Below are 110,717 nucleotides of genomic sequence, written 5' to 3'. Positions count from 1 at the left end.
GCACGGCCTCCGTTGCCCATTCAGACCGCCCGCTAGCTTCGTTTGAACGCAAATAATATTTTTGTAATATTTGTTTATGCAGTGGATGCAAGTGACACAAATTCATACATCTTATTTATCCCGCATTTCAAATTAATAAGATGTAAACTCTAATATCTTTAATATTCTTTTGTAACGGTGACAGCCTGTTACAACAAAATCATCAAATATCTTATGAAGCTATGCCTTAATAAGACACAAAATCATTTAATGGACCTATTTAAACGATTAAATTCGACCTAAGTAATTTTTTTTAACTCTAATTTTTTTTTGTGTCATTTAGAATATTATGACATAGTATCAGATTGCAGTGGACGTAATTGACACAAACTATGTTTTCACACTAAAAACACTATCCTAAATGCAACACAGTTACATGTTTTCTCTCGAATATTTTTTTCTCCAAGATAATTCAAAATAAAAAATAATTACCACAAAATAACAAATTACTAGAAAAGCAAATTATATATATGACACAAAACAAAATGTAAGATTTACATCTTAACAAAGTATTCATAAGCGAAAACAGAATTGACTTTAATATTTTTATAACCTAGGGGTCAAAATATAGCCAGCGGTACAGGTCTATTTATTCATTTCTATCACCCAATGTTACTTACTTCACTCGAGTGTAGTGAACTTCGTAAACGCGCCGTCTGTCCGATCGCGCTGACACCGCAGTCTGCGCGCGCACGCGTTTTGTGTTTGACGTGTTGGTTGTCAAAAGTTCAAAACGCTCGCGACACCGATTTCGTAACGTTCTGTGCTAGTGAATTTCAATATTTACCATTGTTATTTAATTAAAACAAACTTGTAATGGATACGAACGATCGAAAAGTAAATTCGCGTACGCATTCGATCACAATGAATCGTGATTCCAAGTTTATTTTGCGAAAAATCATAATGGATTTCGCGATTCTGTTTTGCGGTAAGTTTTTGCTTTATTATTCTTTTTTTTATTAAGTCAGCATTATTAAGGTTAAACTGGAATAATTAAGGTATTGTGTGAAACATCAATACATGATTAATTTGCAATATTGTATTGCATTTATTATTTTATGTGCCCTTGTATTTGCAATTAAACACTTCACGTTCATCTTTCACATTGAATTTTCATTTTATATTATCGGTAAAGTTTATAAACTCAATATTTCATTTTACAATGTATATATTGCAAGCATATCAGAGTAACATATTTGTCATTAATATAATATCACAATACAACTGTCATTAAATTGAAATAAATGTCTATTAATAAATTGATTCCGTTATCAGACTACTAAATAACTTTGTGCTACAGTGCAGTTGTACTATAAATAACTAGTGGAGTTAAAAACCACAAGGAAACAAACTAAAACCTTCTAAATAAAAAAAATTGTTTAGTTTTTTTTTTAGGCAGTCATATGCCTTAGTAAACATTAGTTTAGTTACAAACACTCAGTTATCACATTAGTGTACATTTGTGCACACATTGCACACAGCACAGAGGGGCTTCTGTTACAGTGCAGCGTGATGACCCTGTCCACTGCTTTCTGAGAAACTTATCCCATTGCCATCACATACTTGTTAATCATTGCTATAAATAAGTAGTTTTGGTATCAACCAAATCTTTCTTGCAGGTGACTATATTTTATTTTATTTTATATTTACTGCACAAAAGAAAAACTAATCATACAAAAGGCGGACTTAATGCCAGAAAGCATACACTCTCTACTTTTATTTTATCCTATGTGTTTTTTGTTTACCTATTATAACTATAGAGAAATTAGTAAGATTAGAGTGCTTATTAATAATAAGGTATAAGCTTGTTTAAAACTTGATAAATAAATTATCAAGCTCAAATCTTATTTTTTTTTTAAATGAGTTATTTTGAATGACTCCAAGCTTACATTTTTCTCTATCATTATTAACAGAGTATTTAGATACTAGAGGTTTTAAAATACTTTTTTATGGCCCAGAATTAAAGTAACTTTAATTTTTATAATAATGTCTTTGGTTACTGCGATACTTACTCATGAAATAAATCTATGAAAACGGATTATATCGCATATTTTTATTTTTATCTTAAACTGATTTCTTTGATTTATGTCTGCCCTGCTATCCAGGTTGTCAGTAACATCCAGGCTGACATGAACTGGACTCATAAGTGATACCTATCAGTATTTAGACCTGAGTTTGAGGGTGCAAAAACACCGGGCAAGTGCGAGTCGGACTTACCCACCGAGGGTTCCATACAAATTTAATTTTTAGTATTTGTTGTTATAGCAGCAACAGAAATACATCATCTGTGAAAATTTCAAACGTCTAGCTATCACGGTTCAAGAGATACAGCCTGGTGACAGACAGACGGACAGCGGAGTCTTAGTAATAGGGTCCCGTTTTTACCCCCATCCGTCCCGTTGGGTATGTAACCCTAAAAAGCCCTAGTAATATAATTATTATTATATATTTTATTTTGTATTTATAAAACATTGTGTGATGTTTTCTTTTATTAATTGATTAATTTGGTCTGGATTAAATTGGTTAAATTCTGCTATAAATAGATATTTGTTATTGGTATGCATAAAAAATATTTTAAGCTAAAGAGTTTTTGGGGATACTTGCCCAGGTTGGAGACTTGAACCATTTTATAAAAATTACTAATTCAAAACTTTATTTAATGCTACTAGTCTTCTATTTGATGCTAGGGTGGCATCTCCTGCCACATATTTATCATCATATACACTTTGGCATCATATCAGTATCACATTTGCATTTTTTGTATTAATCAAAGCAGGGGTCATTCACATTGTGAAAATATTTAAAATCACTAATATTACCATATCCACCCACTGCTGAGTAAAGCCTTTATATTCTAACATCACGTCACATTTCCCTTTGGTATTTAAAAGTAGATTGTAGGTAGGTTAGGTACTGAAGTTACAAACTGAAATATGTCATTCATTTCAAATCAGGTGATTCCGGGATAGGTAGCAAGAGAGACTGGGATAGCCAAGCAGCATACAAGTACCGTAAAGCGGGGTGGCTTTGAAATGTAGGGGCGACTTTGAAATTTCAGTTTTAAGCCATAATATATTTTTTTGCAAGATTTTTTACAGTAGGCGACCATCAATATATATTAATCCAACTAGGTACACGAACAGTTTCATTAAGTAATGGTAATTTTGTAGCCATTTTAAAACTATCAAAGTAACCCGAAATTTTCCTAAAGCCACCCCGTTTTACCGTATGTACTTATGTAAAAGAAAGGTGTAAAATCCTATAGATAACCACCCATGATCCCTCAAAGAAAACATTACACAATACGAAACTATAAATTCACGTTATCTGTAAAAAGCGTACAATGCGGTCCTTTATCTGTACTCTGTACAATGTTTGCGTAGGCGTGTGGCGCCTAGGATTTTAAAGAAAAAAACTGGTTTTATGCAGTAATAGAGTCACAAATCAAATATACGCCTGGAGGCAATAAAAAGATAAAGCATGGGTACATGGTACATGATAATCGAGCGTAATAATCATGATCAATGAAAATGGGTACAGTTCATATATAACTTCCCGCGCATGAGAGAATAACTTGCACTTAGATATTTAACCGATTTTTAGTCACATGCATATGTCCCACGTCCCACTTAATCCATGTAATCCTAAAATTTGTAGTATTAATGTAACTAAACCGCAATTTTTTGTATTATTAATAAATTACTTGATGTAGGCCTAACTACCTATTCAGTGGGATTTTTCTGTCACAAATATGTCAGAACGTTGTCGGAAGACATGTCATGTTCTTGACGCCCGAATAAGAAAATACTTTACGTTGCCTAAAGCCAAAAACCTGACCGATTTAATCCTTTCATTCACAAAATGGGTATGTGGTTGTTACGCGCTCCCTTTATGTCAATTATGAAAAATGTTTTCTTAGCCTGTTTTAGTGTCCAACTGCTGAGCAAGGTTTTTCCGGACAGTTACTGAGAAAAGTGTCTAAGTCATCCCACCATCTCCATCTGAGCCTGCAACGTCCATACTTATCGAGACTTAGTCGGACTCACCCACCGAGGGTCCCGTACTTTTTAGTATTTGTTGTTATAGCGGCAACAGAAATACATCATCTGTGAAAATTTCAACTGTCTAACTATCATGGTTCATGAGATACAGCCTGGTGACAGACAGACGGACAGACAGACAGACAGACGGACAGACGAACAGTGGAGTCTTAGTAATAGGGTCCCGTGTTTACCCTTTGGGTACGGAACCCTAAAAATCGAAACGTCAATTTGAATCATAATTTTTGATAACCTCAAACCCCGACCCACGCTGTCCTATAAACTCCCGCGCAGGATACGCGCGCAGAGTGGCAGGTAATTGCGCCGCTGTCAAAACATCCGACCTGTCAGATTACCCGTATCCGCTAAGGAGACCTTTCGCAGCCGATCTTTTTGAGAGGGACTGAAATATTTTATTTTTAAGGCCTTATTAAATATGTACGGTAAAAAAGCTCCTTAGAGCTCGTGATTCTTCTCTTGAAAATTACACTAGGCGGTATTAAGGAGCATTTTCTCTTCATATGTCACAGTACACAAAACTCCAAGACCGTGTAGCTTTCATGGTATTAGCTAGTATAGTCTGCATCTACTGAAATGACTTTTTCGCCTATGACTCCACTTAGTGTTTTATTACCTACTGTACTATTGATCTAATTTCCTAGATATTTGACAAGAACGTCATGTATATAGATAAATACAAATTTTTAGTTCAAATGTGAGAATGACCGGTCTGGGATTAAATAACGGCAGGATATTAATATTATGATTATGTTAATGTTATTATTGCCCACTAACTATTATAACTAATTCGTTTTTCGAAACATCATTATTAGCAATTAAAATCATTCGTTCTATTCTATCATTAGTCATTAACTCATTACGCTATATTTAATGATGAACTCTACAGGTATTTAATTAATTATCGTATTTTATTTAAATGTAAAATAGAGTTTTGAATGGTTGCCACATATATCATACTTATTTTCGCACCAATTAAATTGGTAAATGTTCACTCCTCTGTGCCTTTGGTGGACCGTCTGAATTTAACACTTAAGACAGTGTCCGATTGGGGCGACGCTAACCTGGTCAAATTCAACGCAACCAACACGCAGGCGTGTCTGTTCTCTGCGAAACGGAGTCCTTTCGGCCTGACTCCGACTTTCCGGGATGTATCCGTACCGATATCCAACCATCTTCAGCTACTTGGCACGAGTATCTCGTCTAACCTGAGCTTTGGGGCGTATATTGAATCTCTGGCCAAATCTGCAGCTAGACGATTGGGCGTCCTCTCTAAGGTCAAGCGGTACTTCACACCGGGGCAGCTTCTTCAGCTTTACGTAGCTCAAGTCCGGTCGTGTATGGAGTACTGCAGCCACCTTTGGGATGGATCCGCCAAATATCAGTTAGCCGCCTTAGATTCCATGGACAAACGCGCTAGGAAGCTTATTGGAGATGCGGGATTAGTAGAGGCTAGACTGCAGCCTTGAACACCGTAGAAAGGTATCTTGTTTATCGGTGTTCCACAGGATACATTTCGGGGAGTGTGCGATGGGATTACATAATTTAATCCCCCCATCTCCATTCTGCCACCGTGGGACTAGACGCGGACTTGCGTTTTACCCTTACGTCGTTACTCTGCCACTGATTCGTACTAAGCGCTATGCATCCAGCTTTATCATGCGAACGGCTAAGGAGTGGAATTCACTTCCTGCAAATATATTCCCAGTCCACTATAACTTGGATCTTTTTAAATCGAGAGTGAATAGACATCTTTTAGGTAAGCATGATCCATCCTAGACTGCATCGGCACTTACCATCAGGTGAGATTGCGGTCAAATGCTTGCCTTTTTGTAATAAAAAAAAAAAAACTCTTTTGCCAATTGGCCATAGAGCCATAAAGCTCATGTCGGCGTAGATTAAAGAATAATTACCGCCATTCCCACATGACTTAGCTTTGATAATATTTGTATGGACTATCACACATCCTGTATTCCATAGTTTTTTTCGATCATTCAAAATAAGACTTTACTATTAAGGTAACAAAGACTGAGATGTTATCTCATATCACCTTAACGCGAGATTAAAGAAGGAATAACACATTACATACATTTTACTAAATAAAGAAAATATACCACTTTCAAGAGTAGGCACATTTAAAGATAAATATAGTTGGTCAAACCAAACTGTCAGTAAATAAGAACAAAAAAAAACTATACTCATCCTTTGATTTTGGGTGCTAGTTGTAGTGTAAGACAAAGATAGTATGATTCTCTCTGTCTACTCGTATGTTTGAAATGAGACAATCCTTTGACAAACTATATGTTGCAGAACGAAGTGCTCAAAAATATATGTCCCTCATTTTTCTGCTATTTTATTGCCGGTGACTATACCTTTGAGGTCAACAGAATTGATATAAAGTTAGGATAAGGTCAGTTCTGTAATATTTTGCAGATATGTACTTCACATACAATCTCTAAAAATAAACAGACTAACATCCTTAATATTAGCATAGAATAAGTAATAGTATTATCCACAGAAATAAATATACCATAGAAGTCGCAAATGCATCTACTTCGCGTGTCCGAACCCCGACCAAACGTCGAGGTTGACCGTCGCTCTTTGCAGTCCACGCGCGTCAGTTGTTGCAGTCGGACGTCCGTGAAAACTTAAAAAATGCTTCGTTGCATGATAATTAACCGCAACAGCCCAAAAATTGCGAGTACCCAAAGGCAAGAACATATTTCCTATCACAGATAACAAATTTTAAAATTATATTATGCGTAAATTTTATATGAAAAAGTCGGCACGCTTCATTTCAATACAAATCGTGGTATTTGCGTCATCTAGCGTATATATTAAATCTGTGGTATTATCATATATTCGTAAGCGTCCTAGATAACATTCGTCAGCGGAAAAGGATGGTCGCAATACTAAAATACTACGATAAAAGGCTTAGAATAGCTGTGCCTCTGGCACAATGTCATAACCTCATTAGCTCATTACTATATTCCTACTACTGTTGCTGCTTATTACAATCATCTAGTAAAGTACACAGTACATTACTATAAAGATCCGGAAATAAGGAACTGCTGGCCGAGTACGACATTACGTCCGAGCGCAGCGAGGTCGTTTAGTTACAAGAATGGTAATTCCTATTGCAGCTCCGATAAGTACAGTGTTTCTTAAAAAATATACGGAAAACCAATAGAGGTAAAATCTATTACTAAACTGACTTGTAATAAAGTGCTTGAAATACTCTAATATCTAGTCAAATGACTAAAAAGTGTTTTTAAAATCAAGTGATTGGACACACAGAGATAGCGCTAATTGCACACTTAAGGTTGAAAGTGACCACAATCTGATGATTCTAATGAGTGGCATTTGTTAATGTTTTATTTAATGGCTCGATCGATAGTGAGATAACATACTTTATACTCGTATTGTAATAAAGACTGAAAAATTCCAATTAAGGAATTACTTAGGTAGTATATTGTGCATAAAGGTTACACCTGATTAAGACTGCAGGAAAATTGCTGTTGCAAAGTTGCAGTAGCGGAACATGGGTCATGTTACTGTCAATCTCCTTGATGAAACGTGTGACGGATTGAACATTCTAATCGTACAGCAATGCGGCAATGACAGCAACTCAGTTTATCAAGAAATTTTACATTGACATTGCTCGATCCCACTGCAGCTGCAATAGCATTTGTGCGTTTGTCCAAAAATTTCCTGCCTCAAACAGCAAAACTGTGGAATGGACTGTTGCCCGCGGTGTTTCTGGATCGATACGACCGTCGAATCAAACCTTCAAGAAAGGGGCGTACCTACTGCCATCTTACGCTGCGTCTTACGTAAGCGAACAACTCGCAAACGCGAAGCGGCAGCGGCGCAGCGCGGCGCGGCGGGCCCACGGTGTTCGCGTTCGCAACGAGATCGCCCACGTAGGACACTTCTATAGGTATAAAAGGATTGATTCACCCCGCGCCGCATCGCTTCGCAATCGCGTGTTGTTCGCCTACGTAGTACGCTGTGTTAAATGCCACGACAACGCACTTTCAACCCCTCTGGTGATGTGTCCATGGACGACGGTAGTCGCATACATCAGGCGAGGCGATACGTCTTCGTCCGAATGTAACGTTTACGGGAGATATTTAACCACTTTAGAGAAAATCAAAATAATACCTTTCTTTTTACTATTGCTGGCTATAGGAACAAACTGCAGTTAAGATTGCAAGCTGCATTCAGGTCAAAAACAATAGCTTATAATAATATTATTGCTACTGTTTCAATTCTTTCCGTGCCTATAAATCTTGATCGATTGAAACAATAAAAGACCATACGATCGATAAGAAAGTCGTGAACCAATTTATAAGCTATTAAGTAGGCCGCTGTCAGATATATCGAAGCGGCTAAGGTGCTCGAAAATATCTGAACATGCACTCTAACGCTTTGACAATAGAGGCGTGTTCAGAAATTTGTGAGCACTTTAGCTGCTTCGATATGTCTGATCGCCATCAGATATAGCCGCCGATATACTATATGGTTACAGGTAAACTCGAGCCCAACCCATGTTCCCGCATAGTTCCCGCACTTTTGCGCATTTTTTTGTATATTCTTAAGATATTAAATAATTGATGATCAAGTATGTACGAACAACCTAGGTATGAAGACTGCAGGGCCTTATTGCTCTTTAATATTCTCAGCTCTCGTATGACGGTCTAATTGGGAGCCAGACAGACGACCCTAAAGTCATATTCGCCTACATTCCTCACACAGGATGGCATCATTTAGGCCCGGTAGAGCCCAATTGAGCGCAATCTGGCTGAAATGCAACTGCACTAAAGTGAACGTAATAACAGCTATATTTAGTTACGGCGGGCCGTCCATAAAACTCGATTTCTACCCGCTTGCCTATTTTATTGGGATAATTTAGCACGCTATTCTAAAGGTTTTGACAAAGAAGTCAGCCCAAAGAGGCCCACTGACTCTCAGTCCGCCGGACGATATCGCCCTGTCAGTTGTTCGGAACTGTCAAATCTTTGTTCTAACTGACAGGCCGATATCACCCGGCGGACTGATGATAGTTAAGGGGCCCATTGACTATCAGTTCGCCGGACGATATCGGCCTGTCAGTTAGAACAAAAAATTGACAGTTCCGAACAATGGACAGGCCGATATCGTCCGGCGGACTGATAGTCAGTGGGCCCCTTTAGTGGGCCTCTTAAGATGCTTCGCCTCATCTACTCTATAGCTACAGATATTTTTGATGTTCTGCCCTAATAGCTATATGCAATGCAGTGTATGCTTAGTAAGTATGTAGTGCTTTTCTTGATGCTATTGTAGCACTAATATTCATATAATATTCAAAGTACATATAATATATTCTTTTAATATTCTTACAACAGAAAAATACGTTTGACTTCACATCTCTTTATAATCATATTAATTAATGTACAGTCGCCAATGTCGCCATCAGATATATCGGAGCGGCTGAGGTGCTCAAAAATATCTGAAAACGCACTCTAACGCCTTGACAATATATAGGCGTGTTCAGATATTTGTGAGCACTTTGGCCGTTCCGATATAATTATCTGATGTGGCGACTGTAATAACGAGTCTCACACCACACATCTGCTAGAAGTGTAGATACAAACAAGGTTCTGAAATAATATATCAATTAAGTTTTGTTTACATCGACTTCATTAGTGGAAGTTGCAATTAGGAAGCATACATTTTATCGCTATAATTAAATACATGTCATGTTGTCATCACTGTTAGTTTTTATTTAATGTCACTTTAGGAAACTTCATTATTATTCGTTAGACTATATTTTGGATATAATTGCTACATTTTAACTAAATACCAGGGACCGGACAATCCTTTCCGCGATAAAACCCTTTCAATGGGCGACACTTAAACACGGCTAACACATTGAAAGACTTTCCCTTTTGAACTGCAAGCCCATTCATACCCCTACCTTTGACTAACCCTTACCGAAAAGCTAACCAAAAATAAGGCTAGCCCTTAATAAGGGTTACCCTTATCTTTAAGCGCTTTTTATAAAGGTTTCCCTTTGCGTGAAAGAGACAGGATTAGTATATATCTACGGTAGTGTATGAAAAGGAAAGAAAATACGTGCCTAGTCAAAGAACGCCGCCGTCGCCGCCGATGATCGCTCGGATTCGAAGTAATGTGTGCTTTATGAACAAGTTAGACGACTTAAATTAGCACGCTTATATGCTAAAAGGGAAGCCCTTTATAAGGCTAACCCTTATAAGCAATATGCAAGGTGTTGGTGAGCGGATGATAAGGGTTTTGTAAGGGTATTTGGGCTACCGATTACTCAAATGTGGTAGCTTTATATAAGGGTTTTTAAAAGCAAAACAAAGGGTTTCGTCTGGCAAAGGGTATGGTGAGTTAAGCCTTATGCAATACCCTTATAAAACCCCGATAAGGGATAGCGGGCCGGTCCCTGCTAAATACTACTTTATCGTTGTTCTGTTTAAATCAGTAAAAATGTTTTTTGTTTGTTTTTAGGGTTCCGTACATCAAAAGGAAAAAACGGAACCCTTATAGGATATATCACTCGTGCGAGTCGTGCGTCTGTCTGTCTGTCCGTCTGTCACAGCCTATTTTCTCCAAAACTACCGTACCAATTAAATTGAAATTTGGTGTACATATGTAAGTTTGTGACCCAAAGACGGACATGTAACGTAAACAAATGAATTTTAAACATGGGGGCCACTTGGCGCGCGTCAGTTAACGTCTTTGCCGGTAAAAAAAAATATCAATTTTCCTTCGTAATTCAAGTTACCTACCGATCCGATGGTCCAAACAATCAAAAGCCTTCATAAAAGCACTGTCAAACCTGGCGGTGCAGATACTGTCAGTACGATGGTTGTAATTAATGACAGGGCCGGCCCGCGCCCTGACACGCCCACGCCTCTGCAGGGCTTATGAGAAATAAGGGTATAGATAAAAGTATCGGTATCAAGGCAGTTCATTGTTTATATTGTATCAGCTTTTTTTTATTTACGATGGACTTAAGCCTAGTTCGGAGTGTTCGGACTACGTTAGAAATTTAGTCGAGTGGCGATTATTTGTGACTGCAATGCCTAAAGGGTATACTCTATGCTGCACAAATACTCGCCACTCCACTAAATTACTAACGCAGTCCGAACTAGGCTTTAGTGTCAGTTGTATCATCCGCACTTGACAGACTGATCAACGTCAACCGGCGCGTCACGGCGGTTTACTATAAAACTTGCCATACCATAAAATTTAGCGAACTCTAACGATGACAAACAATTTGGTGCAAGCGACCCTTAAACATGAATCATCAGTAAGATGATTGCATGCCGCGTGTACAGACGTGCCGTTCACACATAGAAAGAAACGCAAGTGATTTTTGATGTATAGCGTGTCCGCCCTGTGCTATTATTTCCATTCCTCCTTATTTATATTCCTTACGAAAATTGCCTGCATAGCTAATAACTATTTATTCAAGGTACTTTAATTTACAATCTAAAGTATTGGTTGATGCAACCCTTCCTTAAGCTAGCCTATCGATACAAACCGCAAAGGAACGTCATAATCTGTCATATCAGTCAATTAACACATCTATCGGATACGCAACGCACTTAATCCTAATCACACCGGTTATCATCGACGTACGCGCATACTCATTATGTAATAATGAGTCATTAACGCCACCAATCCAATGTCAATGTCATGCGCCCACGCGTTGATGTTTTGTTTTGGTTTAATGTATATCAAACTCATGCTTACCAAGTACTTACGGGCCAATTCGAACAATGATCTGGATATCAACTAGATATATCCACTAGATATGAAACAGAAACGATAACGAGATATTTTACGAAAGTCATGTCAAATTTGACATTTCCGCGATTCCGAATGTCCTCGTACGATATTACTTAGACATCCAATGGTAATTAAATGGATATCCCAAAACGTCACAATAATTGTAGCGTGAAATGACAATTGGTTCCTCGAATCGAACTGCAAAAGATAACTAGTTGAGAACTAAACTATAAGTGCTATAACGTATCTATTAGATCTCGTATTGTTTTCGTATAGTAATTATCACGTTGTTCGAATTGACTGGCAAGTCAAACGCTGTGAAACGGAAAAAAATTAACTTTTTACCATTTCCTTTTCTAGGTTTACGTAAAAAACCGATGGAATCATGTTAATTTTTTTATTTTAAATCATATAAGTAGGTAGTTAGGTACCTATTTTTCATACTTAATACATAAAAACGTAATGGTCAAAAATAAAGGTCTGCAAACATATAAATGACAATTCCTTTTTAATTGTGGGCCTTAAATGAAAACACACGGAAAGAACATGTCTAGTCACTTGTTTCGGAAAATGAGATTTTCATTACAAAATGTAAAGCTCTTAATGAACTATTAGTTAAATCTTTTGCTACCACTGTATAATATATGTAACACAAGCTTTTTTTTAGTTAAAAAAGGCCTGGTCACGGAATTACCATACATTTTGACATGGTACCAAAATTTTAAAACCGCGATTACTCAAAATGTTACTTAAGTGACTAGACACGTTCTTTCCTTGTACCCTTCAAATGTTCTCAAACCTTTTAGCTGGTTGGTCTTGGCATAGAGTAACTTATACTAGAGCGGTACTGTCATAGTAAATTTTGTAACCCCAGTAAATTCACTGCCATCTGTCGACACACTTTAAAACTAAAAATAAATATTTATAAAAATACCATAAAATGTATTTAAATATGGATAAATGATTTTTTTTATTTGCATTAATTATTTTTATGATTTTGACCCATGTTCTTTCACTGATATGCGTTAAAATTATAAATAACAAACGAAACCGTCAACGCCCTCTATACGAGTGTAGGCCAAAACTAGTGGCGACCTCTGACCGAGAATCAAATTTTCGTGATTTTCGAGGCACGTTTTTTCCTTAGACTGTATCCATCTATTACGGAGTTATATCTATCTTTGGTCTTGGTATACCGCTTGACTTACAGTTTGACACGCGAAATCATTTTAACTATTTGGTCATATAACTCATAAATTATAAAAGCTTGGAGATCTCAAAAGATCAACCTCATCAATGATAAGAAAGTGTGTCAATTCTTCCAGTGTGTTGCCTCAAGCTTTAAATTATGGCCATGTTTAACTGACTTGTACTGTAACTTGATCGTTTACTATTGTGGGTTATTTTAATTGGTTTCCCTACATTATTGTTTATCCACGGTCCCCGTCGTTACTTACACCGATGGTAATGTTTATAGCCATAGAAAAATACCGTTTGAATTCAATATGTTACGAGTTTCTAGCTATTAATGACGGTTTTATTAAAATTCTTCTATGATGCGTGCGTTTTTATAGTTATTGTTGTATTGGTTTCAAAAAGTTTGTCATGTTTTTTCCATGATTGAAATCATGCTGGTTTAATTATTTGCCCCTCTACAGCTAAACTTATTTATTGTTTTTCCTTTTAAAAAATTTACAAGCAAGACTGGAAGAGTGCTGCAACCGCTACGGACGACATCTTGATGATTTAATTTTTAAAACGTAAAATTTATTTCTTTATCCTAAATTCTAATTGTAATTTTTATTTAAAAACATAAAAAAATATTATTTATTAAAAAAAAGTTAAATGCATTTTTCATTGGCCCAGCCTGTATATGGTTTTTTATAATGTTTTTTATTTATTTATTTATTTATAAGGCATATAAAATTTATTGTTTCTAGAATATGTTATTTATAAGCTAGCTAGTAAGTACATCTCATGTTCATCAGTATCTCCACTTGCTAGTAACAGAGTAACAACTACCTACAATGTATGAAGCGAAATCTAAGGAAAGATTTACGATAGTTTTTTATAGGAGTGTGAATGGAAATGTCGAATTAAAGCTCTTGGGCGAAGTTGTGGTATTTACGACTTGGGATCGATGGGTTTGGGTAGCTCGGAGAAAGATGGCTCAGTGAAATACACAGACTTAAAGCTTAAGTTTAACATATGTTTTCAACAAACGTAGTTACGCTCTCATTTTAAATCGACTAGCTACATTGCTCTGAAACTTTGTACTTACAATAAGATAAGGTATATCTAAGTCTTTAATTAGTTTATGTAGGTTCAGATACCATAGTAAAAAAATACAGCGAATTTAAGTTTTTCATACAAAACTTGTTTTTGCTCTATTTAGTTGTTTTATAAACTGGAGCTATATAAACTAATTACATATGTTATTGCATACGCAAAGTTTCGTTACTATATCCAACACGTAGTTTTAAAATGAGATGATCCGTTTGTATGGGAAGGTGAAATTCGGCCGAGCTTGCCGTTTAACTTATGTTTTCATCCTGTAATAGTTAATATGAATCAAACCTGAGTTTTCGATTCCCCTCTATTTCGAATAAAAACTTACACGATTCAACAAAATATAATCCGTATCTCCCATATTTACCCTAAGGGTGTCTCCTAAGAATAGCAATAAATAGATAAATTTCGAAAGTAGATTATTCACAACGTTTTCATTAAGTTCCTCTCAAGAAAGCAAATGGCCTATTACTCTTGGTTTTAAATATGATGTTGCACGCGAATCGTACAAAAAGCAACTTAACTGACCAACTTTAGACTTTATTACGTTGCTTTAAGGGTTACGAATGCTCAGTTAATATTGTCAACGATGGTACACGCCAAACGTGAAGAAATATTGTCTCGCTACTTAACATTTTATGACTAAATAGTGCTTAATACAGGTTTAGCCAACCTCAACAACTCATCATCATCATCATATCAGCCTTCTATCGCCCACTGCTGAGCATAGGCCTCTCTTCGAGTATTTCTTCTTTCAACAACTCAATGTATCACATTCTATTATCACATGAATTGGGTAGGGCGGGGCTAGAAGGTCCGCGGGTAAAACGGTCCAACATGCCTTACTCCGAAATAAAAGAACCGGCTAAGTGCGAGTCGGTCTCGCGCACCGAGGGTTCCGTACATTACATAATTTTAACAATGTATTTTTTATGTGAAACGGGAGTGAAAGGCAAATTGTGGTTTACGATTTATGACGCATTAAAAAGAACTACTTACTAGATCTCGTTCAAACCAATTTTCGGTGGAAGTTTGCATGGTAATGTACATCATATATTTTTTTCAGTTTTATCATTCTCTTATTTTAGAAGTTACAGGGGGGGGGACACATTTTACCACTTTGGAAGTGTCTCTCGCGCAAACTATTCAGTTTAGAAAAAAATGATATTATAAACCTCAGTATCATTTTTGAAGACCTATCTATAGATACCCCGCACGTATGGATTTGATGGAAAAAAAATTGAGTTTCAGTTCCAACTATGGGGACCCCCAAAATTTATTGTTTTTATTTTCTATTTTTGTGTGAAAATCTTAATGCGGTTCACAGAATACATCTACTTACCAAGTTTTAACAGTATAGTTCTTATAGTTTCAGAGAAAAATGGCTGTTACATACGGATGGACAGACAGACAGACATGACGAATCTATAAGGGTTCCGTTTTTTGCCATTTGGCTACGGAACCCTAAAAACCGCATTTGAAATGGCCATTTAATAAACAAAATAACACGGTGCATCCGTAATTCAACTCCAAGCCAATAAATAAGCGATTGCATTTCATTTCGATTCCTGCTCTTAAATGACGCAAAAAAACTCAGATCAAGACAAATGTGAGTAAAGGAATTAGCGGGCAAGAGTAATCAAGAAGGCGGTTTTCCGTTCAGAAATATGTATACAATTTTTCACCTTATTTCATCGCAATAAAGTTGACTTTTGTGTACTTGTTTGTGACTGTTCACGCTTGATTAATCGTTCGCTTTTAATAAAGCAATTAGTCGGCATTCACACTGGCCCTCGGCTTTTTACAAATGAACGTATTATTTATTGTGAATTGTGGGAATAAAAGCTATAATTCTTGCGAAGTCTTTAACTCTTGCCGTTCCCTGAGCCAGAAGGCGAAAAATCTCCTTATATGATCATATTTTTCTAAGAGACGTTGATATTCGTAGACGTGGAAAAAATATATGCAGTTCTTGATTATTTTATCTTTAATTTATAAGCTTCCGATACACGAATTATGACACTTCGCTCGATACAATTAATTACCAAAGTAACCTCTAACTAGGACTTTTAATCCAACTTTACTCGGTTATTTATTATGTGACACTATAAACAACAAAAGAAGAAAAAACAATCTTAACTTAAATAGTAATTTGTTCGCTTTCGAATTTTGATATTGTAAGGCAACGTTTTTAAAATAAATAAAAATCGACAAAATTCGATCAAAATTGACACTTGGCGCGCATGGTCTTTCCCCTTCTTTCTTGCGAAATGTGACAGTGACAGTGATAGCGGAAAACCGATGGAACGGCCTTAACGCCACGCCTCTCGTAATGGTTGTTATGGAATTTTAACAAGTGTAGATAATTTATCCCGTCAAAGTATTAAAGCAGGTAGGTATTCTAAAAGATGAAAAAACCCTTATTCCTTATAAGCAGCATGTTTATTGACAATACGTTCACGGCAGCTTGTATTGATTGACAAATTGAGACATTTTTAGGAGACGTTTCCTGTAACAGTTCTCATGTCAGCAAGGAATCCAAAAACCTCCAAGCCTTCTAAACCAGCAATTTGCTGCCTTTCTGGGCGCGGTAAAAAAAAGTTTAAGGTTTTTACTATTTTTCTTGTGTAACACCCATCAACCGTTTTTCTAATAACAATGAAAAACTGCAATATGGGATACAAAATTGGGAAAAAGAATGGGAAATACCCTTAAAAAGTTGCTTTTTACTATTTACCTACATAATGCATGCTAAGTTGTATGCTTTCTTTCGGTTGGGACTATACTTTAATTTAAGCCTACGAGTCAGACCATACAGTGATTGACAATACTGTATTTATTGATTGGCAAATTGAGCACTTTAGACTTTTTTAGGAAACGTCTCCGAGGCTCTTAAATAATACTCAACATGTCACTAAGGAATCCAACAACCTCTGCCAGCAATTTGCTACCTTTTCCGGGTAAAGTAAAAAGAAGTTTGAGCTTGCCTCATGCAATAAAAACTGTCAGATAACTGTCCGAGAAAGCCGATATATCTGATAAAGGTGTCACGTGTGAGCGATTTGCGTAAGATTTCTCTATAATGACTTTAATGAGAGAAATGACCGTAACCACTCTTTGGATTTAAGATCTGATTTGAGCTTATCGGACCATATATCGTATCTGCCTCATTATTTTAAACTTTTTATTGGCGCTGATTAGTGTTTTATCAAGTCTAAGGGGCCCACTGACTATCAGTCCGCCGGACGATATCGGCCTGTCCGTTGTTCGGAACTGTCAAATTATTGTTCTAACTGACAGGCTGATATCGTCCGGCGGACTACTAGTGAGTGGACCCCTTAAGTCCGATTGCATGTTAAGACAGCATCAGTAACGCCAATTACCTTCATTTACTATTTGCTATATTCCACCTCTACAATCAGAATCTAAAATGTATCTTTGCAATTCTTCGTGCGATCAGAGGAAAAATTGTTTCAAAAGTTTTTTACAGTTTTTCTGACTACCAACAATGCGAACTTTATATTGCTGAGTTACCATTGCCAGGTGACTGATTTACACTAAGTTTTACACACAAACCATAAAGAAACCTGGTTGACACATTATTGCTTAAACAGCATCCATCTGTAAAGGAATAAAACATTCTTGGTAGAAAGTTAACGACATTGCAAGTTATAGACATGTACATATTTGAAATTTTGATGACTTTCGTGCTGTAGAAACTTCACTATCCCAATTTGGTCGTTTAAGATAGAGTAAGGACAAGAGAAAGCCACAAATTCTTTCCCCTCTTATACGGCACATCAATACTTACTCTAAACCCTCTTGAGCCAAGACAAATCCTATTACGGCGAGATTTAAACGTCACAATAAAACTATTTACATTAGACTGCCGACGTGCTCATATTGTCATTATAATTTATGGTAAAGCGACGTGGGCAGTTTTGTTAGGCTCATTTGCTTTACAATTGCACAGAACAGAACGGCACAGAAAGAACACCACAGGGCTATAACCGCGAAACAATCGTTCGTCTCTATCGCTCGAATATGCAGATAACAAAATTTTCTATTTCGCGGATAGGTCATTCTCATTTCATTTTATTTATTTCGTTGTAAAGTCATGTACATAGTAAATCAAGCTGTTATTCAATAAAATAGAAGTCAGACCATGACACCTTGTAAGGGCAAACAACATTAACTTAAAAACTAAATTATACAAGTCTTCCCATTTATAAATAACAATTAATAATATATTACAAAAAAAAATGTTATAAACTATCGTCATTAAGAAAATGCTTAACCGAATAATAACATTTATCTATTAATTAATTTTCTAATTTGTTTTTAAAGACTGCGTTGCCAGTTTCTAGCTTAATATAATTGGGAATTTTATTTGTGATGGTGTCCGGCATTACAAGGGTACCAGTGCTTAAACGTGTTATCTTTAACTAGCTTTTGCCCGCGACTTCGTCTGCGTGGAATTAGTAATTTGGGTAGCTTATTTTTTATGCAATCTGTTTTTTATCGATTTCCCATACAAACTTTCACCCCCCTTTTCACCCTAAAGGATGATTTCTGGGATAAAAACTACCCTATGTCCTTCCCCGGGACTCAAACTATCTCTATACCAAATTTCAACTAAATCGGTTCAGCGGTTTAAGCGTGAAGAGGTAACAGACAGACAGACAGTCAGAAACACTTTCGTATCTATAATATAAGTATGGATATGGATTAGTTGTTATACTATGGAGTGAATTTAACGTAACCGTGTGATAACGGCGTGTATGCTGTCGCCAGTTGAAGTTCCAATAACTTAAGTATTAAATTGTTACAGGATTATCTGATAATTACTACCCCCAGTACAGAAAATGTACCTGCCCTGTATGAATGAAACAACTTTGGCATATGTTTGGCTAGGTATTCCACCGATAAACAGCTCCCAGATGCCCGCCTTATTACTATGTATAAGGATGGTATACCTATAGCTAATTTCTAGAAAGGTTTCGTTGCTCTTAAGAATCCCTAACCGTTTTCCGTTTAGAATTTATTTGCTTTTGAGTACAAAGTGAACAGTTTTCGACACTGTAATCTATGACCACCTTTATACTCTGCTGTCGCTGAAGTGTTACTAAAGACCGTTTTTGTTTGAAGTCACGTCATGTTGGCGCTTTTCTCATTCGCTGCTTGGCAACACTCAAATTATATAAATTAAATAGTTATATTTAGTTCACGTGCGAGCTATTTTTTTACACCTATTGCTATTTGCAAAATATGCATGCCACAGTTTCTTGCTAATTTATTATTCATTTATTAATGTTTTAAAGGTTTTTTTTTTTATGTTTGGTACTCCATAACTCCGTCATTTCTGGACCGATTTTGAGAATTCTTTTTTTGATTGTAAGTATATACATACAGATTGGTCCCGTTTTTGTCAAAAAGCAGTTCTGATGATGGGATCCATGAGGAATCGAGAGAACTCCTCAAATGTTAAAGGCATACATATAGTGATTTTAGTATTTTCATCAACAAATCAAGCACTTACATTTAAAAAAGTGACATTTGATGAAGTGGAACTGCTGATGATGATCAGAACGGAACTCTTCAATGACGCATAGTTCACGTTTGGCGATTTGTCCTCTTCTTTATGTTTGTTAAGCAACTTAAGTTTTTAATACATATTTTTGTCAAGCTCGAGTTCTGATGATGAGACCCACGAGGAACCGAGGGAACTCCACAAATGTGATAGGCATACATAAAGTGATTTTTGTATTTTCATCAACAAATCCAGCATTTACTTTTAAAAAAGTGACATTTGATGAAGTGGAACTGCTGATGATGATCAGAATGGAACTCTTCAATGACACATAGTTCACGTTTAGCGATTTGTTCTCTTCCTTATGGACCCAGACCCAAACTTGGACCCGGACTCGGACCCGGACCCGGGTCTGGACATGGACCCCAACTTGGACCCGGACCCGGACCGAACTCTGACCCAAACTTGGACCCGGACAGCCGGACACGGACCCGGACTCGGATCCGGACCCGGAAATGCTACTAGAAAAGTGGGTTAGGTGGGTTGGTGGGTTTTTTGAACTGCGATTCTCACAGAACAGAACTGCTATCAGAAAAGTAGGTTAGGTTAGAACTGCGACCCTTACAAAAACGAAATGCTACTAGAAAAGTGGGTGGTTTTCTACATAATTAGGCAAAAGATGCTGTCTTTTTCATTTCATTGTCTGGAATCTAAGAGTGCACCATCAACAATAAGTGAACTTTCAGCGGCATCCCCCATTGCAGTCGGTTTTTTTTTCTTAAAAATTATGTTACCTTTATTTACCGACGTTTGAAAATGTGATGTCTACCCCAAACTTTAAATGCACTTTTCGTCGGGTAGTCACACAAATCTCTGTTTTGACATTTTGCTGGGACGTCAGGGACCGCGTTAACCAGTGAAACCTGTGTCGAAACGTCGGTAAATAAAGGTAACAAAATAAACTCGCGATAGACCCGATTGTAAATGTGATTTAATATGTGTTCAAAACACGAAAGTTTTAAATTTTAAATTTCCTCATTTTGAATAATGCTTACAAATGTTTTTGGTCAAACACGCTTGTCATGGTCATAAAAGTCAAAACTACAATAAATGTACATTAAGTACAAGTAATGTACAGTCAGAAGCTGAAGTATTTACACGGAAAAGTAAGTAAGTAAAAAAAGAAGAAAAGAGAAGATGAAGAATATTTACTTACTTAAGTTCTTTCTATGGTTCTACTATTGCAGGGCAGGATCCTTCAACTTTGCCTCAGCGTAGTGCCTTCTAGGAGTTCTAGGTGCCTTTTTTATGTAAATCTTTGAACTGAACTGTTTTATCAAAAGGATAATCTACAAACGTTGACGGTTCGGTTAGTGTATGGCAATGGCAACTCATACAAAACTGTCAAACTTCATACAATCAGATCTGAACGCACGTTACTTATGTAGAATCAAACTTCAAACTGTTTCGATTTAACTCCGTTTTATTGTTTATACTAATTAAATTAATGTATCTTGTTAACAATCACAAATCGTATTCCCTCCAGAAACATATCTGACAGTTCTCCATAATAAAAACTAAGAATAGTCATAAACACAACAACCAGAGATTATAAAGCCGGGTGCATGCTACATGGTATAAGGCCACATACAGGATATCCACTACAATCACTACTATGATGCTTACACTTACGACCACTGATGGTTCGAAAATTCTCGGCCCTCATAAGATACGGTTATTATGTATGTCACTTTATTTGTACCGAAATTGAATTTGTACAGTCAGCTACAAAATTGTAGAAGTGTCCTACTGTAGATGAAGGGTACACGAAAAGAACATTAGTCACTTTAGTAACATTTTGAGTAATCGAGGTTTTAAAATTTGGAACCATGTCAAAATGTATGGTAATTCCGTGACCAGGTATTTTTTAACTAAAAAAAAAATTGTGTTACATATATTATACAGTGGTAGCAAAAGATATAACTAATAGTTTATTAAGAGTTCTACATTTTGAAATGAAAATCTCATTTTCCGAAAAAAGTGACTTGTTCTTTCCGTGTAACCCTTCAGATACACCGACAAACGCTTAATTATGCAGCTGGCCGACCGTGGAAAGCGACTAATCGACAATTCACTGAGTAAAAAATGTTCTTGTCGATTAAAAAATATAAATGTATTAATCGTCGGTCGCCGAATGTAGAATTTTTTTCTAAGACACTTGCCCGCGAACAATAAACTCGTAAATTGCTGTCACTTTTTGCTGATCGTCGTCAATTGGACAGCTACTTAAATATGCAAAACGATGCTACGATATCAAATACAGCTGTCAGTGTCACGTGTTACATGTCGTCTCGTAAGTTATCAAATAGATACAAGTAGTTTTTAGACGATATAAGATGTAGGTTATACTGAATCACTTTTTATGATCCAACCTAGTACTCACGTCATGGAAAACTCCAAGTTTATAGCCTGACGCCGACGTTGATAATCATACCTGTATGTCCAGATGGTCCAGTCAGCATCAAACAGATATTGACGGCCAAAGTGACCAAATTGTATGTACCACACCTTTGTTAGCATAGAAATAAAATAATATTTAAATATAAACTGTAAATATTTTCGTGTACCTACAATAAAATTTTGAAGTTTTTAAAGTTTGAAATAAGGATGTATCCCGATATATTTGGCTTTACTGGCTTATTCCCGTTGCTAGGGAGGTTTTGGGATTATACTGAGCAACTTTTACTACCCGACCAACTACGAAATCGCTAAAAAAACTTGAATGTTTCATGCATTTTGGCTGGTCCATTTTCTATGGGAGTGTAAAATTTTTTTCGCGATTTCGTGGTTGAAGTTGCTCAGTATAATCCCAAAACCTCCCTGGCAACGGGAATGCACTTATTTTTCAGCCACCCTGTATATTTAGCGGACTGTACGCATGTTGATCTTGTACCCTAAAACATTGTGGGTTCAGATTTCATCCCGTCGGGTCAATGCGCCGAGTGCCGACCACGTTAGACATGCCAGTATAGCACGCCGTGTGTAGAGTTACCAAGTAATTAATGTAACTTACAATACGCGTATCTTTTACATTGTTGTTGTTTTATATCTTTCTGAGACTGTATAATTAGATACTCTGTATATACGGCAGAATGCTTTCGTGTATTTCGGCTCTTTATTTATACACCTACGAGTAAAAATGAATATCGGTCACATTTGTTGACTTTACATTGCTTTTATTCGAACTCATAGTATCTTCCGCAGTTAAACATGGCCTATGAACCTTCTGTATATAGTATAAGGTCCTGTCTGTAGCTACATGCATATATTCAAGCACATTCAATAGGGGGTCACTTTTGTTTTGAGTGTATTTAGAAAATTTTATTGAAAAAACAAAAGGGGTATTGTACTCGTAGGAAAATGTCTATATATACGCGATAACACTTTAGGCGCTTAGGCCTGTTATCGCCTCAATGAATCTTCCTAACTTACAGTTACATTACATACCTATTTCAACAATAATTACCGTCCATACCTATGACTTTTTATTGAATAATCATTATAGTAACGGAATCCGCGCTTTAGATGTGCAATTAGGGATTATTCACCGTAAAATTCCCGTGTCCGGGATGTTAAGGCCGTTCCATCGGTTTGCCGCTGTCTTTGTCACATTTCGCAAGAAAGAACGGGAAAGAACATACGCGCCAAGTGTCAATTTTGATCGAATTTTGTCGGTTTTTATTTATTTTAAAAACGTTACCTTACAATATCGAAATTCGAAAGCTATGAAATTACTATTTAAGTTAAGATTGTTTTTCCTTCTTTTTTGTTTATAGTATCACATAATAAATAACCGAGTAAAGTAGGATTAAAAGTCCGAGTTAGAGGTTACTTTGGGAATTAATTGTATCGAGCGAAGTGTCATAATTCGTGTATCGGAAGCTATGTTGTTAAAGATAATATAGTCAAGAATTACATATATTTTTTCCACGTCTACGAATATCAACGCCTCTTAGAAAAACATGATCATATAAGGAGATTTTTCGCCATCTGGCTCAGGGAACCGCCTTAAGTAGATTGATATGTTGGCTTTGATTAAATAATGGCATGACACAAATATAATGGTCTAGGTACTAGGTAATTTCTGAATTACTTCCAATTTAGTTTTCTGACTCGATAATATTCGGGTGACATATCAACAGGAAGGCGCAAGTGGGAATTCACCAGACGCATTCATAAGTAATCGAACGATCTGGTCTATGTTGCAAAGAACTGTTATTTAAAATAAAAAATAAATAAAATAAAATAAATAAATAAAGTTTTATTTCAGGCAAAAAGTACATTCGTACACCCATATCAAGATACAATTTAAAAGTTAAAACGCCAAAAGAAGAAGTACTTAATAATAAAATAAAATAAGCCCGCAGGGCAGCTTGTGGCGAGCTGTTGGGGAGTAACGACCCCACGGACCCGAGTGCTCCCGAGAGTCGGTCAGGGTCTCCGTCTCCGGCGTGTCTTCGTCGGTCGGAGTGGACCCCAAGGGGACCCGCAGGACTCTCAGCTCTGGCTTGCCTTCATTGGCTGTCCAGAGAGGAGTCGCTAGAGCTATATGCTCCAGGGGTGGAAGTGAAAGATGCATAAGACGCGAGTTGGCACAGTGGCTGGTAACAGCCACTGGGTAGAAAGCGGCGCACACCTCTCGACACCCCTGAGCCGCTCACACCGGTGTTGCTCCTGGTCGTCTTCACGACGGCAGTTTCAGGGGCCCATCTAGTCAGCGGCAAGTCACCACCTGCCTCGATAACGTGTGTTAGCATTGTTATGGCAGGTGTCCGGACTTCTTTTCAATAGCCCAGTCTCATTGTCCACCCAAACTTCAATCCATAGACCGGTATACTGTTCACTTTTTCTACAATAGTCCCAATGCCTGTTGCAACCGGTTCATGGGTGTCTATTGTTGCACCTGTGAACGGGTTCCAGCAGGCGTTCTACATGACATTAAAGCTCTCCAAGGGGCCTCTACGTGTTGGATCTATATCCCCACGCAAGCCTATCAAAAGACCGGGATTTATAGGCCCGAGAAATCCGAGGAGATACAAATAAAATAAAATAAAATAAAATAAAATAAAATAAAATAAAATAAAATAAAATAAAATAAAATAAAATAAAATAAAATTTAAGGGCATGGTTAGACGTTTTGGGGAAGTTTGGTCATGTAGTGGACATCTTTAGTAGGGTCCGATCGATGATTTTTATGCCAAAACTTGCCGTAACCGAAACTTCGATCTACTCGTAATACTATCGGCCTGATTCGAACTTTAAGATACATCAAAAATTTGCTAAAGATACTACATATATGGATCGGATACTATATGGATGGTCTTGTACCTACACAGTTTACACAATAAATATTTCTGATTTCTGATATGTCAGTGTCAAAAGTGACGTTTTTGTTTGAAGAAACGTTACTTTTGGCACTAACTAATCAGGCCGTAGTCTAATCAGATACTTACTGTGAAGACTTCTAATATCACATACATACCTACTCGTATTTGTATAAATGAAAGTAGTATTTTTTTCATAGATAGTATTGAATAGGTTCTATGAATTTGTATCATAATAAATAGTTTGTGACATTGAATTCGTTTAGCATAGCATTTGAAAGCAGGAAAATGTTAAGGAAAAAATCAGTCACAAATTTAAATACGGTGGTATCATATCGCATATGTACCGTTTTATCATATTTTATCGATTTTGGCGTATTTTGAGGTGTGTGTTTTATTATGTCTTATTTAATGATTTTTTATACCACGTCGGTGACAAACAAGCATACCCATAAAGTCGGAAATGTTTTGTCAGTACGGTACACAAAACTGAAACTAAGTAACGCGTTTCACCACCCACGGCTTACGCCGTAGTAAGGTAGTAACCCAGTTAGGTTAACAGTGCGTCCATTCATGCAGCAAGTTACGGACAACCACTCGACATTACTCATTCTGTCATAACGCGTGCATTAGTTACAGTTAAAAGCAATTTAGAACAAAGCATTATTGGCATGTGTAGCACCAGCAACAGTGTGGCTGTGCGGTCCCCTAGCCATTGTTTTGAAAATCAACTGTTCTTTTTAGCTCTCATAAGGGCAGAGGCGGTAGAGTACAGAATAAAGGCCTGTGCACACCGGATAGAGAATCATCGCGCTGCACCAGGCCCGTACAGAATCACTGAGGAATCACCTTATCCTACGTCAGCGTTAGACTGAAGATTAATGGAACTTACTTATGCAGTTCCTAAATCTTTAAACGTGACTGATACAAAAAACAACATGTTTTAAATTTGAAGCTTGTGGGTTGGCTAGAAGTACCTTAGAATTATGATGATCGGTGAGTGAATGAGTGTGTCAGTGACAAAAGTAAGAACTTTGACGTGCAATAATTCTTAAACTACAAGTTCAAATTGAATGTTATGGAACATGGTGGGCCCCTTGAAAGTTCACAATGCCGATTTATTGTGTCTTGACTTGAGTAAAAAAATCGACGAAAGATCTGGTTTATGTTCCTAAAATTCTTTAGATCAGATTACCATTAGTTTTTGATACCTACGTTTTCTTTAATTTAATCGTTATGGGAAGAGGAACTCCCCTTTGCAAAAAAGGTTAATTTAGAGCTGATTGGACTTTTTTGCTGGAGCAAATGCAAATATATGTATTGGAATACAAATGCAAATTCGCGCTTGTTCCATATATGCAAAAAAAAACTTTGCAAATGTGTTAAGTTTCCTTAATCGTGTTGTTATATCTATCATAAGTTTACTTTTTAGCAGTGTTCATGATCAATAACGCGCTTGTCATAAAAGTTGATTAAAAAATTTAAAAATGAACCTCTAAAACAACTGGCAATGCGGTACATTTAATCTTTATATATTATGCGTGTAGTTACAACAATCACTACAACAAATAATCGTATTTTTTGCAACCTTTGCCTCCACTGCAAAATTTAATCAGCAGCTATCCAAAAATAAATATTTTTCTTACTTTGTTTTCCTTAACACGCCTCTTCATATAATATTACAGATTATTGTGATTTTATTACCATAATATTCTTTATCAGACGCTTGACGGCATGAGCATGTCACAATAATTAGCGCTAAAATGATTGATCTATCAGTAATTTGTTGAAGTAATACTAGGTCTTTTAATTGGTCAGTTCTTTCTTTCAATAACAATTATAACGATCGCATTACTTATGACTTACTTTTATTTTCCACACTTCTATCACTACCTATATGAAACCGATGTCCTATGGTTTTTAAAATGATCATATACGTCGTCGCCGACTTTTAAGGCAACTAACATTATCTTGTAGTTATTTTGTACTATTGTCCGAAGGACAAATGAAGAAGAAAAAATCTGGATTCTTATCTTTTTCTTTTGACTTACCTACGTTTGCAACAAAATGGCTCACATATTCATTAAGTTGCACAGCCTTTTAATAGATTATTATTATTCCATTGTCTGCGACAATTCCTACATGTATTCTCCATACCAACCCTCCATTAAGCCTCATTGTCACACACCAATTCTATTCATACACTTGACAGTCCACTTCTCAAGCTCTTACTGTCCTGTCAATAGAGTCTTATATACACGCTGGACATGTACTATTTGTATGGAACTAGGTGTTCTCATGAGAACATTAACTTCGCACCAGCACGCAAACACGCATCGCATCAAGTGGCTCACGTAGACATTATGCATTCATATGTACATACATATTTGCATTGTCGTCTCTCGTCTCAACTACACTATTTGTACATGTTTTTAAACAGCTAAGGTTAAAAAAAAATACGGCACGTAACTTTCTCTGTTGAAAGTTGAGCGTAGGTCGTATCATGATAGGTATTTGTGGTCAATTTAGGCTTGATATTTGACACTATGAAGTCATGCATTGTTGCGAGATTTCTAATCCAAACAGATTTTATCAAAGACCTTTTCCCCTTTTTATCAAAGGCCTTTGTCTAATAGATTCTTCATGAATATGCAGTTTTGTAATTTGGCTCCATGCCCTATATAGCAGAGTTAGCAACCCAGAAATTAATTCGGTATTTAGTGCGGTTGGTCTGTCTATTTTAACATTTTGTTTATTTAAATACCTCTACAGCATGGTGACATTCATATTTGGTAGATAATTGGTCAAAAATTCAGATTAATCTTAACATATAGATCAACATTTTATTTGATATAAAAAGGAAAGGTAAATGATTTTATGAAGCCTCAATTTCACTCAATTAGTATTAATGATTGTAGTCAGGAAAAACAGCAAAAACAGGTCAAAGTTATGTCCAGTATTTTTTTTACTGTGCAACGTTGTGAAACATGGAATGTTTTATGGATCTCTCTCCAGAGAAAACACTCGAGAGACAGCTGTAAAAACTACTTTTGCCACGAAATTCTCGGTTAATATTAGCATTGCAAACGACCACCAATAGTTATATAAACAGGTGGTTCATTGTCTTCTGTTGAAGAGACTCCCAATTTTGTTTGATCAGATGTTTTACTGTACTCCGTTGCCATAATTTGATGCATTTTAGGACCCATTAAAGTTTTGTGAAGACTGCGTAACAGTGGAATAACATTAAATTTCTTCATTCGGAAGTAGTAAAACCAGCTAGATCATGTAGTTTAAACCAACTTTATAATAAAATTCATTTCGAGCTATCACGAAAAATATAAAAAGCAAACTAAGGAAATAAGTAAAGTAGAGGAATCGCTTGCGGACCACACAGATAAAAAAGGTCTTGGACAAAGGAATATTATTTGTTTCAAGATATTTTCGAATTTCGATATAAGGGAACTCGAAAATGTCTTCGTCCAAAAAATAAAATGTCTTGTATAGATCTTGGGTCAAGAAATACTTGCTTGTAACAAATAACAAATTATCAAATAAAAAAGGTGAGTTTTGATTCAATATGTATATCTTGACCACTTTTGTCAAATTCTTGTCACAAGACTTTCAATCTTGAATTTCATATTCTTGAACTGTTAGTGAGATTATCTTAGTTCCAGATGTAAGGTACCTCTTAGAGAACGATATATCAGAACCCCTAGTGTAAATTTCTTTCGATAGCATGACGAGCGTTCGCGTTTTCTTTTTTTTGTAAGTATGAGATTTTGAACAGCGCGCCAAGCCGTCCCGCTTTTGGAAACTCAAAATCCCATACAAAATGACCTTAACGCAAACGTCACGTGACGCTATTGAATGAAATTTACACTTAATACATATTTGATACTCGTTTCAAAAAAAATATATATCCTGTGCAGATCTCCGGTAGACAGATTTACTTCTAATTCCAGCTATACATTTTTAGATTTTTACCCAAAAACATCTGTCAGACACATCTGTAAGTTTCTATTAGCTAATAACTCGCAATAACTGATTAAACTAGATTCAGCAGACGTTGTCTTACTTTACCTACATACAAAGTTAACTAAGAACAATTGAACATTAGATATCTCTTGTGACAATACTGGCTGAGACATCAATGACGATGAAAAAGCCGAAATAGCGAGTAATCACGCACACCTTCAATTCCAATCGTCACGTCACAACCGCCATATATGTTTCAACTGTACCAGGCACTCAAATGTATCTCAACATACACTCTAACGTCTTTATAATAAAATCGCCTTCAGATATTTGTGAACACATCATTTGCTCCGATATATCTGATGCTGAACTGTAGCTTCATTCATATAAGTATCTACTTAATTCAGCTTGCCACACAGATGGTCCTTTGCCTTTCGACCGGTCTCTGGCCGGCGGCTCTAAGGTGTTTGACTTTTTCGTACTGACCTTTCGAGGAGTCATTGACCGGTGTACGATTAATAGCCAAAACCATGATGTGGATTTGCGGTTTTTTTTTACGCAGTCACTTGTATTTTTTTATGTAGGAAACTATTTTAGTATTCTCTCAGCTGGAAAATAACGTATATTTTTGTGTTGTGAATGCCAATGGTAGCCATTTAATTTAAAGTTCAATAAGTTTTATTTAATGGATTGTCCCAACTAAATATTTAGTTATAATTATAAGTTCTTTGAAGCGCTGAAATATTGGAAAACATAAATTAGATCGTAAAATTCTATCTATCAGAAGATAATTATGTAACATTCCTCAACTATTTTTAAAGGCTTCAAGCAGTTCACGCCTTTGCAGAAAAATACAACTGAAAATAACTGGAGTTTTTAAGCTACGCTATTAATTGGATCTTACCCTAAAAAGGATCCCAATATTAAATTTCCAAATCAAAAAACGTCTAAACCTTAAAAAACGTCAAACATACCACATTCCTCAAAATTAAGCAAACTGCCTGAGTGTTTGCTACCTCAGATTACGCGGTCGTAATCTGAGATTATCTTACGTAACAGAACAGGTCAACGGCCTAATTTGTTAACACTGTTGACGATGATTCATACTTCATCGTACAGTTCTATGGTTTTGCTTGCACTTTGCTCCGGGCGATGCGACTTTGTAAAAGGTTTGATGCACGGACTTTAATGTTTGAAAATAAGTGCTGTTTTACGTTGGGAGATGTCGGACTTAAAACGGGTGAATGGTTTGGCTTCTTTATACATACTTTACATATGTAGGTAAAAAAAAAACCAAAACTGTTTCATGCACTTTATAAATGTTGGAAACGTAAAAATTGTTATTTTCCATGTCATTGAAAGCAAATAATATTTCTGTCATTAATCATCTATTAACGATCAAATTACTCGTGACTACTTATTGTGATAGTACTAACACAATGTTTTGCTAATTATCTTTTGTTTGTATATACAATATTTGATCATTATAAGTGACTATGCACATTTCAATCACATATATCCATTAATGTATTTCTCCATTAACTTCATTATACGTCACATTATTATCTTGTATGAAATCAGTAACCCATAACAATCTTTAACGCGATTATTTAAACTTTCCTGTTTGAACACTCACTGAAGCGAGTATAACCAATTAACGGCCACGGTGTTTCGTGATAAGTGTGCGCGTGTAATTTAATTATCGGCGAGATTGTTTCTTTTATTGACTGACTATTCGTATACCTTATTGCAATTACATAAGGCCTATCGATGGTCAGTTCAGATTGTGGATTTTATACATACCACAGAAAAAAACCGTTTTGTACCATTTTTCGAGCTAGAGGCTCCATAGCATCAGCTACTGCTTCAGTTTTGATATCCAGTCGGATATCATTGTCAGGAAAAGTTAATCCGGTCAAGCTAGATCTCTTAGCGCCACTTGCACCATCCCACTAACCCGGGGTTAACTGGTTAAACCGTTAAGCCAGTGTCAAATTGTACTGGTAACCATGGTAACTCCAGGTACAACCTGTTAACCCCGGGTTAGTGAATGGTGCAAGTAGCCCTTAGGCACTACAAATATGAGAAGGTACATCAGTGCATTTATGCTTCTTCTGTTATGAATTACCTATTACCTAGTTATTTTCATAAATTTGTTTGACAAAATGTAAGTTGCTATTACAAATACCACACAGAGGCCTGCTTTAAGGTATCTTTCTGCATAAACCGAACGCTCTTATAGTGTCCATCGAGCCCAATCATCAGGTTTGTTTATACAAATTTATTGCGGTAATGGATACCCAGGCTGGTTCAGTACCACTATCGATTTCTAATGGCATTTACTCTAGAGAAAGTGTTATACCTTTCAGTTCTATTATAGTCCTAGACCTAGACTACTTCAATTATACAACAAAATTACACTTACAAAATAAACTTCTATTGTTACAAAATTTGACGTAACATCCTTCCAAGCTACTTTTAAAGTTTTTAAAGTTTGTTGCTCTTTATTTTAATGTAAAAAACCGGACAAGTGCGAGTCGGACTCGCCAACCGAGGGTTCATAAGATACAGCCTGGTGACAGACAGACAGACGGACAGTGAAGTCTTAGTAATAGGGTCCCGTTTTTACCCTTAGGGTATACGGAACCCTAAAAATCATTAACCGCACCCATGCATAAAAAAATACCATCTTATCCCACATTTGTTTGTAAAGGCGGCTGTAACTCGATAATGCCAGTCATAAAACGAATGTTTGTTTGTAAGATCCTAAGATCAATAGCAAAGGGCTCTTCCTATAAATAACTAGGGATATGTAAATGTAGACGTCGCTTGTGAAATTTTTACGGAAGTTTGCTTGGGATGACTTTGAAGCCGTAATTGATGATCTAGTTTCATCTCTAGTTATCAATGATTTTTCTTTAATCAATTTAATTTGATGTATTCAGCTGTCTAGAGTTTGAAAGAGTACTTCCTAGTTTGTCCCATTCTCATCAAGTGAGGATCTGGGGATGTTATTCTGGATGTTGCATTTTTTCTTGGATTTTTTTTTCTTCATATGTTTTGCCGTAGAACTGCTGATTAAGATCATAAAATAATGAAATTTTAAGTACATACATGTGTTAACATCCTATCAATAGGTACATGAACCTTGAAAAAATACCTATTGTATAATTTTCATGAAGTCTTCCAAACTTTAGTCCATTTAAAAAAAATATTATCGTTTTTATCTTAATCTCATCCTGCTATTTAGATAAATATCCCCTTTCAGATCAATTTCCATTAACCACATCATTAAAATTAGAATATACGATCTATTGTGCCAGTTCAAGTTTTTTACTCCTTGCTCCCTTTTTGGTACCTGCTGTTTTTTGTCCATCTCTCTGTTTGTAGAAGAAACAATCCGTGAAACAATAGTTAATTTTGTCTATGGGGTTGCGTACCGTCGGTCCAATTTAAATTCCTTCTTGACGAGTATCGTATGGTTTAATAGCTTCTATAGTTTTTTCAACACCACCACACGTATAGGTTTTTGATTTATTAACTTCTTTTTTAACAAGATCATAATCAGTGTTATAGAACACACTACGGTTTGTTATAGAGATGACTTCATTTTTTACATCATGGTTGTTTTTGTTTGCCGGTCACATGTTATTACGAACTTATCAGTGTATATCATTAAATATTTTGATATCAAATTTGTAGGTGGTCGTTATTTAAGAATATCGTTGCAAAACTACAGAAATGACTTTGAGATAAAGATTCTTCTAGCGTGTTCTTTGTATTTTCCAATAATTTCCAATAATGTTGATAGTATGCCAAGCCATTTTAGAAAAAGAGGCAAATAAAAAAAATCTAGGCGCAAAGGGTAATCGTCCTATAGTAAATTTGAATTTCGCGCCCTTTTCTACTGACAAAGTTGTTTGACCGGCTATAACTTGGCATACTGTACGAATTTTAGCTTTTCCATTACGGCTTTCAGAAATATACCCAAGTCAATTATTTTTATTTTTATAAATACTTATGTACTTTGTTTTTAATTTTTTATTTATTTTTGTTACAGTTGGTTTCCTCATACTGTCATTCTACCTGTGGGGCACCCCGTACAAGCGGGGCTTCTTCTGCGACGACGAGTCCCTCAAACACCCCTACCGGGAGTCCACTGTAACCAACCTCATGCTGTATATTGTTGGCCTATGCCTTCCTGTTGTAACGGTGAGCTATTTTTTTAGTATCTTGTCTCATTTAATTCTCAGTAATTGTCACAATTGCAAACAAAGATATTATAAGTAAGAAAACGAAGAAAGTAAGTTTAGGCACATTTTAATACCAAGTCGTTTATCATCCGAATCAGTGAAGTTCGACTAATAAAAACAAAAAAAACAAATGAACACCTTAGTAGAGTTAAGTATCTACATTAGGCCCAGGGCCCAGAGGTACCTATATTTTTTCATGTTTTTCAAATCGGTGCTATAGGAAACCTTATTCAGTATAACCATTCTAATATATTCTTGACATTCGGGCTCACGACCCCAAAATCAGCCAGTGTAGGTAAATAGATGTTTTATATTAATTAAAATACGGAAATACGATATCCAGCGAGGACATGTCAAATGTATGTTCCACTTTCCCGATGTCGTTGGCCGGCTAAAAGAATGCCAAGGTGTGAATGTCAATGCCAACAGAACATCTGTATTGAAAAAGACAGTATGTGCGCAAGAGTTCCATACAGTTTCGTCCATTTTCCAACCCATTGAACATTTTGATTCCAATCGCTTCCTGAGCAAGGCGAGGGAAGGATTCAGTCGAACTAGCCCTCTCCAAGTACAAGTGTTAATCGGCCCCCAGGGGATCAATCACGATTGTCAATCAATCGATTTGTAACCATTTACAACCCCGATTACATTATTTCCCTGCCGTGCCAATCGACTGTGTGTCAATTGCATGAACAGGGTTGTAAATTATGAAAGACAATTGAATTTCAATAAACAAATACAATACAATTGATAGGCTCGCAGCCGTTTTAGAAATCTTGAAGTCACGTTCTACTGGTTTGGCAGACTCGACTCGCCCTCGGTTCGCGATCATTTGTAAATACACATATACTTGGGGACAACAGAACCATTATCTGTTTGCTTAACCGTTTTTCATTGTACACCTTATCGTGTCCATATTTGCTTTAAAATTCCGTGTACATTAAACGAAGACTTCAATTTTCGGTGATTAAATTTTCGTCGTTTGCAAACATCGCTAAAGGTCCCTGCATACTACTTCCTCGCATTCCTACACATGTATACAGTGGAAAATGCATATTCGTTAGATTCGAAGTAATTAAGTGCGAAGTGTTTGACGGTGGACATAAAGCGACAGCGAACGAAGTCGGTAAAATGTGATTTTTGTGTGTCTAAGTACCTCAAATCAAACGTATGCCACCTGTCAAAGCGATTGGTGCCACAATCGTGAACATCGCAAGTTTGCAATATTAATTTTCTCGTCTACGGGGATGGAAATAAATATATGGAGCAGCGTGTAGTGAGTTCTTGAAGAACAACATACAAGTTTTTCCGTACTCATTCCTGACGTAACACATTTCGTATCGTATACACCTACCTTTACATACTTATAGTTAAAATAGAATAGAATAGTTTTTATTCGGAAACACACAGACAATAGACATACATTAACAGAACATAGTGAAAACACACCTGCCCATAGACGTGGTCGCAAAATGAGAATATTTTATTATTAACACCTGTAGTAATATCGATTACATCTAATGTAATCTGATAACTTAAATCACAGCTCCCGATGATATAAATTAACATAATTAAAGGCCATTTTTATCCATTTAAATCTATTAGCGGCACATTCGTGATCCCAAAGTAGGTAGTATTCGAATCAATTCAATTCGATAGATCGGCTTCGAGATTTGGCCTCTCATAACTTAGTGATGTGTGTTATTCCGAGCAAAGAAAATGTTCCTCTTTTCTTAGATAACTATATTTTATTTTATTTCCAAATATGCAAGTATACAGTTCTAAACCAAAGCACTTACATGTACCTACTACAATAAATCATATTATTAAATTACATTACCTGTATTAAATTCACGCATGTCAAACTATAATTTAAATCATTTCTTAAACTACCAATTGTACTCAGTCATATTATTAAATTACATTTTAAATAATTCAAATTGTAGATTAAACCTTATTCCTAAAATTATCAAGTTTATATGTATAAATCAAACATAATAAAATCATATCTAAATTAATTGCCCACCTATATTGCTCTACATTTGCCAAGACATATATATTTCCAAAAAGGGAATATTTAATAATGATGACAACATTAAAACAAAATCTGCATTTTGAGCTTAATTACTTATAGCCTTGATTTATCAATCACATTTTTCTTACGTTTAGATGTTTTTTTTTGAGGTTTCGATTAGTGTAGGTACCTACTCAATGCTTAAATAATATCTGTGTATTAGATTTCAGAAAAACCTATAGGTAGGTTCAAATTAGACAATCATAAACTTGCTAATATATGTAAAATAATTCCAGTTATATCTATCTTTGCCTAATGTTACCCGAGCATTGATTTCTTTTCACTTATTCTATTTTTTACGTGTCCTGCAGAATCTTCGTCGAGAATATTCCCATCACCTCGGGAATTGTCCCGGGAACAGCCAATCACTACTCTCGACCACGTGCAATGTGTTCCCACGACGTACTTGCTCTTATCGATCCAATGTAAAGTGCATTATTTATTGCAATGCAATCGAGACGTCATGGTCAGAATTACGATTGGCTCCTGGACGTCCGTAAACAGACTGGTACAGGCGCGCTCTTTTATAGATACGTTTACCTGAGATGAGAGTGAAATGAAAAGGTGTTTTCCCGTCTCGTAAGTTATGATTTCACATGGTTATAATTCCATTTACCGTGAACAAATGAAAGAAATATGCCAAAAATATGCACTAAAGACTTAAATTGTCTTCGTTTCTCCATTTCATCATTTTCAACCCTCCTCATCATAATCTTTATGCACCACAGCTTCTTTGATATAACTCTTTTTCTGTCATTATTCTATCTGATATATTCTCAGAAGATAATGCTTAGACGTTCTTTTTCTAAATGACTAAAGACAATACATAAACCGATATGAGTCTATTTTGTTCAACATTGTAATTTGTTCTTGCGTTGTAGTAATTAAATCGTGGAAGAATAAACTAAAATGAACTGGCAATTCGCTCTCTCACTGTTGACTGGTAGAGAATACCATTTAGCATAAATTTTGTAATTTTGTGTGGACCACTGTTTAACTTGCAACTGTAACAATGTCTTGTTGACGGCTTTCATATTAATTAGTAGTTGTCATAAGATTTAAAATGTCATACATAAGATGCTGAAGAGCGTTCGAAGTGAAGTCGAAGAAGTCAAAAAGCGGACTCTATAGACAGCTGAGCATGCATCCGTGATAATAAACAGTAAGTAAGATGCGAAACAAAAATTGCCACAATTTACAAAATGGCCAAGAAATTATATTGTTCGACTGTATATTTGCGATTTGTTGCAGAAATAAATTTTAGATGATATGAAACTAACGCAAGTGAATGATGAGATGACGGGTGACAGAGAGGTATGGAAGAAAAAGACATGCTGCGCCGACCCCAAGTGAATAGGACAAGGGCAAGCGAATGATGATGATGTAGAAATAAATTTTATAAATAAATAAATCTTATAGGACATTCTTACACAAATTGACTAAGCCCCACAGTAAGCTCAAGAAGGCTTGTGTTGTGGGTACTTAGACAACGATATATATAATATACAAATACTTAAATACATAGAAAACACCTACGACTCAGGAACATCTGTGCTTATCACACAAATAAATGCCCTTACCGGGATTCGAACCCAGGACCATCGGTTTCACCGGCAGGGTCACTACCCAGTAGGCCAGACCGGTCGTCAGAAATGCGTCGGTGTACTGAAGTGTACAGCGACTGTCGAGGCCACCAGTACTCGTCTAACTAGATAAGACATGAATAGGTAATTCTTGTTCAATCATAGTAATTACCTGGCCGTAGTGATTACTTTACGTAATTAAAGTCTAGTTTCTAGATAAATGCAAATATAGACCTTCACCTTCGTAAATTGGTTGTAAATTAGGACTGTATGCTATCTGTCTATCGTGTTTATTGTTGTCCTTATCGTGCCTCATATATCTTTTGTCATTTATCACGGGGTAAGATTATTTAGCAAAAACATTTTTCCTTGTGTACAAATGTAACTGTAAACGAGAATGACATTGTACTTATTCGACAAAGGTTACCATTGAAATGCGCATGCCATTTCAGTTTTTTAACATGCTGAGCTGAGATGGGTTAAGACGGAGCTAACGAAAATTTTTAGTTTTTATCTTGATTACATTGCACGCTATAAATAAGAGCAAAATTCCATGAAAAATAATCAGGAAGAAAAATCAGGAATAAACTATGCTTCTATGGACTATGGAGAATCGGTCATCCACTATCGTTTTGAACTCATTAACTTTGTTCTTATTCTGTCCACGTCGCTAGTCGCTACCTGTACCTCTACACGTTCAAAACGGGATCATATCATCATATCATATCATATCGTTTATTTTCATAATAGGATTTTACAATCTCTTTATGACGTCAAACAATTGTATTTACTTAAAAATTAAATATTAAATAACATTATCTATGTTACACTATGCACATACTTATTAACTCCAAGGGTTAACGTCTTCTAAATAGTCTGATATTTTATAATATCCATTTTTGCACAACTTACGTTTAATGACCGATTTAAATTCATTTAATGGCAAACTTTGAATATCCAAAGGAATTTTGTTGTAAAAACGAACACATTGGCCAATGAAAGATTTACTTATCCTCTGAAGTCTAGAACCAGAGTTCCTTTTCATCTGATCTACTACCGATAAACCGGTATCCATTTCACTTTTTATACTTTTATCCAGCTTGTTAACTCGATCATCGATTATACGGAGCCTTAATTGAATTCTTTGATCGATACTTGTAACTTGATCTATAATTATATTTTTACTGTTCAGTAGTTTGCTTTATTCTTTGCTTGAATGGCTTGTTTTGTTTAGAACTGAGGTTTATAAGGAGAAGATTCTCGATTCGGTTTTTTTATCTTCTTTATAGTTCTAGGTTACCTCATCGACCCATAATATTTATAAACTGAATAAACTGCGGACATATGCGATAACGGAAAACTAACGGAAATTGTGTTACACTACCATGCAAAATCAATTTATCGTTAAACAAAGTATTATTGTAATATATGCTGCAAAATATTCCGTACGTATTTATCAGAAATGACTCAACACCGTTGGGTTATCCAAAGAAACATTCGAGTTCTAGGTTACCTCATCGACCCGTATTAAAGTGAATAAACTGCGGACATATCCGATAACGGAAAACTAACGGAAATTGTGTTACATTATCATACAAAATAAATTTATCGTTAAACAAAGTATTATTGTAATATATGCTGCAAAATATTCCGTACGTATTTATCAGAAATGACTCAACACCGTTGGGTTATCCAAAGAAACATTCGAGTTCTAGGTTACCTCATCGACCCGTATTAAAGTGAATAAACTGCGGACATATCCGATAACGGAAAACTAACGGAAATTGTGTTACATTATCATACAAAATAAATTTATCGTTAAACAAAGTATTATTGTAATATATGCTGCAAAATATTCCGTACGTATTTATCAGAAATGACTCAACACCGTTGGGTTATCCAAAGAAACATTCGAGTTCTAGGTTACCTCATCGACCCGTATTAAAGTGAATAAACTGCGGACATATCCGATAACGGAAAACTAACGGAAATTGTGTTACATTATCATTCAAAATAAATTTATCGTTAAACAAAGTATTATTGTAATATATTCTGCAAAATATTCCGTACGTATTTATCAGAAATGACTCAACACCGTTGGGTTATCCAAAGAAACATTCGAGTTCGAGGTTACCTCATCGACCCGTATTAAACTGTGGATATATCCAATAACGGAAAACTAACGGAAATTGTGTTACATTACCATGCAAAATAAATTTATCGTTAAACAAAGTATTATTGTAATATATTCTGCAAAATATTCCGTACGTATTTATCAGAAATGACTCAACACCGTTGGGTTATCCAAAGAAACATTCGAGTTCGAGGTTACCTCATCGACCCGTATTAAACTGTGGATATATCCAATAACGGAAAACTAACGGAAATTGTGTTACATTACCATGCAAAATCAATTTATCGTTAAACAAAGTATTATTGTAATATATTCTGCAAAATATTCCATACGTATTTATCAGAAATGACTCAACACCGTTGGGTTATCCAAAGAAACATTCGAGTTCTAGGTTACCTCATCGACCCGTATTAAACTGTGGATATATCCGATAACGGAAAACTAACGGAAATTGTGTTACATTATCATACAAAATAAATTTATCGTTAAACAAAGTATTATTGTAATATATTCTGCAAAATATTGCGTAAATGCTATCAGATTAATACTATCAGAAATGACTCTCAACACCGTAGGGTTATCCAAAGAAACATTCGAAATGTAAATTTGTCCCAGCTTACAGGTACGAGCTTAAATCTTTATTTAAAACCGCCCAACTATTATCCAAAATCTCCCAACTATGGGCCAAGACTAACTCAAATATCCTAGTTTATTTAAGACTATTATTGGAATGAACCAATCCTAAGATGAAATATTTTCATAAATGAGATAACAAACTAATAAAATCCGAAAACAACGTTGGCATGGATACTTAATTACGTATCGAACTTATGGACCATCATCCTTGTAGCATTGGGTGGCTATCATCATGTACTCAAGTTATTCGGTTGTCGGTGGAGTACGTTCCAGCTTTTCCTGTCTTGCGCCAGTTCTTTGACTTTTTGATACGACACGACCCCTAACTTTCATTTGGTAGTTTACGGTATTTACTTGATTCTATAGTAGCTTTCTGTCTTTTAATTGGCCTATATTACAAAGTACTGACTTAATAGCCTATAATTAATTAGAAACTCAGGTTTAGGAACAAGTGCCGTCATTAGAAGAGCCACAGCCACGCTTTCATGTCACCACGGCCGTTTGTTGCTTTCATCGACGTGATTTCCTTAATTGCTTTACATGCTTGCTTTCTTAATTGGTGTCGTATCTGTTGCCTGCTTCCTACTTACATAGACATTATTTACATTTCGTAAGGTGGTTTGGGGTAACTTCAAAAGCGGTATAGTTTTGAAAATCGCTAATATCTATGTACTAAACTAGAAAAACTTTCCACTATTGCAACAGTATGCAAGATGGCTTGATAAGAGTTGCAGTAGCGTGACTAGCGTGAGTGTTGCCAAAGTATGGAGTGCTTCTAGGATATCAATGAGATCAGCTAAATGTATGGAATTAAAATACAAATAAATGTTGATATTTTACATTTTTAGGAAGAACTACATTATTTAAATATTACATTTTTGTGACATGCAGTGTGTTTTATTTTTATTGTGGATTCAAATAAAACAAAAACATTTAAAAAAAGATGTGTGAACCTGTAGACACATTATCGATTGATTCTATTCTTAGACACGAGTCCCATCACTACTTACTATGGAAACCAGTTGAAATTACCCCGCTTAAATCTATTTTGCAAAAATAAACGCATATAGACCCCTTACGCCATGACTAACGACAGGAGCTCAGGTTTAGCTGTTTTTTATCAATAGTTGTAATTGTCCCTCGGCGGGACAACTATTTTTGCCTTTTTATATAAAATGCTCATTTTAAAGTATACGCTGATCATTTTTGGATGTGCGTCTGAAAAAATAAAACCAAGATAACTAATCTACAGTATGAAGGCAATCAATTGCCAGTGGAAGTATTGTAAATAGTAGTTTTCGGTGGTCAAAGTTGCACTTCATAACTTACTCGTACCAGTCGAAATTGTCCCGCTGCACCTTAACTAGAAATATTAAGAAATTAAGATTAATATTTGTTTTTAACGTTTTGTTAATTTACTTTTACTTGATTAACTTGAGCTGTAGATATGTATAATTAATGTGGTTCTTAAATTACCATTTATCGTTTTTATTGTACTGATAAGAGAATATTTTATGTTCTGGCGGTATGTTTACTTTAATCCGAGTAGGTATTAAGAATTATTTACTTCTAGTTTGCCGACAAAGATTTGATCTACTGTATATAATTTGTGTTTTCATTTCGCATTTAGATAATGTAGCTAATTAGAGTAAATAGCCATAAATGGCATAATACAATTATATTTTTGAACTGAAAAAGATGTCATACACTAAAGAAAGAAGTTCAGATAGTTGAAAGTTAAAAAGTTGTTTCAGTTTTTAATTTATATGTATATGTATAAGTGTGTGACTACTTCAAAAAAAAACAAATTCATAAAATAATTTGATTTGTTCCCTTGTTGGACATTTGGACAATTATATTTACTTATCTCATATTTCTTTCTTCAAGTTGTACCTTTTTAATACTATACCTAATCATAAAACCGCTGCGTCTTACGTAAGCGAACAACTAGCGAACGCCCACGTAGGGCACTTCTATGGGTATCAAAGGATTTATTCACCCCGCGCCGCATCGCTTCGCTTCGCGTTCACGTGTTGTTCGCCTACGTAGTACGCTGCGTTACATTTAATTTATTGGCCAGTACAGCACTATATGTTGTAAAAGAACTGTATAGAGACCACGAAAGCAAAACGTCTTGCAATTTTTTAGATTTTTTTTACCTGTTTATGACTGTAATTCCATTCATTCATCATTCGTTCAAATGTCCTCTCAAAATTGCGATGTAATGTAAATAATTATGCGTGAATAATATATAACCTATAACCTTTGCAATCTCGAATTCCACTTGAAATTAAAGGTACACTTGCCGTGTCCTAATTCGCCTACCCTTGACCTCACTTTCCGGAATAGTTCCAATTTGTGAAAATGCGTACACTCATATCGGAAGCAGCCGTGTCATTGCCGCATTGTTCTATTTATACACGTATGCGGGCGTTCCAATGTTTTACTTTATTTTTAGTCTACTTTAAATTTATCTTTGTGGTTTGCTGTTATTTTTAGGTTGCTTTGAACTTGATCAACATGTATTTGCACTATTAGTTCATTATCTTTTACCTGTACCTTTATGCATTTGAAAATAGTGTTTAAAGTATACAGCCTTGAATTTCACATTTCTTTTTATTTACAGGCGTAACTTATAGTATAGGAGGTGACTGCTAAATCCAAGTAATAGGTAGATACACTACCAATTGTATTTTGTATTAGTGAGTGTAATTTTGTACAGGAGTGTTTAGTTTAGGCCATAAACATTTTTCTATTTTGATCCTGTTCCGTTGTCCGAAGGACAATAGAGGCACGTGAGAGGCACAGTTTATTAAAAGAAATATTTTATCACGCTATTCACGCTCTACTAACTTTCTAACTCAGTAGATGGTCCATTATCATCATTATGAAAATGGCCAAATCTACCACAAAAATGCAGGTGTGGTAAAATAAATACCATTAAATCAGGATTTTAAGTCAGGTTTTCCTCTGGACAACTAACTACGACAACGAGTAACACAAAGTTGATTCACCCGATTACATTCATTACGATTTCGAAAAATTCCTTGCTTACGCAATAAGGATAAATAAACCATAAATTATCCGTTTACGGTAGTCCAGCATCAAAAACCATTCTAAAATTAAAATACTCCACGCTTTACTACTCGGAGTTGTGTGAGCCATTCGTTCACCCCATGTCACTTTGTTTTACTACCGCATCATTAATGGCGTCTCTGTATACTTAATATCTTTTACTGCGCCGTCTGCTGAGTTGATTACTTGTCACTAGACGGCTCATTGGGCGCGATTTCCTAAGTTGAAGTTGGGGCTTGGTCGACATCGCATTGCGATGTAACAGCGAAATCGATTCCGAACAGAGGGCCTATTATACCGCCTCTCTATCGCTCTTCCATATTCGTGCAAAAGAGAGGCAGATAACGAAATTTCGATTTTGGTTTTCGTGGTAGGCCCTCAGAGCTCAAATAATGACCAAAATATTAGGTTATGGGATCGAATAGCTACAATTCTATCAATAATGATTGATAGATTGTTAGCTACATATTTGTTTATATTTATTTTAATGCGCCGCTCAGTTGATATGTTTTAACTACTGCTTGTGTGCCCGAAAATTACTATCTCCAAGAACATATGGGTTCATGGGATGTTGTATTTAAATAAGTATCTGACAATCTGACGTCAAGTTGTATCAGAATAGGACAGCGTGATTCGTCCCTGAATCGCTGTCAAACTTCGGTCTTGTAGGAAGTGCCCTTTCTGTACGGTAGTACTATTATTTATTCTGTGGTTGTATGCGCATAGTAGGTAGAGTTGTGAACGCGTGCCGCCTTCTACGTATATTCAGTTCAGGTATATTATGCTCCATCTTGCAGATGCTAATCTACGGCCGCCTGTCTCGTATCTCTCTTACAGAAATAGCTTTTCTGTACTAAGCTATGGTTATAATACAACCGCCTAATCCTTTCTTGCCATAAGAGAGTCAAGGATACAAGGTGACATTATGCCTATTTATAATATGAATAATTCTTTACTAACTATGTAACTAATCCGATATCCTGTCTCGTTTCTTCCATAAAAGTATAACGATAATACTTATAAATGATGTAAACACTTTGTGCTTTAAGTAATGTCAATGTGAAATAGTAGCCCGATTTGACATTGAATACCTATCTAGAAAAGGGAGTAAATTAATCTAGTTATTGACTTGGCTACATGGTCATTTCTTGGAAACAAAACGTAAGTACATATTTTATGTATATATTTTCTATATCACTGCTACTTTTGTTTTTTGATAAATATTTTAATAAATTCCAGTAATATTTGATTACTAACGAGAGTTTTTTTATTTTATTATTTCATTAGTTTCAACCACGAATTGTGGCCTCAAAACTACATGAATATTTACACTATTTATATAGTTAAACTATATGGAACAATTTTTGCCTTTTTAAGTTTCTACGGTTCTAACGAATCGATTAGAGAAAAGTGTTTGACTAGTTATAATAAAAAAAACACTATTTTCCTCTTGGAAAGAAACTGTCTCTACAAAAACATTACTTACATAAAACGCTCAACTCTTAAGCTTAGTTTTCCGGAACTGTCAACTTTTTGTTCTAACAGACAGGCAGATATCGTCCGGCGGACTGATAATCAATGGGCCCCTTAGAGATGAGCGCAGAATTCTGCAGCGGCATCTTGGACTACGTCGTTCGTTTACTAAAACAATTAGCCTACTTTACTTTAGCCATATCATTCGCTACCTGCAACTCATTAATTATAATCATTGCAGTTTGCATTCTCCTCACATTGCATGATTATGGCACATTTGATCACAATTCAGGGACGTGTTAAAGGTTCGATTGCAATCGCAACAGCGTTACTGTTGCTGCAGCGTTGACGCGGGCGATGTCATCGTCAATTTCTTTGGTATATTGCGTTGCTGTCGCGATTAAAATGTTAAAACTGTCGCTCATTTTATCAAGGAGATAACAGTGACATTGGCATCGCATCTTGTCGCATCTTGTGGCTGCACCCAACATTATAGGCGAGACAAAAACTCACCGTCTCCGCTGGTTCGGCCACGTTTTGAGAATGGAGGAGAATCGCGGCGTTAAAAGGGCATACCTGGGACGCCCGGTGGGGCGGAGGCCGATCGGACGTCCCAGGTATCGCTGGCGCGATGCTGTTGGAGTAGACTTGCGCGATCTCCATGCCGATAACATGAGCGAGACGACTGGCGTGTACTCGTGTCGGAGGCCAAGACTCATTTTGGGTCGCTGCGCCATTATGTAAGTTGGCATCGCCCGCTGCAGCAGCAACGTTGCAAGTAACTGTGTTGCAGTCACGATCCGTCTGTAACCTTAATACATAGTAGTATCCGTGTTGGAAAGAAAGCTTCTTATCAGACCACGGTTGGTGCATCGCAAGATATTTATAGTAAAAACATGGGTCGTATTGCCAGTGTTGTGATCATAGACATATATACGAATAGTAACGTGTAATATTGAATTGTTTAATAAAAAAATATATATTTATTTGTGATATAATTAAAAGATGTAAGATGTGTAGAAATAAGTAACAAAAAATTGTGACCTGTAATACCTTATTACCAATAAATTATGTCTATGTCTATATGAATGGACTTCGGACGGGGCTTGATGGGGTAGCTTAATGCTTACATCTCTTTTGCATTTGAAAATAAGTATTTCGCATCTAGAACTAGGACGAAAATGTATGCTTCAATCCTTATGATTGTGGTTAGGTACATTCATAGTAAAGCTAATACATAGAATACAACTGGAGGACTGAGATCACTTGCAATGTACATGACGGTGTAATGTACAGATCAGATCGGTTACAGATCGTGGATTCCAAATTGGTGTGCATTCCAAAATGTTAACATTTCCAATATTTCGTGCGGCAAGCCGAGCCGCGCGCTTTACTAAGCTGCTGGTTATTTCAGCGGTCGGTCAAGAGCTCGATTCCCTGGAGGTTACAGTATACTTAGTCAGTACAAGCGAATTTTTGACTTTGGAAGTGGACCCCCTTCCAAAGTCAAAAATTCCCTTGCGCTATGGCATGGAGTTCTTCAACAAGCAGGTATTTAAGGTACTCAAAGGTTGGCAACGCATAAGTGGCTCCTCTGATGTTGCTAAAATAAAAACAGGTTTGAGAACGGAGCAATATACAAGCAAAAGTTACAGATCAGCCGCCAGGCCGCCACCGCCACATGTATTCGTGCTCATCAATTTTACTGGTATTCTCACCCAGTGCGGTATATTCAAGCAGAAATACTGAGCCAAAGCGGTCGACTAAGTTACGAATCATCTAAAAACCGGACAAGTGCGAGTCGGACTCGCCCACCGAGGGTTCCGTACTTTTTAGTATTTGTTGTTATAGCAGCAACAGAACTACATCTGTGAAAATTTCAAATGTCTAGCTATCACCGTTCATGAGATATAGGAATCTTAGTAATAGGGTCGGGACCCTATTACTAAGACTCCTCTGTCTGTCACCCTTTGGGTACGGAACCCTAAAAAGTTGTATCAAAACAAAGTTTGTGTTATGGCTCTGTTAAAATGACTTCATCGATAATCCTATAAATCGTATATGTCTGTGGCCGTGAACGAGTTTATGCAACTCTCTTGTTATGATTTGCATAATAATTATTAATCAATACACGCAGTGTTTAATGGCCAGTCATTTGTCTTTTACAGAGATATCATCTATTATTACTTGGGAGTAATTGGTTTGAGTGATAAAGGGCTCTTAACTAATGTTTATGGGTGTTATCACATAATAAATACTTTCTCTGTTTTCTTTTTACGTTATCTGAAAAGTTTAATGGTACTAAATCAAGATAATCCAATGCCAAGACTAAAAATACGTTTGCTGTTCATTATACATTTAACTTCTATATCATAAAAAAGGCTCCATCATCAATTTTAAAGGTTATATTGTTATATCTATTCTATCCAAGCCAGTAGTAAAAAGCACCTATCCAAAATAATGAAAATTGTTGCTATTGAAATTCTGGCAATAGTCTTAAATCTTTTCTGGGAAGGACTCGAATTTCCACAAAAGACTTGTATTAAAATATTCTCAACATAATGACCTAAGTCTAAAAATCTGAATAGTCCTGAATGAATGGAGGTGATCCTCCGAAAGAAGAGGTCTTTACTCATACTCATATTTTATTAATAATATAAATTACAGGTCAGGCTTACATGACTAATATCAAAGATAGATATAACTCCGTAATAGATGGATACAGTCTAAGGAAAAAACGTGCCTCGAAAATCAAGAAAATTTGGTTCTCGATCAGATGGCGCCGCTAGCTTTGGCCTACTCTCGTATAGAGGGCGTTGACAGTTTCGTTTGTTATTTATAATTTTATCAGTGAGAGAACATGGGTCAAAATCATATAAAAATAAAAAATGCTAATAAAAAAATCATGTATCCATATTTAAATACATTTTAACGTATTTTTATAAATCTTCATTTTTAGTTTTAAAGTATGTCGATAGATGGCAGTGAATTTACAGTGGTTACAAAATTTACTATGACAGTACCGCTATCTTATTATATCCTCTTTGCTAATATAAATTAAAGGTAGATAAATATACAAGATTCACATTTGAGAAAAAAAATTGAATTTAATTAACAAGTCAATTATTGCGACATTATGACTACTATTATTATTAAATTATTATTTATTTTATTAAATTATTAATATTATTTATAAATGTTACTATTTTTCGTATTCGTTTTCGTTTATTGCAGTCATGTACAATGAATAAATAAATACATATTACTAACACTAATTGTTAGTTTTACAAGTCTTTTCGTCAGTTTTTCATTCTTATTAATTGTACTTTCATTGGCTCACATAAATCCAACCAGTCGTAAAGCAATATCGAAGAAAGTTTGCTCAAGCAATAAACTGGATGATACACAAAAAATATGACAAACCTGATGAAATTTCTCCAAGATCGGAATCAACGGTTAATACCTGGCTTTGACAAGATAACACCACAGCCCGTCAAAGATTGAATGATATATGGCGTAAACTGTTGGAAGAAGATGATATATTAATAAATTAAACAGTAGTTGGTTCGCAAGTTTATGGTTCCGTGTAAACTATTACAAATGTAGTGTTAACACTTAACACTGTTAACTTTTTATAATATCGTATCGGGAATGAAAGTCGAGTGACGAGAAAGGTATTAATATTGAACGTGGATGTGGAGGGATGTACGAGGGGCGTTCAATAAATTCTCGGTATGTGAATGAAAACAAACAAATACGATAAGTTTAATATTTTTATTTTTCAATATACTCCCCCCCTATGTTGATACACTTAAAAGATCGATCTATTATTTTTTTTAATCCCTCATAAAAATAATTTTTATCTTTGGTGTCAAAATGCTCCTCCACTGCCGCCTTCAACGCTTCATCGTCAGAAAATCGATTTCCACGCAGATCCTTTTTAAGATTGGGGAACAAAAAGAAGTCACTGGGGGCTAAGTCCGGACTATACGGTGGGTGAGTAATAGTTTCAAACCCAGATTCAAGAATAGCCGCCTTGGCAATATGAGCAGTATGCACAGGGGCGTTGTCATGCAGAAGCAGAACACCTTTGGTTAATTTTCCTGGCCTCTTGTCTTTGATTGCACCCCTTAATTGACGTAGAATATTAGCGTAGTACTGTCCTGTGATATTTACACTCTTTTGTTTGTAATCGATCAGTAATATTCCTTCACAATCCCAAAATATTGTGGCCATGACCTTGCCAGCTGAAGGGATGACCTTGAACTTCTTGGGATGAGCTGTACCCTTAACGTGCCACTGCATGGACTCCTGTTTACTTTCTGGGTCATAATAATGAACCCAGGTTTCATCTCCAGTAACTATCTTTTGCAGCACCTCATCAGGATTTTCACCGCACAGGTCAATAAAATCGGAACAACAAGCTACTCGCATATCTTTCTGAACCGGTGTCAGCATTCGCGGAACCCATCTCGCACTTACTTTTGACATATTAAGATGGTAATGGATAATATCATGTATGGTACCAACAGAAAGACCGGTTATTTGAGCTATTGATTTTACCTTCACTCGGCCGTCTTCCAATATAAGTTTTTCCACTTTGATAATATTTTCTTGTGAAGTAGCTACTACAGGCCGGCCTGGTCTAGGATCATCTTCAATACTCTCTCTCCCACGTTTAAATTCACTTGACCACTTTTGAATGGTAGATAAAGAAGGAGCAGACTCACGGTAAACACAATCCATTTCTTCTTTTATAGTTTTTTGATTTTTACCCTGATTGGTCAAGAATTTTATTACGGCTCGATGCTCTAATTTAATTAACATTGTTAAATCGCTCATGGTGCTCACGTTTGTTCGGCAATTGCAGAAAAACGAGAACATATCGGTTTGAATTTTACTTTTTTTTTTTAAAGTCTATGAATGACTCTTAGTGGCCAGTAACAAAAGAAATACTCAAAAAGGTTGTAAGATATCAATATCGAGAATTTATTGAACGCCCCTCGTAAGAGGAATGGCAAACCAAGGAAAAAATAGACGGCCTGATCCTGATTCTGAATGATGATGATCAATAATTGTAAGCACTGGTGTGAAACCAAAATGAAATCGAAATGTTTTAGTTCAGTGAAGAATGCACTCTTCTAGTTTTCGTATCTATCAAAGTACGTTTTTGTAGGATAAATTAGTCTAGGGGCATTTGTAGGTACATGTTTAAATCTACAACTTAGGCAATTTACTTGACCAATTACCTACTTGTGATCCTTCCTTATCGTCTGAATTTTTGTCGACAAACTCATCGCCGATAATATTTAAGTGCGTACGGAACCATCGGTTCACAGGTTTTCCTTACCCACTTTTCCATCGACATCATCGTTTGTTATTTATTAGAGCGATGTATCGATGCATAGCTTTGTATCAATTGCGATCGCAATGGGTGCGGAACGGGCGCCATGACAGTGGACACAGGAATTATAATTTGAGGTGCTTGACATGACAGCCGTCGGTGGACTCAGAAATGATAATATGAAAACTGACGTTGTCATGTCTTCCATGTGTCATGTTTTCCAACACGACATTGATGACAGTCAACATCAAGTTAGACGAATTAAAAATCCTGTCTGATAATGATAACATTGTTTGATGATAACATTAAACGGCTCCTTACTCACCAATCCGTTTGGACTAGACGACAATAATACTTCGTCAACTCAAATGGCATTTATAATTTTAAGAAGTTTAATTCATAGTGACCCCTATTTGCTGTTTTCATTCAATACGTAAAACCTGTTTCTATGACTCCCTTGAAGGGAAATTCTGTGTGTTCCAAAATATGCAGTTATAACTCACGCGTATCAATGTTTACAAACACAATGATTCATGACCGTGTACATATCGCTCAGTATATTTCACCGTTGCTAACCAAATCTTGTTTACTTCTACTATTAGCTTGGTATTAAGTCAACTCAATACATCAATTTTGACCGTTTTATGTAAACGGACGCACTTATAGTTTGTTTTCGTCTTTGACTTCGTTTGCTTATTAGCATTTTGCTTTCTCTTGGTTATCGATTTTTCAGTTTAGTTAAATTACAATTTGCACAAATCCATTCAATAGTAATTACAGAAACTATTTTAAGTGGAGTTTTAGATACAATCAAGGCACTAAAAGGTTTTACTGCGTGTAGTTTACACATTTGCGATAAGTGTAAGTAAAATAAATTGGCTATTTGAAGTGATATGACTCGTATCGAAACGGATACTATTTGCGGAGTTACAAATGCAAAGAAGGCACTTAATTACCGCACACTTATATTCTGCAAGTGTTTATATGATAAATACATTCATGATAGGTAAGTACAAACCTACTGAATTTACCGCTGGAATAAAATTGCTGTTATTAAAAACGAATACTATTATATTATGGAGTTTTACTTTGATCTTACCCTGAATACCTACATATATCTAGTTCACTGGAGTTTATATATCATTCTTCCATCTCTGCTATTCGGAAAGTTCACCTTTCATAGGCTGATAGCCGGGCGGAAAATTGCATTTCCCACCCGAGGGTAGAAAGTATTTTTTTTATTTGTACTTCGAGCAACGGCAAACAGCTATATATATGCCACAAATGGGACCTCACGGCAAAGCCGCCGAAGCCGTGAAGCCGTGAGGTCCCATTTAAAAGGCCCTAATTCACTAGCTTTCCTAGGTGTCATGCTTCAAAACTTGTATCACCGAATTAGGCGTGTCACCAAATAATGCGAGTTTACCCTACTGGCTTCAGGTTTCTGGTTTCGGGTTTTAGGTACATCAACATTTTTACATTGAACATCGGTTGCTCTGCTCTAATTCCCAATTCGGTGTCAATGAAAAAACTAATTCAGATTTGCGAATATTAATATGTGGTGCGCGTGCGACCCGACCCTGGACCGTATCAACAAGGCCACAAACTACAATTCCACAACATTATAATTTACACTGCTTACAACCAGTGATACTGGACTGAACTGTGTCTGCACACAGTTGATAAGAATCTGTGGGTCAAATGGTACCAGTACGAAAAAGTAACAGGAAAATATTTCGCAACTAGGCTTTTGCGGTGTATATTATTTCTTTACAGAGTCGAAAACTAAAGCGAACCAGTATAAAATCGATGTTTATTTACGCATATTTGTTACCAATCTCGAGGTAATTTTACACTGATTCTTCAGAGGACGCGACTCAACCTCGTCCGCGCAAACAAAACCCACGGCCTGTAGTTATCCTCGTTATGACATCGCTTATCTCTAGGGTCAAAGACACTATACGGGATGTTTCTGTGCCACTTTCAGCATTTGTTTTGTGCCATGTGTCCTTACTATGTACTTACACGCGTTCCCTGAGATTTGTTATTTTGCATCGTATTATGTTTGCAATTACTTTAATTCATTTCACATTTATTCATGTAAGTGGCGTATGAGATTAGAATGTCCTTGACATTGCAGTATATGAGACTGGTGAGTCACATAAGAGATACCGAATAAGGCTTGCTAAGTATGCGTAGATGCGTAGGCTATACACATGTGGACATTTCTTCCGACGTTTGGTACACTCAGTATGATGTAATTGATGCATCATGTCATCAACATCATATGATAAATTGATAATACTATAGACATAATTTGATAATCAATACGCATGGATATTATTTTGTACTTAAAACCTTGATAGGAGTCATTGCCATTCATTGTTCAAGCAATGCAATCAATATTAGCACCTTAGGTTTAAACGTATTTCCGAATGATACGAATTATGACGCGCTGCACTGCCTAGTGTTGCAGTATTTTACGGAGACTGAACATTAAATGTAGGTTATTTATAGCTTAAACGTCTCAGCTGTTGTGGGTTACGATTTGATCGCCGTTCTATTGTGGAAACAGTTCCTCATAAAGTCGTAAAACAACATAATTGGCTTTTACGACGCGAATTAAACGGGTATTAAGTAAGCTGATGTAGTAACAGCTGGGGACAAAAGATAGAACAAATAACTACCAATTAAATTAATATAATTACAGCTCTATAGTAATAAAACGAAAGCCAGGAGAATGCGAAAAAGAGAGACACCATCAGCTACGATAAAATACATGTGAATACTCAAGATAATAATGAAGACTATACATTGAAAATAGAAGAAGACAAAAAATGAGTATAACAAACAATTCAAGAGTACATTAACGTTACACATAATGGAGCGACACAGTACATTGGAACTGTTTTTAAAACCCACTTAGATGAGAAACATACGCTGTCGAGACATCGTTAGATTAAGATGTTTATGCAAAAACAATTTTATTGCTCGCATGTTTAACACATGTTAGTTTACAAGACCGAGTGTCGCGTGCTCATTTAACTATGATAAAAATAAAACAACCCAAGTCCGTAGAAAATTTATAGTAATTTTGAATAAATCGCTCATTATATAGTTGATATGTATGTTGACTGAATTCTTTGTCCTCAGATGTGCCTTACGGAATGGATCCACCTCCGAGACCACAAGAGTGGCCGCCCGCGGGAACTCATGGGAAGGGAGATCCCCACATGGGTGTGGGAGGCCTACAGAGTCGTCGGCGTGTTTCTATTCGGCTGCGCCTGCCAGCAGCTAACCACTGACATCGCCAAATACACCATTGGGAGGCTGCGGCCGCACTTCTTCGATGTAAGTACATTACATATATTGTACTATAGAATCATTTGGCGCCGGTGTCCACAACTCCACACAGCTCAATCTTATCATTATCAATAGGACCAAAGGATCCGTATAGCACAAATGTGAAAATGTGAGTTGCAGGCATCCATAGATTTACCGGGTGCATTCTTTATGACAATTATAGTTTCTATACTTCACATTTTGTCTACATCTCGAAGCTTTCAATGCAACATCCTTTTTTCGTTATTTCGGAGTAACTGATGTTTAGCTCGCAAAACTCATCTTTGAATATAATATATTCTATGTTTGTCGTAACCTACAAAACTCTCGATAAATTGAATGATCACGACTGCAGTTTATCAGTTTATCAAGTGAAATAGGTCCGGAAAGATACAAGCAATACAATCCAAAGAAAATATTTAAAAAAATCCCTGATTAATAAGTATCGCAGCATGTAAAAATATAAAGTGATAATTTTGTTGCGAGGTAAATTATTCTCTCAGCGGGAAAGATTTTAATTAAATTGAATTTGAAACACTATTTAATGGCCACGTCAAGTTAATAATTAATTATGTAGTTGGAACAGTAAAATGGCTTTAAAAACCACTTTTATGTAATCTACATATTCATGGGACGATAAAAGAGCTATTTAGTAAATACATGTCATTCTTCAGTAACTATCATAGTTCAAACAATATTTACACATACTTAAATAGAATCAATACAAGTAACTGAAGGCATCGTAAAAAGTAAATTAGATAACATCAACAGTTATGACAAGAACAATAGAATAAATTATCATAAAACAAACCAGGCAAAATCTACAATACCAATTTTATGCAATATGAAGACTGAATGACGTGAAAACATTTGCATTAGCGAAACGTGGCGTCTCTGATAACATTGAACGTGGAAAGACAATACGTGAACATTTCCACGTACAGTCGCCATCGGATATATCGGAGCGGGCAAGGTGTTCACAATATCTGAACACGCACTCTAACGCCCAGGCAATAGAGGCGTGATCAGACATTTGTGAGCACCTTGGCCGCTCCAATATATCTGATGGCGACTGTACACCTTATGATGGAAAATTATTTCATGCTATCTCTATGGCCATCAGTAATGAAGCGTAAATAATTCTGTTGGCAACATTAGATGTTACATAAGCTAATACTTATTTTCTTTGTGAAAAGTGGAGGTATTGCGAAACGTGTGCTATTTGTGCCATTTTCAACCAAAAGGGTGCTTATTGTCGCTTGTCAGTAAGGCGCTATTTCCATATAGCTTCAATTAGAAATCAACCTTATCAACAAGCGACAATGTGGTACCTTTTAGTTGAAAACGTCACATTTAGGCTTGACTAACGTACAAGAAAAACTTGTCGGTTTTACGATTTTTCCTCTTTCATGCTAATACTTACTACTTACTTAATGGCGCAGCGACCCAAAATGAGTCTTGGCCTCCGACACGAGTATACGCCAGTCGTCTCGATCCTGTGCCATCTCCCGCCAGTTATCGGCATGGCAAGCGCTCAAATCTACTCCAACAGCATCGCCCCAGCGATACCTGGGACGTCCGATCGGCCTCCGCCCCACCTGGCGTCCCAAGTACGCCCTTTTAACGCCGCGATCCTCCTCCATTCTCAAAACGTGGCCGAACCAGCGGAGACGGTGAGCTTTTGTCTCGCCTATAATGTTGGGTGCAGCCACAAGATCTTCAATCTCGACGTTTTTCCGGAGTCTAAAAACTGCCATCTTCCCTTCTCACAGGACCCAGGATTTTTCTAAGTATTCTCCTTTCTGCCACCAGGAGCTTGTTTTCTTCTTTAAGTGTTAGCGTCCAAGTCTCGCATCCGTACATGAGTATCGGCCGTATGACCGTCTTATATATACGCAGTTTTGTGTTTTTACTCAGGAGCTTGATGGACACTAACACTTTATGAAGGGCGGCACTACATCGTAAGGCGTTCTGAATCCGGATGTCAATTTCCTCCTCCCGAGTGTTGGTGTCGGTGACAGTGCAGCCTAAGTATCTAAATTTGGCCACCCCTTTATATGTAGTATCTCCAACATGAAGATTTCATGCTAATAAACGTGTCTAATTATGTAGGCAGGCATGTCTCTTTCTCTACAAAGCCTATTTATTAGCTCAAATGATCTGTTTTCTTTTTTCAATATTCTTTTAGCCTTTCTTGTTAACGTAAACGTAAAATAATGTATTCTATCTACTCATTTATATTAAAATAAAATAGTTATGCTTGTTTTATGGTTATTTTATGAGTGCGTTCGCGGTTTGTGCCCGCACGCATCGTCTAACGACTAACTAAATGAAAATATCTTATATTCTTACATGTTTGTAATATGAAGAACATTGAAGTTTCCGATTAGTTTAATTTATAGATAAAGAAATTTATTTGCAAAAATGTAGTGATGAAACTGATGAACATAGAGATATATATCGGTGTCTGAGTACTCATAACACAAGCCTCCTTGGGCTTACCGTGGGTGGTTTTTGCGTTTTAGATGTTTTAAACCTTAGGCAATATGATTTTAATGCAATTTGCTTATTAGGTATATCTATAGGCTTTTTAGACATTCGTTTTAGGCATTTTGCTATAAAGGTGTTTGCTCATAACCGGTTTAAAGTACTTGATTGACCTCCAGCATTAAACATACCTAATTGAATCGACTTGACCTATCTAGATCATTGCGTCATATCTAGAGTCGCCCCCGGACCATGGACCCCGCTAAGTTTTCATATCAAGTGCTACGTCAAGTATGGAGCTTATGACCCAAATGTAATGGTTATCGCTGAGGGCGAACCATACATATCCTTCAGCCTGCGGGGCTTAGTGAAGGTTTCCAGGTTAGCTCAGGGTGTGGAGGATCGGGTCACAGACAACACAAGTTTAATGTAGATACTCTGGGTCTTTTACGCCCTTTATTAGAGATCAAGATTCAAGAATCTTATACCTAATTACGCTACTAGTCTAGATATACTCCTGAAGGGAGCAAGCTACATCGACACGTAGTCGTCATACAACCGGAGTCACGCGATAATCTGGCAGCGAGCGATTTTTTCTGCTCTGTACAGCACAACTGAGGTTTGAACTCATGATTTTTGAACACCACACACATATGAAAGGATATGAGTTTTGAATTGGCAACACAATTTCAGGCATGGAATACCTACTGCTGCCAGTCAAGGATGCGAGTCCGTTAATCCTGCAAAGCGCTATATTTACGCAGTCTATGCTCAGGTCTTAAGTGACGTTTTAGCGTCTGGGTGGCTCGTCTCGGCATCTCTGTTCGATGGCGACGCACGGACTAATATTTTAGACGCGACCGCTGCGATTTCACTTGAATGTTTTTTTTCTTTGACAGTATTTTTCTTGCTTGACTCTTATTCTAGTCTTTATTTCAGGTTTTGATGGCAAGTTTAACAACATTCCGTCATTATTCACTGATCTGCCTTTCTTTATCTTCATCAATGTGACCGAATCATGTAATAAAGTAATCGAGTAGGCACAATACAAGTTCAAAGTCTAACTTGTGAAAGATCTCTTGAGGCCTTCTTGCAGAATAAATTGTAGAATTTTAAATCTTAACATTTAACTAACATTTCATACCAAATATTAGCTATCTATCCGTCATCACTAGCTTACAAGACTTCTCAAAAACTCAAAATCTCGGACAACCTTTGGCTTAATTACTGTACCACAAATCAAGCTTGGATATGTATAGTCATGTATTGACTGTATATTTACATCGTTCACGATCCCAGACAAAATCAAACGTGACGTAAATATCGGCAATACTGTAACTTATCTTACTTTCAGGTCCTGGAACTTTTAATGAAAGACGAAGCTTGAAATGAATAAAATCTATTGGTGATGTACACCAACATTGGCAGATTGCCTGAAAACCAGAGGTATTATACAAATTTATCCCAAGAATATTTGGTTCTTTATAATTAGATAAGATAAATCTTGTCGTTTATAATCAGACTCGTGCGTACAAAATTCTAGGAACGTAGAATTATTTAAATCGAGTTCAGCAACGACAAAGTTCAATAAACTACATACTTAACGATTTTATTTTATAATCACTGCTTTTTCTAACATTCACGGAATAAACTTAAAACAAATCAAAAACAAGATTCTTTATTTCGCTATACATTCAGATTCTGTCTGATCTGTCTTAAATGTATCTGCGACATACATATATGTATATGTTCTTAATTCCCGCCATACATGATACTAATTTTTACGACAAGCACATTTTCCAAACATATCTGGACGTATATCCCTATCTATTATCAGGTAAACCCGTGGAGAATCAATCTTGTCGTTTACAATCGTACGTGCGTACACGCAGTAAAGAGGTGCAGCCGGTATAAATAATGCACGGCGATGCGCTTCGCCGCCCCGCGTCTTGTAATTTGACTTATTGGTCCAACGGCGGTAAACCATATGGTTTAACGTTTTTATTTCCGTCCTAACTAGCCGTAGGTGTTTTATTGTCTTTTAAATGTTGAGCAAGAGAGCGGTTTAATTTAAACACTTCATTCGTTTTTAACTTTTGCTGCTGAGTATCCATTGTCAGTGTCAGTGTCATTGGGTGGTAAACTATATGGTTTACGGGTTTTTGTTCCGTCCTAACATATTTTTTTTACAAAACGCATGCCTTTGCTGATTATTTCGATGCATTCGCGATGTATTTTCCAAAACCGCTAAATGTAGATTAGGCATTTAGAACGGCACTAAACCATATGGTTTAACGTTTTTATTTCGATCCTAAACTTGGAGTCCTGTTAACTCTTCGTTTAATTTTATTGTTAAACATTTTTTTGCAAATTGTAAAGCGAAAGAAGTGTTCAAACTGTTCTTTCGCTTCGCAAATCTTGTTGCTAGGCGGCCGGCAGCACGAAACTACATGGTTCAAGGTTTTTATGTGCTTTATTATTGTTTTTCCTTTTATATTTACCTTTATTTTTCGATCAAGCACTTGTGCAAGACATTATAAGCCACAATTCAATACAAGCCACATGTCTTAACATTTTTATTCCCATTTTAACTAGCCGTAGGTGTTTAAGTGCCATTTTATCCGTTGCGGTGACGCAAATGTTCGCGTGGGTTATTTTTTGCAACAATTAGAAGGTTTTTTGGAGCGTGATGTCAGAAATATTATGTGTATAAAATGAAAACAAAAATAAACTGTAGAGCATGTGTACTCTTTATTCATTAAGAGTCCCATATTACAGTAGGTACCTAAGATCTACCAAAATATCTACTTTATTTAAGCATTCAAAAATATCGTAACATCCACCGTAGTATGCTGGTATTGATAGTTTGTTGATGGTGTCAAAATATATTCGTGAAGAATGTTTTCTGTCAAAATCTCAAATTTCTCAATTAGTGTAGGTAACATGAGACAATAGTTTTAAAAATTGCGTTTAGGGATTAACTAATTTAGAAGAATAAGCCCATAACAAAACGGTTAAGTTTACTCCTAGTCATACTTGTTATGGCCATTTTTTGCCCGGATGCTGCACTTCATGATAAAAGCAAGCCGCTTTGCACAGTGATAGAAGGGACCACACTGAGTGATTTGACCTGCAGCAGCGCAAGTTTCACCCCTTAGGAACAGAGATGGCGCCACTTATTAAAAAAATATTTCAAAAAATTCTACAAGCTAAATCAATGAACCGATTTAAATGTTTAATATCTCAAATGAAAGCTTATTATATACGTTACATTTAAAAAAATACTCAAAAAATATATACTGCATACTTTTGTCAAAAAACGGCATCTTAAGTTTTTTTTTTACTCGATTGATAGTTTTTACTTGATTTCTTTAAAAAAATGTATGGAACATGAATAGTTTATTACATGTGCATATTACTGAATAAACAACAAGTAATATACAAAAAACTCGACACCGATACCTCTCATACTTCACGAAATATGAAGGTTTGAATGTGAGTGTAAATTTCTTTAAAATATATTTCAAAAAATTTCACAAGCTAAACTATTTGACCGATTTCAATGTTTAATATCTAAAATAAAAGCTCATTATATACATTATTTATAAAAAAATACTCAAAAAACATATACTGAATACTTTTGGCAAAAAACGGCATCTTAAGTTTTTTTTCTTACTCAATTGATAGTTTTTACTTGATTTCTTTAAAAAAATATATGGAACATGTATAGTTTAATACATGTATATATTACTGAATAAATAACAAGTATTATAAAAAAAACCCGACACCGATACCTTTTATTCTTCACGAAATATTTAAGTTCAATTATGCACGCTCTTACAAATAAATTTATTTAAAAGAAATCTTCAACTGCAGTAAGTGCACTGATTTTAATATGAAATGTGTCATATGAAAAGAAATCACCCTATTTAGTTTAATAAATAAAAAATAAATAAATTAAAACTGAATAAAGTTTTTTCCTGGTGCTGAATTACAAAAAAAATAACAAAATAGAGTAATATTGTCTTCGGTTACCGCGATAGTTACCCATGAAATAAAACTATGAAAACGGATTATATCGCGTAGTATATAAGTTCGAAACGTCGGGATGTATTATAAATTCAATATACGCGATATAATCCGTTTTCATAGTTTTATTTCAACAAAATAGAGATTATTTTTATTTAAAGTGACTACATTTGTTAACAAAAAACTTAAATGTCCTCTTCGGTAGATGTAGAACTGAAAAAGAAAAGTCGATTTGAAGCACTCGTACCATTTCAATACTACAAAATCACCGATCATACATGAACTGGTTGCTGTAGATTACTGTTGAATTATATTTGTGCCTAGCTGATTACCATTAAACCTATAATTTTGTGTCAGACCTATAATCAGTGGTCAGCATGCAAAATAACCCTGGATTGAGAACTACATTAACTTACTTTTGATTTGTACAGCCACCTTTGCATGATTTACACTGGGCTATACATGGTAAGCTGACGCGATGACACCCATAACGCATAGTTTCGCAGCCAGATTTACAGCCACAATGGTCCAAGAGGCTTAATTACGACCAAATCGCTGTAATTGCCGCGATTCTGGAGTCCAACTCTCTTTTTCCTTAGTCCATCCCCAAGAAGATGGACATGGTATGGAAACTTCTGATTTCAGAGCGTTTCCCCATATATGGCCCGCTTGGTAAGCTGCTCGAAGTGCATGATGTAGGTGGCAGGGTAGGCAGGTTCCAATTTCTCGGCCAAATCATCTGCTTTGAAATTGGCCGAGAGATTTGTTCCCTGAACGAAGCCCTCCATTGACTGACAACGAACGTGGACAAATTTGGTTTTCGTACTAAAAGAATTCGTTCAGATCAAGCTGCCTTTCTCTGGCCACTATAAAAAGACGGGAAAATATGAGTACGTCAACTTTTAAGTTTTTGATTTTGTCAGTTGTTAGGTGTGTACCTACATATTTTAATTTTAGTATAAAGTAACCCTAGATTTGTGTTATTGTTTTGCTATAGTTACAATTTCAAAAAACAAGCTTGTTACAAGCCTGCCACCTACATCAGCTGCTCTCTATAAACATGCACTTCGAGCAGCTTACCAAGCGGGCCATATATGGGGAAACGCTCCTCTGGAACCAGAAGTTTCCATACCATGTTGTTAAGACCTATCAAGTAGGTAACAGATAAGTAGGTATTAGCATACCTAAATACCTACTTACCTAATCTAGACAGATTAAGTCTCTCAATCGTCTGTATGTGGCACCACAGTCCTATGATATGTAAAGGTGACATCTACCGAAACTATTGTGTACTAGTATAAGTGCTCAATAAGCTGTTAGCTATGTCAATGTATGTAATAGTTCATAACCAATCCGTAGTGTCATAGTGTGGCGCTGTACTTAAGTATATAAGCTTCTACATGTATGTAGATAAACTCACAATTTTCTAACCAGCCTTCTGTAAACATTAAATTTAGATATCAGTATTCCCTGCTTTCATTTGGTCGCCATTACCTCCAACGCTGAACACATGTACATCTTCTTAGGGATGGACTAAGGAAAAAGAGAGTTGCACTGCAGAATTGTCTGCAGTTACAGTGATTTGGTCGCAATTAAGCCTCTTGGACCATTGTGGCTCCCAATCTGGCTGCGAAACTATGCGTTGTGGGTGTCGACTGTCGTCGCGTCTGCTTACCATGCACAGCCCAGTGTAAATCATGCAAAGGTGGCTGTACAAATTAAAATTAAGTTAATGTAATTTTCAATCCAGGGTTATATTTTGCATGCTGAGTTGCTGAACACTGATTATAGGTTTGGCACAAAATTATAGGTTTAATGGTAATCAGCTAGGCACAAAAATAATTCAACAGTAATCTACAGCAACCAGTTTATGTATGATCGGTGATTTTGTAGTATTGGAATGGTACGAGTCCTTCAAAACGACTTTTCTTTTTTAGTTCTACATCTACCGGTGAACCCGAAGAGGACATTTAAGTTTTTTGTTTACGAATGTAGTCACTTTAACTAAAAATATTTTTTTATTTTGTTATATTTTTTTTTGTAATTCAGCACCAGGAAAAAACTTTATTCAGGTTTTATTTATTTATTTTTTATTTATTAAACTAAATTGGGTGATTTCTTTTCATATGACACATTTCATATTAAAATCAGTGCACTTACTGCGGTTGAAGATTTCTTTTAAATAAATTTATTTGTAAGAGCGTGCATAATTGAACTTAAATATTTCGTGAAGAATAAAAGGTATCGGTGTCGGGTTTTTTTATATAATACTTGTTATTTATTCAGTAACATATACATGTATTAAACTATTCATATTCCATAAAATTTTTTTAAGAAATCAAGTAAAAACTATCAATCGAGTAAGAAAAAAAAACTTAAGATGACATGTTTTGCCAAAAGTATTCAGTATATGTTTTTCGAGTATTTTTTTATAAGTAATGTATATAATGAGCTTTTATTTTAGATATTAAACATTGAAATCGGTCAAGTAGTTTATCTTGTAGAATTTTTTGAAATATATTTTGAAGAAATTTACACTCACAGTCAAACATTCATATTTCGTGAAGTATGAGAGGTATCGGTGTCGGGTTTTTTTTATAATACTTGTTATTTATTCAGTAATATATACATGCATTAAACTATTCATGTTCCATACATTTTTTTTGAGAAATCAAGTAAAAACTATCAATCGAGAAAAAAAAAAACTTAAGATGCCGTTTTTTGTCAAAAGTATTCAGTATATATTTTTTATATATTTTTTTAAATGTAATGTATATAATGAGCTTTCATTTGAGATATTAAATATTTAAATCGGTTCATAGGTTTAGTTTGTAGAATTTTTGAAATATTTTTTAAATAAGTGGCGCCATCTCTGTTCCTAAGGGGTGAAACTGCCGCTGCTGCGGGTCAAATCGCTCAGTTTGGTCCCTACTATCACTGTGCAAAGCGGCTTGCTTTTATCATGAAGTGCAGCATTTTGTTCATAACAAGTATGACTATCCAGTCTGACCCCTTGACGTTTTTATTTAAATTACTGCTCATTACCTTGCACAACTATATTTGGTTTATGTAAATGATCGTTTGAGTGACGTTACCGAAGGGGAATCGTCGGCATTCAAATCGTGTTTAATTTTTAACAGACCAGTATAAATACGATCTCTGTTTATGCATAAACGTGGGGTCTCGGGATCAATTTATACTGGTCCCTGTGAGATCTTGCCTCGCTTACTCTCGCACATCCAGTAGCAATCAATATACGACCAGGCAAGCAGTTGAAATCGGTTCATTCAAACAAAGGTGTGTTCAAACCACAGCACGCTTGGCTAGCGACCCGCGACGATGCATTCTGCATTCTGCTATCCCCATGCCCTTGACTCTTTTATACAACGACCTCATATGGTTCATATAAAATCCCTTCATTCACACAACTGTCACCGTGATGAGTAACTTTATTGATTTCGTTATCATTATTACTTTTCGTATCTGTCACGTACTGGCCATCTGTGTTTAAAACCCTTCCAAGCGTAGCTTATTTGCTTTTGAAACGCTTCAGAAGTACAAGTACTTGAATCAGCATTGTCATCTTCACCAACACTGGTTACGTTGAATATGTTCATTCGTTTGTATTTCGAAAACTCTCTCAAGTGTATTTGCGTGACAATGAATATATTTTGAAATTAGTCTTGTCATGATCGTTTGGGTGTTATTTATGTCGAGCGAATGAATTGCGGGATAAGCACGGTGAGCAATTTTTTTTGCAGTTTACTTATGATTGACTTATGCATTGTTCAAATATAATTCCGTGAAGTACTTAATCTTTATAAATTGCGTTGATGACTGACAGGGTATTCATCTTCGTCAAACAGTTGAAAAAAAATGAAATGAAAAAAATGAAAAATCGTTTATTAGTCACAATCATTGTGTTACAATTTGAGAAAGGGTTGGGACCTCCTAGTAAGTATTGCAATACTTGTGACAGGAGACCCCGCTCTTCCAGCAGCAAGTTAAGGGTACAACCAGTACAATAATAATTAATTATGTAGGTACAGAAAGTAACAAATTGAATTATAATTAAACTAAACTAAAGTTATAGTTAAGATAACAGTTCAATGCAATGCAAATCTGAGAGTAGGTACAGAGAAAATAAGTATTTAAGTATATGCATTTAAGTATAGCATGAAGGTTTTAATATTAGGATAGTAATAGGTTATGTTGTTATATGTAAATGTTAACTTATATTTATATTGTGTGTGTGTTTGTATGCATTTGCGAGACCGTACAATAAAGATAGGTAGATAGATGCAGATTACTCTTTAATACGTTTATATGCTGATTTGAATGTATATATATTTATGACGTAGCATTAGAATGTAATAATAACTCTGTTTGCTCATAGTTTAATGTATGTAACCATTCCCGGACTACTCTTTTACATTTAAATGTCTGCAATGGATAGATAGACAGTGTGGCATCAACTAAATTATACAAATAGGCTGCTTGAGAGACATATTGCCGCTTCGCGAACACAGAATTTAACTTAGGAATGGGGGCAGCTTTAGGTTTTACAGTTCCCTTTAAGTATCGCTTATTTGATGTAGGTAACCTTTTTCAAGTATAATATTTTTATTCATTTGCTATCTTTGTACGCTACTACCTGTCTTTTAAAATTTTAATTCTTGATCATCAGATTTTTTTTATGAGACTAAGTTCTCAATCCTACTGCACATTTGCGTATTTCTGTGTCATTACTAAGACGATTATTCAAATTGAAACGTAAATTGTCAAAGAGTATGCTAAAGGACCTCTCTAACCTGAATTTAGACCAAATTTTTGGAAGTCGATTTGTAAAAAAAATCTAATTATTTGTTATTTTCTTACTTTTTACAACAATCTTCCGTGTCCAATTGATATTTTTGTAGCTGCTTAATCTTACATTTTCTCATTCTCCTTTGCAATTTCGCCTGGCCTCTTCCAGTCGCCATTTTTGCACCACTTCGACCGGATACGATCAACTGTCTCAACTCGTTTTATTTCAGCTTTAGCCCGACCGGCTACGTCTTGTAAGTGATTTGGTCCCTCGTTGTCTTGTCTCGTATTATTACTGACTTATTTTCGGACGACTGTTACAAATTACTTGACGTTGAAATGTTAATAATGTCCAAGTTCGTTTGTTTCTTTTGGAGTGATGATTAGTGACTGGCGTCAGGATATTTTAAGAAGATGATACATTAAAAAATAAAGTGATCATGTTTCGTGTTCTTGTTTATTTGCACGGCACGGCACGTGCTATTTTTATGTTTATTTTATTTTTTATGGAGATTATTTATGTCATGTCTTATCGATGGTGGTGACTCCAGTCTTTTTTCTCAATGCAACATTCGTTACTTTCTACTTTCTTTTCCCCTGTACCTTTAATTTCACCCTCGATTATATGTTAACAAGTGACCGATCGTATTTCGATTTCTAAGATAATATCCAACCCAACATGTTAAATTACTAAACTTCATATATATTGAAACGATTTTTTTTCGATATTATTCTCGTCCATTTTGTAATCGCTCTTGAACCCTGGGTTATCTTTTCCTTGTAGCAATTTTTATACGACGTTTATAGCGTTAAGAAGGCAAGGGTCACTTAACTAGCAGAGATAACACCATTAAACATGTGATGGTCAAGCAAGATAGAGATACTGTCTTACCACGAACTTGTATATTTTTGCGTATGGCCTGATTGGTTTTGTCACTGTCGTGATCGTTTTTAGTATTGTTATTGCAGTTATAATGATGAGTTTTTGCCATTACAAAGTCGGTGCAGACGAACTGAATGACTTTTAAAGACTATTCCTTGAAATGCCAAAGGCTGATATCGTATCTATTAAAACAGAACTTACCAAGATAAAATATGCACATAAAACATGTGTTAATAATGTAAAACATGGAAGATATGTCGATTAGTTGTAATTTCCCGCATTCAGAATTGCCCCGCTGCACCTTATTTTTATAGCCCTTACGAAATCACGACACTATGTTTAATGTTAGGTAAACTACGCTTATGGTAATTTAATCAAATATATACATTCAATGTATTTCCTGTTTAATAACAATAAATCAAATACCTCAATTTAAAACATGTCTTAATCACGGTAACGTGAAATTTCTCAATCAACAGAACATACATTTATCCAAATAAAACAAGAACTAAGTGGTTCCAGTTTGTTTTCAAAACTAAAAGGCTGTACAATTCAAAATCGGAAGGCGTTTTTGTACTCGTAACATGTAGCTTTTTTCTACCGTGCCTCGATATTTCGAAAATGCTTGTATCAAGAGAGGTCATCGACACAGGGATTTATTGCGTTTGCGCATTAGCGGTCTGTTTGAAACGACCAATTAGCGCTATCGGCTTGGTGACGATTGGGACGAGCGCATGGCATGGGCGGCCGCTGTCTAGGGGCTTCGGCGGTAGCGGAAAGCGATTTTAATATCACTGTTATAATTCTATTCGGCTAACCTCACAGTTGTCAAACAGAAATATACAGTTGGTACATGCAACCTTTTATTTGTAGCTAAAATATAATCGAGATTAATTTTGTTTTGGTCTTCTGTGAACATGTTGATAGTTGGGACAAGTTCACATAAATGATAACATATCACAAGCCAATATATCTTTTAATCTACCAACAAATTGTTACACCATTCGTCTTTCATTGTGATCATTGAGTACAAATTAAGTGTACCAAGTTGTCACTCTCTTATAGAGTAAATATATAAACGTCCGTCATCGCGTTGCTAACCGAACTGAAATGCTGTCAATAAGCTATCATGAACCTGATGCTGAGGGGTGAGTTAATTTCATTAAGGGCGGGGTGGAGAGAGTGTCCGTTCTATAAGAATAATAAATTCTTTGGTAGCTTTATTGTCCTACTATTTTATTACTTTTTTTTTATTATCGCTTGCGCTTATAACTTTTCCCAAACCATTAAACTGATATGTTTGTTTTAAAATGAAATTGGATTGAACGAAGGAAGAGAACTAAATAACGTATCAATAGTGATTTCTTATTCTGTCACACGTCATATTATTTTTATTTTGTATGTTTAGATTATTTAGGTAATGAGGTATATGGATTGCGGTAAGTAATTTTAAACCTAGTGCGTGAGTATTAGTAATGATTTCAGATTTTTGATAACATCCCTGATACGGACCTATAACTCAATAAGTCTTTACAAGGTGGGTAGAATAGAGTGACCATATTATATTGATTCACGAGTTGAACAAGTCGAATAAATATAAGTATCAAAGAACGTGGCATTAAAGTGTGTTATTTTTAGCGGATCAATAAGGTTTATTATAGATTGGTGCATCGACAATGTTTGTTTTGTTACCTGACGGATTCGCAGTCACCTTTGTCTGAATAAAACGCGATGCGATTTGTAAATTGGACTCAAAATCCATCTCTCTCTCATCTCTTTCTCTTCTTCATCCTAGCGTTTTCCCGGCCTAACGCCAGGGTCCACTGTCCTACTCAATCTTCTCCACTTTGCTCGGTCTTCTGCATCCTCAGGTGTGATATTGTTCTCTTCCATGTCCGCTATCACGAAGTCATGCAAATGTCTACAAATTTCTATGTAATGCTTACCTTACAAACGGACATGTTTCATTGTGTTGGAATATTATTTGACTGAATGAATCTATTGAAGCAATTGCCCCATAGTCATAAAATTATTTAGTGTCGTTAACTTTAAAGCAATTCTATATTTTATTGTTAACAAAAAACAACAACTAATATAGATTTAACAGCCCAATTATTTTGTTATGTTTTATAAACAGAACAACAGTAGGTTACTTTTTATGATTTGCAATTGTAAAAGTTTGCAAAAACGACTACTTACTGTTTTTGCTGCTTTTTTAATGGCTATTATGTTACTTGTTTTACGATTCTTTTTAAACCAGCAACCGAAAGCAAACGTTTGAAACTTTTATTAAAATTCCCAAGTTTCTGTAGTAAGTAAACTTCTGTTTGTTTTATAATGCTATTAGCGTCTTTAGCGGACGTTAATGGCCTTATAAACAAGTGGACTCGTTTACTTTGGCACCAAAATTTCTTTCTGGTGTAAAATTTATACGTCAGCTGTTACGAACAGACGTATGGACATTTCGATTTTGATGACTGCTAGATATGAGATTTTCACCAAAGATTATTTTGACTTATTAAATCGTGTTTTAAGCATAGTTGACGTACAGTGAGCTGCGAAATTGCAAGGAGAAATTATGAATGAATTCAATGATAAATCGCCATGCACTTTTCCGGCTGATGGTACACGACCGCAAGAATCGTCTATAGTTTTCTCAAACGTAAGAAGTCGATATACTCGATATAGTCGATATATCTTAGGCCAGGATTACACTTGTAAGTTTAACTTACGTAAGTAGGGACAAAGCTATTTGCTAGAATGAGATAACGATATTCATATTTCATTCTGTAGTATAGCTGTGTCCCTACTTACGTAAGTAAAACTTACAAGTGTGATCCTGGCCTTACCTACTTACTTACATATTTCAAAACATCATAGTTTGAAAAACCATCCATCCCAATCATTTATAGAGCATTAACTATAACAATGCAACCCATTATAACGCATTTTACACTATATTTACGACCTCCAGAATAAATACGCGTGACAACATTTCCCTCATTCAATTTATAGCATCCCATTCTCCATCACGCACAATCAATTACACACCATCCATAGAAACGCCATCGTTCTCTTTCACACTTATTTCAATTTCGACAGTTGCCCCAACTAAATGTTCCATATTAATTAAAACTTATGACGCATCACCGTTGCCCCAAGTCACTGTAATACGCTGAGTTGTGAGTATCCACCCCTCTATATCACCATGACCTGTAGCGTCCATTGTATCTTGATCTTTAACATCTTTATTCAATCTTCCATCATTGCATGATTAAAGGATCTTTGTAATCTGGTTTCAGTTAACAATTGCGTGTCCACATGAATGACTGCCGGCCATCTTTTCGCCTTTTGTCATGAAAGTGTCGGAAGGTACGGGATTATCAGCTTCAAGGTTGAAAACGTATTTTTTGTCGGTATTATAAATCTAATCTATGTTTCGAATTTGTTCATCTATGAAATGATCATGTTTATTTAAGGATTTATAAGATTCCCACGCATATAATGACACTGCACGTGAACATATATTTTTAGATACAAAAGCCGTGCTCAAGCCCTAGAATTGTGTTCTGGACTTCTTTTGTATCCGTGACAGAATGCCTGGCGGTTCAATATCGTCAAGTGGAATTAAAACAAAAAGTTAACCCACAGCTGCGCCTTTTGATTGAGAGATTGCTGGGTTTGGTTTCACTTTATTAAAAGCAATTGATCGTGATTACAGACTCTACAAGGAAGTCAAACAGAACGTGATCGGGGAAGTAACTGATGAAATAATCGACTTTCTTTTCAAGTGTTATTTACTCTCACTCAATCAACATTGGTATTGTAAGATCAAAAAATCTACCTATATTATGTTATATGTAGGTATAGGTAGATATGTAGTGCCTCAACGTTTTTTTTTTAAAGTTTTACGACACTTCTTCCGACAATGTGATTTTTTGAGGATGGTATGCATACGATTTTCTCTTCTAAACTAGTAAACCTAATAAAGAAATGAAAAGTCGAACAAAATTAAAATTCTAATATTTTGTTACTGTACTATTTGTTACCGCTATAGGTATGTCGTATAGGAACTGTGTAATAGTTTTCTAATGAAATTGGAATTAAATGTAATTGACAAGTTTCTGTAACAACTATGTGACTAAATCTAAAAAAAAAACTTTATTCATTTAAAAGGCATTACTGGCATCGTATACCTACGCAAAGTAAATTGATACAGGTTCCTAGTTCCTATATCCTTTTATATATAATTAAATCACTATATGCAGCCTCTAAAATACTATTAGTGTTCAATGCTTGACGTTTACTCGCTATCTCTCGTGTTTCTGTTGTATGTATGGCATCTTACTTAGTCATAAGTCGATTCATTTGAATAAAATGCTTGCATCTTCCTAATCGCACCATTTCTTTCCTACCTCATCAGTTAATAATGAGCATAGATTTACAGCTGTCCAGCCGATAGTGTTAAATGTCATTGGTCGACACCGCCACTCTAATTGACTGTGACAGGCCCACTGCCACTATTACGGCTGTTGACAAAGCAGCGCGACGCAAACATTACTGTTTGGATTGTTTACTTACTAATAACCCTACATATCCTTATAAGATGGTGAATGAAAATCAACTTTAACGGTATAAATTTAGAGCATGTTTTAGAAAATAGCATGCTGGGTGGATAATCCTTTTTGAAAGAACTCGCGGTTTCAATTGCATTTGTAAGGAATTACAGAAAGGTGCTACTTTATTGTGAATTGGCTATAGAATGTTTGTGGATTGAGCTTAACAACTTGTGTGGCAATTGGAGTGATAACAAGATATTTCCCGTCTTTGTTCAAGCCGGTTTTGTCAATGTTACGTCCGTTAAAGTCTGATTTTATTGATGTTTTACCATTTTCTGTAAGATGACTACGATCAACGCCGTATTTACAGCCAGCTACTGAAACATACGCAATAAGGCCGATATTGATGGGATTCGACGCTTAATCGTCTTCGCTTAATAAAATTGTCCTCAATTGTTGTTGTTTATAGTCACTAGTCAGGCAATTTCCTAAATTAGCCCTGCAGCAGGATTGCAGGAGTGCGAAACCCTTTTCACTTTCCATTTTGTCGTTCTTTTACGTTGCCAGTTTTGCCCCTGCAGCAAAACAACTAGCCAGCTTAACGCTCGATCACTTGATGAGTGCAATTTTGAATGCATTCATTGCAACTTGCTTATTTTACAGTATGTACAGTGAGCTGCGAAAATGCATAGGGAAATTATGAATGAATTCATTGATAAAGTCGCCATGCACTTTTGTGGCTGATGGTACTTAATATTTAGTTTTCACTTTTGTAGACGATCTCAAAATTAAACACGCTTCTAAAATAAATGTCCATGAATGATAAAGTGCAGTTCTGTTGTTGTAGCGCGGAAGCTTCTGCCCGGACAAATGTAGAACATCGTTTCACTAGCTGTATTTTCTTTACCAAGATATTTACAGTGAGCCATAAACATTAACCGAATATAAACAGATTGTTTTAATTAACCGAGATAGTGGGTACTTAAAGGTCTAATGAGAAAAGATTTAATTTACTATGAAGTTCTTGTACACCATTGTTTGAATCAAGTTTTATTTGATGGCTTGCAATTTTTTTCCTATAAGCCGTTCGCAAATGCTTTTACGATTTAAAGTCTGCGCACAGTTGACCCCTAGGAAAAAATATTTAAAGATGCGTTTTTAAACAGCTCTAAGAAGGTCTAAGGTGTAAGAATGTTCTATGATATTTATTTAAATATAATTTTCAATAGTATTACCTACATTTATTTGCGTGAATTGCGCGGCAACTATCATACGGAACAACCTTAAAGAAATAAAATTCCAATTTAAATAACTTCGTTATTAACTACTTTTGTATTTCATTATCAGTCACGTTGCATGATGTATAATTATGACAAACATCTTCCTTCCATTCCAATCTATTTCATATAGACGTAAGCGACACAAACTGCCATAACCATAGGACCTTCATAAAGTCAGAATGGCCGAGTATGGCAAATTACACGCAATACTGGTAATAAGCGCATTAATTTGCAAAAGAGGCTATATAACAAAGCAAGAAATGTGAGACTATGCTTGAATGACAATTAAATGTGTCGTTCTCAAGTAAAAGGTACCACTTTGCCGCTTACCATAAATAAGGGTGAAATTTGCTTGCATCTCTATACGAATGACCTGTCAGAGCGTCCTTGTGGTATTTCATATTTCATTTATTGCACAGTCATGATACATAAAATAAGGTGTTACAAATAAAGTAAGTAAATTCATGACACCCTGTTAGGGCACAACAACAATGTTTAACTTACTATCTAATACCTATTAAAACATTTCATTATAATATATCTACCGTAATTTGTGTAAAGAAATAAAATAAGATAATTATAATCATCAAATAATAACATTGTAAAAGTGATAAAAGATAAAAAAAAAAATAACATTCCATACATTCCGATTTTGGCAATTGTAAAAGTAAAAGTAAAATAAAAAGAATAAAAAAAATTAATCATAATTTGAATTCAATGTCACAATAAATAAATTAAAGTATTTTAAATTCTTATTATAAGTATTTGCGCTATTTTACTTCGTCAGCTTTTCATCATTTAAAAATTCCTCAATTGAGTAATAGCATTTGTGAATTAACATATGTCTTTTAATTTCGTTTTAAATAATTGGTCACTTGGTTCAAGTTTAATAGTGTCCGGAATTTTATTGAAAATTGAAATACAATTATATTGTGGCCCATTTTTGAAGATAGCCAAGTTAGATTTTGGTAGGAGTAATTTGTTTTTATATTGGCTTCTAGTTTTTGATGTTTCCGGTTTTATCGGGAATAGATCTGGGTGTTTTCGAACAAAGAGGGCCGCTTCCTTTATAAATATTGAAGGCAGCGTTAACAAATTAAGTTTAATAAAGTGGGGGCGGCAGCTATTAGGAATGTGAATATTTGCTAATATGCGGATACACTTCTTCTGCATGATGAAAAGTTGGCAAGAGTCTACGCTAGCTCCCCATAGGACCACACCATAACGGAGACTCGAGTAGATATACGCGTAATACACAGACAACGCAGATTCAAGGTTCGTGTTCGATTTAAGTACGCTTAGCGCGTATGTATATGTAGCTATTTTTGTTTTGGTATTTTGAATGTGGGTTTTCCAGTTTAAACTGGAGTCTATTGTGATTCCTAGCAATTTAAATTCGTTAACCTCCTCAATTTCATTATTATTAACTTTTAATTGTAACTCTAAGGGCTTCTTTTGGATGGGTTTAAACTGCATAATTTTGGTTTTTTTAAGTTTTTTTAAGCGACAATGTGGTACCTTTTACTCGAGAATGACACAAACAGTTATATTTAATGTAATTGTTTCAATGCAAATGCACGTTCTGTGGAATCTTTTGACACGAGCTAATAATACCTTTTCAAACTGGGTATAATGTTACTTTTATAAAGATACTAATAACTAAATGTTCGTTTTATGTTCCGATCTACTTGTGAAAGAACAAATTTTATTTAAGTAATTATTTTAATGTTTATATCTACAGTAAATACCACGTCAAACATGTATGAAACTTTTTTAAACGTTTCTTCTATTTAGCCAAAGCTAAAGTTAAGCTAACTAGATATGAGATACCTAACATGGTAGGCAGCATTTTTGAGAACGTTTTCGTAAGACAGCTTCGATAGAAATTTATGACTTTACTTGTACATGAAGCGTAAAACCCGACACGTAGTTTGGTAATAAGCTTTAACATAAACATTGCATGAAATAAAACTAAACATTAATAGTAGATTGTTAACCAAGGGATGAAAGGCACTCATTTCTGCCGAGGTATTTTGGTGCTCGAACGCAGTGAGAGCGCCAATAGTCCGAGGCAGAAATGATGCCTTTCACCCGAGTTAAACACTCTACTTTTCATTTCGAATACAAGGAAAGTAAAATGCATGTGTTTTTTTTTAAACATGACAAGTATACATTTTTATAGTATTTCTTGAGGGTACTTTCAATTAACAATTCAGGCAAAAGTATCGTTATTTATGGAATGGAGAGTCAAATATTAGAATGGAAATTGTATAACAAATCCATTTAAACTCAAATTTCAATTGCGTATCGTAAAAAAATTAAAAAAATCGTACTTCGAACGTAAAATGCTCTAGTGCAGACACGTATCATTTTCTGCACACCTTTTAGAACAACAATGACCCTCTTTCAGAGCATGAGAAATGAAAAATTATAAACATTGCATGTTTGTAAGGCCATTTGTCGCCCTTCCTTAAACCAACACGCCTGAGGGTCTGTAAACACATTTTAAAGTGACGCAAACTGGCAATTGCATGAACCTGGACCCTAGAACATTGCACAGGCCCATAACGGTCTTCACACTTCTATAGATACATTCGGTGTTTTCCATATTAGTATTACTTTATGCTGGAAATTCGGAATTTCATTATTTGGATTCCAATTACGAGATAGTATCATACGCCGACACTTATCCGTAAGCATAATATTTTAAGCAAATAAGTTGAAGCTGCGTAAAATGCGCCAATATTTAATCTAGAATCAATATATATAATTCCAAATAGTTATTGGTCATTCGTGAATATATTATGTAATTCTTTGTTATTACGGTACGGCTTTCAGCATTAGGATACACGCAATAATTTAACTAAACAAAAACAATGCACATCAGTTGTGACATTACGACCTCATGGCAACCAAAATCCGTCAAACTACCAGTTAAAACACAATGTAAGTCCCTATGTCATCACACGAGTCGTGTTTTCACTCGGAACACGTAACCAAGCCGTGTTTTGTTTCCAGCCAGTATTTTGAAACGCAGGACTCAAATATCACGCACACCTCAAGTTTCCACAGAATGGTCGTAAGACTTTAACTCGTTTCCTATACGTTTGCTTTATTGATTCTGGGACATTGCATTGTACTAATGTAGGTTGCATGGATACATGACTATTACCTATGCAGAGCTTGCTATAAAAACTCTCACGTAGTTCTACATGGGTTTCAGATTTCTGAATAACAAAATCTACCTACTTCACTCCAATTTCACAGACAGTGCGATTTTCATTTATAGCGCAAATAGTCGCCATTGATTCTGAATTCTTAGTTTCCTTGGGCATTTAGCTTATCGTATGAAAATGGTATTTAAAGACAGCATACGACTTATTCAACTTAAAATGTTAATCAATTATTTACTTATGGCGTTATTCATAAACGCGTTACTGGCCTGAATTAGCTATGAATCGTTTGTCTTTATCTGTCATTTTGACTTATGTATTTGCAAGTACCTAAGGGATAAAATATAATTAAACTAAATCAGGCCCGTACAGTTTATAAATAAGGGGGTAAAACATTAGTACATTCTACAAAATGAACACATAACTACAATAACAACGCGTAGCGCCGTACCTAAATATTTTATGCTCCAACGCATGGAATGTTCCCATTAGTAGTGCTATCTATGCGCATATATATATCGTCACAATCACCAAAGTGGCTGTCTACGCTATCATTACCAACTTCTTGTGTGTCTTTGTCGAGGAACAAACAAAGTTTTCCTTCTACATTTTTAAACTCAATTTCTATTCAAATTTCGCTCCTCCATATTCGTTACCAAAATTCTGGTAAGTGATTTGTTTTAAGCAGTGGGTGGTTTATTTGTTTTAAGCAGCGTTCACAAGACTTGTGAATGACATACAATTATTGTCATTCACACGTCTTGTGACCGCTTTATTACTAAGGTTCCTAGTCGTTATGATCATCAATGGAACCTTATTGCTTTTTATTCGCGGGCATTGTTCGCTTGTGCGTCAGAGATTCTTTAAAGGCTTGTGCTTAATACTTATTTGTTTATAAGTTCGGTTAAATAGTACGTTGTTATTGTTATTTTCTAGGAGCTTCGGTCCTCGTCCTCAATTTCTACATTATGATCACTGGTGATCTGTACGAGTCTCATTTTAGGATAATCTATTTAGTGTTAATCGCTTTGCGATGCCTACCTTTGCATCCCTCTGCAGAACATATTGTTCCCAATGATATTGTTCCCACTTCCCAATGATAACTTTTTTTAATAAGTTCCTTAACCTTGTAATAAAATGCCACTGAGAATTTTCTTATTGACTTCCATAAGTTCATTGATGGCTTAGCAAGCAATGTGTTCTATAATTTAATGCCTATTTTAAAACAATTGGTTATAAATTCACCACCAACATTCAACTTTCAATCCATTACCGCAGCACTTCAGGAATATAGTGACATAGCTTTGTAAGCATCGGACTGACATATAGCCATTAATTTTTAACGACTAAAAGTTACGACTTCACGAACCCTATAAAAAGTGTTCCTTATACTACATTTCCTGAAATAACCACTTTTCTTCTGTGGTAAATTCACTCTACGAGTAGAAGTCGATTGTTCAATTGAAATCTTATGGGTATTTAGAATTCCAATCATGTGTATATACGTGTGTTTACATGGAGCTCTAGGGTGCTAAAATGCAATGCTAATAAGGATATTTAAATACAATTACCTTTATTTAGTAGACACACCGTTCTGATTGAAAATTATTGCAAATATGCGGTGTACCATTTTAGTTTCCAAGTTTAATTTAATCGAGGCTCGGAATTGTCACTTCAATTATAATAACATGAAGCAGTATCTCGATTTGATATTTTCCCAACTCATGCCGTCAAATAATGATGCTTTCTTTCACCAATCCACCCATTTTACGAGAACATTATGGTCCAAGGGCCCTAACCGAAAGCATCAAAAGCTGTTTTAATGGTGTCCACTATAAATTAGATAGTAAACTCCATGGTACTAATACTAATAAGTACCGCCGTGACCGTCTCCGTAAAATTTACATTTACGAGTGTGTTCGTTACATTATATCGGTATGATTCCGTAATTGGATTTATCTAAGATCTAGAACCTGTTGCCCGTCTATTACGTGTCGGGAACGTGTTCCAGCTATCTCGTGAGAGACAGACATCTCGTCTTATAGGTATACGTTGCAAACTTGCTTGAACGCTCTGAGGTGTATTAAAAGTGCCATAATATTTTCTCAGTTCGTTGCGCTTGTCGGTAAACGCGACGTCAGTTTTTATATCTTTTGACGTTTTTATTTGCTTATGGAGCTGTAATTACTTGTGGATTTCTTGTTTTATTATCTTGAACTTCACCTATTTATGGAAAATGACAGTTTAAATAATTTATATATACAGCCTATTATCAACGACTTTTAATTAACTTGACATTTTAATTACCATTATCCGTTCAAATTATGTCCTTAGAAATTTAACTAGGAAATAAAACAAATTATTTTATGAAATATTTTTTGATTTGTGTTTTTTAAGTAGACAATATATTATAAACTGAAATAGATAACAGACACTAAAGAAAAAGTGACCAAGTACACCGGTGGCCAAGGCGGGAATCGAACCTTCTTAGAAATTGTTTATATTTATCACTTTTGAGTGGTAATAGTACCACTATCTTATTGTTGGGAACGTTTAGTTTGCAATTTCGCATTAAGTATGATTATGAAAGGTTTTACGTAGGTATGTACTTAATGTTTATAGGTATACCTACTTTTACGACGTACGATTATACTTATTGTACCTACACGTTTAATTAACTTGAAACCGTTAATTTTATTTTATCTCCGTGACTTATAAGTAGGTATAGAAATAAGTATAGAATCACATGCCGATAAAATAATGTTGTCCAACAATATATTTAGCAAAAATAGCAAAATTAATAAACTGGAAAGCGCAAATCGCGATGCTCTTTCACCTTCGCAGTCGCATTGTCTTCTCAATCTTCACCATCTACTCTAAAATCAACCTTTCCTTTACTTATTAGAGTTGAAAGTTCCTTAATGTCGTATTATTATATCTAATGCGGTTTACCACGGTCCGGCACGGGCTTAATAAAACCGATCGGATCGCAATTTTCTTGTACCTATCTGATATCTGGGATTCTTGCTGGGCCCTCGGAGAATCAATTTAACAGGGCCATGCTGATAGCTACGGCTATGGAATCTGATACGAAATCTGGATGATCTTTGGATTTTAACGCCTTAAGTGGTGCTTAGGCGGCTTCAATGCTTTGATAGTCGACTTTTATTTCTTTGTTCTAATGTATCGGGTATTTTTAGAGCTTTGTTTTATTATTATCTAATGAAAGTCAATGCATATTATTACTGAGCGTCTATGTTTTGGACTGTAATGGTAGGCAGTAAAGTTTTCAAACAATATGTTTTTATTTCATTACCTTCTACACCGACAAAATACGAGTTTTCAACTTTCATCGGTAAAATTAAGTTAGAGCTCTACCTCAACAGACAAGCGGCCCATTACGAAATGTAATGCTATGTAGGTAGTTATAATACCTACTGGCTGACAATGCGGAAAATAGCATAAAACGGCGTCCTTACTTAGATTAAGTGCCTAGTAGGTTCTAACTAGTTTAATTAGACCCCTAATACATTATAACGTTTTTACTGTATCGGCAAAGATAGATATAACTCCGTAATAGATGGATACAGTCTAAGGAAAAAACGTGCCTCGAAAATCACGAAAATTTGATTCTCGATTAGATGGCGCCACTAGTTTTGGCCTACACTCGTATAGAGGGCGTTGACTGTTTCGTTTGTTATTTATAATTTTAACGCATACCAGTGAAAGAACATGGGTCAAAATCATATAAAAATAATTAATGCAAATAAAAAAATCATTTATCCATATTTAAATACATTATATCGTGTTTTTATAAATATTTATTTTTAGTTTTAAAGTGTGTCGACAGATGGCAGTGAATTTACTGGGGTTACAAAATTTACTATGACAGTACCGCTCTAGTATAAGTTACTCTATGCTGTATCTAAGGCCTTTGGTCGTTCTCACCCGCCACCCGCAGCTTGGGGTCCATTCGGCAACCTGAAAATTGGGAAGAAAGAGAGACCCAGAGAAGAAAGTAAATTACATTTGGGGCATGTTTTATCTGCTGTCTGTTCGTTTGGTAAATATCAAATGATATTTCGAACATGATTTCCGAAATATTCATCGGCACGAGCGAGCTCAAATCTCGTTTAGAAACCTCAATCGCGCGTTATCACTAGGCCATCAACACTCCTAGGGCCTACAGGCTTTCAGTCTGAAGAGTTCTCAAGTATTTTATGGGAAAGTTTGAAATGCATCGACACATCCAATGCTGCGATGACTATTTAACAAACCCAATAGTCATTAGATTTAGATGCAGACCGCGTCTCTGAGCAATGGCCAATAAACTCCCGCGCATCGCCTTGAATTTAAAAACAGACCCACTGAATTATGCTCATAACACCAAGTGCCTTAAGTCCATTCGCTACACGCCAATAGATTCCTTATTTCCAGTAGCGTTAAGCAAAAAATTTATGGATATGAGTTGTTTTGACTATCAGACGCAGATTGTGCCCCATATTGTATAAAAGGACTGTCTCTGATGAAAATTAATGGTAGTTACAACCTTCTTCCAAGCAGTCCATGTACTCTTTGTATAATGTAGTAGCATCATGACTTGAAATTTGAGTGGCGCTTGAATTTTCTTGATTCGCCGCTACTTTTGAGTTTCACTGTAAACAAAAATATCCATAAAAACATGCATGCCGCTACCGTTTACGACCGAAACGTGATTATATACCGTTAAAGCCCGTTCTCGCTAAATAATCTGCATTTTATTTTTGCGTTTATGTCTCACACCTCACGCGCACACATTAACTTAATGCTCCATAACCTTTTATTACTTGGACACTGTAATATTGCATTTTACGCACATTCAACCTTGCTACAGGTGTGATTAAGGTTAACATTTCAGATATACCTTAAATTGATGCACATATTTATTTTGCTCGGATCGATCCTACTGGGTGCTATTCCAAAAGCTTACTGAGCTTTAGGCGAGTTGGTCGCTCGGATGAACCAATATAAGAACTGTCTTCGATTACGCATAGTAATTACTTGTTTAAACGGCCTACGGATTACTTGTTAAGCGGTCTAGCGATTAATCGCGATTGACAATCTCACGCTGATTGACAACCGCGTTTGTCCATTTACCACCCCGATTATCTTGGATATATCCATATATGTAAGTGGTTGTTAACGACGATTGTCAGAAATTTCGATTGACGCCCATATATTATATTGACATGCGGCAAAGAACGAACAAGTTGGTGTACTCTATGTCATTGTCAATCGATTTTTATTGTTTCATATTAGTTTTTTGTAAATTGGACAGAAACGAAGAATGATATAAAAAATAAAAGATTAAAAATTGCATTAATCGTACGTAATTTAATCATAGGATTATCAACGTAATTGACAATCGCGATTGATCATCTTGATCTTGGGGGTCACTTTAAGCTGTTCTTACAGGTACTCGCTTGGGCTGAAATAATACACGGCACTGACACAAAATAACTTAGTAGCCGCTGGCTAAAGTAGTAACAATCTTAACTAATCATAAATAGACCTTATGTCTTCGCAATAAGGTTTACGAATTGTCATTTAACTGTGTAGACGGTATTTCAATCGATAAGTGAGCGATAATGTAGTAATCGGTGTACGGAGAGCGAAAGTTAAATATGGGAGGCTTTGCGTAAACTATTGATAATGAGTGGCATTAGGTTTTCCACAGTATCGATGATTGCGATTGATGATTGCAGTCGATTTACGCGATATGTGAGTTGATGGAGAATTATGTCGTTAGTGGTGGTTTAGTTAATAGGAAGTCAGTTATTTTGTATAAGGTAAAATGTAGTTGAGTTAATTCTATTAGTGTGTTTGACTTGATCTACGATACTAAAGTGTTGCGGTTTCGATATGTTTTCGTCGTTTACGAATAGGTTTGTGGTATTAGAGTGAACGTGTCTTTAGGAAATCGATGTTATGATTGAAAATTTTCTTTATGATGGATATAATTATATATTAAACTTATTAGTTTGACGATTTAAAAAAATAAAAAATAAACCAGACAAAAATATATGTGGCATTTGGGTTGGCACAATACATACAAAGAACAGAAATGAGTAGTAAAGGCATTTCTGAAACATTCCTATTTTATGTTTCAGAAGAACATTCTACATATCGGCTTCACTGTATTTAGCAAAACCGAACTTCATATAAATTGCAAAATATTGCATCTTCTTGCTCCCGCCCTTCGGCGCCGCCTCTCCTTTCCATAATCACTAAATTACCTCTGTTTTAACATGCAAAACTGGAAAAATAAATATCTCCCGTTTACTGCCAACGAGTCGGTATAACCACCAATTTGGTACGCGATTAACGATTAACGTAAAAAATTCAAAAACTGGTCTCGAAACTGAACCACTTGATTGGATGATTGGCATGCCCTTTTAAAGTGTAGAAATTAATTCAGGACATGCTGATAATGGTATGTTATTGATACTGTAAACAAAATTATGATCTGGTAGAAAACTGGAGTTAATCGGCGCTATGTTCGTCAACTTTTGCTGCAATATATTTGTAGTTATCTGTGGGAACAATGTCCTAGTACGTGATCAAAATTGTCTTATAAAATCGGGCTTTTGTACATAAACTGTAACAAGGAAAGAGATGAAATTTGTAATCCAGTGACTTATTCTCGATATTACATTAAATTTGATGGGGCAAACCATTATTGCTTGAAAGATTATGCTTTAGGGTCGCTTGGGTGTATACTCGTATATTTAACCCAACCTGCTAAAACAAGATTAAAATGAAATCACTAAGTAAACCGTTCGGTTATACGATTGGTGAATACCTACAGGCTGTTCGCCGGACGATATCGGCCAATTGTTCGGAACTGTCAAATCTTTGTTCTAACTGACAGGCCGATATCGTCCGGCGGACTTATAGTCAGTGGGCCCCTTTAGACTGATCGATATCATAAAGCACTAAACAGTCCCACTTCGCATTAGCATACTTCAATGTCTATAAACTTATCTGGATAACTTAAGCTGACTTAAGATACGTCTCAAGTTTCTCTGCCGTAAAGCCCAGCATCTCAGATTTACTACGACTATCTAAAAGCATTGTAGTGTTATTTCCACTCGGCTCGCTAAAACCCGGCTTCGTGTCACTTCAAATCGGTTTCCACGCAGATTTGCAACAGCTTTAAGTCATAAACATAAACATTAAGACTGGCATATTAGCGTGAAAAAATACGCTTGCAATCTTTACGTCGAGGCAATTCCATTTAACATTTGTGCTTTCAGGCAAAATATACCAATGCATCCGTTGCCAGAAAGGCGCCACCGACATTAGAATACAATTGGATATCATCCTTATGGGCTACTGATACAGTGGCGTTTTTTCTCTGAAAACCATGAATTTTTACCACAAGTATTACAATTTTTATGAACGCTAAAGTTATCTTTGCCTTATTGCGTTGGGAAACGCAAATGTCAAACCGGCATTTAAGCCTCAGGGAGCGATGCCATCGCTCAAGAAAGATTGTTTTTGAGTGCAAAAATATTAATTGGCTGACAATTTATGACTGTCTTGTAATGGATAAGTTCTGAGAATTGATTTTTACTTGAGTGTTTTACTTACTGTCCATATATTCGTGGTTTTTTTAAGATACTGACAAGATGACATACAGATACACAGAGTACCTATAAATGGAGTTCAAATTATAATAAATATAATCAAATAGAGTCATTTGTACTTAAAGTTGTTCAGAATTAACATAACACAAGTCAAGTTACATGAACAACAATTTCAAGCCTACCCCATTATTAATTGCTTCGATCCTTCCCCATATTGCAATCATTTGAGCATTGTTTTTTTTAATAGCTTGATAATTTATTTTCATCAATCTTGTTCCAGATCTGCCGGCCGAACATAAACTGCACCGCGCCCGAGAACAAATGGCGGTACATCGTGGACTTTGAATGTCTTCGCACGGACGAGCCCAAACTCATCAAGGAGATGCGGCTCTCGTTCCCTAGCGGGCATTCTTCCTTCTCCGCGTATACTATGCTGTATTTCTCAGTAAGTACAAAGATAGATATAACTTCGTAATAGATGCATACAGTCTAAGGAAAAAACGTGCCTCGAAAATCACGAAAGTTTGACTCTCGATCAGATGGCGCCAGTACCTTTGGCCTAGTCTCATATAGATGGCGTTGACGGTTTCGTTTGTTATTTAACAATTTTAACGCATATCAGTGAAAGAACATGGGTCAAAATCATTAAAATAATTAATGCAAATAACAAAAAACCTTTATCCATATTTAAATACATTTTATCGTATTTTTATAAATCTTCATTTTTAGTTCTATAATATTATATCCTCTTTGGTAAGTATAATAGGGTAGTTGACATTTTATTATGGTATCAGTCGATCAGGATTGTTTTGAGGATCAAATTTCTGTATGGGACCCATTGTCTTAAAGCAATACAAAAGTCACAAATGTTGGTCAAAGTCTGGCATCGCCACTTTACTGAGCAAACGCTCTCTCACAAATGGCAACACATCGTGACGTCACTGTGTCACTGCTTAGAAGCCGTTTCGATGTATGGAAAACAAGGAAATTGCGATTTTGTCGGTGAAATGTTGCGTTTATGTATATTGTTGCTATACAATATTTTTTTTATATAAAATGTAAGGAATCGAATGGTACCGTTATTTTTTTCCTGTTTGAAAGTTAAAAAAAATGTTTTTTTTTCGAAACTGAGGCCTTGTATTTTTTTATTATTTCCATATATTTTTTAAGTTTCCAATTTATTGTGATAAATTGCTCATTTTCTATCTATTTAACTAGATTTAGTTATAAAATTCAACATGTGTCAACTTCTCTGACAATTAAAGGGCATGTTCCTAGCGAAATTTGAACCTAATCGGTACAGGAAGATGGTATATACATATGTACTTTAAAGGTGAAGTCTGCTGGGTTACCATATTGACGAAGAGCGATCCCAAGTATAGTATAGTATAGGTTATACTATATAATTGTCCGGATAAACTTTTATTCTTCCTTTTAATTTTAAAGATAGGTACTATCCGCTGTTGGCAATAACTATGTAAAATTACACCTTCTGACGCTGCTCTTAATTTACAAATTTGCACCAATTGCTCGTAAGTTTAAAGCAATACCATATTCCTTTTCTAGATGTGCAATCTCTGCCTTGGATCTTTCCCGATCATTTGCAATAACGACTTCGCATTGCGCTAAAAACTTCCAAAGATCCTCTCTTGATATTATTTTCCTTATTTTTCCAGTTCTACCTCCACAAGCGCTTCACCTGGCGTGGCTCCAAGCTGCTCCGTCACGCCATCCAGTTCGTGCTGATCATGCTGGCATGGTACACCGTCATGACACGAATATCCGACTATAAGCACCACTGGAGCGACGTGTTGGCCGGCTTCAGCATCGGGCTGCTGGTGGCCGTGATTGTTGTAAGTAAAAAAACAAAAAAGGAAGTACATACATTGGATTATCCATTTCCTCATCATTAATCAACTATCCATACTATAATATTATAAATGCGAAAGTTTGTCTGTCTGTCTTTCTGTCTGTGTGTTCCCTCTTCACGCTTAAACCGCTGAATCGATTTGGCGTAGAGGTAGGTTGAGTCCCTGAGAAGGACATAGGATAGTTTTTATCCCGAAAATCATCCCTTAAGAAAGTGAAAAGCGGGGTGGAATTGAGATAATTAATGAAGTGCCTGCTAATTTGTGTGCATAATATGCTCAAATTGAATGATTGCTATGAGAATTTTTCCAGGCGCTATACTTACTTTAGCTGCTGTTACTAAGTCCACGCAGACGTAGTCGCGGGCAAAAGCTAGTACCTAATAAATAGTTAATCGTTTCGAATCAAAATTAATCCCACGTTGTTTTATCATTCATCTTATACGGTTACACAGGTCTTTGGTGCAGGTTATTAGTGAACTAACTCGTTTTTTCTCCAATTCCAGTTCACATTCGTGTCAAACCTCCGCAAGACACCACGGAACCGGCAACCCGTCAGCCACCACGACTCCGAGCTGCAGACCAACGGCAACGGCAACACCCGCTCGGCCTCCAGTTGGCGCGTTTGACAGTGCGACGACGAGTGACCGCAGCAGGTCATCTCCCACGAGTATTGAACCGCAAGTGTAGCTTAATTGAACTCTTGATTATAACGCCATCTGTGTTCGGTACTTGGAACTACGGCAACAGTTATTGTTTGTTTACAAATAAACGGCAAAACCTACACGACTTCAAGTTAGCGCGTCTGACAGGAAATTGGCGTCAAAAGTAATCTTACGAGTATTGAACCACCGATGACGACATAATTATTTGATGTTAGAAAAAGGAGGCAGCTAATGATATCAACGCCATCTGTGCTTGATACTCGGAACTACGATGCAACTTAGACTGAAGGAGAACCGTAATTATGAATATCGATTTCACTATTTTAATTTAGATTTTATTGTGCGAGGTGGCTAAAATATTTGTCGATGGCTAATGCAAGTTCATACTAGATTCAGTCTTAAATACAAGCGGTAGATGGCAGTGTTAAAACATTGTATCGTAGACTTCAGTAAATATGATTTAAATAGATAGAGAGTAGTTAGTACCATCGCCCACACTGTTAACTGACCGACATCGATCTTATGCCTTTTGTAATAAGGTCCACCGATGTACAGTTAGGAGTGTTGCTGTTTGTACAGTAGCCATCAGATATATCGGAGCGGCCGAGGGACTCAAAAATATCTGAACACGCACCTAGCGCCATGACAATAGAGGCGTGTTCAGATATTTGTGAGCACCTCGGCCGCTCCGATATATCTGATGGCGACTGTACTACAATAGTAAAAATTATATTCAAAAACCTATACTTAGTTGATTTTTTGAACTTTTTGAGTCCGTCATCTAGATAAGCGGTTATTTTCTACATTTCTTCTCTTTATGTATGTATTAGTTATTTATGTCACGTAGAAACTTTCTGAAACTTAGTTTTTCTTCGACATAATGTCGACTTCATTAGTTTTAATAAAGGTCTAAGTTCCCTTTTGACTTTTTCGATTTAAAAATGATTATTTTAAAGTAACGAGTCTCTAAAAATTATTAGTCAAGTAAATGCACCGATTTAATTATAATAATATAGAAAGTGTATAGAAAATATTGGTGTAGCTGCTTTAGAAAAAATACAGTACAATTATAAATGCTATTTTATGTTATAAGTTGACTTGATTCGGTTATAAGGCGATTTCTGAAGTTGGAATTAAAAACTGGTTCATTCATTAGCCGAGTGAAAATTTCCTTATAATTATTTAAGAATAGGTACTATACTACTTAAAGTTTTTCGTGCAATGTGTTATTTATATATTTATACACTATTTATTCCTATACAAGCTTTCATTTAGGGTTTGTATGAATAATTTAAAGTACAATTTATTAGTTTTAATATTAGCATTGCCTGTAAATAATTTATTTCAATCGGTACGAATTTTAAGGCAGTTTAATGCATTTATTTCTTTAAAACATATGCACAGCTCATTTATTTACTTTACTATAGAATATAGATAAATGATAACAGACGTACGAGCGAAGCAACACGAATTGTACATATTCGAACTAGATGGCGCTGCACAGCGTTTTACGATTTTCAAGACTTGGCGTTTACCAATTTATCACATTAACTGCCAGCGCGCTACGAGCGTAGCTGATAGCATGTTTTTCCCCGTTTGTAGCGAAAAGCGCGTACGAACAAAGAACCTGCCTAGCGGGTCATTGGCAGTGAATGTGTTAAACACAAAACTCATACCGCGATGCAGCGCCATCTAGTTGCTAAAACTGCGTCTATTATAGTTATTTGTTTATGAATATATAATTGTAGAATAAGATACCTCTGGTCTAGAAGACTCGGGGCATGTATTTGATACTGTGATATAGAGATGTAAAGATATTGCAGACTGGTGAACAGTGTAAAAATATTGCAGACTGGTGAGCAGTGTAAAAATATTGCAGACTGGTGAGCAGTGTAAAAATATTGCAGACTGGTGAGCAGTGTAAACGCTTTTTAATGTGCGAGAAATAGGAAATATGTAAGGTGCGTTGGGGTAATATTGAAAAGGTTTTTCATGCTTGGTAAGATGAAATGTAGCCCGTAATATGCTTCGGCATACGGACGATTTCTTGTCTTAGGCCTCATGAAAAACCGTTTCAATCTTACCCCAACGCACCTTAGTTGTTTTATTGTTTTGAAAAGTTCTTTCACTATTATTTACGATGAGAAAACACACTTTCGAATTTTTTACTCAATTCTACTGTTTTTTCATATTGTCTTAATTTATTGTCTATATATTCTTTATTTATTTTCAGCTTCACTCGCCAAGCTTTTTTAACTGAAAATATTAGTCTTAATATCAGTATCAGGTGTTTTCCATATTTTTCTCGGCCACTTAGTTCTCAGTATAATAATAGTAGTGAAAAAGCTTATTGATTCCCACCCATATTACCCAAAACGTAAGGGTTATATAATGCAAGTCTCCCTTTCCCACTAGTTTAGTTAGAAAGAGACAATACTAAGGATTTCAGATGTACATTAGTTTAAAATTGTGACTTTTTTAACGGTCGACGTAAACATGCCATTGTGGCCTTAAATTATAAACATAATAAAAATTAAAATATATATTTAGATGAGTTCCGCTTTGTACATATCTTGTTAGTTAAGTTTTGGTTAATTTTATTTTACATTAAGATGAATTATTTATGTAGGTGTTAAATAATTTAAAATATACTGGTTGTTGGAGTTTATTGGTCATTTTATTTGACTGAAGTTTTATCATCTGGATTTCAGACTATTAGTCGATAAATACGAAATGAAAGAGTAGAGTTAAATATTAAAGAACTCTTATAAAACATGAAAGAGCAATGTCACTAGATGGCACTTTACATAGCTCGATTAGCTCATATTTTAACCTTTTGTCTGTGAGGATCCTGGCCAAGTTTAAGGCATCTTTTTTTTCAACTTTTTTCGAGAACGTAGTTTTCTGCTCTATACAGCACAAGCGAGGTTTGAACCCACAATTTTTGACCACCACACACACATGAAAGGTTAAGTGCATTATTTTACCGCTGTGCCAACGTCATCTAGTAAATGTGTGTGCAGATTTAATATACAATTTTAGAATTTTACTCTAAAAATATTCTGATGAAAAGTATTTTATAAGTAAAACTTCTTTAGACGCGACTAGAGGGTAACTCAGACTTTTTTCTGACGGAAGTAACGCTCAGTAGTGAATCTAGTGACACACACAATAGGACACACGTCAGTGCCAACATAGCGATAAACGTCAAAAAAGTTTTACTTCAATCGCGCGTAAAGATTACACGCACACACTTTTTTTTAATTATGAAATCTGAGACCAGCCGATGAAAACCTACATTTTTAAAGTGACCACTAAGTTTCATACAACCATTTTAGAATTATAATTTTATTGTCAACTGTATATGTTCAAGACCTTGTATATTGTATAGCATAGCGATATGGCAGCATTTCAAAATTGTTTGTGAACGCTATAAATGATTATTTTGAACTTTACAATAATGAAAAGCATAATTTAAAATAAATAAAAATAATTTTGACATGGTTTTATTCAATTAAACACTAAATAACTAAATTCTGCGGATTTATCCAAACACTACATTTTTCCGTAGGTAATAATTATCCTTCTGAAAATAGACAATGTATATTTATTATTTATAAAATTGATTTGTAATATTAAGAAATAACTTACCCGTATGATTGTTACTATACTCCCGCCTTTTTCTACTGACAAGTTGGGTGTGTTTGAGTATACCTACCAGATTCTTTCGATTGATACTTGATACGCGTATAGACACCTCAATTTTTAAAATCAATGCTAAGATTCTCGACAATACAAAGACACATAAGTTAGATTGAGAGATTAACACAACCCAATATCACAATAGGTACTTTATTGCACAAAAGAAAACACATCGTACAAAAGGCGAACTTAATGCCATAAGGAATTGTCTACCAATCAACCTTTGAGCAAAGCAGATAAGTTGTAGGCATAGATACTTATTTGCGATAGATCGTGTAAAAACTGGCTAAAGAGTCCCCGGTCATTTTAAGACTACGTGTTGGATTGTAATGAAACTTTACACATACAATAACATATATATGAGGTATATCTAGGTCTGTAATTAGTTTATATAGCTCCAGTTTATAAAACAAACAAAATAGAGCAAAAACAAGTTTTGTATGAAAAACTTGAATTCGCTGTATTTTTTTTACTATGGTATCTGAAGCTACATAAACTAATTACAGGCATATACCTAATCTGATATTGTAAGTACAAAGTTTCAGAGCAATGTAGCTAGTCGTTTTAAAATGTGAGCGGAACTACGTTTGTATGGAGAACCGAGCTTGCCGGGGACCTTTAAACTGAAAACTGAGAGTTTTAGGGTTCTGTACCCAAAGGGTAAAAACGGGACCCTATTACTAAGACTCCGTTGTCCGTCTGTCTGTCACCAGGCTGTATCTCATGAACCGTGATAGCTAGACAGTTGAAATTTTCACAGATGATGTATTTCCGTTGCCGCTATAACAACAAATACTAAAAAGTACTCGGTGCGCGAGTCCGACGAACTTGGCCGGTTTTTTTAGGTTCGGTTCATGAGATACAGCCTGGTGACAGACAGACGGACAGTGGAGTCTTAGTAATAGGGTCCCGTTTTTACCCTTTGGGTACGGAACCCTAAAAAGTACGGAACCCTCGGTGCGCGAGTCCGACTCGCTCTTGACCGGTTTTTATAATTATAACTCATAACCGCCTACTATCCGTTTTTTATCACCTGATGACTAGGTAAGTAGGTATGTATAAGTAAAAATAAATATTATCATATTCCTAATCCACCCGACGAGGAAGTGACCACGTAATTTCACTTATCAGTGACGGTAATTCTTTTATTTATTATTCATAATCCTCAGATTGTAATGCAGATATTTAAAAAGACAACACGCAAGAACGTACTCTACATCCATCTCATTAGAGTTTATAATCCACCGAAAATAAATCGCGAATACTGACATGATTTTTATTGCGATATTGAAGGTGAATAGATTAGTCACTACTGTCACTAGTATCAGTTCAGTTGTAAGCGGTGTCCTCGCATCGCGAGACGCGTCCGCTATAATACGAGATATCGTGACTGTTTTAATACAAGTGCATTTCTTTTCTCACTTTGTTTTGTGTCATGGCGAAGGATAAAAAATGGCAGCTGCTACTGGATTTAATCGTGTTAGCGTGCGGTGAGTTTATTTTACAAATTTTACAATCGGCTCGTTAACGTAACGGTTTGTTTTCTAAATTTGTAGGTATATTTTAAAACAGAAACAATAACATCTGTAAAACCGTTTTTGATTTGGGAATCATCTCTGTAAAGTCCGTTGAAGTTTGAATTACAATTGGTTCTAATACATGCATTAGATACCTATTGGTTAATAAGTACCTACATTTTGCAGTCAGTCTTGACCGTATTTAGGAACGTCTGTTTAAGGCGGCTAAGTATCATGCTTGTGACATTTAGAATAAGCATGGCAACCATCTGTCACCCTGGAATACTTATCCAAATAGAGATACCTATATCATATCTCTACAGTTCTTGTTCAAAAGTACCTGTTACAGTCCAATTGTTCTACATAGAGAGATATCTCGTTTTGTTAAGTTGGTTAAGTTTTTAGAGAAAGGTTGATACTTTTGTCACGTTGCCTGATCCGATACTTTTCATTCTGACCGTACTACCGAGAGCAGGCTACGATGTTCCGTAGTGCAGAGTGCAGCCTTGAACAATAACGAATAATTATTCCATTCAACCGTGTAATGCGCTTGTAAAAACATTTCGTAAAAAAATTGAATCAAATTAGTTTTTGTCAAAGAAAAACGTTGGCGAATCAGCTTCTTATACAAACAATGGAATTCACCGATCAATTCTTTATACACACGAATGGCTCATGATATTTAGTATCGAATAAGCAGTTGTTTTTTCGCATATTCATATTCGTAGGTACATATATTAAATATATTAATAACGGGTCACACGTGTTTTAAGTCGAAAACGCTCGACATATTTCACTCCGTACCGAGGAGCGTCATCAGGAGCTTGCGTCGACGGTGACGGACCGGCGCAGACTTATTAATATTTAATGTCTATGTCTCACAGAAGTTTTGTCGTAGGTACATATATAAATGTTCGTGTATTGCAGTCATATAAGTACTGACAATGGCTGAAAAAATGCCCGGTCGGTGATAAAGACAAAGCATGGCACTATCTTCTCTTTCCTCTTATAGAAATCGCAATAAGACTATCTTTTTCTATCAAAGAGTGTCAGGCCCTTGGGGTAGACCATGGCACCACATCAGAGGGCCTACCGATAACCACGTTCGACGTGTTGCCTCCCTGTCACACTTACGTACGAATTTACAAGTGCGACAGAGAGGCAACACGTGGAACGTGGTTCGCGGTAGGCTCTCAGTTTGTAACTTTTGGCTCACGGAAAAGAATAAAAACAAGAAATAGTTGACCCACCCTTGAAGCTCATTTTCCCTAAGTATCTATCTTCTTTTCAGTAGGGCTAATATGGTCGGTTTTTTATCATCTGTCATCATACCTGTCACGTTCTAACAAGTATCTAAGTGGGAAAGTGACGCATGACATGACAAGTGATAAAAATGCGACCATGATACCGCCGCTGAAGTCTATTATAAATGGATAAACTTTAGGTTGAACCTTATATAATTTTTAGTACCATCCTAATATCTGCGTAATTTGACCACGTTATATAACGAACGTAATAAATAGTATTATCTGTTCATTTCTAATATCCTATGATAATTTCTATGATAATAGCTTAATAAATATCTACGTACATATAAGTAACGATAAAATAAATTAATCGTTTATTTTATCGTTACTTAAATGTATCTAGATTATGTTACCTACCTAACTTGCTCTGTTTTGCCAATAATAAAAAAACGTCTGCGATCGATGCTATTAAGCTTAGAATAAATTTAAAAGTGGAAAAATAATAGCATCGATCGCAGACGTTTCTGCTTGTTAAAAATTAATTTAGAATGGGTAGCACATCGTAACTGGTGAATTTCCAATATGACTTGGAACTCCGGTGGCCGTTTAAGAAGTGTAACACTCTTACGGTAGATGTCGCTAGGGTCCCCCTAGACCCATATAGTGGGAAGATTTGCTGTATGGATGAGGTCTTGGTGGCTCAGTTGGCAGAGCGCTGGAGTATCTATCCAGAGGCCGTGAGTTCAAGTCTCACCCAAGGCAGTAATTTTTCCACCTGTAAATTTATTCTAAGCTTAATAAAAAAACGTTTTGGTTTCGTTACTCCGCTCTTCCGTCTTTTACTTTTCTTAAGTTATAAACATGTATCATGAAAAAGATACGTATTTCATTTAAACAACTTTAAATTAAACTGATAAAAGTCACCAGCTAGCAGTTCTGACTTCTCTGCGCCAGTTCTCTCAATTAGGTTGCAAAAGCCCTTTTAGGGTGCATATGTGCAAATGCTAAAACGGGGAGAAGAAAAACTAGTTATAATTAATGTGGGCGCGTTGGGTGGATGACGTTCGAAAAATCGCGGGACACTTTTGGATGAGACTAGCCCAGCGGCCGTATCATGGTCTCATTTTTATCACTTGTCATGTTATGCGTCACTTTCGCACTTACATACTTGTTAGATCGTGACATGCATGATGACAGATGATAAAAAAACAGACCATCTTAGCCCTACACGCCCTACAGGTCCGGGATAAATGGCGTACAAGAAGAGAGGCCTATGCTCAACAGTGGGCGATTGAAGGCTAAAATGATGATGATGATTAATGTATTTATGATACGATTTAAAAATGACATGTACTTATTTGATTGTACCTTATTAATGTAACATTCAGACACGATGTAGGTAGGTATTATTGTTTATGAATAAATGAAATAAATTATTCAATATCAATAATTTGATTTTCAGTGTGCGTCCCACTACTAGTGTTAACGCAATCGCAATGGGCCCACCCGTTCGAGCGTGGTTTCTTCGTCCATGATGACTCCATACGGCTGCCGTTTATGCAGCAAAGTGTCACAGAAGTCGTCCTAGGTTTCGTCGGCTTGACACTGAATATAGCTACAGTAAGTAATCACACCTGGTTCACCTATTGTACGATGACTTCATACGGTAGCCGTTTATGCAGCAAAGCGTCACAGAAGTCGCCCTAGGTTTCGTCGGCTTGGCACTGAATATAGCTACAGTAAGTAATCACACCTGGTTTACCTACTCGTGCGGGATTACTCCATACAGTTGCCGTTTATGTAGCAAAGCGTCACAGAAGTCGCCCTAGGTCTCGTGGGGTTCGCACTGAATATAGCTACAGTAAGTAATCACACCTGGTTCACCTACTCGTGCGTGATGACTCCATACGGCAGCCGTTTAGACAGCATAGCGTCATAGAAGTCGCCCTAGGTCTTGTCGGGTTCGCACTGAATATAGCTACAGTAAGTAATAACATCTGGTTCACCTACTCGTGCGGGATTATTCCATACGGTTGCCGTTTAGACAGCAGTGTCACAAAAGTCGTTACAGAAATGTTAATGTGGTTATTTATGATATACCTAAGCTATCTTACCCGTTTCACTTTTTCGTTCATGATGACTTGACGCTATACGCTATTTGTATTGTATTATATTGTATCAGAACAATGTGTTGATATAATTATTTACAAAGTTCTTATACCCCACTTAGCTATATTTCAATTGATTGTGACTTTAATATACATTGCCAATTCGTCTGTTTCCAGATATTGATAATCGAGTACCTACAAAACCGGAGGGATAAGAATCCTAACCAGAAGTACCTCTTCGGTTTCACGGTACCAGCGTGGATGTGGCAGAGCTACACTACCATAAGAACGTTCATGTTTGGCGCCTTGTGCCAACAGCTGCTGACCAATTTGACCAAATATGTCGTCGGGACGCTTAGGCCACATTTTATGGATGTAAGTATTTAATACCCTATTGTAGAATTAAAATATAGGAGCAATAGTAGGTATTTTATCTATCAACCCAAAAACAAGAGGTAGCTCTTCGGTATCACGGTACCAGCGTGGGCGTAGCAGAGCTACACTACCTTAAGTACGTTTGGCGCCTTGTGCCAATAGCTGCTGACCAATCTGACCAAATATGTCGTCGGAACGCTTAGGCCACATTTCATGGATGTAAGTATTTAATACACAATAGTAGAATTAAAATATAGGAGCAATACTAGGTATATTATCTGAAGGGTACACGGAAAGAACATGTCTTGTCACTTTTAGAGAAAAAGCTTACTCTTGAACAACGTGCATCTTTATGACCTATCAACCTTACTCATACCAGAAAGGTTTTGCTAAGTTTTTCTGTATGTTTGTACTTCAATAACTAGTTATCCAAACATCAAGAGATAGGCCCCGAGGCCCCCGTGGGTTTTTAGAAATGGGAGTTGTCCTTCATTAGACTTATATTGACCGGGATATAGACCGTGATTACCTTTTGTATTATTTGTGAGCTCCCGATATTTCGACGCAGTTACATGCATCATGTTCACGGGTGACTGAATATAGCGGGTGGGTGTCAAAGTTGTGTAGACAGCGCTCTGTCTACCCTCATTCATTAATTCATTGTATGAAATCCTCATTCAATCATTGTATGAAAACAGTAAAGGTCTATATCCCGGTCAATATAAGTCTAGTGAAACTAACCGTGAATCATTCAAAACTCTAATTGTCCTTCATTTCCTCTTCGGTACTGTTGCCGTATTCGTGGCAAGCCGTAAGTGGCTTAAAGATACAGCTTGGCAAAAAAGAGTAGAAAATAATAGGGACGCCACTGTCTATGTAAAACGTCTTGCATATGGCAACTATTGAGTCACTTTGACGTCTCTTTTGTATGAAAACAGTAAATGTTGCCATGATAAAAAAAAATAGTTCCATTTCTACTCTTTTTTGCCAAGCTGTAAGTAAAAGAATGTTAAAAAATACATGACTGTATAGACATTTAGGCTAAAAATGTTCGCTGAAAGCTATGAAACACGATGCCGTCATAATACTGACTGGAACAAAGACAATTATGTTTTCAATGGTAAAGATAAAGTAATACCAGTTATCTATTCGCTCATCTGTTGCATTGTTTCCCTAACCATTGAGTTGTTTACGCATTAATATTTTATAGATAAGTACTACTTATCTTTACAACTTTTGATATAGGTATTACTGATTTACAACTTTTGATACGAGATTTCTAAAAGGTTTGTTTTTGTAATAGCCACTAACAAAAACAAATAAAAAAGAGCTATTATTTCAGGCAGTCAGGACCCATAGTGCATACAAAAGTAAATTGAAACTAAATTGACACTGTAAAAGATTGAGGTATTGACCTGTCATGAGTGTCATGTTAAAATGAAGTTAAAATTAAGATTGCACAATGCACATGTTTATACACTTCCATGATGTCTGTGTTAGCGTTCTTCATTTTCAAATCGATAGATATTTAGCAATGTGACAGACAGACGGACGGACGGACGGACAGAGTCGCACCATAAGGGTTTCTTTTGTACCTTTTTGGTACGGAATCCTAAAAATGGCTGACTACAAATGCTTTTTATGACATGACAGAATATAATAACTATGATTCAATCTTAAAGGGCCCACTGACTATCAGTCCGCCGGACGATATCGGCCTGTCACTTAGAACAAAAATTTGACAGTTCCGAACAAATGACAGGCCGATATCGTCCGGCGAACTGATTTTATCTAATTTAATATTTTGTATTTTTTAATTATTATTTGATATTTGAAATGTGTTTATTATTTTCTATTATTTTACTAATTGATGATGATTATTTTAATGAATTGTAGAATTTGACATGTAAAATTTTAAAGGAATATGAAGTATGAAATAATAATATGGTCAGTTAAATACTGGGTATTATCTAATATGTGCGAAGTTTTTGTTTGGGAAAACAAATTGATCAGAGCGCGTGCTGCTACAAATGTATAACATTACTTGTCATCGGTCAACTGTGAGACAAAATGTGTTCCAAAAACAAGCCGCACTATTATGGATGGTATAGAAAGGATACCAATCTGTTATGGCAGAATTGTTGCAAAAGTGACCGCTTTCAGCTTTAAATAATAGTTCCTAATCTCTCCGGTGGCGCTAGTTAGGCTCGGGGACATGAGTATAACATGAACCATATAAGGCAACAAATAACCCGACCAAATTACGTAGTTTGTTTTTGGTAGTATTTCGGTATATGGTGGCGCCGCCTAATTACTGTTTTTTGATGGACACTTTTCATACATAGAGATTTGGCTCCTTTATATAGTCTCCATGCGCACTATATTTACAAGACTGTCTGACAACTGCCTATTAAAAACGTGACAAGAATGCCAATATTTGGTGTGAACTCAGTCATTGGAACTATTTTTGTGATTTTTCGTCAATCAATGAAAAACAGTCGAGAACGACAGAGCATCAGGGTACAAGTTCTACATAATCCTTTAGCAGCTGTAGGTATGATATGAACTTCTTAGGCAACTTCAATGTTCAGTGAAGGGCCGAAGCGCATGTGGCTCTCTCCTTTTAGTTTTCCTGTGATTACCTATATTTTTAGGGTTCCGTACCCAAAGGGTAAAAACGGGACCCTATTACTAAGACTCCGCTGTCCGTCTGTCTGTCAGCAGGCTGTATCTCATGAACCGTGATAGCTAGACAGTTGAAATTTTCACAGATGATGTATTTCCTTTGCCGCTATAACAACAAATACTAAAAACATAATAAAATAAATATTTAAGTGGGGCTCCCATACAATAAACGTGATTTTTTGCCGTTTTTTGCGTAATGGTACGGAACCCTTCGTGCGCGAGTCCGACTCGCACTTGGCCGGTTTTTTATGTTTATCTCCAATTTACGATTTCAGGTATGCCGTCCCGAATACAACGAGACGTTGCCAGCGAACGCGCTGGGCTACATACAGGTCTACACTTGCGCCACCCGACTCGATCCCGCCTACCAACCCTACCTCAAAGACATGCGGCTTTCCTTCTTCAGCGCTCACTCCAGCTTCGCTATGTATGCGGCGGTGTTTTTCATTGTGAGTTCTTTTTTCTGCCTGAAATCATTTAGGGGCTTACCCCCTCTTAAATCCGCTACGGTTTTAAACCATTCTGAATCCGACCAATGACAACCGCACGATATGCCACACACTTTACTTGCGAAACTGCTAATCCTACCAAAAACATTTCATGTAAAATGTTGCCAAGACGAAACCAGCCTTACGCACTGTCAAAAAGTTATCAGTATTTAATTTTTTGAATTTTTTTGTTGTTTGTGTACTAAGAGACTAAGACTATCTTACATACCAAATTTCAGCTTCCTAGGACTTCAGGAAGTACCCTAAAGGTTTTGATGAGTGAGTGAATGAGTGACGAAATCGGGATTTTTTAGATATGAATAATATCTAAAGTATAATAGCTATGCAATTGAAATTTTTTATGCTTAATAAGTCCACTATTGGCATCATATCCCGAGAATTTTGTTTATCTGGTGTAATCCAAACCTAAGTTATGAGGGTTCAAAAAAACGACGAAGCGCTTCGAGAAAAGGTAGGTAGTGCCCTTGCGCTTCGCTTTGCCCGTCTTGGCAGTTTGCAGATTGGTAACCTGCGGTGTCAGCGTGGTTGCATTTTTATCACCTGTCACTATGCCTGTCACTTTCGCACGTACATACTTGTTAGAACGTGACAGGCATGGTAACAGGCGAGAAAAATGCTACCGTGCCAAGCCCGCTGGTAGACGAAGTCCTATAAAATATTTTTAACATCCTACAAATCTGTTTCTTTTAGCCTGAGAACGACTACAAACCTAACCTAACATTTAACACTAACTTAAACTAAATAAAATTATTATAAATAAGAAATAAGCGGTTTTGACTTATTTACAATATTAGTGGTGGTAATTGCTATAACTGTTTAAAATTTTAGGTATCTATGTCAAACGGTCTTTGAGAAAAACGCATTTAATTGATTTGCAAGACCGAAGATATTGATACCAAAATATTGATAGATTGTTGACGCGGTTTCCAGGTTTACATCCAATGTAAAGGCAAATGGCGCGGCTCTAAGCTGCTTCGTCACGCTGTCCAATTCTTCGCATTGATGGGAGCCTGGTATGTGGGGATGACGCGCGTGGTAGAAAACTTCCACCACTGGAGCGACGTTGCTGTAGGCTTCATTAATGGCGCCATCTTTGGACTTTTGGTGGTGAGTAGTTACTTTCTTCAATCCTTTGATGGTCAAAAACCCTTACATATTGTGAACTTAAAGGCACATAGTGAGGCTCCTCCGTCACGCTGTTTAATTATTTAAAAACCTGGTACGTGGGATTTTTGCATATTTGGAGGAGAGGAGATATTTTGATACTGTCATTCACACTTTGGACGCTAAGAACCCTTCTTCGTGTTTAAAGGCAATGACGAGGCTCGAAGTTGCCACGCTGTTCAAACAGCAAACACATAATTATAACGTGTGGTATATCAGAATAAATGTGAAATGGATGGCGATAAGTACTAGACTGTGAACACCTCAAGAAGAAAATTGTCTATGGTCGTCCCTCTCATTCGAATACTTACTTACTACTGTGGCGCGACGACCCGAAGTGGATCTTCACTCACTCGAATACGTAATGGAAAACACAGAGATGGACATGACTTGAATTTAGATTTTCGGCAGTTTTGAATCTATTTCGTCGTAAGTTTTATTGTCATGGTGGTATTTATCTATTATCAATTTTCAGGTAATTTATATCCTAAAGCCCACTAAACGCCTGCCCGTGACCTGGCAGGACGCGCAGGGGAGCACGCTCCCGGTCGCGCGGTGACGCCCGCGGCGCCAGCGGTTCCGACTTCTGGTCGTGCTGCAGTTCATACTGATGACGATACTTAATAAATGATACCTAGTATAAATTTATAATCTAAACTAACTTTTTGTAGCTTGTGACAGTTGTTCGACCGGTGCAGTAGTAAGTGAGAAGCGATGCGATGAGTGACTTTTTTTCTTTGTCCCCCTCAGAAAACTTACTCGCATCCTTGCTCGCAGGCAGTGTTAACGGATTCGTTGTGCAAGACAACTATACGTAGTACGTTCATTGCGCTATATAAAAAATAGTCCATCGCTATAGTCTACCGCCAGATATCTGCCAAAAACTGTGTGAATCAATTCACACTCCGGCAGTGTTAGCAGCCAACATTTGTTGTGAAAGACATCTACCTATACCCAAGTATCTACAAATATAGTTATGGCAGGTGTTAAGAGGAAAGGGGACGATCGATTCTCCATACAAACGTAGTCCTCATTTTCCCCCCTGGATATCGCTATCACTTTATGGAAATATTTTAACAGAATTTTAGGTATTATACCTACTATAACTCTTATAATAATGAAAAAATCTAAAATGAAGCTATGATTAAAATACATAAAATTGTATTAAAATATTTTCAATATCCAGAAATTTAATTCTAAATTCTCTTTTTTGTATGAGTCCAGTCCAGTGACATGTACATATGCCATACGATAAATAAATAATAAATATCCAGAGAGGAAAATGGGGACTACGTTTGTATGGAAAGGCGGTTTCGTCTTAATTGTGATGGGTTCTATATCTAATTAAATGTACTTTCCTAGCGCGAAAACAGTCAGTCGCTGTCTCGCTGTATAATCTGTTGATTTCTTCCGCCGCCGGATAACTGCCAAAAACTATGAAAATGAGAATAGATTCAGTCAAAATAGCAATAATTAACTACTACGCCCATGACACGTAATAAGTTGCAGATAGTGTCAGAAACATAACTGTGAAGATAGGTACATTAGCATTACTAAAATATGACGAGGACATTAGTTAGTATCATCTTTGTTTATTTTAATTGTATAATAATCAACAAAACCGATAGTTAAAAGTTTATTTAAGTATTGTCCTGCAGGTAGTTTTATCGATGTGTTTGAACATTCTGGCGCCTAAAGAAAAACAACAAGCAGTAAGTAGTCCATAGTGTTCATTTTAATAACATTTGTTATTGTAAATTTAAAAGTGGAAAAAAGAGGCCAGAGGCCGTGCGTTCAAGTCTTACCCAAAGCAGTAATTTTTCCACTTTTAAATTTATTCTAAGCTTAATAGCATCGTTCGCAGACGTTTCTGCTTGTTAAAAATAATTTGTTATTGTGAGAAGATAATAATGTTTGTACATATTTTTAAGAGTGTGACGCATAATTTAGCTATTACTGAATATGACCTACTGTAAATATGTGCTTTATTATGTTTATTTTAGTCAGATTTTTTGTACAACACTAGGATACAATTTTTTAAATATTTGGGAGTCAAGCTAACGCAAATTTTGATGAGTTCATTAGGCCAGGAAATTAATGCCCAAAAAAAGTTATAGAGGGAAATGCTTGGAACACAATTTTTGACTTCGTAGCTTTGTTTGGACTAGTTAGGAGGTGAACATATCAAAAGCTATAAAGTCAAAAATTGTGTTCCTAGCATTTACCTCTATACCTTCTTATTGCTTGGCCTACATTCGCGTTACGAGTAATAATGATTTTACGACTTTCGCGATTCTTACGCATTATTAAATTATAAAACGGGACTTAATCGCGTCCCGTCGGAGGTAAATCTTAAAACTTAATTTCTAATTAGGAACAATTTGACAATAAAGATTTTACAGCACTTAACGCGAACCAAAATTTACCTAAATTGTAGCTTGATTTACTTGATAAGTTATTATACTAGTTAGTTATCAACAAATTGTATTCTGTTAAATCCGATAGTTATTTTATATGTAGTTTTTATTTGTAGTCTGTAGTCGATTAAACCAGACAATAAAACGCTTCTATTTTGAAAAACGAGCGATGTTGATAGTAAAATAAAGTTTGTTTCTAAGTTTCATGTTGTATTCTTAATTTTTAACCTGTTTCACGTACCTATTTGCAATAGCTAACATTTCATTTTGATTCTACCTCCACATCGATCCTTGTTTCATTTAATCGTCTACCAAATATTAAATTGACCGTAAGACCCCGCTTTGCTCGGTCCATTAAAAACGAAGGCGCTGTGCAAACACAAAAATATAGAACCATGCTATTTTAAGGAAAATTATCCATAATCTTTTGACAATGATCTTCCGTTAGCATAACAAAGCAAGTGACATCAAAAGGATAGCATAAACAAAATCATGTGTAGTCGTGAATTATAACGGCTTTCAAGGTGAGTTGAGTGCTCGAAGATTAGTCACCTATCGCTATCAGTTCAGTGCACTGGCCCGACGAAGCGCCTGTGTGGCGAAATACGCAAAAAAAACTGTAAAACAGTGTAAAAATTTAAAAGTGGAAAAATTACTGCCTTGGGTGAGACTTGAACTCACGGCCTCTGGATCCAGAGGCCGTGAGTTCAAGTCTCACCCAAGGCAGTAATTTTTCCACTTTTAAATTTATTCTAAGCTTAATAGCAGCATCGATCGCAGACGTTTCTGCTTGTTAAAAATTAATTTAAAGTGTAAAAAGTTTTCCTTTCCTATCTTTGGGAACTAACGGTTTCAAGAAAGGACCAACGAGTGACCAAAAACTAGTGACCGGAAATAAACCACAGAAGAATTGAAAGGAAATTTTCTTGTGTACAAGCTCCTCTTTAGAACACCGTTCTAGTGTAGTGTAGTGTAGTGTTAGTAATTCAAGTTGTAGCAATACATGTAAGTGTACATGTAGATCATACTGAACAGTTTTACTGTGGGACCAACACTGAAATCGTGAAAAATAGTACATTACGATACAAGTGCGATAAATTAAACTCGATTATGTTATAGTTATAACTCGACACTAGTTGCGAATTAGCTATTCGCACATGTATCGTGCGACGTTTTACAGTACATATGGTCCTTTAAGTTTTCGACATAGTTGCGTAATGAGCTAATTATCGCACTAGTGCGGTAAAGTAGCACCATATGTACTGTAAAAGATGTTTTATACATTCCAGATGGCCAGATGTTAATGTTTTCTACACGGTGTTTTTAAAGTCAGTTAATTTCAAGGGAGCATTCCTGAGCTTAAATTAAGTAACTTTCTTAAAAACCGGTATTCTAATTAACACCATTTTGGAAATAATACCAGAGTGTTTCATGATTGAAATATTTATTCTCACAGGTCGATATGATGCGATAAATAATCAGTTTAACAACAGCTAAGTGATATTAATGAAACTTTAATAAACAATGAATTACCGGTGTTCTTTGAATAATATCTACTAAACTACAATTTGCGTGCAAAAGATTTATTAGTACTAAGTGGGTGCGATTCGATATCTAATCTATGAAAAACAAGTGCATTCCAAAAGTAATAGTTGATTTCCCTGTGTAGCGTATGAGATGGCTCAGGACAAGTTAATATGGAAGATCGTGTTGGATTTCTTTATATTATGCTGTTGTAAGTATATTTTTTATTATATTTAAGTACATATATAGGTATATGTGCACTTCAACAATCCCATGTGAAGCCATTTTTGAAGTAAAACTTCTTTAGGTGCGACTGGAGGGAGTAGGGGATAACTCAGATTTTTTTTCTAATGGAAGTAACGCACAGGACACACGTCAAAGTGCCAACATAGTAAACGTCATCGTCAAAAAAGTTTTACTTCAATCGCACGTAAAGATTACACGCACACACTTTTCTGAATTGGAAACTTCATAGCGTGTTGAACTTGTATAATGTAGCACAACTAGGTGAACTAGGTTCTAGTTATCTAGTTAACCTACAGGAAAAGCAGATATTATGTATACTGAAAGAGAACTTTCACGCCTGTGTAAATGCCTGTGTACTGTTCGTACAATATAAACAAACGAAAGCTACAGAAAAGGCCACTACGTAATTATGATGGATATGCTTCCATGTCCTACTACTTATTGCTGTGGCCAGTGGGTATAATTTACAATACCTATCCAGCGATGAATATTGCACATCGGTCTTTAGAAAGAGACAAAGAGAGAGAGAGAGAGAGAGAGAGAGAGAGCGCGCTCTACGAAGCAGAAATTCCGATGTGCAATATTTATCGCCGGGTACCTGTAGTTAGGGCTGATGATATGAATGTTGAGCACCCAACACAATTTTAATAAATAATTTAGGGTGATCGATCGCATGGAAAATACTCTCGTCGATAACGCTGTGAATAATCACGATATCATCTTCCCACTCCCAGCGATATTGAGCTTATCTCCGTTATATTAAGCTTAGATAGTATGCGGAAGTTGTCCTAGTTTTAGAAAAATATACAAATGATTGATATCTTGAGTTCCTTATATAACTAGATATAGTGACCTGTTGTTATTATGGTATGGCACAGGCAGGTCTGCCTCTACACATTGTCACAAACCTACAAATAATTTAAAAGGAGCATAATTATTTTTAAGGTCATAATTTCTCAACATGTTTCGTTCTATTACTTAAGATGATCTTTATCTAGCCGTTCACGTTGGCTAACTGACGCAGAAAAAACGTTTTTTTAAATGATAATATATTTTTTCGTGCTACGAAAATATTTAATCGTATGATCAAGGTGAGAAATACGCTCCATCAAAGGGCTTTAAGTGTCACGGGAGTCTGAACAATCGTGAAACTATTCTAATACTTACTTAGTAAAATTATTCTTAATCAGAATTTTACCAAAGAATGCTCCAGCTAACCCTTGATCCAAAACCTCCTGACCCAAGTTAATTTTTGCTGTTCAGAAGGTTATCAACGGCATGTTCGATTTGACGACCGTTTATGAATAATGCCATAAGTTTTTATATTTTCAGTGGCCTCTCCCCTCCTGTACTTCCAGTTCTGGAGCAAGCCAAAGCTAGGAGGTTTCTTCGTGGATGACCACAGCCTCCACCTGCCGTATACACAGCAAACTGTACCTGAGGCTGCGCTGGCGCCGGCTGGCTTCGCTCTTGTCATTGTGACGGTATAGTACAAAGCTCGGAGGTTATCGAGGATGACCACCGCCTCCACCTGCCGTATGAAGAGCAGACTGTACCTGGGTGTGCTGCCGCCGGCTGGCTTTGCTCTTGTTATTGTCACGAGTAGGGTAGATATGCCGATTCCCGACTACATGACGTCAGCGTCACGATGACGACGTGACGTCGTGGTCGGAAATCGGCATATCTACCCTACTGTCACGGTATATTTAGTTCAAAACGTCACACAATTTTTTTTTACACTGAAAACTAATTGATATGCTAATAAGGGCTCATTTAAAAGGAGCGCGAACTCTCATGCGTGATGCGACTGTAGTAGTCACATCCTGCATCCAATTCAGCCGAACGATCAAATACCTACCGCATTGTATGAAACTCCCATGCGAGTTCTGGCACCGCCTAAATGTGCCCGAATACAATACCACAATTTATTACATTGCAGTTAGGTACTACTTGTTATTCATATTCACATTTATTTCCTAAGATGGTTACTTAACATACCACTTCCAGAAAATCTTCAAACTTTTACAAGACTTTAGATGAGGTGTTAGACAGATCCTCTTTAGGAAAACGTTGTTGTTCTTTTCTTGTGAAGTTTTCATAAATATATGTCTTTTGCAACTTCTGTCCTTGACTTGGGACTTAGATTCCTAATATCACTTGTCCTGTTTCTAATTATTTATTAGACCCCCAAACTTTGATGTTCCCGTTGTAATTAACAACAGTGCCCACAGTGCTCTTTTGCTTTTGATCTTGTGCCGGTCTGTCTTGCATTAAGTATTAATTTCCGTCCTTTGTTTAACTCGTTTTCTTTTGTTCTCTATTAAGTTTAGAATTCATAACAAGTAACAAACTAGTGTCATGATTCGTATCGTATTGCATACTATTACAATAGTGAACGTATGGCTTGATTTATGATGCGGCAAAATGTTTGTTACACATTGCGAGGCTAAGGGTCACTTGCGCCATCCACTAACTCGGGGTTAACCCGTTAAACCTGGAGTTATCAGTACAATTTAACGCTGTGTTAACGGTTAGGTATCTCCGAGTTAGTGGCTAACCCTGGATGTACAAAGTGATCGATAAACCAAGCGAATAGCCCCGGAGATGCTGGCTGGACGTTGCGAGGGATGACATGTGTCATTGGTCTTACTAAAGAGTATGCCGAAGACCGTGCGAAGGATGCAGCCGGGATAAACGCGAAGATTAGAGAGAAAAACGCCAATCGGAAAGCATAAATGTGTGCGGGTGACAGACTATGCCAATAAAAAGTCATGTTACTGCAGTCATATTACTGCAATGTTCTGCCACTAGAGTGCAGCACTAGCCTTTTTAATAAACCATAGCTTATACATACTGTACCTTTAACAGGTTTTTGACTAGTTTTCAGAAATAATAAAATATGACATATCAATATATATATCAACATCAAGGCGGCTTGTTTACAGAGGGCCTACCGGGAAACGCGAATCCAAAATTTCGCTATCGGCCTCTTTATCGCTTGAATATGCAAGAGTGACAGAGATGTTAGATAACAAAATTTCAATTTTCTTGTTTCGCTATAGACCCTCAGATTGTGGTAGTGGCGCCCCCTGCGCAGAATTTCGCGTAATATTCCCTATTAGTGTTTTTGATAAACCTTTACATCTCTTCCAGATAATAATCGTCGAATATGTCCGCGACAAGAAGGGCCGGAGCGTCGGCGAGAAGTTCTTATGCGACCACCTGATCCCCGGCTGGGTGTGGACCAGCTACGTTACCATTGGTATCTTCACGTACGGCGCAGTCGTGCAGCAGGTCACGTCCGAGACTCTGAAACATATCGTTGGGAGGCTTAGGCCGCATTTCTTTGATGTAAGCAAGTACCCGTGCACAGCCAGCAGCAAGATCAACTGAGCGGACAAGGTGAAAATGATATGTACACGCTCTTATTCTCCTAAAAATATATGGCTAACATATGTGGCTGCGATAGTGCGTAACCTTAGTATAGTACCTACCTATTAGTTTAGTATCATGTCACTACCTGTGAGTTCATATAATTGGCTTCCTGTATCTACTATAATTTTTATGTTAATGTCACAGCTGTTGGATCTCCAAATAAATAAAGTTGTATTCAGATCATTTTGAACATCTCGCCCGCTGAGCTACTTCTGCTGCTGACTGTGCATTTATGGCTTAATAAAGATGCGATAGAGATGCAAATAGTGAAGTAATTTGCATCTCTATCTATGATATCTACCTGGGTGCGATAAGTACCATCTCGGTATAACTCTTAGCTGCGTACTCCTCGATCCATCAGATCTTCCTTAAATGTAGTGTACCTAACTAGTGCTTGATAATAACATTTTAATTGGGTACCTACTTTTGATTATTGCTTTATATGTGATCTATCAAAATTGCTTTTAATATTTCTAAGTACAATATTTTTTTGGAAATAATGACATAGGGCTACAAATAAATTGTTTACAATAACGGTGAAAAGTTGCATATTGTTACTGGAGTTTAACCCAAATTAGAGATACAATGGATACGCGTCACATATCGCGTCATTCGCACCTTCGTCTCATTTACAGTTACGGGTGTTAACGTTTCTTTGTCAATTTCGTATGCTTACGGTTATTTTGATGTTTTGGAAAGACACCCATTGTTCATTAATGTATAGGCAATCATAATTACTACAATACTGTCACACTTACAAAATTACTCTTTGTACCTATGTTGATACATTAGAAAATAAAATGTACGATTATTATGAGTAATTTATCAGGTATAATAGGTATTTAAAAAATTCTCCAAACAAATTCTAGCGTAGTTAAGTACTTACATCACTCTTTTTTTTTGTTTTTACTAGCCTAATTTAGTGTCCCACTGCTGGGCAAAGGCCTCCCCTCGTTTCTTCCACTCGACCCTGTCGTTTCATGGCATTTTCGACTCTCATGGCACAGTTTTTCTTATGCTCTTAGCAATCCATAAAAATCATACTGTATTTAGTAGTAGTAGCCAACAAAACATCATTGAGCTAAAGCAATGTATTTCCAACTTTTCTTTCTCCTTTCCAGGTCTGCCGTCCGATCTACAACGCGTCAGACCCTGCCAATGCCAACGGCTTCATCCAGGTCTTCACCTGCGCAGACCCGAACGATTCGCGCACGAAAGAGCTCAGCCAGCTCAGCCTGTCATTCCCTAGCGCGCATGCAAGCTTCGCTATGTACATCGCCGTATTCTACATTGTGAGTATAATCGTTAGTTTTCAAGCTGGCCCTTACGGCTCTTTGTCTATTGTAACTAAAACCGCACGTGCTACTATATCTGCAAAAACAAAGGTTTAGTCATTGGCGTATAATTCTAATCGGGACTAGCCCACTCTCAGAAACCAGTGTAAGTGCGCTATCCGATAACGCTCCTTTGTTATAGCTCCTCTACACGATGGACCATCTTAGTGGCCCACTAAGATGGGCCAGCGTGTAGAGAGGGTAGTGGTGTCGGATGGCTTATGGCCCATGACACATTTTAGATTGGTCCTATAGCGTTCGACTCGCCGGCACTCAGTAACGGCAGCACACACATGCAGCCTAGCAAGATATTTTTCCACTAGTTAATTTTGAATCTTATTGAAATTATTTTTCATAGGAGTTGTAATTCAATAACAAGTTAAAGTGACCGAACCTTTTTTTGTGCAGGTAAGTAGCACGTACGGTTTTACTTACAATACAACAATGAGTTAGTCGTAAGGGTCAGCTTGAAAACTAACGACTAAGACTAGACTAGATAAGAGTCCGTCTAATCTAACTTTGCACCGACTTCGTGCAACGTCCGACGTCATGTTTTCATAGAATTTTGTCATTTATGTTAACATTGCCACACTTTGTCATTGCAAATACCATGCAGAGTTTTGGTCCGACTCTACTGCATTTAAAGCGTCAAAGACAAGGTTTATATCAAGGTCCAAGTGGACCATAAGTATGCTGAGACCCATAAGTTAAAATACGGCTGCCAAACATAACGTATTGATGGGGCTCCATCTAGTCTTGCTTTAAAGATCTAAGTCTGTATTTACTAAGAGCAGGCATGGCTCACTCCTAGATTTCGTCGCGTCGCTACAAGTACATGCGGCCCACACCAATTTTGGTGTCTAGCAGTAGTAGTTGCCGCGCACCGCCACGGAACGGACGCTTGCTCGCGCTTTATCTCTCGTAATAGACGTGTTTTGTTGGAGAGTGAACCTTCTGTACCTAGTACTATTATTTATTCTGTGCTAAGAGTACATGCAAGTCTCGGCGAAAAATTTAAATAAACTAACGAGACCCTCCCTTCTAATTCATACATTTAAATAATCTTATTTGGTTTTCAGATATACCTCCAACTGAAATGTAAATGGCGAGGTTCGAAACTGCTCCGACACGCAGTGCAGTTCCTCATTCTGTTGGCTGCGTTATACGTTGGCATATCGAGGGTTGTAGAAAACTTTCATCACAGAGATGACGTGGCTATCGGCTTCGTCATAGGAGCCATCGCGGCCGTTCTAGTGGTTGGTCACTTTAATTGTCTTAAATATAACTATTTTGTAGACTCCCGGATTCGCAAAATGGTATTCAAACACCCGTACACGAGAATCTTTGAAATACATACACGGTGGCTAAAAAATAAGTGCATTTGCCAGCCAAGGAGGTTTTGAGATTATATTGAGCTACTTTTACTATGGGACAAACCCCGAAATCGCGAAAAAAATGTTGGCTGTTTCATACATTTTGGCTGGTCCAGTTTCTATGGGAGGGTAAAAAAATTTTTTCGCGATTTCGTGGTTCGTCCCATAGCAAAAGTTGCTCAGCGAGATTGTAAACTGACGGGTGCTTGCAATTTTACGGTGACATCTACATAAGTATATCATAATTCATTAGGGTGCGGCCAAACATACCGCAATTCGCCGTGCCGAGCCGCTTATTTCATACAATTTTAAACTTTCTTAGATACCTACCTTGGTATAACGGGCTCGGCACAAGGCCGCACCATTAAATATTAGATCAAGGTCATCTACTTAAGTAGGAACGTAGGGATAAAGTAAAAAAAAAATCCCCACTGCGTGTAGCGCTGGTAGGCAACATATTTATTTCCTAATATGTACCTATTATGTTTTATTAACGATGCACATTCTGACCGAACGAAATATTCCTTGTTGACTGTGCGACCTTAAAAGGGTCGAATATCAATAGGGGAATTTTTAGTAAACCATAGAGTAACTATTCGGGTTTTTGAAAAGTTTTCAGAGATAATAAAATATGACATTAATGCATCAAGGCGGTTTGTTTACAGAGGACTTACCGGGAAACGCGAATCCGAAATTTCGCTATCTTTATCGCTCGAATATGCAAGTGACAGAGATGTTAGATAACGAAATTTCGATTTTCTTGTTTTGTGATAGACCCTCAGATTGTGGTAGTGGCCCCCCTACGCAGTTTCGCGTAATATTCCCTATTACGCACAATGCAAAAACATCGCATAAAGTAACTCATTCCCCTAGCTAACATTTCAATTTGAACTAATGTTACTTTCAGGTGAAATTTGTGCTGAAACCCAAGAAGTACATGTCTGGGACGTGGCAGGAGACGCAACAGCAGAATATCCTGCCGCGGCCGGTGTTGGCACGGTGACTTGGCGACTTTAGAATTGCAAACTAAAATATGGCTTTGCTTGGCTTTTGAGTGGACTTGAGGACGTTATTTCTGCGCATGTTTGAGAAAAAATCATTTTTCTCAATCATTAGAAACGCGCCAGCAAAAGATTTTTACACAACATTGTCGGTCTAGGCCTACAAATTGAGCTGTGTGTTCTATTCGTTTCGTTACTAGCAAAAGGAACTGAGTACTGAGTTAAGTATGAAATCGGTTTTTTGACGTTAAATTAATTTTAACGTGACTAAAACTATATACTGTTATTATGTAGGTAGGAATTATATAGGTATTTCAATAGGTATGTCAGTAAGAGCGTTTTCACATTGTCCGGTCCGATATCGGAAGGAAGTAAAATGTAACATATATGTGCTTCTCCGTATTTATTTATGCATTTAATGAATCATTATTACTAAAAACTAACTTAGTGCCAATGGCACTCTCCTGCAGATGTTTTTTCATAGGTCCGACATCCGATATCGGAAAGGCGCTTCCGATAAATCAAAGATAGATATAACTCCGTAATAGATAGATACAGTCTAAGGAAAAAACGTGCCTCGAAAATCAAGAAAATTTGATTCTCGTTCAGAGGGCGCTACTAGCTTTGGCCAACTGTCGTATAGATGGCGTTGACGGTTTCGTTTGTTATTTAACAATTTTAACGCATATCAGTGAAAGAACATGGGTCAAAATAATAAAAATAATTAATGCAAATAAAAAAAATCATTTATCCATATCTAAATACATTTTATCGTATTTTTTAAAATATTTATTTTTAGTTTTAAAGTGTGTCGACAGATGGCAGTGAATTTACTGGGGTTACAAAATTTAGTATGACTTTACCGCTCTAGTATAAGTTACTCTATGGATAAATTCAGCCATGTCGGAGCCCCTTGTCAGCCGCTGGGCCGATAATATTTGTTTGTGTGCGTATGTGTAGGCATAATGCTTGTTGTAGTATGCGTGGCCGATAAAGACGGCGCCCGTGCGCGCCCCCGCGGCCTGACTACGGAAATATAGGATCCTGCATCCGATATCGGATCGGACGATGTTAAAAACGCTCTAAGGGACGTCGACATAAAATAGTCGACCTCGATCGATGCCAAAAGTTAGACCAAGATAAGAAATGGACAGCATACGCAGTGCAAGTGTTATATACACGTCATAATTCCATAGAAGATGGACGTTTAAAATAACACTTGTACTGCGTGTGCTATTAAAATCGTTGCAGACTTCTTGGTCTAACTCTAGGTATTTTTTTACAAAGGGACTAAGTTGTTCTTTGACCTTTGGTGCTAATATTGATAGGCGAGCAAGTGAGAGATCCATAATTGAACCACGTGCGTAGCGACTGGTTGGAAAAGTGGAGTCTTGAGAGTTGCGAGTTTCAGGGCACGAAGGGTTAAAGAAACTTAGCTACCGAGTGAAACACAACTTTACACCATAAGGAAAATAGTTACTAAAAAAAACATTACAAATCAAACCCAAATGAACGCTATTAAATATTTATCATTCAAAATCATCACTTCATCAGTTATTGAAAAATAAAGAAAGATTTTACGAGCTGGTGTGGTGAAAAATAAGTTGTTATTTTATTTCATAATAATTTTATTGCTGGCGAATGTCGTGACGATCTGGTTTTTAACTGTCATTATATTGTATGGGGGTGTTTCTTTTTTCTAAA

The 110,717-nt window shown here is 36.2% G+C and overlaps 3 protein-coding genes across 6 annotated transcripts; all 3 read left to right on the top strand.

The window, feature by feature from the left end:
• Positions 1-725: 725 nt before the first annotated feature.
• Positions 726-84,965, top strand: LOC134749431 (putative phosphatidate phosphatase). The gene is made up of 6 exons (XM_063684359.1): positions 726-967; positions 33,145-33,296; positions 52,810-53,007; positions 82,124-82,288; positions 83,520-83,696; positions 84,218-84,965. The coding sequence occupies exons 1-6, from the start codon at positions 856-858 to the stop codon at positions 84,338-84,340; spliced, it is 927 nt and encodes a 308-aa protein (XP_063540429.1). The 5' UTR covers positions 726-855; the 3' UTR covers positions 84,341-84,965.
• A 4,434-nt stretch (positions 84,966-89,399) lies between these two features.
• LOC134749334 (putative phosphatidate phosphatase) lies at positions 89,400-100,304 on the top strand. 4 transcript variants are annotated; one of them, XM_063684249.1, is made up of 6 exons: positions 89,400-89,568; positions 92,305-92,462; positions 93,128-93,325; positions 96,286-96,459; positions 97,450-97,626; positions 98,159-100,304. In XM_063684249.1, the coding sequence occupies exons 1-6, from the start codon at positions 89,514-89,516 to the stop codon at positions 98,240-98,242; spliced, it is 846 nt and encodes a 281-aa protein (XP_063540319.1). In that variant the 5' UTR covers positions 89,400-89,513; the 3' UTR covers positions 98,243-100,304. The 4 variants fall into 4 exon arrangements, with proteins under 4 accessions (XP_063540319.1, XP_063540321.1, XP_063540323.1 ...); XM_063684253.1 differs by lacking the exons at positions 89,400-89,568; positions 92,305-92,462 and adding exons at positions 92,495-92,549; positions 92,672-92,703; XM_063684250.1 differs by lacking the exons at positions 89,400-89,568; positions 92,305-92,462 and adding exons at positions 92,496-92,549; positions 92,794-92,825.
• A 1,445-nt stretch (positions 100,305-101,749) lies between these two features.
• LOC134749391 (putative phosphatidate phosphatase) lies at positions 101,750-110,343 on the top strand. The gene is made up of 6 exons (XM_063684310.1): positions 101,750-101,835; positions 103,203-103,354; positions 105,024-105,221; positions 106,427-106,597; positions 107,719-107,895; positions 108,920-110,343. The coding sequence occupies exons 1-6, from the start codon at positions 101,778-101,780 to the stop codon at positions 109,013-109,015; spliced, it is 852 nt and encodes a 283-aa protein (XP_063540380.1). The 5' UTR covers positions 101,750-101,777; the 3' UTR covers positions 109,016-110,343.
• The last annotated feature ends 374 nt before the right edge of the window (positions 110,344-110,717 follow it).

The sequence above is a fragment of the Cydia strobilella genome, chromosome 18 (genome assembly GCF_947568885.1).
Source record: "Cydia strobilella chromosome 18, ilCydStro3.1, whole genome shotgun sequence".
Lineage (NCBI taxonomy): Eukaryota > Metazoa > Arthropoda > Insecta > Lepidoptera > Tortricidae > Cydia > Cydia strobilella.
The sequence above is the reverse complement of the archived record's forward strand: the minus strand, read 5'-3'. Positions and strand labels throughout refer to the sequence as shown.

Excerpts from the sequence above, each read along its gene's own strand:
- LOC134749431 (XM_063684359.1), top strand. The coding sequence starts at position 856 with ATGGATACGAACGATCGAAAAGTAAATTCGCGTACGCATTCGATCACA. Across the intron at positions 53,008-82,123 it reads TGCGGCCGCACTTCTTCGAT|ATCTGCCGGCCGAACATAAA; the intron begins GTAAGTACATTA and ends ATCTTGTTCCAG. Across the intron at positions 83,697-84,217 it reads TGCTGGTGGCCGTGATTGTT|TTCACATTCGTGTCAAACCT; the intron begins GTAAGTAAAAAA and ends CTCCAATTCCAG.
- LOC134749334 (XM_063684249.1), top strand. The coding sequence starts at position 89,514 with ATGGCGAAGGATAAAAAATGGCAGCTGCTACTGGATTTAATCGTGTTA. Across the intron at positions 89,569-92,304 it reads TTTAATCGTGTTAGCGTGCG|TGTGCGTCCCACTACTAGTG; the intron begins GTGAGTTTATTT and ends TTTGATTTTCAG. Across the intron at positions 92,463-93,127 it reads TGACACTGAATATAGCTACA|ATATTGATAATCGAGTACCT; the intron begins GTAAGTAATCAC and ends GTCTGTTTCCAG.
- LOC134749391 (XM_063684310.1), top strand. The coding sequence starts at position 101,778 with ATGGCTCAGGACAAGTTAATATGGAAGATCGTGTTGGATTTCTTTATA. Across the intron at positions 101,836-103,202 it reads TTTCTTTATATTATGCTGTT|TGGCCTCTCCCCTCCTGTAC; the intron begins GTAAGTATATTT and ends TTATATTTTCAG. Across the intron at positions 106,598-107,718 it reads ACATCGCCGTATTCTACATT|ATATACCTCCAACTGAAATG; the intron begins GTGAGTATAATC and ends TTTGGTTTTCAG.